General features: G+C 45.7%; 1 protein-coding gene across 1 annotated transcript; it reads right to left on the minus strand.

The window, feature by feature from the left end:
* Nucleotides 1-361: 361 nt before the first annotated feature.
* LMTK2 (lemur tyrosine kinase 2) lies at nt 362-79,093 on the minus strand (the record flags this gene model as incomplete). Its single annotated transcript, XM_079718393.1, has 14 exons — nt 362-428; nt 1,315-1,557; nt 1,801-1,933; nt 7,801-10,762; nt 12,042-12,191; nt 16,463-16,584; nt 17,521-17,605; nt 24,506-24,642; nt 36,246-36,333; nt 41,927-42,045; nt 45,765-45,838; nt 49,649-49,793; nt 52,806-52,930; nt 79,012-79,093. The coding sequence occupies 14 exons, from the start codon at nt 79,091-79,093 to the stop codon at nt 400-402; spliced, it is 4,494 nt and encodes a 1,497-aa protein (XP_079574519.1). The 3' UTR covers nt 362-399.
* Nucleotides 79,094-144,179: the final 65,086 nt, after the last annotated feature.

A 144,179-nucleotide genomic window follows, 5' to 3' on the forward strand; every position in this document is an offset into this window, starting at 1 on the left:
TTTCTTTAAAAACAATAAATATGGCTCACTGGTGCCAATTCCCATCGTGGTCCTCGGGGACCTGTGCATGGACGGGATGCACAGGTGCGGACGCAGAGAACACCCCACGTGGGAACCAGAAACCACCCGGAGACGACAGCCCCCCACGCCGGCCAGGCTCAGGCTCCCCGCGGACGGCAGGCCCTTCCAGCGGGCGGGGCGGCGAGGGCAGCAAATAGCTCTGGACGAGCTGGATGAGCTGGGAGACCACGCCTGGGCCGGACGTCCCGCGGCGCCGTTCCCTCGGCCTCCTGAGTCCTCCTCCCCTTCCCGTGTCAGCAGCTGTCGAGTGGGCGCCACTGGGCAGCCGGAAACGCCACCGCCGGGGAGCCGCCTGGGCCCGAGGTGCCTCAGCACCACCTAATCTTTCTCCCCGTCTTCGCTGCTTCCTATTAGGAGAGAGCAAGCAAAGCTGTGTTTTAAAACGATCGTCACAGATAAAAACAGTGTGGACGGCGTCTGAGCTTCGCTGCAGAAAGAGGAACTGAAGCTAGAAGTGTGGCTCTCGGCCACCTGCCCGGCCGCTCGCCGCTTCCTGCGACAGCAGCACCTGCCAGGCTCTCTCACAGACACATCTGCGCGGCTCACACGCTGCTCAATGCCAATGCTTTGGGCGCAGGAGAGAACTGGCTCTGAGCCCCACACATCTGCCCCCGACAGATCATTAGGTCATGGGCGTTATCTAATCGGCACAATTAAACCCAGGACAAACGCAAATAAAAGTCTTTATATTTTGCAGTTATTATTTGATCTGCACACTTCACATCGAAAAAATATACCTATTAACATTTATCTTCAATCTAGTTGTGGGGAAAAAAGGATCCATGTGTTCAGATACCACTACTTCAAATGTGCCCGGCCCATGACCTCCCCCAGGCCTTCTGGTGGCACACGAAGACTAGGACTTAATAGCAAAATCAACATTCCCGGGGTAGGGCCAGAGTGCATTTGGGTTCAAACCCGAAGTCAGGGCCAAGTGTTCTTCAGAGCATGAGCTTTCTGAAGAGCTGCTCCTCTCTGGGGGAAAGAAGGAGAGATGGGGGTTGGAGGCTAACAGAACAAAGGGGAAAAGGAGAAGAAAGGTGGCGGAGCAGCCCCAGGGCCACCGGGCCCAGCAGGGCAGAGACGGAGCCCGGAAGTGGGGGACGAGGCCCCGGAGCACACCGTCAAGGCTGTGAGCTCTTTGTAAAGATTCGTACAACCTTGTCTGCCAACACCGGCAGAGCATCCCGTTCCCGGGCAGCCGGCCCTCCCCTAGCTCCGCACCCTCCTCACCTCCCTGCTCCATGTCCGAGTCTGTGAGGTGCGTGAGAGAGAAGCTGGCGATGCTGGCGGGCGTGATGGAGAACCTGGAGTAGGGCGCCCCGTGAGGCCAGCTGGGCTCCGTGCTCCGGGGCGGTGGCGGCGGGGAGAAGTACTTGGATGTCTGAAGAGAAGGTTTGGAGCGGAGGAGGTGACTCGTTGTCTTTGACATAAAAGGGTCTGGGGAGAAGTCATCGTCCCATTCAAAGCCTCCACCTGGAAGTAAGAAATAAAAGTAACTCTCCTTTCATGACTTCGTTTTAAGGAATAGAGAGGGCAGTGCAGGCGTCCAGGTGGGCTCAGAGGGGCACAGACCACCCTGGGCACAGATGGCAGAGCTGCCCACCCCACACCCCCAGGGTCAGAGGGGGTCTTTGAAAGCGACATGTGAAGTTATCCTCAGAAACAGCTCACATCCCACTCATGTTTAGTTGCTTTTTAAACCTGCCAATGAGATACCTTCTTCATCAGTGGAACTTTCGGAATTCATGCACCTGCTCGGGTAGGGGGAGCCTGACGACGGTGTGGGGCTGCTCAGCCCCGGCCCACACGCCTCTCCTCCGCAGTGGCCCAGCTCTTTGGTCGGGGTCTCCTGAAAAGCCCAACATAAGTTCCCATCAGCCAGCGCCTGCTCTCAGGAGCCCTGGGGCAGGGGCCCTCGCTGACCATTTGTGACCTGTCCCTCCCACCCCTGGGGAAGGTGGGCCAGGAGTCCGCGCCCCATCTCTCCCGTGGAACGGGCTCTAAATCCTGGTCAGACACACAAAGCGGCCACGGGAGACCTCGGAGGAGGAGATGCAGCAGGCAGGTTGGGGAAGAGAGCTGGAGTCAAAGGACACCAAGCCAGTGGTGAACCAACCCCACCCCTCCACCCCACCCCCGCCACTTGGGTCCTGGCTCCAGATGCAGGAAGGGGGGTCTTCTGATGCTTAGAAAGAGGAGAGGAAATTCAGGGGTTTGCTCTTTTTCCCCTGTTCTCTTGCTCCCAGCCCAAGCAATCCTGGGTGACAGCAGCGGGGTGGCAGGCACCTGTAATTCTGAGGGCGGTGAGCTTCCTCTCTGCCTGGAGAACCCGCACGCCTTATCCCTGTCCGTCCTCCCGCTGCGCAGCTGCACAGTGTACTGTGGTAACCCAAAGCCCAGCCTTCTGGCCAGAGGACCAAGAAGAGAGGGGCCAAGACACTGGACAGCCTAGGGAGGGGGGAGCTCAGCAAAGGGATCCCATCAGTTGTTGATGAGCTCCCGGCTTACCCCCAGCTGCTCAGGGTAGATCTGACCCTAAACAGCACACCAAAGCATTGAGAACTGAATTTCAGGGAGACCACTGCCAAGGTCCAGTCTGGCCAGGGGGTAGCACATGCACAGGGCAGGTTCAAACAGCACAACAAAGGCTTTGAAAGGGGACCCCAATCCCCAGAAGGCTGGTTGGAACTTGTGACCTGAACCCAACTGGGTCAACGCCTTCTAAGAAGAAAATATCAACATTATCCATAGAATCTAAACAAGGCACAGAATCGGATAAAATAATAAGAGTACAATCTAAAATTTCTCAGCAAACAAAGAATAAGGAAAACCTCAATTCCCAGGAGAAAAAACAATCAGCAGATGCCAATGCCAAGATGTCCTTAGATGTTGGAATTACCTGAGAAAGACTATTATAAATATGCTCTTACAAAGTATGGGAAAACACACTGGAAATGAATGGAAAAGTCTCAGCAAAAGAATAGATAAAAATAATGAATTGCGGATTTCGGAACAGAAAAATACAATAACCAAAATTTTAAAACTCACTGGGTGGGCTCAATAGCAGGATGGACATGAGAGAGGACAGAATAAGTTAATGTGAAGTAGATCAACAGAAATGATCCAATCTGAACAACAGCAAAAGCAAACACTGAAGGGAAAGAAAAGAACAGGGCCTCAGGGCCCATGTACAAGGATATTACCAAGAGGTGTAACGCTGGAGTCCCAGAAACAGAGAGACAGAGTGTGGTGAAGAAGAAAAGAAGAAACAATGGCTGAAAACTTCTCAAATCTGGTGAAAGACATAAAACTACAGGTTCAGGAAGCTTTGCAAACTTAAAATGAGATAAATACAAAGAAATCCATGCCTGCAATCCAGAAATCCATAATCATACTACTGAAAGCCAAACACAAAGGAAAAAACTCCTGAAAGCAGCCAGGGACAATGATGAAAGAAAAGAACTGTCACCTCAGAAATCTATGTTCCGAGAAAATATCCTTAAGAAATCAGTGTAAAATAAAGACACTCTAAGATGAAGAAAAACTAAGAGAATTTGCTAAAAGAAAAAAGAAAAAAAAAAAAGGCCACACAAACTTCTTCAAACAGAAGGGAAATGATAATAAAAAGGAACCTGAAACATCAGAAATGAAAAAAGAACAGTAGTAACTATCTGAGTGAATATAATCCTATTCCTCTCCTCTTCAGTTTCTTAAAACATGTTTGATGACTAGAAGTAAAGCATAGAGCACTGTGTGATGGGGTTTTTGATGAATAAACATATGACACATCAGACAACCTGAAGAAAAGGGGTAGGGGTGGATGAAGGGCCCACAGGGTACAGGGATTCTTATATTCCACTTGAAATGGTAAAACACTGATTCTAAGGAGGCTGTGAAAAGTTAAGTATGTACATTGTAATCCCAAGAACCACTCCAAAAACTACACTAAGAGAAGACATATAGTAAGAAATGCAATAGATAAAAGGTAATTCTAAAAATTGTTCAAAAAACAGAAACACTGAATAAAATGGTGCACCTAAATCCAAATACAAGTAATTCTATTAAATGTAAGTGGCATAAAATACCAATTAAAAGACAAAAAGTTTCAGAATAGATTTTAAAAACCACCTATGTGCTATCCACAAGAAACTACTGTCAAGTACAGGGATGCATGTACATGTAAGGATGAAAAAAGAGACATCATACAAATACTACTCAAAAGAAAACCATATGAATATCAGAGAAAGGAATAAAGAATGACATCATATAATGACAAAAGGTCAATTCACTGAGAAGATATAATAATCTTAAATGTGTATGAAGCTAACAACAGAACTACAAAACAGATGAAGCAAAAACTGACAGAAATGAAAAGAGAAACACACAAATCCATAATTATAGCCGGAGACTTCAACACTTCTCTCTCAGTAATAGACAGAACAAGTAAACAGAAAAATCAGCAACAATACAGAAGAAATGAACAACCAACTGCATCTGACATTTATAGAGCAATCCACCCACCAGAAGCAAAATACACACTCTTTCAGGTGCACATGGAACATTCACCAAGATAGACCATATCCTGGCTCTATAGCAAAACAACACATTTAAAGGAGTTGAAACCCTACAAAATATGTTCATTGACCAAAATGGAATTACACTAGAAATCAGTAGCAGAAAGGTAAAAAAAAAAAAAAAATCTCCAACCCTTGGAAATTAAACAATATTTTTTATAAATAATCCGTGGGTCAAAGGAAAATCAGAAAATGTGTTGACGGACTTCCCTGGTGGCTCAGTGGTTAAGAATCCGCCTGCCATTGCAGGGGACACAGGTTCGAGCCCTGGTCTGGGAAGATCCCACATGCCACGGAACAACTAAGCCCGTGTGCCACAACTACTGAGCCTGCGCTCTAGAGCCCGCAAGCCACAACTACTGAAGCCTGCGTGCCTAGAACCCGTGCTCTGCAACAAGAGAAGCCACCACAATGAGAAGACCGCACACCGCATCTAAGAGTAGCCCTCGCTCACTGCAATTAGAGAAAGCCCGCGTGCAGCAATAAAGACCCAACACAGCCAAAAATAAAATAATTAATTAATTTAGAAAAAAGTCAATCATGTTTCTATATACTGGCAAGGAGCACATGGAAACCAAAATTTTAAAATTACCTTTTAAATTAGCTCCCCAAGAAATGAAATACTTAGGTATAAATCTAACAAAACACGCAGAGGATCTGTCTGCTGAAAACTACAAAACACTAAGAAGAACTGAATAAATGGAGAGACATACTGTGCTCATAAGTTGAAAGCCTCAACATAGTAAAAATTCTCCCCAAACTGATCTATGGATTTTATGCAACTCCCATCAAAATCCCAGTAGAATATTTTTGTGAATATAGAAAAGCAGCACACAGACTCCCAGGCTCCCCATCTGCCCCAGGACAGGCAGTCCACCTCACACCTCTGGGGGCTCCTGGCTGTAAGACTACGACCCAGGTGTCCCAAGCGTGGCTCTACACGGCTCCAAGGCCACACTGCTGAGCCCCGGCCCCGTCGTTACAATGACCAGCGCTGTGATGCATGGGACTGAGCTCAGAGCTCATCTGCCCTGTGACAGGCTGGAGGGCAACCACGCGGCCCGTTAATGGCAAGTAAGCATCACTGTCCACCGTTTTGGCCTTGAGAACACTGTGCATCCGGAAGGGGTAGTGTGAGAGCTGAGGGTCAAACACCCCGCCAGGCTCACTTAGGGCCCACGAGAGGCATATGGGAGACCACCGATGTGTGGGGAAGCTAAAGAGACTCTGTGCGTGAAGTGCCAGCACCCAGACCACTCACTCACTGTGCCGTGATTTCACGAGAAAGTTGCTTTACATACAGTAAGTGTTCACCAAGTGTTTGCTGAACCAATGGTGAAATAACCAAGACACAGAACTGCCAAAACCCAGGAGTGCTCAGTTAAAACTCTGGAGTTAAGGTACTGAAACTATTCAAACTACTTCAAAACCAGCTCATTAAGCTGCACAGTAAGAGGAGGAGAAAATCTACCAGCCATCTGCCTGAACCAGCAGGTAGTTGTTACTCCAAGGAAACTGCATGGAACGCATGAGAAAACTAACTAGAGATCACAAAAAGGAAGATTTTCAGGACTTCATTCTGGACTTCACCCACTTTCCAACTTTCTCTACACTAAGCCTCTCAAATCTCACATCTGTTAAGCATGTCTTACACTTGATTTCTGTACCTTCGTTCTCATGCCTTGAATCTCGATCTCATGCCATCCTGCCCTGTCTTCTGAAGCCACCAAAACATCACCTCCCCCCCAGCCAAAGTCGTCACATGAGTGCAGCCCTTCTGTAGCCCAGGCGGGGGCTTCCACGGGAGCCGAGTCCATCCCTCTGCTGCAACTAGACCCCCAGACATCTTCCCCAGCCCTCACCCACACTGCTCACGGCACACACTTTGTAACTCTTTCTATCCCACCTACAGATCGTCTGCTCTGTGGTGAAGTCTCGTACAATTCAAGTTCACAGAGAAGGTGAAGAAAGGGATACGTGAATTCGAAAGACTGATAACAAAACACAAAATCTGGGGCCAGGTGATCCCTTGTCTCTTCCACTCTCAGTAAAAAAATGGCAAACCAGTTTCCTAGGCTCCCTGAGCCCTCAGGTTCTGAAGCTGGGATGTGTATAAGCCTCCTGGCCCCTCTCACAGATCTGATGAACTGAGGTTGGGGCCAGGAGTCTACTTTTTCTTTTCGCAAACACTTAACTACCTCTACCTTCCCTGCCCCACATGCCACAGTTCAAATTTTTTTGAGCGACACCGTAGAAAGAGAACACACAGAAGCGACAAAGCGTAAAGTAACGAGCAACTGAAAGCAGACCCAGCTCCCAGGGAAGAGGTGGGGCAGCACCCAGGACCCCCACGGGTGTGGGCAGAGCCTCAAGTGTGGGGCCCAAGAGGCCCAATGCTGAACGAGAGACTGAGATACCAAGGTCTCGGTTCCAAGGACTAAATACAAAGGGAGGGCAAGCAGATCCAAGAAGAAACCAACAAGGACTCCCATGCCTTCTAGAACGGGAGCTTCACTTATAATCCAGGTGATTCAAGAAGCAAATTCAAGGGCTACAAAGACTAGTCAACAAAGAACATTAAAAAAAAAAAAAAGCTTGAATTGTAGGCTGCTTCATTTTTAAAGAAGCCGAAGGCTGGCCCCCTGAGTGGTGACAGCAGGCAGCCTGCCCAACCGCAGGGAGGTGGGCAGGGCCAGCCCCTGGCCGGGAGGGCCACAGACTCTGTCCTGCTGCCCCGTCCCCGTCCCCACTCCACAGGCAGGGCCGCTGGTCAGTGTCGCCAGGGCTACATGTGAGCCTCGGACTGTTCGAGCAGCACCTGCACGCTGGGCATTACTGCCTACTGTTAGAGTATAAAAATCTGGTCTGGAAAGGGTAAGCAACTTCAGCAGGACTCTGCCAGGACACCCAGGAAGAGCACACAGATCTTCTTCCCGTAATGTAACGGGAGCTTCCTGTGCAAACCCCATTTCTGCGTGTTCTTGGAACTGACACTGTAGCCAACCCCAAATTCCTTTTTCTGAGTAACCACAAAACAATCGTGGCCTTGAGACGGCAATCGGAAAAACCAAGCACGCTCGTCCCCCTAACACGTTCTGGAATTCTCTAACAGGACAACCTGGAGGTGACAGACAACAGATACCTGGTCAAAGAGATAGACTGTGACATCATCGAAAAACGTCACCGCCTTCTTCTCTCTCTTCCAGTCGTCGGGCGGCTGGTCCGCGGAGGCTGGGGCTTTCAACAGGCTCCGCAGGTGGCGGCCGTCCTCACAGCTGAGGACCACAGGAACTAGCTGCTCCGCCTCGTCCTCCGACTCGGAGCTGAGGCTGTGCAGCGTGAAGGCCCGCAGGTCCTCGTCCGAGTCGTCGCTGTTTTCGTCCTCCTCATCCGCGTCGATTCCGTCCTCAGTGAGGTCGAGCACCCCTGGCACGCTGAGTTTCCCCAGGTACTTCCCTTCGACGTCTGGCTCCTTCAGCTTGGGGCCCTCGGAGTGGCCGCGCAAGGCCTTCTCCACCATCGGGGCTGCTGGGCCGCTGGAGCGGAGGGGGGCATCTGCAAACGCCAGGAGTTCGTTGGTGTTGGTTCCGGCGGAAGCCAGCGTGCAGGGGGGCGCCTCCTGGGCCTCGAGGTCAGCCCCGCTGCTGAGCTCCGAGTTCAGCGGGCTTGAGGGGCTGCCGGCCTCACTGTCCTCGGGGGGATGCATCTGTCTGGAAGCGTCAGCGGGTGCTGGTTCTGCCGCTTCTCCTGATTCCAGGGGACTGGCATTCTGCCGAGCAGGGGGACACCTTTGGCCAGGCTGGCTGCTGCTGGTTTCCAGGCAGCCGTCCGGGGAGCTGGGATTCTGCTCTGGGGCGCCTGGCTCAGGCAGGGGCTGGTCCACTCCCAAGGCCGACGCCGAGGCTCCCGGGACCCCCTCCGACTTCTTATCGGGCTCAGAGTCATTGTCTGAGAAGTAAGCAGAGTCTCGGTACGAGCCCTGGCAGCCGGGGGCAGAAGTCTGAGAGGTGACCTCTGCACCCCTGTGGCCATCGGCTGTGTCTGAGACGACGATGACAGGGGTGGGAGGTGGCCCCCCGCGAACGCCGTTGCCCGCCGAGTCTGCGTCAAGGGCTATGGTGCCGTCGGGGGCCGGGTGCAGCGTCCACTCGGGGGACTCCAGGTTCTCCGTCTCGTAGCCGCTGTCCGCAGGCTTGTCGGGGGGCAAGAGTCTCTGCGGTGTGTGAGGGCCTAAGGAGCCCAGTAAAACCTCACAGACGTCCACCGAGTCTAGGGAGCCTGGGGTCTCCACGGACTGCTCCGAAGTCGGGATGGGCGTCGACAAGCTGTCCTCTAGAAGGCTGTCCTGACTGGCAGAGTCCAAGGAGAGGGCAGACACCAAGCCCCGCTCCTCTGTAGCAGCATCTTTACAGCCCAACTGACTCAGAGCATCCACGGCCTCCAAGGCTCTCTCAGGCAGGCCTCGACGGCAGTGGTCTTCCAAAGGTGGTTGACTCTGTAAGTTCTGCCTCAGTTCTGGAAGGCTGTTCCCTATACTCACCTTACTGGCAAAAGTGCTGTGGACAAGGCCTGAGTCGCTCTGGGTCAGTCTCAAGGCCCCCTCCCTCTGGGGAGTCAGGTCTCGGGACCTATTGCCAGTGGGAGGTGTGTCCACCGGGGCGGGCGCGGAGTCTGGGTTTACCTCTTGGCAGACACTGTCTTCACGGACACCGACATCCAGACACATGGGCTTGGCTCCACCCTGCTTCAAGGACACACCTGGAGGGACATCGTGAGGCGGCCCCTCTGTTTTGAGCGAGGTAGGAGGTACCTGCGCCTGCGGGCAAGGCAGCGAGGCCGTGTCCCAAGTGCCGTCCTTGGGCGCCACGCCCGGGCCTCTACCCTGCGCGCTGACGTTTTCCTGCAGCAAAGAAGAGCCCGGTTTATTTTCAGCAAACTTAAGCTCAGCATCTAGAGAGTTTCTACTCGGACTTTCTAATATGGTTTCAGGAAAACCAGCATTTCTAAGTTCTGTTTGAAGATCATTTATATGTTCTTTGCTGGACAAGGAGTCTTTCAGTAAGTTCTTCTCTTGAAGAAATAAAAAGTTTTCTGACAATTCTTCAACATCCAGCTGATCAAAACCATCTTGGTGCACGAGGTTTCCTGATGAGCAAAGAGGCTCACAGTCAAAAAGCTTACGGGGCTTTTCTTTCTTCAAATGGCGTGTAATTACTGACTCTCTGGGGTCATCCAAACTTGAGCTTAAGGTGGTCGGCTTAAAGTCAGCTTGGACTCCATTTAGTTCCATTAAGTCAAATATTTTTTGGTGACTGGGCAAAGCCTCTGATTTGTCAAGATCATTAAATATACTGTCGAAAGGGCTCTCGGGGCCCTTGGTAACATGCACATCCTCGGGTACCCTGGCATCCTTGGGGTCTGTAGTGTTCTGGAAGAAATCCTCATCTGTACTGGACTCCTCAAATTCGACATTCCTGAGGGTCAGAAGCTGGGATGCTGTGTCACCGACCCTTTCTGGATTATCCATTTCCGTTGTGAGCAGTGCAGGTGAGTAATCTAGCTCCAAGTTGCTACCGCTTTTTTCTTCTAATTGGATGTAATAGTCGCTTCCGACGGAAAGGTTGTGGGCATCAAAGACGGGCACTACTCCGGGGGCCCGCAGGGGGACGTCCTGGCCACTGTCATCTTGCTTCCCGGGTCCTGGATCTGAGAGAGGACTCTCAAACGCTTCGGTGGCAAAGAAGATGCCGGTGTAGGACACGGCTTCGTCTGGGGGGCCCCGGCCGCATTCCTCGAAGTGGTCGTGCTTGGCCGCCTCCCAGACGTACTCGAAGCTCAGGCCCTGGCTGGTTTCGGTCACGGTGAGGACCTCCTCCATCTCATGACCGAGCCGGTCCCTGGCAAAGTGGTCGAGGATGGGGAAGGCGGCGTTACTTGCAGCATCTCTGTTGTTTGTGTTTGGCTTGAGTGCATTCCACTGCTGCTCAAAGTCGACTTCCGGGTCCCTCTGGCTTTGCATCCGCAGGTAGGTGAGCAGTCTGTGCACATCCTCGGCCGCCGGCCTCTTGTCTGGTGACAGCCAGCAGAACTGTAAGACTTCATACCTGAGCGACACAGACAGGTGATTAGCAGACGGATGATAAATTGTTTTAAAATAAGGAAAGACCTCACAAGGGCCCCTGGGCCAACTCAACACCCAGAAGCCTCGACACTTTAATCACTGCCGACCACCTGAAGGGGTTCAGCTCACAGTGATATCAATGTGAAAGGGAAAATGGAGACAGAGGAAATCTGGCCCGCTAATTTTCTGTGTCCTCAGGACACTGCACAGTGTCACTGCAATTCTTTTGCTTTGTCATCTGTTCTTCTGGCGTTTTCCAGGGACTTAGCCACCGAATTTAGAAACAGTTCTAAAATGCTCTCCTCTTAACACAACCGACATAGGTATTCTGCTTAGTAAAAGATGCACGTATCTAATGTTCTGAGATTTACTCACTTTACTTTGCAAGAATTCACAGACAGATGCTGTTGTGACTAATCTCTAATTATTCCCCCAATAAAAAGTGACACCATGATCTCCTGCAGCACATGGTTTCCTCGGGTCATGCAAGGAGCTGAGGGTGGAGGGAAAGAGTAGAGAAAGAAGCCCAGAGACAGTGGCAACCAGGAGCTGGTCCTCAAAGGGTTGGCTGAATACAGCCAGCATCTTAAACTGTAGCCGTGAGTGGAAGGGAAGACAAGGACGATGTCATGGTATTAAATTTACAGCGTGTATGTCCAGTTATTCTGGGTGAGTTAGTTCTAGCAAGTAGGGGGGCTGAGCAACACCCACACAGAGGGGCACCGAGCTCCAGGGGCAACATCAGCCGGGCACAGGGTGATGCAGACAGAGGCCTTGACACAGGTGAGCCCGATACTAATTGGAATCCGAGTAAGAACTGGTCTGGAGCATCATAAGAAGTAAATATGTTTTGCAAATGTCAGCATACATTATGCAAATGAGTCTCACGTGCCAATTTAAATATGATCATGTCTATGCCACCCATCTCTCTTCTTGCATGTCGGGTATCACTTAAACAAACAGCCTCATTTAAAAATAATTCCACAACAGGAAACTCCCTTAGAATTGACTTTTCTAATTAGTTCAGACTTAACATTTTTCTTATTGCATGTAATACATAAATTCCTGCTTGTTCTACACATTTTTTAAAAATAGCATTACGTTAAAAAAAATGGATGTTAATTCTAAAATCAGTCATGAATAATATACAAACGATTGCTTTTCATAACGTTTACTGTTCAACATTAGAGAATACATAACTAAGACCCATGCAGACAGGATTTCCTTATCTTCTGAAAAGAACGTGACATGAAGTTACCCACCATCTGTCAGAGTAAGGCTGCTCCAGCTGGGGCTTTGGGAGTTTTGTGTCTCTCTCTCGAATGACCTGGTTGAGAACCTCTAAGTTGGAAAGGTTGGAATAAGGCTGAGCGGCATTCTCAAAAAGCTCCCAAAGTGTCACACCCAGGGACCTGCGGAAAAAAGAACACGGTTATTTCTTTCTCTCTTCGGATGTCAAAGTTTTAACACCTACATTTTTACTTGTACAGTCACTAGTAATTTCAAGCACAAGGTGTCTACTGAAAAGGTCACTCAAGATAGCTCTTTAACATGATTTTAAAAGCAAGCATTTCCATTAAAATGAGGACCACAACAAGAATACCTCCTCAGATTTACTAACGGAATATTAATTTAGGAATTTTGGCCAATGCAAAAAAATATGAGATGGAGCTAAGAGGCATAATTACATGGAGAAGCGAATATGACCGTCAACCTTAAAACTCAAGAAATTAGAAAGATCATCACGATGACTTTTAAGAGTTCAGCAACACAGCTAGGTACAAGGTAAATACACTGAATTCTGAGATTTGGGGTGGGGAAAAAACATCCCATTCACAACAGCAGTAAACGTCGGAAATCTTGACATGAACAATCCTTCCCCGTTTGCCCCATGTATTTCTTGCTGTAGCTATTCCTGAGTATCTGGGGCTTCATGCTCTTCGGAAGGACGCCCCCCACTACTCTGCCAGAAGCGGCCACCTGCCCGAGCCCCTCACCACCTCCAGGTGCACAGCCATCACCACAGGCAGGGCCAACCTTCGCAGTACCCGGCCCACTCACCCGCACGCCCAGTGCTGTCCCCATGGGAACGGCCTCTGTGGCTGAAGCCAGAGGGACACTTCCTCTCCGCTTCCTCTGTGTGATCCCTGCGCTCGTTCCCACCACCTCCACTTCTGCCGCATATTACAGTCTATTTTCTGCAACGGCTCCCAAACCCGGCTGACCGTCTGTGTCATCTGGATGCTGGTACTTAGGACCCTCCCCGCCCCACCCACCCCGAGGATTCTTCGTTGGTGGATGCAGGTGTGGCTGCATCTTTAAAAAGCTCCCTCATGGTTCTGACGTCCAGCCAGGTTCGGCTATTGGTTTCCGTGACTATGATCAATACCCACCAGAATGCTTGTGTGAATAATGAGCTGTACTTGAGTAAATAAGTTTATTATTTGACGTGGTAGAGTACAATATAACGTATGAGTTACACTCTCTTATACTAATCTCACAAATCAGTGAGAAAAATCAACATATTCAGTATCTAAGTGGAGAGGGCATTTCAACCAAAGGAAATAAAAGGACCCAAATCTCCCAATCCAATTCAAGAAGGGAGAAGTTTCCCTGGCACAGAACTGCTAGGGGCAGAGGGCTGTTTTGGATACAAAGAAGTTTAAGACACTGTCAACGACTTTAGGGAATTAACAATGTATTTGACAGAGGAAAATAAGAAGTTTACATGAAATGCTAAAGACCACAAAGGTGGCCTATGATTAGGGGCAAAATGAGTGTTATCAGCACCAAGCCTGGTTTGACCCTGGGCGCGTACCTCTACCTCTACCTGCCTTATTTTCTCCAAATCCCCGATGTAACTACCTTTCTCTCTCCCAGCAAGGCCTGTTCCCAAACCAATCCCCTCCCCAGTTCTTCAGAGACCGTGAAGCATGGGTTTTCTTAACTCCCCACTCCCCCGACTCCTAACATCTTCCTTGAGCATCCTTTTCTCCTGGCACAGGCCACATAGAAAGAGGAGACGTGTGCCCACCCTGCCCTGCAGCTCTCTATTCCCTAGTCTTTCCCGCCCAGTCTCCTCGGGGACAAGTGCCATTGGCCACCGCCAGCATTCCCTTGTCTCCAGCTCTTTGCCTCGCACTGGCCTGTGTCTCCCTGGGGACCAGCAAGCCTCTTTCTTCTGGGAAGAAAAATGTCCTGTAGCTCTTATCCCCTCTTCCACCAAACTCACTGAGAGAGGACCCTCTCAGTCACCCCTGGCACAGGGCAGTTTGGTCCGTGCCTCTCGTGGAAGCTGGCACCACTGCCAGCCCTGCCACCAGAGGCTGCTCAACCTGTCAGAAACAAGGGGGAGGCTCTGTCTCTGGGAACGCAGGCTAAGTTTTCAGGCCAATCACCCTGCAACAATAGTAAAAATATGAATGAAGCATGAAAAGCAACTTCTTAAACACAACAAACAGCAGATAAGATAGCAGGGAATTACCTGGACAAAATCTAGAGCTTAGTGAACTAAGCAGAACACTAAAACCACCTTTGACTGCAGCATCTGCTGAAGCACAGAACTTGGGCTTCTGTGTCTGTGGTGTACCAGGCTCAGTGGGGGTGATGGTGGCGGTGGACAGGCCAAAGCCCTGGGCCTGCACAGGTAAGGGGTCTCACAGAGACCTCCTCACAGTGGGAATAAACCTGCCCCCTGCCTCTCTCAGGGGCCTGGAAGGCAAGCTGCCTTGGCACTGAGGTCCTGTGAATGAGTGGACACGTGGGAGCATGAGTACGTGTGTGTGTGTTGGCGGGGGAGTGTAGTCCCAAAGAAGTTGTAACCACAGAGCTGGCCCTTACTTGGACTTACAGCCCAAACTCACACCATCTGAGTGCTCTAAAAGATCTTGAGCTGGATACATAAAGCCCTGAATTAGAGTAGTTCCTTACATGATGGGACATCCAAGTACCTGACAAAAGCAAATGTGGACCCTCTCTGGAGAAATGTTTCTCAATTCTAGGTTTCCAAGATCCTCACCATAAAAAAGTCCCCAAGGAAACAAACCACCATCAAGAGCCAGCAAGATCAAATCCACAAAGACTTCAGATACTGGAATTATCTGATGTAGATCATAATCAAATAGACCTCCTAAAACCAAAAAGCCAATATCGGAACTACAGAATTCAGTAGAGAGATTTAATAGAAGAATAGACACAGCTGAAGAGGGAATTTTAAAGAGAGAGAGAATTAGTGGATAGAGCACAGGTCTGAAAAATTATCTAGAGTGTGGCACAGAGAGTCAAAGAGATGGAATATATAAAAGAGAGAATAAGAGACAGAAGACAGAGAAAGAAGGTATAACACATATCTAAATCAGACTTCCAAAAGGAGAAAAAATGGGGCAGAGGCAGTATTTGAAGGGTAAATAAGGGCTGTGAACACCAACCTAAGATATGAAAAGCCAAATAAATCCCAAGCAGAAAAACAAAAAAATCCACACCAATACACATTATAGTGAAGCTACAAAAATCAAAAGACAAAGAGAAGAGTTTAAAAGTAGCCAGAGAGGAAAAAGTCACGTTACCTTCAAAGAGCTTAGGGAGATTTACAGCTGACTTCTCAAGAGCAACAATGGAAGCCAGAAGACAGTGGAGTGAGATCTTCAATATGCTGAGAGAAAATAACTGTCATCAAGTAAAAATATACTTCAAGAACGAGGACAAAATAAAGGTACACTCAGACCTACGGAGAAAGACCTGAGAATCTATTACCAGTTGAACCTCACTAAAGGGAATTCTGAAGGACATACTTCAGACAAAAGGAGAGTGATCCCAGATGGAAGGTCTGAGATTTAAAAAAAACAAAAACAAAAAAACAGCAAAGTGATTTGATTAAGTGGATAAACCTAAACAAACACTGATGCTAAAAAAAAAATAATAGTAATGTCTTGTGGGGTTAAAAGAAAAAATCAACATACCCAACAATAATGACATATAATTGCATGTGTGTGTGTAGAGTAAAACTAAACCAAGTTAAAGTATGTTAAAGTAGCCTGGGGTCCTTGTATTGCTCAGAAACAGGGCCAAGATGAGAACTACTATTAGACTAAGTTAAGTGAAGTATACATGTTATAATTTCCAGGGTAACCAATAAAAGCACAGGAATAGAGTATACAGCTCCCAAGCTAAGAGGAAAAAACAGTTTAAAAAAAATTAAAAGAAGGCAAGTAGAGAAAAAGAAAATAGAAAAAGCAGGACAATAACACAAAAAAGTGTAGACATAAATTAAGGAAACTGTAATAGAAATTGCTAAAGACTCAGATACATTTTTTCAACTTCCATTAAACTGACATACATCTCACTATTACATAATGGTCCAAACCTTTCTGTTTTTTCATTCACTTCAATAAATATTTACTAAACATCTATTATAAGCCAGGCCTTGTAGTAGGCAAAGAAAATAGCCTTGGTTCCTGCTTTTATGGAGATTATTACTGCCAAATGGGTAAGAGAAAAGTTAACTGCATCATGGCAACTGTGATAATTGCTATGATGTCAATAAATTGTTTTTTTTCACACCATCAGGCACTCTGGTGTTCCTCCGTCTTATTCAATTACCTTCCCTTAAGAAAGTACTTGAGAAGAAAGAAGTCAGGACTTTGCTAACAACAAAAGCCTAACAGAATGATAAATCAATACATACCAGATATTACTATACTTAGTTTGATCTGCAGTTAGTAGTCTGTCTTGAAAGCTGGTTACTAATTCTGGAGCAGTCCATCGCAGAGGGAAAAATTTTTTATCATCTGTTTCAATATAATCCTCCTGTTTTGTTAGAAAGCATACAGAATTTTGAATTTTATAACACTTTTAGTGAGCTCAATAATTTAATTCTACGTCATTCTCAGAAAACACAAACTCCACCCCAAAAAAAACATGTCAGAAAAAGAAGGCGGCATGAGACCGACTTTCTGGGCAGAAGGTGGGTGAGGGTTTCCCTGAAGCCTCCTGGGCCTCATGAGCTGGTCTCTGAGCCATGAATGTTTGCTCAGTCATCCTTCCTGGAAAAGGAAGGTACGCCGTGTCTGATGCACAGAACACAGACTCTGAGCAAAACATCTTGTAAAATATGCTGGGCCGTATCCCCGAAGAGGGGAGTGGGGTGGTTAATGAGTAAGAGCACAGGCTTTCCAATCAGACAGACTGGCTGAGTCCACGTTCAACCATTTACCAGCTCTGTGACTCTGGGCAAGCAACAAACATACTGAGCCGTCTTCCTGATCCGTAAGATCAGGAAGACACACCTACCTCCCTTTACAGTGAGGATTACATGAGATCGTGCAGGCAAGTACTTCATAGTGCCTGGGTGGTATACAGCAAGCGCTCAAAACACTAGAGCTACCATGCAGACAAAGAACTGACTTACATTTGAGAGATATTTTTTTGCCCCACATTATGGCACCTCACTCAGCTGGGCTACGCAAACACACACAAATAAAAATCTCGCATACTTCATTTATTTTCTTTGGGGATATAGTTGTAACAGAGTTTAAAAATCCAAATCCCAAGCTTACAGAATTTGAGCTGAAATTTTACTGAACATGTAACAGAGAAATATTTATATGACGTGTATTTTATTATACAGGTAGCAATAATTATTTACCCCGCTTTCCAAAAAGGCATGGCATTTTGTGATATGACCACCTCATGAGTATGAAATTAAATCAGGTCAAGGAGAGGACCCTTAAACCTTTGGCTTACCTTGTACCTGCTGAATCCTATTCCATAATCTCCCACTTTCACATTTAAGTCCGAGGTAAGAAAACAATTCCGCAGGGCTAAATCACTGAAAACAGAAAGAGTGAAGTGAACACGAGAGCAAGGAGAATCAACACCCAGGATGACGTGACATGAAATTGCTATGGCTAAAGGCTTTCTTGAGTAATCAGTTAGTGTACTGAGCTCCCTGCTTAATAATTCGTGTTTTAAAATCCTTTTTCACAGAAAAAGGTAATACCATATTCCTAATTACTTAAAGAATGGAGATGATCAGATTTTTTTGTAAATCACTCTGACTGCTAAGGTTAAACACTGACCATATCCGTACCTTGTTCTGCATTAATACCAGATTTATGGCTCATTTCCTAGTATTTTTAGAGTTACCAAGAAAGAATTCTAAGTTGGCTAAATTGTCTGAATTTTTAAAAATAACTTGCATTACCTGAGTAATAGTCTAGCAGTAGTCTCTTTAATGTAAGTAAAGAAGAATAAAGTTACAATTTCAAGCACCCGAAAATAATCTACATTATTAAAAATGTTTGGTTTTTAACTCCTTTTTCAAAGATATGCAAACAAGCGTTATAAGGAGACTCTTTCCAAATCACTCTCATCTCTTCCAAACTCCACCTCCCCAAGAGGGAGGCAAAGAGCATATTTTCAAGACTCACTTAAAACAACTTACTTATATAGTTTATTTAAGAACAAGTTAATTTTCAAAAACATCTAATTTGCAAAGTAAAAACTACTTTTTCTAAAGGAACTTCCCATAAAAACAGCAGATTACATTTTTTAGATTTCAGCTTTACCCCTTAGAATCTTTTTAATTATCAATTGGCACATGAATTAAAAAGCCACTAAATTAAAATACAATCGGATACGTAATTTATAGTTTTAAATCACAAATAAAAGTAATCAGAAGCTGAATTTCTATAGTCCAAAATTTAAAACGTTTGTCTTTATATGACTGTAGAAGACCAAAAACTTTATCAAATTCTTATTTCCGATTATTTTAATTTCCAAAGCTCACATGTCTGAAATATAACAATAATGAGAATGAGGACAGCAACAGCTAAGGCTGATGCACTTCAGTGACAGCCTGGTGTGTACAACGACACTGATCCAATCATACAATAATGGCTAATGTGCGCCAAGCACTTTACACAAGGTGTTTCTCTAAGCACCTGACACATATTAACTCACTTAATCTTCACGACAAGCCTTTGAGGTGGGCACTATAATGTTCCCCATTTATAGAAAAGGAAACTGAGGCACAGAGAACTGAAGTGACTCTGCCAGGGTCAGTATTTCCGCCTTTCACCATCAATAACCACCACCACCAATCCATTATTACCAGTCAGAGCACGGTGCCGTGCGTGCAGCTGCTGCTCAATAAATGTCCTGATCTCAACTTCCAGTTAGATGTGTTCAATTCTACTTTACACTATGCTTACAAGCCGTATTTTCATGGTGCACCATCCAGGAGACATCAGGCCTGTGGAGGCATCTGGGGAAACCTCGGGACACCCCTACTGTTATAGACGGTACACAGGCACACGTGGGAGATGCTGCGGGTTTGGTTCCAGACCACCACAATAAAGCATATCTCGCAATAAAACGAGTCACATGACTTTTTTGCTTTCCTAGTGCATAGAAAAGTGATGTTTACGCTACACTGTAGTCTACTGAGTGTGCAAGAGCATTATGTCCAAAAAAGAAAAAACAATGTATAAACCTTAATTAAAAAATACTTTATTGCTTAAAAAATGCCGAAATAATTACAATAAGTAACATCAAAGATCACTGATCACAGATCATCATAACAAACATAATAACAATCAAAAGGTCTGAAATATTGTGAGAATTACCACAGTGTGACACAGAGACAGGAAGTGAGCAAACGCTGTTAGAAAAATGCGCTGACAGACCTGCTCAGCAAAGGGCTGCCACAGGCCCTTGATTTATAAAAAACCGCAGCATCTGCGAAGCGTGATAAAACAAGGTGTGCCTGTAGAAACTTCCCATCTCAAGGAGAGAAGTGGTCCCTGTCTTTTGGAGTGAAGGAAGAAATGGAGGGGGGCCACATGTGGGCAGGAGAATACAAGGCTCTAAGGCAGCCTGACCCTCTGGACCAAGAGCTGCCCCAGTACGGCCCTGCGGGTCCTGCTGCAGACACCCTGGGCACCTCCAGCCAGGATTTCTGAAGCCCCTGCAAACAGATCCTTCCATTTATTTATGAATTTATTTATTTATGGCTGTGCTGTGTCTTCGTTGCTGCAGGCGGGCTTTTCTCTAGTTGTGGCAAGCGGGGGCTACTCTTCGTTGTGCACAGGCTTCTTACTGCAGTGACTTCTCTTGTTGCACAGCACAGGCTCTAGGTGCGTGGGCTTCAGTAGTTATGGCAAACGGGCTCAGCAGTTGTGGCTCACAGGCTCTAGAGCGCAGGCTCAGTAGTTGTGGTGCACGGGCTTAGTGGCTCCGCGGCATGTGGGATCCTCCCAGACCAGGGCTCGAACCCATGTCCCCTGAATTGGCAGGCGGATCTTAACCGCTGCGCCACCAGGGAAGCCCCAACAGATCATTCTCAACCTCCCCAACACCTGTGTCCTAGGACCAGAATTAAAAGCTAGGTGCCAGCGTTCTGGCCGGGGCGTGCGCGTGTCATCTGTGGCGGGGCAGCAGGGTGAGGCCAGCAGGGCACCTGCAGAGCCCCTGGCACCTTCCACTCAGGCCACTAGAGCCACTCCAGGACCACCCAGCTGCCTCCCTCCTCCCCTCTCTCCTCGCACATGTTCCCTGCAGGTCTTCAGATACGGGAAAGGAGAAGCTTAGATAAAAGATGAAAAGTTACACCTGCAAAAGACCTGCGGCTCTCATTATAAACGACATTGTGAAACTCTTACACAATTCAACTGTTGCTCTCAGAGAAGGAGGAAGTGCTTCTCATTACCTGAAAACCAGGGGTAATGAGAAGGAAAACAATGGTGTGACTGAGAGAATTTCTTCTAAACCTGCTCCCTCCCTCTACCCCAAACATCCCGTCACCAGAGTACAGTGGCAAAAGCACTGCACAAAGTCAGAGACCTGGGAACGAGTCTTGGCTCCACCGCTAAGAACTGTGTGACTTCGGGCTAAGTCAATTCCCACATCAGAGCCTCATTTTTCCTTGCCAGAAAAAGGGGGGTGGGCCTAACCTATAAGGGTTAACTCATACGGTTTTTATAAGAATAAAATTTTTTTTAAATATGAAATGTTTTCAAAACATTGAAGTGTTATCCAGATTCTAAATGATGATATAATTCAATTCAAAATTAGTAAAAATAAACATTCTCTGAAGGCCAATAACATGCCAAGCTAAAGAATAGGAAAACGCAAAAGTGTAACTTTTTAATGGCAGAGGTAACTCTTGACGTCAATGGCTGGTTTGGGTCAGGAAATACAAACATACCCAGTATATTCTTCCTTCAAGTTGAAAAACAGGTCTAGTGGCAAAGCTGCCAAGCGATCCAGCCCTGAAAGGCTCTAAAGCTCTGGCCCCGTCCCCCTTGGCTGGCAGCGCTCGAGGTGGCCTCAGCTGTCAGTGGGACCCAGCCACGTGAGCAGAGCCGCCAGACACAGGAAGCATGCGTTCACAGAGGAAAGGGGTTCTAAACAGCTTCCCATCCCAAGTCACAAGGAAGCATCACCACTTGTTCTCTGCTTCTACTGGAATGAGAGTGTACCCCTCTCCAGGAGGACTGCTCTCATGGAAATGGCTCAGTGTGGCTGGAGCCACTTCCAAAACCATCCTCTCCTCTATTTACATTACCACTTAGGGTCTCCCAAAGACCCTGAATTCCTGATCAAAAGAGCAACAAACGGGCTTCCCTGGTGGCGCAGTGGTTGAGAGTTCGCCTGCCGATGCAGGGCACACGGGTTCGTGCCCCGGTCCGGGAAGATCCCACATGCCGCGGAGCGGCTGGGCCCGTGAGCCATGGCCGCTGGGCCTGCGCATCCGGAGCCTGTGCTCCGCAACGGGAGAGGCCACAACAGTGAGAGGCCCGCATACCTCCCCCCCCCCAAAAAAAGAGCAACAAACAACCGAAAGTTACAGAATACTCTTCTAGGGCTTGGCCCATGTTACCTTATGTAATCTTGACCAGAGCACTTCAGGGCAAGATTATTCCCATTTCATAGAAGAAACAGGCTCAGAAGGATTAAGGAACGTGGCTCACACTGGTAAAGCTGAGGAGAGGCCACTTAACAGCACCAACCTGCCGTTGGCAGCCACGAAGGTTTAAAAAGAAAAATCCTTACGTGGGTTGTGAAGAGACTCTGCCACTTACCACTTGAAGGTGGGGTGCAGCTCACAGAGATACAGGTAGAGGATTGACGCAAGAGGACTCCGACATGGCACTAAGAGGCAACTCTGCTTAGGGTCTGGACAGCTTTCACCCCTGCTTATCAAGTCAGCGCCCATCATGCTTCTCTTCCCTGACACACAGCACAGCCAGCCCACAGGTCTACAGCCGTCCTTCCTAACCCTCTTACACGTACCTTCTGTGTAAGCTGGGTTATATGAACACTGGGCTCCTGTAACACGGGACACCCACACTCTTAGGGCTGGATGACTTAGTCACCTCGGTGTTTCTCAGCAGAGAGTAACTTTAACTTTAAAACTGGGCAAATCCTACAGAGGTCCTTTCATGCACAGCTGCCACCTGGGTACTCCTCAAGGCCACCATCACACAGGTCTCCAGCTATGTGAGCCACCACAAGGCCCACACTGCGGGCTGGATGCCCTGTGCACTTAGCTCGTTGCAGTGACCTGGTGGTTTCTCATGGGAGCTGCTCCTTCAGGAAGACTGACAGGCTGGGGACAGGAAGTCCCAGGCTCTTGGCCAGCAGGGCAGGATGGTGTGGAGCATAACACACTGGCAGCTCCTGCTGTTTATGCGGCCTTCACGAATGTCACGTGTTTGACTGCAGAAACACAGGCTACCCAAGACCCAGGCATACGTCTCCTCTTAGACAATAAGTAAAAATAAAATTTAATTGGAGGTGCTTTACTAGATCAGCTTCCAGTTGGACATGTAGGATATTCTATTTTCAACCAACACAGAAAGTCCGACTTTGAGTTAGCAAACAAATATTCTAAAGTCCAACTTAAAAATACGCTACTATGTATTCAATACCTTATAATAACCTATTGATATAATGACAAATAATCTGAAAGAAATATATATATATAACTGAGTCACTATGCTGTACATGTGAAACTAACACAATACTGTAAATCAACTATACTTCAATATTTAAAAGATGCTATTACGCTGTGCTACCAACAAAGAAATAAAGCACAAAATTTTGCCCCAAATGGAAATTTTACATAAAATATGGCTACTTTTTAAAATAAAATGAAACAGTTGTCAACGGTTTCAAGAATTTTCTTTACCTTGAGTTTATGCACCTGAATTAAATCCAAACCACATGAGTAAATTTATCAACTTTATTTGTTCTAAAGTTCACAAGATTCTAAATTAAGTAAAACTTTAACCTAAAGAAACTCCCAGGAAGATAACATTTACTCTGATATCTTTGCCAATTTTTAAAATACAAGAGTAGAAACCGACTTGGGCTTTAAACACAATTTCTAGCTGTCTTTGATAACTTTATGTTGCTGATTCTGATATGATATTCTTTTTAAATGCTCCATTCTCCAAAATCTAAAAATTCCTACACCAAGTATTAGGTAATAATTATCTGTGTTTCACAAAAGATTAACAATACAAATATGCTGGGAATTAACCTGTCATGAAGTTAAAAAACAAAATATTAAGATTTCTCCATTATAAAACAAATAGATCTTTATATTTTGAAGTTTTGTGTAAGGGTTTCTGCCTTGGGCCTGAAGAAACTGATGATCTTCTGGGTCTCTTAAAAAGCACTTTATCGGAATGATTTGCTCACTATGCAAGTCAGACAAGACAGATGTGTAAGAAAAATGTTAATTTTCCTTCTTCCTACCCTGAAGTAATGTTGAGAATTTGATAGGTATTTTTCCATGTCTGTTCACACACACACACACACACACACACACACACACACACACACACCCCTACAAATACAAGAGTTTTTTTTTTAATGTTGTCATATTATAAATATATTCCTGTGCAACCTGCTTTAAAAAATATATAATACTTCATAGACATCCTCCACGTCAGTACACACAGGTGCTCCTTTTCAGGTCTTTGGATTGTTAAGAGTTAAATGACTTAAAGTCAACTAAAGAGACACTGCCCGGTTTGTCCAGAGACCTGAGAAATAATTTTAAACATAAATCAGAGCTCAAAAGGCTATTCACAGAATCATCATCTCAGACAGGACTCAAAGCCCTTTGTTGTTTTAATTACGGAAATTACATTGACGATCTGAACAAGATACGATGCGCTCCAGAGAGCTGCAGTTATTCAAGTAGGAACAGAAAGGCTTGGACAGGAACGTGTTATCCCGACCACTGTGCTGCTCACACACAACCCCCGATCACCCCCAGCCTGGCCTGGGTGGCGTTGGTCGGAGACCAGTGCTGTGACCTTCTATGAGAAGATGATGTCAGCCCTTCAGATCCCTTCTTCCCATCTCCGGAACGGGAGGTGGGCCACACCGTGAAACCCAGCGGGTAGAGTCGGAGCCTGAAGCTGACAGGAGGAGGATGCAAGACCGGAACTGTTCCCTCTGCACTCTTTCGCATTCTTTGAAATTCTGGGACTAATTTCTAGGCCTTAGGCTATATTAAGGCACTCGGTTCCCCGGGAATTGGTTTAAATGGAGCCCAGCTCAACCCTTCTTCTGACACTGGGCAGGAGAGGACACCTTGTTTATACATCGAGAGTTCACATTACAGCTGGTCCTCCTTAAGCTTCCTGCAGGGCCTCTTCCCACACTTTTGGGGTCAGCAGTGCCGGAGGTGCACGCGAGCAGAGGGACCCACCTGTGCAGGAAGTGCCGCTTGTGCATGGCCGCCAGCCCCGCCGCGATCTCGCACGCCAGCCTCTGCAGCAGCATGGTCTGCGCGTCCCCCCGCGCCGGCTCGGGCTCGCCACCGTGCAGGTAAGCCTTCAGATCGCCCTGCGGAAACCAGCCCAGGTCAGTTTCCAAAGAGGACCGGGGGAACAAACGGGCATCTCCACACACGCCTCAGCTGACCGAGATGGCTAAGATTACTTATTGGAAATTATTTCGATTTGAGCTTAATAAAGAATAATCTCACCCTGAACAAGTTTGAAATTACAAAAAAGCAATTCTAACCAAATACTTCAATGGTAGAGAAAACACTATTCTCCTTTTAGGATCATTCTAAATTAAACATTAGTTTACCTTTGTTATATAAACACACAGACAACAACAGTTAAAAAAGATAAATTGGCAATAATGCACAATTTAAGTGCAGAAGTACAGAAATTTCCAGGTAACTAAGAGATGAGATGGAGAGTAAAAGAAGTGCCATTCACACCACCTTCAGGGATTCCAGGAGAACATCACATCACAAAGGCCACCACCAAAGCACTCATGAGCAACAGAGAGGGAGATGAGGAAAGAAACATGGGTGGAAGAGGAAGAAAAAGTACTCAGCACCGGTAACTGCTTCAGTTCTCTGCCGGCTTCCCCAGGGCCCTGTGTTGCCCAGAGACCACTGCGAGAAAGTACATTCTAGCCACTCCAGAAAAATTTGTTATGTTAATTTAAATAAGCCTGTCCAAAGGACAGCAGCATAGGCAGGAAAATGGGCAAATTCACATTTAGACACCCAGCACACGTGTTTCAATGCCGAGTACCCCACGTATTCGCACAGGACTCCCCTATCTTATCCTGTTTTTGTTTCATGACTTTAATTTTAGGGCTGTATGTCTTGGGGGATTATAGTGCATCTCTTTTGGGAAATACACTTTTGAGGCAATCTTCCACATTCTGCTTACCACATGATTAAGTATTTATTGATGTGATTTAACTCCAAGTTTAAGCTTTATATAATCAGTTAATAAAATTTAGAAAGCAAGCCAACAGCTTTCACTTTTCTTTACATCTGAGTCAAAAAAGACTCCAGAGGAAGGAAATTTTTCTCAACTAATTAAAGATACTGATACATTTCTTTTTTTTTTGTGGTACGCGGGCCTCTCACTGTTGTGGCCTCTCCCGTTGCAGAGCACAGGCTCCGGACGCGCAGACTCAGCGGCTGTGGCTCACGGGCCCAGCCATTCCGGCATGTGGGATCTTCCCGGACCGGGTCACGAACCTGTGTCCCCTGCATCAGCAGGCGGACTCTCAACCACTGTGCCACCAGGGAAGCCCTGATACATTTCTTATAACTGCTACTGAAGATAGCAAATTCCTCCCAGAATTAAACTTTAAAACACAATATTCCTTTACTAGCATTTGTCCACACTGAATAATAAATACATTCTAATGTAACTTCTAGGTCCACACCAAGAATCTAAATTCGTTTTCATTCCCAGTTTCCATCATCTTGATATGAACAATAATGTTGACATCAATAACTGTTACCACTGGAGCTTTCGAACATTTGCCAAGCACTGTTCTGGGAGTTTCCACACCTGCTACCCTCAAATAACTCTCACAATTTAAAACACTTTCCAGATGTGGAATAGGCTTCGGGAGGTTAAGAACTTTGCCCAAGGCCACAGAGCTAACAAACAGTGGGGCTGCACTTCTACAGTTTACCAACTTGTCAAGAAAATTCTATTTGGTGAGTGAACCAAATTAGTATGTAGATCAAATCGATTATTCTGTAAGAATGAGTGTCCAGCAAATTCAAGTCAATCACACAGCTGTGGAGGAGTCTCCCAAACTCAGTGAACTGCTCTGCCAGGGCAGCAGCTGCTCCCCTCGGGACCAAGGTGTGTGCTCGCCCACGTCGCTGTCCTCCTATTTCTTTGCGAATGTGGTGCTTTCCCTTTTTGCTCCCCTAGCAATTACAAGCTGCTCCAGCGGAGAAACAGAAACCTTTTCTTCCCCTTTAAAAATACATGCCCCTCCCCATGCCAACCCCACCTTCACCCAGGCTAGGCTCTGTCCAGCATGGGAGTGGTGGGAATAAACCCAGCTTTGGGCGACAATTAAATTAACCCAGGAAAACTCGCAAAAACCACCAGGCTACAGGCTAATGGGATTTTCATAAGGCAGCTCATATGGAAACGAAATATGAAAACAAAGAGCTGAAGCTTATTTACATTACCAGGGAAATGACCACTTAAATGCATTTGTCTAACCCCTTTCTTGCAATATCCATCTAAGGAAAAAACTACCCTCACACAAAAGTAGGATTATGCTGTGCTGCATCTGGCCACTTCTCAAAACAAACAGAAGCTTCGGGCAAACAGCAAGTACTTCCCAAGTGACTTTGGCCATGAAGGCAGGAATGGCAGAGTGGGTGTAGCTATTTTTCAAGGTTACCTAAAGCATATTCCTTACCACTCACTGTTCTAAAGTTATCTTCTCCCCACAATAGGCCACTCCCCAGATCTCACTAGAAGATAAAGTATAATAAACAGAAGGGGATTTTGCTTCAGACTGCTAACGCTCTGAAAGTTTCCAACTTGGCAAAAACTAAAAGCCTCTCCCAACCCGCACTGGGGGGGCGCAAAGTGAGCGCGACCCCGGAAAAGACTTCTCTAACCTGGGGAGTAAATATGAGCGATTACTGAGGAGCCCATGACTGTTTCGCAAGGATGAGACCTGTGATGGGTTGAGAGGGAGTCTTTCTATGTTCTAGAAAGAGCCTCAGAGCTCTCCTGGCACCACCATTTGAAAGAAAAATCAGCATAAAATCTTTAAGTACAGAAAAAAATTTTATATTATATAAGTACTAAAAATTGACTCATTCTATCCAAAACAGATAAAGCTGTATTTAGATATCTGGCTTATTTTATTTATGTTTTAATGATGCCTAGTGAGTAGACAGGGATTATTACTTTGGTCCATTATTTGAAGAGAAAAACACTGAGAACAGCAATGTATTCTGAACTAAAATAAAGTTTCCTTTATCCAAGTTTTAAAAATTTCTCAGATCCTCCCCAAACTGCGCTCCTCTGCAAAATACTCGAAAAGAAAAATGTATGACACTAGATGGCAGCAAAGTGCTTATACTAAGATCTCAGATACCAGAGCAGCCCCTTGGCCGACTTCTTGGAATGAGTCACTCGAAGATCTTTAGATGGTTACTCACAAGGGTCCTCTTAAATCTCAGCATCAGCTGCCATGAGGGCTTCGTCCAGCTTTTCGCAGGACACTGAGAACAATGAATTAATTCCAACACAATGTAAAAACCCAACAAGTAAATAGCTTTATAACTGAAAAATTAGTTGTTTATACATTTAATAGAAGGATTTGGGAGGAAAATTTGTTTTTAAACAAAAATCTGAGGACTTCCCTGGTGGCGCAGTGGTTAAGAATTTGTCTGCCAATGCAGGGAACACGGGTTCGAGCCCTGTTCCGGGAAGATCCCACATGCCGTGGAGAAACTAAGCCCGTGAGCCACAACTACTGAACCTGTGCTCCACAACTACTGAACCTGTGCTCTAGAGCCCGTGAGCCACAACTACTGAGCCCGCGTGCCGCAACTACTGAAGGCCGCACACCTAGAGCCCGTGCTCTGCAGCAAGAGAAGCCACCGCAGTGAGAAGCCTGCACTCCGCAACAAAGAGTAGCCCCCGCTCGCTACAACTAGAGGAAGCCCGCGCACGGCAATGAAGACCCAATGCAGCCAAAATTTTAAAGATTAAAAAAAAAAAAAAATCTGAGTGAAAGGAGGAAAGAATGGCAGCCACAGCCGCGTGCTGGGTGTCCACTGACAAAATGAAACAGAGAGGTAGGGCGGGAGCCCTGGAAACGCCCCCAGCCTGAGGGTTTCTTAACTCCCTCAAGCCCTCTGACTGCGCCTACTTTTCCCTCCACCACTCGAGTCCCGCCCCGCCCCCCAACATCCACACCTGCACAGCACCTTCTGTTATCACGGATTATTTTCCCTGAGCCCATCCCTTCTCTGCTCAAATACCTCTCAGGTGAATCCCACAAAGAATCAGCAAGCGCCCCTCTGCCTCCAAACCCGGTTCCCGCTCCCACCCCACTTCCCTCCCCTCTTCACGGACAGACGCCTCAAAAGCCGGGTCTGCGCTGGCTGGCCTGCCTCCTGGCCCCCCAATCTCTCTCAAACCCCTCGCCCCCCAATAGGCTGGGCTCTAGCTGCTCCTGCTGGGCAGGACCAAGTGAGGGGCCCGTTCCTTCCTTCCCTACTGGTCTCCTGGCTTTCTTCCGAGCTCACTGGCCACTCCTTGCTGGGGCCCCTGTGCTGGACCTTCCCCCTCTTACTGGTCTGTAGGCGTCGGCACGTCCAGGGCTCTGTCTGTGGTCCTCATCCTTCCTCACCGTGACACTCATTCCCGGGTGACTCTATCACCCTGTGGCTTTGAAAATCACCTCTCATACATTTCTCCGGCTCAGACCCCTCCACCTCCTGAGCCCCAGACTCATCTGTCCAGCTGCGGACTCGACACCCTTCCCTAGATGCCCTGAGAGGCACCTCAAACCTAACACGCCCAGTGCAAAGCTCCGACGACCTGCTCCATCTCAGGAAATGGCGTCACCGCTTTCCCAGTGGATCAGGCCAAAACCAAAGTCCTCATTCTTGAGTTTGCTCTCTCTCTAGACGCCCACATCCAACCCATCACCAAGGCCCGGATCTATTTTCACAAAGAGCCAGGGCCTCGGGGCCCAGGGCAGCAGCCACGTGTGGGGCAGGGGAGCCACTGGCAGGGCCCGGGGACCGGGGATGTGCCGCCCCCACCAGCCGCCCCCCTTCCAAGCCTGATGATGCCGTGTCATTGCTCTGCACGTGTCCCTCCTGCTGGCTCCGAGTGAGAGACACCGTCTACATGCACCTCTGTTCCACGGTAAGCCCATGTCCTTTCTTTTCTACTCCCGCTCCCGAGTGGCAGGGACACATTACCCATCTCTGTATGCCTGGGAGGGTCCCAGTGCATGGGCTTATATAACAAACTCATTTACAAATAAGACACGGACATGGACTAGGCATTTTCTGTACAAAAGGCCAATTCAAAAATGGAGGCTTCCCACTGGTGGAAGACAAATGTACAGCCATTAAACTACCTGATATAGAAGTACATAGAATAAAATTAAGTCATCAGTTAAAATCCCCACTTTGCCATAAGCAATCATGTGACATCAAGCAAGTCAATTAACCAAAGAAGAGAAGACAGAAAGCCTGGTCCTGAGGTTGGGCATGGGTGTGGCCCCAAGAGGCCCTTCATCTTTTGCAGCCCAGTTTTCTAATCTGTAAAACGAAGAAGACTGAGTCAAGAAGACTCAGTGAAGGAGAAGCAAACACCTCAGGCCCAGCACAAGGCCTGGCACAGGTCGGAGCCCTCCCTCCTCACACCGCCACCCCTGTGTGGGCAGCGGCCAAGCTTCCCACAGCCCTGGGAGCCCGGGACCCTGCATCCCTGCCTCTCCTGAGCGGCTGAAGCAAGCCCGGCCCGCAGAGGACTGTGGAAATCTGCACACGACACCAGGATCGCTCCCTTGCAAAGAAAAGACTATCATCTTCTTTTGTTTTTTTTTGCGGTACGCGGGCCTCTCACTGTTGTGGCCTCTCCCGTTGTGGAGCACAGGCTCCGGACGCGCAGGCCCAGCGGCCATGGCTCACGGGCCCAGCCGCTCCGCAGCATGTGGGATCTTCCCGGACCGGGGCACGAACCCGTGTCCCCTGCATCGGCAGGTGGACTCTCAACCACTGAGCCACCAGGGAAGCCCAAGACTATCATCTCTTGCTTCGGAGTCTGGTGACTGAAGAAACTGCTGACTGTCATGGGAGATAAGACGGAGTGGAGGTGATCTACTTCCTTGTCTTTATCACCTGGGCCTGCAGTCTGGCCTCCAAGTAGTTGGTCTCGGCTTGTCACCTTTCCAGCTGATCTTTCCCAGCGGATGCCAACCAGCCTCTCCTAACGCAGCGCTCTCTCACCTGGTCCCCACGCCACCCACTGTGGGACCATCTATCGCCCCCCCCCACCCCAGTCCACATGCACAGTTGAGCTTCCCTGCCTGGCTCACGCTGTTCCTGTGACCCTTTCCTGCGGAGGAAAGTCCATCCACCCACCTGTCCACACTCAGACCAAACGCCACTTCCTTTGTGAAGCCTTCCCAAAGGAGCCAGTGAGCCTAGTTAGAATTGCTACACAGAACTACTCAAAGCTTTAAATTATGATCAATTAAGAAACTAAAAATGAATAAAAATAACTACTACTTCCTGAGCACCTACTATGCCTACAGGGTGGGCAGTATCACTCCCATTTTACAGATGCCTACACTGAGGCTTAAAGAGGTCAGGTAACTCTCCGAGGTGACACACAAGTAAGTGGCAGGACCAGCACCTGAAGGCAGGCCCGCTCGGCTCTATAGGCAGAAAGGGCAGGATCAGGGTGACTCACCCGTGTTCCTGAGAGCACTGGGCACAGCTCTTTGTACTCAACAGGTGCTCACACATTTCTGCTGAGTGACCCTTACCCCCGAACAATCTTGCCCGCACAGACATGTGAGAGCACGGTGTACCCCCTATGGCCACAAGTTACACACCACACCCTGCAGTGATCTCTCCCCTCACGAACACTGCACCATCGGCAGTACACAGCGGTGACTCTGGTCCAGCTACCAAACTCAGAAGAGTTTTCATTTTCTTTCATAAAAATTCTAAGATAAAGTGCTTTTCAGAGACTGGTAATTCCATCTCACAAGGAATGACTTAAGTAAGTGTGAAAATATTCTCTCCTTTCTCCTTAAAAGATGTTATCACTGAGCATGATCACTGCCTGGTGACGACGGAAAAGGCCAACATTCACTCAATAGCTCCTGACCTACTAAGAACATGTGAAGATAGTGGCTCCTTTCACTGTGGCTGCAGCTGCTGATTACCAATCCTGGGCTACAGGCCTCTGGCCTCTGGACCCTGGCCAGAAGGTGCTTTTGCCCTGAATGACGCCCCTCTGCTCAGTCTGGCCTCTTTCTGGGAGGGTTCTGGGCCATCCAGGCTGGGAGCAGGGCTCAGGTGAAGCCAGGCTTTGGGGTGTGCTGGGAACGTCCCTGCAGTCCAGGCTGGAAGGCACCTCTATGGCTCACGGGCCTGACACAAGCTGACTGTTTCTGCTACCTAGTCTCTGCACACACTGAGCCCCAAGGACCTAACTGCAGGGCCAGTGCCCCCGGTCGAGGCCCAGCCCTTGCTGCTCAGGAGCTGGTCCCTCTGCAACTTACTAGGGTCCAGAGATGATGAGAACAAAACTGCCCTCGGAGATAAATGTGACATCACTGCCTGGCAAGGTGGGGGGCTCCCTGGGTTAACGGCCTTTACCTTGATATGAGGCTGGACATTCCAAGTGCTGACTGACAGATTTCCCAAGGGCATACCAGCCTCCTCCAGGTATAGCTAACAGCAGTACAGCCCCTTCCATAATAGTAGGTAATTACCAATGTCTTTTGTGTGGTAAAAAGCACGTAACATAAAATTACCACCTTAAGTGTTTCTAAGGGTACAGTTCAGTGGCATCAAGTACACTCACACTGTTGTGCAGCCGTCACCACCATCCATCCACAGAACTCTCTTCATCTTCCCAAACTGAAAGTCTGTCCCCATTAAACACTATTTCCCCCACCCCCTCCTCCCCCCAGCCCCTGGCACCCACCCTTCTACCTTCTGTCTCTGTGAGTCTGACCACTCCAGGGACCTCATATAAGTGGAATCCTACAGTATTTGTGTTTTTGTGACTTAGCTTCTTTCACTGAGCATAATGACCTCAAGGCTCTTCCATGTCGCAGCAGGTGTCAGAATTTCCTTCCTTTTTAAGGCTGAATAATACTCCAGTGTATGGACAGACCCAATTTTATTTGTTCAACCACTGATGGACACCTGGGCTGCTTCTGCCTCGTGGCTACTGTGAATAATGCTGCTGTGAACACGGGCATGAAAATGAGACCCTGCTCTCAACTATTTGGATATATGTACCTAGAAGTGAAACTGCCAGATCATGTGGAAATTCTATTTTAATTTCGGGGAGAAAAATTATTGTTTTTTTAATTTTACTATTGATCAATGTACCCTTGGGCAGTGCACTTAAATAAAAACGGCTATTAGCTCTGCACCGCCAGTGAAAGCTTCTGGTGGGGATCGGCTCTTTCCAGATGTTCAGTCTTCAGGAGTGACTGAGGAGAGTGAACATGACTTAGGAGAGTCACATAAAATGTGTTTCAAGAAGTCACATTTCCTAATTGTGAAGGGCTGTATCCATAATCTTCATCCCAAAATATGAAAGCCAACAGAAATGTAGGTAAGTAAATATGTATGTTCTGAATGCTTAGTCTAGTGTCAGTACTTGGAGAATATGCATTTAAATCTGAGACAGAAAAGTACGAGGGAAAAATTCTATAAAAAGAATGTTGGGGACTTCCCTGGTGGCACAGTGCTTAAGAATCCACCTGCCAATGTGGGGGACTCAGGTTCCTGCCCTGGTCCTGGAAGATCCCACATGAGGAGGAGCAACTAAGCCCGTGCTCCACAACAAAGAGCAGCCACTGCAATAAGAAGCCCATGCACCGCAATGAAGAGTATCCCCCGCTCACCACAACTAGAGAAAGCCCGCGCGCAGCAACGAAGACCCAACACAGCCAATGAATAAATATAGATATATATATAAATAAATAAAAATTTTAAAAAAGGATGTTGACTTAACAAAAAAAATGTATTTATCATATTTACATAAAAATAATGTCTGTACAATGATAATAATAGAATCTTGTTGATACTGGGTCATTCATGGTAAATGTAAAGGAGTTATTTGTGTTTTTTGTGATGTCTTAGTGTTTCTTTTTTTTTTTTTGGCGGTACGCGGGCCTCTCACTGCTGTGGCCTCTCCCGTTGCGGAGCACAGGCTCCGGACGCGCAGGCTCAGCGGCCATGGCTCGCGGGCCCAGCCGCTCCGCGGCATGTGGGATCCTCCCGGACCGGGGCACGAACCCGCGTCCCCTGCATCGGCAGACGGACTCTCAACCACTGCGCCACCAGGGAAGCCCTCTTAGTGTTTCTTTATGAGGTATAAACTATTCCCAAGAAAACAAGGCAGCTTCATTTAAAAACAAATTAGAGGGGCTTCCCTGGTGGCGCAGTGGTTGAGAGTCCGCCTGCCGATGCAGGGGACGCGGGTTCGTGCCCCGGTCCGGGAGGATCCCACATGCCGCCGAGCGGCTGGGCCCGCGAGCCATGGCCGCTGAGCCTGCGCGTCCGGAGCCTGTGCTCCGCAACGGGAGAGGCCACAGCAGTGAGAGGCCCGCGTACAGCAAAAAAAAAACAAACAAAAAAAACAAAAACAAAAACAAACAACAAATTAGAGGGCTTCCCTGGTGGCACAGTGGTTAAGAATCCGCCTGCCAAGGCAGGGGACACGGGTTCGAGCCCTGGTCCAGGAAGATCCCACATGCCGCGGAGCAATTAAGCCCATGAGACACAACTACTGAGCCTGCGCTCTAGAGCCACAACTACTGAGCCCATGTGCCATAACTACTGAAGCCCTCGTGCCTAGAGCCCATGCTCCACAACAAGAGAAGCCACCGCAATGAGAGTAGCCACCGCAATGAGAGTAGCCCCTGCTCGCCACAACTAGAGAAAACCCACGTGCAGCAACCAAGACCCAACGTAGCCAAAAATAAATAAATTAAAAATTAAAAAAAAACAAAAGCAAAAACAAATTAGAACAGCACTAAAACTAAACCCATTACCTGAACCCACTTAGAAGAAAACACTAAGCTTTTACTATTCCAGGAAAAACAACAACATTGTCTAGTAAAACTTTCAGGAATGGACAAACAGGGTAAAGAATAAGAAAATGCCAAAGTACACAAGCTAGTTTTATAAACCACCTCGATTAGCCTGGAAACATGCTACTTCAAGAAGATGGTGATTCCTGCTGTTATTTCTGTTACAGTCACTCATGAAAAACGTTCCCATTGTTATTTATAATCAATATCAGGAGCTTAGGGACCCAAAGAAGATACCATTAAATGTCTCAGAAAAGCAGAACTCTTGACAAGCAGACTTGTCTCATCACATAAAAATGCATCTTTGGTCTTCTTTCCTCACCTGCTGTGTCACCCATCATACTGGTCACCAAGAGCTAGACTAAAAGGAGTTATTTTCATATTATGATAAGTAAAGATCATACATACCATAGCTCTGATAATTCTGAGATCATCAAAACCAGCTACGCAATAAAACTATGAGAAACATCCTTGCGAACTCCTTCCTCTTCGCTCTCGTGCCTCTATTAAATAATCAGGCTAAATGGCAATTATCATGTGTCTGCTCCCTCTAAGTAGGAGACCTAGAGGACAACGACCAGTTTTCTCTCTGGGTCCCTTGAGAACAGCACGCTGCCTTTCTACACCAAGTGTTCAATCAGGAAGCACCCTCCATGACGGGGGAAAACGTGGGGAGGGCACAGAAAAGTAGGATTAACTCTGGTTTCTTTACATGGAGAGAGAGCTTTATGAGGTCCCAGCATCTCTGGAGAAGGGCTAAAATATTGATTAATTTTAGACCTTGTTACACTAAATATGCATGTTGTAACTTCTAGTGTAACCATACACAAAATTAAGAAACAGTATCTAAAATAGTAGATGGGGAAAACTGAAACAAACAAAAAAATTCAAGAATCTAAAAGAAGCTAGAAAAAAAACAAAAAAGAAAAGTTGAAACGGGTAAGAAACATAATACACAACAGGCACATAACATTCCAAATATCTCGTAGGTACAATAAACATAAATGGATGACCTGTTCCATGTTAAGTGATCGAGACTGACAGGTTAATAAAATTCTAACCGTAAGCTATTTACAAGAGATGTCAACCAGAGAAGAGGATTGACAAGAGATAAACGAGGCAAATTCTAACCAAAAGAAAGCTGGCATAACTACATTAACATCAATAAAAACAGACTTAATCCTCAGTAACGCTTTTAATCTTAAAGAGATTACATTCATAATGATAAAAGTTTCAAATTAAGGGAAGTTATATCAACTCTAAATTTGGATCCCTGACACAGCAGGGTATCAAAATGTACAAAGCAAAACAACTAGAACTGTAAGGAAAAATAAGGAAAATCCATAATCAGAGCAGGAAGTTTTAACATGCCTCTCAATAACTGATAGAAAACTGACCCAGGCTCCCTTTGTTCCTGCCCCCACCCCACAAATCAGAAGGACACAGGAGATTTGAACAGCCTCATAAACTTGACCCAAAAGATCCATACAGACATACTGTACAGATCACCAGAATACACGTTTTTCTCCCCAGCATCTACAGATAGACTAAAACACTGACCCTGGGGTAGAGGTGAACATAGCCTGGAACAGAGCTGAAGCTGACCCAGAGCCAATGAGAATCACTTTGCTCTTATCAGCCACTGAGATTTGGGGGGGGTTACTATAATATAACCCACTGAAAGCTAATATATCAAGTTTATTAATAATTTTTCTTTGGAATTAACTAGCTGGGACAGAAGTGAAAGCAGTCCCTCATCCAGCATTTCTATCTGTCAAAAACACTTTGGTATAAACTTCTGAATACTTGACTTTGAATTTCTACTGAAAACTTACCAAGTCACAGAACTCAAACACCAGAAGATAGGGGATTGCTTCTACACACTGTCCAACACACTGAAGAATATTTGGATGTTGAAGAATACTGGTAAAAATAAAAGTCATAGTATTGTTCATGAGGGAGCAGGCTAGTAAAATTGTTCAAACAGTAACCGCAAATTTAACATTCTTAATGATTTAAATATGATCAACTGAAAAGAGCACAATAAGATTCTATTTAACAGATGTATTCTAAGTTATGTAATGATTAAGTAATTCAAAGCCAATCAGGCGAACATTTTCACAAATTAAAACATCTCCTAACATAAGAATCTTTAACTTTAGTAATTTAACTTTATAGATATCATTTTGAAGAATCGTTTAAAAGAAGGCAGACTATATTCAATGAGCATTTCAATCCACATAATAAAATACTCAGTTACCTCTTAGGCTATCTAGCTTATATACTATTTTCATAAATCACAGTACACACAAACTCTTTTTGGAAAATATTTTGTCTAAAACAAAGTTAAAAAAAAAAAGAGATGCCAAAATGGTTTTTTAAACTTCAAAACTTTATTTTGAAGCAATAATGATTTAAGAGTAAGTTGCAAAGATAGTACAAAGAGGTCCCATGTCCCCTTCACCCAGTTTTTCCCACTGGTGACACCTGACACAATCAGTGCAATCCCAAAACTAGGGCCCTGACACTAAGGTGCGGTGTGTGTGTGCTTGCAAGTCCTGTTATCAACATGTGTGGATTTGTGCAACCACCACTCAACAGAAATGCAGAACTGCCCCCCACCATGAAGATCTCCCATGCTACCCCTTTCTGCTACCCCTTTATAGTCACACCGCCGCCGCCCCCAACCATTCCTCAGCCCTGGCAACCACGAATCTGGTCTCCTTTTCTATAATGTTCTCATTTTGAGAATACTATGTAAATGAAATCACACAGTATGTGGCCTTCTGAGATTGATTTTTTCACTCAACACAATGCCCTCCAGATTACCCGAGTCACTGCCTGCATCAGCAGTCCCTTCCCTTCTACTGCTGAGCAGGATTCCATGGCTGGATGGACCATAGTTTGTTTAACCGGTCACCTATGGAGGGCATTTTAGTTTTTCCAGTTTGAGGCTACTATAAATAAAGCTGCTATAGATAATCACACAAGAGATTCTGTATGGAAATAAGTTTTCATTTCTATGCGATAAATGCCTAGGAGTGCAACAGCTGGGTTACAAGATGTGATGGTTAATTTTCTGTCAACTTGGCTGAGCCACAGTGCAGATATTTGTTCAAACATTATTCTGGACACTTCTGTGAGGGTGTTTTTGGATGAGATCATCATTTAAATCAGTGGACTTTCAGTAAAAGCAGATGGTGCTCCAAAATGTGGGTGGGCTTTGTCCAAAGAACAAAGACTAGCCTCACCCAGTGAAGAAGGAATTCTGACAGCAGATGGCCTTTGGACATGAACTGAACAGTGGCTCTGCTCTGGGTCTCCAGCCTGCTGGTCCACCCTGCAGACTTGCCAGTCTCCATAACTGCATGAGCCATTTCCCTAAAATAAATTACCTATCTATCCATCTATCTCTCTCTCACTATCCATCCATCCATCCATCCATCCATCCATCCATCTCTCTCTCTACCTCTCTATCCATCCATCCATCCCTCTATCCATTCATCTATCTATCTATCTATCTATCTATCCATCCATCCATCCATCTACCTATCTATCTATCTACAGATTCTACCGGCTCTGTTTCTCTGGAGAACGTTGACTAATACATACAGTGGTAAGCATATGTTTAGTTTTTTAACAAACTGTCAAACTGTTTTCCAAAGTGGCTGCACCATTTTACATTCCCACCAGCAATGTGTGAGAGATCCAGTTTCTCCACATCCTCACCAGCATCTGGTATTGTTGCTATTTTATTTTAGCTTTCCTAATACTTGTGAAGTGGTCTCTCATCATGACTGTAATTACCTTAGTTAATGATGTTGATCTTTTCATTGCTATCCATAGATCCTCTCTGGTGTCACTTGATGTCTCTTGGATTGTTTATTTTTGTTTTTTACTGTTGAGTTTTGTCTATCTCTCTGCCAAAAACACAGTCCTACTTATGTAGCTATATAAGAGGTCTTGAAATTGGGTCAAATGATTCCTCCAATTTTTATTCTTATTTTTCATAATTGTTTTGGCTATTCTACTTTTGCCTTTATATATAATTTTAGAATCATCTTGTATATAGGTTTTTAAAATCTTGCTGGGATTTTGATAGGAACTGCAGGAATCTGACTGGGAAGAACGGACATCTTCACGAATCTTCCAACCCATGAATATGGTATGTCTCTTCGTTTATTTAGACCTTGATTTCTTTCACCAGTTTCTATAGTTTTCAGCATACAAGTCCTGTACATGTACTTATTTCTTTTCTGTTTTTGAGTGAATATAAAAGTTATTTTATTTAAAAGTTGGTTTCCACATGTTCACTGATAGTACACAGAAATAAAACTGACTTTTGTATGTTGATCATGCATCCTGCAACCTTGCTGAATTCTCTTACTAGTTCTAGGGGATTTTTTTTTTTTTTTTGGAGATTACTTGGGATTTTCTGCATAAACATTTTCTGCATATAAACACAGACACTTATGTCTTTCTTAAGACGTAAGTGATCTATAGGCTTCTGAATGTTTCCTTTTCTTGCCTTATTGAGCTAGTTAGAACTTCTGGCTCTTATTGAATAGCAGGGATGAGAGTGAACATCTACATCTTTCTTATCTTAGGGATAAAAGCATTCAGTCTTTCACCATTAAGTATGATGCTAGATGTAGATTTTTTGTAGATGTTCTTTAATAAGTGGAGGAGATTCTCATCTAATTCTAGTTTTCAAAGAGTTTTTATCATGAATTAGTGTGGAGTTTTGTCAAATGTTTTTCTCCATCAACTGACAGGATCATGTGATGTTTCTTCTTTACCCAGTAATTATGGTGGATTACACTGATTGATTTTCAAATACTGAATCAGACTAGCATTCCTGGAATAAATTCCAATTGGTCATGATATATAACTTTTTATATATTTGCTAATATTTTGGTAAGAATTTCTGCATCAACATCGATGACAGATATTGGTCTACAGTTTTCCTTTTTGCGCTATCTTTGTCAGGTTTTGGTATCGGGGTAATACTGGCTTCATAAAATGAGTTAGGAAGTGTTCCCTCCTCTTTCTAGAAAATATTGTGTAGAATTGGCATTAATTCATCTTTAGTCGTTTTGTAGAATGCTCTGGTCAAACTGTCTAAGCCTGGGGATTCTTTTTGAGAGTTTTTAAGTTGCAAACTCCATTTCTTCAATGATTATAGGTCTATTCAAATAACCTATTTCATATTGGGTGAGTTGTGGTGGTTTGTGTTTTTTGAGTAATTGGTTCATTTCATCTAAGTTGTCAAATATATATATATATATATATATATATATATATATATATATATATATATATATATATATATATGTAGAGCTGTTTGTCCCTTATTATCCTTTTGATGTCTGTAGGGTCTCTTTCATTCCTGATATTAGGAATCTGTGTCTTCTCTCTTTTATTCTGTCAGTCTTGTTAGAGGTTTGTCAATTTTATTAACTTTCCAAACAGCCAACTTTATGTTTCAATGATTTTTATCTACTGTTTTTCTGTTTTCAATTTTATCAACCTCTGCTCTTATCTTTAATCTACTCCTTCTGTTTGCTTTGAGCTCATCTTGCTCCTCTTTTTTTGGTCCTTTAAAGTATGAGCTTAGGTTATTGATTTGAGACTTGTCCTCTTTTCAATGTAACCCCCCTACAGGTGAGGTGGTGTTTCTTTCTCCCTGCTTTTGAGATTTTTCTGTCTTTCATTTTCAGAACTTTGATTATAATGTGTGTTGGCATGAATTTGTTTGAGATTTGATCAACTTATGAATCTGTAGGTTTGTCTTTTCAAAATGTGGAACATTTTCCAGTTAATATTTCTTCAAATACTTTTTCTATCCACTTTCTATTTCCTTACAATCTGGGATGTCTTGATCTTTTGTTCAAGTCCCCCAAGTCCCTGAGGCACTTTTCATTTTTTTAAACGTATTTTATTTTTGTCGTTTGAACTGGGTGATATTTATTGTTTTATCTTCAACTTCACTGACTTTTTCCTCTGTCCTCTCCATTCTGCTGTTGAACTCATCCACTGAGTTTTTACTTTGATTATTATATTTTTCAGTTCTAAAGTGTCCACTTTGGTCTTCTTTATGTAGTCTATGTCTTTGCTGAAACTTTGTTTTCTTCATTTGTTTCAAGGGTACTATAATTTTTTTTAATATAAATTTATTTATTTATTTTATTTTTGGCTATGTTGGGTCTTCGTTGCTGTGGGCGGGCCTTCTCTAGTTGCGGCGAACGGGGGCTACTCTTTGTTGCAGTGCATGGGCTTCTCACTGCGGTGGCTTCTCTTCTTGCAGAGCATGGGCTCTAGGCATGTGGGCTTCAGTAGTTGTGGCACATAGGCTTAGTTGCTCCACGGCATGTGGGATCTTCCCAGACCAGGGCTCAAACCCGTGTCCCCTGCACTGGCAGGCAGATTCTTAACAACTGTGCCACAAGGGAAGTCCCAGGGTACTATAATTTATTGCTCATTGAAGCATTTTTACAACAGCTGCTTTAAAATCCTTGTCAGATAATCCTAACACCTTTGTCATCTTGGTGTTGGTATCTGTTGTCTTTTCCTTTTTGTGTGTGTGTTTATTTTATTGAAGTATAGTTGATTTACAGTGTTGTGCTAATTTGTACTGTACAGCAAAGTGATTCAGTTGTAAATGTATATATATTCTTTTTCATATTCTTTTACATTATGGTTTATCACAGGATATTGAATATAGTTCCCTGTGCTGTAACAGTAGGACCTTGTTCATCCATTCTATATATAACGGTGTGCATCTGCTAATCCCAAACTCCCAGTCTATCCCTACTCTGGCCCCCCTCCCACTTGGTAACCACATGCCTATTCTCTATATCTGTGAGTCTGTTTCTGTTTTGTAAACAAGTTCATTTGTGTCATATTTTAGCTTCCACATATAAGTGATATCATATGATATTTGTCTTTCTCTGTCTGACTTACTTCACTTAGTTTGATTATCTCTAGGTTCATCCATGTTGCTGCAAATGGCATTATTTCATTCTTTTTTATGGCTGAGTAGTATTCCGTTATATGTAATGTACCACATCTTCTTTATCCATTCCTCTGTCGATGGACATTTAGGTTGTTTCTATGTCTTGGCTATTGTGAATAGTGCTACTATGAACAGAGGGGTGCATGTATCTCTTTGAAATTAGAGTTTTGTCTGGGTACCTGACCAGGAGTGGGATTGCTGGACCATTTGGCAACTCTACACTTAGTTTTTTGAGGAATCTCCATACTGTTTTCCATAGTGACTGCACCAATTTACATTCCCACCATCTGTTGTCTTTTCTTACTTAGTTGAGTTCTCTTGGTTCTTGCAAAGATGAGTGATTTCAGCTGAAACCTGGACATTTTGGGTCTTATGCTATGAGACTCTGGATCTTATTTAAATTTTGTATTTTACAAGCAGAAATCCCAAAGGCGTTTTAAACACCTGATTTTCAACAGACCACAGACCATGTTTACAAAACATTCATTATGGTTTACTTACGAGTATGGTTCTCCATTTTTCAAAAAAGTATCGTGTTCCTTTGGGCTCGCACTTGCTTTTAACTCCTTCACTATTACTCTCACTACACTAGTGCCCGTGTAGATCTCTCCAAGGAGCACCTAAAACCAAAGAATAGTTTTTCACTTCACTTCCATCAACATGATAAAGATGTATGTTACACTTACCAGGAAATGGAATACAAGAAAACAAATTAAGCAACAGTCAGATGGCTTTCTATTATTTTAAATTCTACCTCACAAAAAGCTTGGAAAGCTAAAATATTTTCCTTAAGTTTTAAAACATTCATCAGATGTTTACAACATTCATATATTTATATGTACTTCTTTTCTATTTACTTAAAAATGTTTTATACTTTAACAGAAATTGCCAATGACATTACAGAAGAGTAATTTATTAGTTTGGTTCAAATATAACCCAAATATTTCTCAAAAACACTTCAACTGAGTTGTGTTATTTTGTTATGTCTACTTCACATAGGACAAAGTAAACTGACAAACAGCCAGTGTACAAACTATCATTGCATTATAGCTTTAAAAATCCACGGCATGCCAGTTATTCCAGGCCTTTATCTTGTACTAAAGCTTCTGTCAAAACACAGGGAAAAAACACTCCACTGAAATTAACAGAACACAAAATGTGAATGAAAATAAGAACAAGCTACAAGTGATATATTAAGTATTAATATAGGACAATACAAAGGCACTCCAAAATACAATATTTAAGATGAAAATGATGATGAAGTAAAGATTTTTATCTAATTTGAGAATGGTCAAAACTAAAAGGCTTCCTTTTAAAATAGGTTTCTTATATTTTTATAAAATAGATTAATTTTATTAAAATAGAGAATGAAAATAGAGAATAAGTACCTGAACAGAATTTAATGTTATATTAGGAATATAAGGGCAGAAAAATGCATAGAACAGGAAACTCTGATAATTAACTAAGCCATATTCTCTGTTTCAAATAACCAGTTTGCACAGATATAACAAGCCTAACACATCCATGGTGTCGATTTGCAAAGAGGGGAGAATGACTAGGGGACCAGTGCAATGATCTGGCTCACCGTCTCTCTCTCTCTGTCGCCAGCACTGTTGTCATCCTTGGAGGGCAACGTATGCAGGGACTATTCACTCAACACCGGGATCTCTCAGTTTTCTGACCTCACTCCCGCTCATCTTTCCTACGACCCCATCTCAGCAAACACTCCCAGGGGTCTAGACCTAGCTAGTAATTATGTTATGTCCAAAACCTTGAATTGTAACTTCTTCTCTACCCGTCCTTCGATTTCCAGCTCACTTACTTCAACAGTCTAATCCAACAAGTGCACAATTTGCCCCCCAATCCACTAATGATCCCGCTTTTCCACCCTCCTGTCCTGACTGCAGGCCCCACTCCCCTCCCTGACAGCTTAAAGCCCACGACCCTTCACTCCCATCACCCCTGCGCCCTCTCACTGAGGTCTATTAGCTCAGCCAAGCCTCAGTGCTGCTTAAATCCATCTACTTGCCTACAATAAAAAGCATCAAAAGTAGACAAAAGCCATGATGAGTGGTCTCATTTTAAATCTGTGAGGGTCCTCAGCACTGCTCACCACCACCCCCATTTCCCCAGTTGATATACTTTCCCACCTTCTCCTCCTGTTCAAACTTCATGTACATCTTTTCACTCCTGCATTTCAAATGGGCCTCCTGTTTACTGAATAAAATGATCAGAAGTGAACCTGCTCATTTTAACACCAAATCCACCTGCACCTGTGTACACATCCTGTTTCTGCTCCCATTTCAGGAGAAAAACTGTCCCTGTGCCTAAGACCAAGTCCTACAAAAATGCTATGGATCCCTTCTACACTTACACCCCCTCCCACAGTATCAGTCCCCCCTCCCATATATACATGCTAAAATAGCAGCATATACTATAAAAAAAAACAATCAGAAAACCTTCCCTTGGCCCTTGGATGGGCCCAAACAGCTCATAATTTCTCTGTTCCCTTTTAGATTAAAACTCCTCAACAGAGCTATCTAAATGTGCTATCTCCAGTTTCTCTCTGGAACCCACCACACGTGAGGATGTGACATGTCCCTTCTGAGGTCACAAGGACTGAATCTTTTGAGGACACCATGGACTGCATGCTGCTGGGTCCTAATTCTCCCAGCCTCCATCTTGCTCAGTGTGTCCGCAGCATCTACTGCAATTCATCTTCTGGAGCTCCTCCTCAGACCTTCAGAATAATGCTCGTCTCTCCTGTACCCTCTCCTGCTCACTGGCTGACTCTTCTGTCTCCCTCACAGGGTCTCCCTGACTGTGTTGGCCTCCCCGCTGCAGGGCCTCAGGGCTCCCCCTCTCCTCTGTGTTAGCATTCTCGGTGATTTCATCTAGCCTCAAGTACCACCTCTATACTGAGTTCTCCCAAGTTTATATCTCTGTCTTGAACTCTCAATTTGCATTTCCAACTGCCTACATGGTATCTCCATTTGCACATCTGAGAGCCATCTCACCCCTGATGTATCCAAAAGTGAACCCATCTTCCTCCTCCACGTCTGCTTCTCCCTAGTCTTTTCCATCTCAGATCACAGCAACTCCATGCTTCTTGCCAATCGGGCCATAAGCCATCATCCTTAACTTCTTTCCCTCTCCAGACTCCGTATCTGCTCCATCCCAAGTCCTGTGTGCTCCTGTTGGAACCTCGACCTCTCCATGCTATCATCCAGGTCCAAGCCTGCCTACAACTCTCCCTAGACAATTGCGGCAGCCTTCTTACCAATTTCCCTGCTTCCCCGTGGCCCTCTACAACATGGCGATCCTCTCAACCTGTAAGCCAGGTGATGTCACTCATCCCCAGATCCTGGAGCACCTTCCTAGCCCCCTCTGAGGAAAAGTCAAAGTCTCTAAATGCAGGAAACACCTCATGTCCCCTGGCTCCCCTACCGCTCTCTGAGCCTGTCTCCTACCACTGACTGTTTACTGTCTGATCACCCCCCAGCCCCAACTAGAAAATTCAGCTTTGTCAGGGCAAGGGTTCCATCTTGTTTGCTGCTACATTCCCAGGACTCCACAGGCCAGGACTTTACCATCTTCCTCCACATCGTACTCCCAGCACCAAGAACAACGTCTGACACATAACAGGTTTTGCTAAATGGCTTAGAAGATCTGGTAACTAATAAAGTTTGGACGACATGAAAGATACAGGACAAACAACTCTTATCGGAAAGACGGAGGCATGAGATGGTTGACTACAGAGCAAATACATCTTCTGGTTGTGACCGCCCTGCTTATGATGCAATGATCACTCAGTTACACCCTTTTACAAAGAATGATTGCTCCATCATAGAAACAGTTGTTATAAAAAGATCATTCCTTCTGTGGTAAAAAGATCAACAAAGTGTGTTATTACAGGTCACTTGACAGGCTACGAGAAACACAACAGTTCTTCACAATGGTTTTCATTATAACCATACTACCCATCTATTATAAAGTGGTTTAAGTGTCATAAGGGAAGGGGGAGAAGAAAGAAGAAACAAATAATTTGAGGAGGACAAAAACCTTCTAAAATTCCCATCTCTTTTCCCTTCTTACCGTTGTCTGCCAACAACTAGAAAAGTCTCTGATATAGAAATAAAAGACCTTCTTGGAAAAACTCACACACCCAGGAATACTGACACTCACACTTCCACATGGTTTCAGGGGCCAATGGAGAAATTCAATTGGTACCATAGTGTGTAGACAGTATGTGGAATGTCACGTAACACAAGTCTTAATTAGCTTTAAATTCTAAACAGTATAAGTAGGAGGGGAAAAAATGAAAGCGAACAAACTTTACCTTTCCAAACCAGCCATTTCCAATTTCCTGTATATAGTTTAGACTGTGGCGGGCAACTTGAGACTTCAAACCTTCTGTAGGAAAAAGAACATTGAAAACTAAAGATAAGTATTTAACTGAAATAAATATTAAATATATAACCTATAAAGTACAAACACTAACATAAATTTAATGTTCGTGATAATACAGGTAGAAATAAATACATAAAACATCTCTCTCAAACTAATAATGCCAAAACGGTCTCAAATTTTAAAACTGACAGTATTTGTGAATGAGTATCCTGCCCTGACTTTAAGCTCTTGCACTGAATCCTCTGACCAACTACCCTACTATAACCACCAGTCACCACCAGTCACCACCACCTCACTGGCCTTTACTCAGTCCTTACTTTTATGGCAGAGTAGGGACCTCTGGGGCTGTCCCTCCCTAGAAACACTGAAAATCTTGTCAAAAAACTGTAAGCATCAACCTTATCAGAACTCTGGAGGGTGGTAAAGGTTTATAGCAACCGAAGAGAACCAGGAGGAAGGCCACTGAAACAGGGAGACTTGCTTTGTGGCCTTTAATTTACTCATGTCCTACCTCCATCGCAGCACATCTTAAAGATGACCCATGTGCCAGAGAGGGGGCTGGTTCCAGAGGGAGCACAGTGGCCTTCTTCCCCAGGAACTGTGCTTCTTTATGACCTGACTGGGGTTTCCCGGAAGGCCTGCTGCAGTGGTGCCCCTTGTTCCACCTAACTTGGGCTCTATCAGGATGGAGAGGCTTCACGTGCCTCAAAAACAATGAAAGCCAACTGGACAAGGCGCTGCTGCCCGGGGCAAATAAAAAAACCCAACTGAGGCAATAATGGACAGGCTGGAGCTTTAGCAGAAAAGCCCAGTGAAATTGGGGGGTTTGGGGGGATATGGGCTTTTTTAAAAAAAGCTATTATCACACAAACAGGGAAACTTAGAGAGCCACGTGCATGCCCAGGGAAGCACACACACTCAGAAAAGACCCGAGAAGAACAGAGGCTTCACCTCTGGCAAGTCTCATGCTCAGCAAAGCAGGAAGTGAAGGCTAAGGCAGAGCTGTCAGTGGCCAGGCTGAGGACTTGCCCCAACACAGAGCCAGTCTGCCAGGACCTAGACAGCATCTGTCATTTGTTTCCTTTCTATTTTCTTCTTTTTTTTGCATATTATTCAAAATGTCCAGTTTTCAACAAAAAATTACAAACTAAATTAAAAACAATAAAGAATGCTACATGCACTGGTACAAAAGATATTTAAAAGAAAGTGTCCCTGAGAAAACAGACATTGGCCTTACTGGACAAGACCTTAATTCAACTGTCTTAAACATGCTGAAAGGGCTAAAGGAAACCACAGACAAAGAACCAAAGGAAACTGAGAGAATGATATCCCAATAGAGAAGACCAATAAAGTGATAGAAATTATTAAAAGGAGCCAAATAGAATTTTGGAGCTGAAAGTGCAATAACCAAAAAAAAAAAAAAAAAAAGCACAAGAGGGTTTCAACAACAGATTTGAGCAGACAGAATAATCAGTAAACCTGAAGGGAGGTCAAATGAAATTATCCAATCTGAGAAGCAGAAAGAAAAAAGAATGAAAACATTAATGAATGAAGTCTAAGGGACTTGTGGGATACCATCAAGTGGACCAACATACATATAATGAGAGCCCCAGAGGATGAGGGAGAAAAGGAAGCAGAAAGAATACTTGAAGTTATAATGGTAAAAAATGTCTCAAATCTATGAGAAACATGAATCTATACATCTAAGAAGTTCAACAAAGTCCAGGTAAGATAAACTCAGAGATCCACACCAAGACACATTATAATCAAACTATCAAAAACCAACGATAGAGAATTTTGAAAGCAGCAAGAGAGAACAAGTCATAACATTCAAGGGATCTTCAATAAGAATAACAATTCCGTGTCTCATCAGAAACCATGGAGGCCAGAAAGCAGTGGGATGGCACATATAAAGTGCTAAAGAACAGTACCATCAACCAAGAATTCTATACCTAGCAAAACTGTCCTCCAAAAATGAAGGAGAAATTAAGACATTCCCAGATAAACAAGTTTAGGGAGTTTGCTGCCAGTACACCTGCCCTGTAAGAAATGCTAAAGGGAGTCCTTCAGGCTAAAATAAAAGGACATTAAAGAGTAACTAGAAGTCATATGAGGAAATAAAGATTTCTGGTAACTACACAGGTAAAATAAAAGCCAGTATTATTGTATTTTTGTGTGTAGCTCCTCTTTTTATTTCTTATATGACTTAAAAGACAAACACATTAAAAAATTGTATAGTTGACCCTTGAGCAACACAGGTTTGAATTGCACAGGTCCACTTAAATGTAGATTTTTTTCAATAAATACTATAGCACTACACAATCCACAGTTGGATGCAGAACCATGGATACAGAAGGCCGACTATAAAGTTATACACAGATTTTCGACTGTGTGCAGGGCTGGGGGGGCATGGTTGTGTGGGGTGTGGGTCAGCACCCTTAACCCCCTCATTGTTCAAGGGTCAACAATAAATCTATATTAATGGGCACACAATGTATAAAGCTGTAATGTGTGGCAACATAAAGGGAAGGAACAGGTTTAATATGCTGGTGAATATAAATTCAGTTGTTATAAATTCAAAATCAGTTGTTATAAATTTAAGGTAATTGTAATCCCATTATAATCACTTTTTAAAAATATAAAAAAATATACATAAAAGGGAATGAGAAGGGAATCAAATGATATGCATGCATGGGCACACACATGCCCACATACACATACATACACACACACACACACACACACACACACACACACACACAAATTCCAGTGGCCTGTCTTGCAGAAATGGAAAAACTGATCCTAAAATTCATATAGAATTGAAAGGGACTCAGAATAGCCAAAACAATCTAGAAAAAAAAAAAGTTGGAAGACACATACTTCCCAATTTCAAATCTTACTACAATGCTACAATAATCAAAACAGTGTGGTACTGGCATAAGGATAGGCATATAGATCAATGGAATACAACTGAAAGTCTAGAAATTAACCTAAACGAATATGGTCAACTGATTTTCAACAAGGGTGCCAAGACAATTCAAGGAGGGAAGAAACGTCTCCTCAAAACTTGTTGTTGGGACAACTAGTTATCCACCTGTAGAATTAACCTGGATCATTACCTCACACCATATACAAATATTTTGTATGAAACACACCAGCTGTGTCATGTTTTAGCTAGCTTTTTTTTTTTAATATAGCCTATAGCAATATTAATCAACTGTTCAGTTTATACTGCCCTAAACATACACCACTGTGTGTGCAGTAGCAAGGCAGGCTTGGTACCTACAAAGACTTAAAGAACCTTCTCAGCAGTATTAGAAATCCCTAATTATTGAACCACTAGTGATACTCTATTTTATAATAAGAAATTAATTAACATGTAGTCAAACCTCTATCCTCTATTTTAGCATGAAAAGTAATATCCAAATTACCCCTCCTCCCCAAACGCAGGACATCCCAGTAGAAAACAGCAGTGTCCTACTCAGCCAGACAGGCAGTGTTGAGAACTGGCAGAGAAGCCTGCCTACCAACACAGAGGCCAGGAGCCTCTGTCAGAGTATTCCATTTTGAAGAATCGAGGAGACCAATTTACTCTTATGCCAGAGCCAAGGTCCAAAAGGAAAGGACTCAGCTTTTGCAGGAATGCAATGGGCCTGACCACTAGAATTCAGCTTCACCAGAGAGCAGAAGGAAGAAAAGTTAGCAAGCAGCGGAGACAGGCAGTCCAATTTTTTTATGATTAGTAGCAAGGCTCCCTTTCTCACTTCTCAGAAATTATTCATGGAAACATGACATCAGGATGGAAGGTCTTACCTACAGAAGGCTGGAATTGTGATGGAGCTGGTAGTGAAATATTTGGTACTGAAAGTGTGAAAACTTCTGCTGGGGATTGAACAGAGGGAGTATCTTCTGCTGGTGGTGTGAAATCAATCTCATCATCAAAATTATCTTCAAATTCCTAAAATAAAGGACGAGCAATGTTATATCTAATATAAATCAGCTTGAGAGTAAATACCAAAAACATCTGCTAACATTTAAGATATGAACATTTATTCACTCATTTGGAACACACTGCCATAATTTTTTTTCCAATTTGTGCTGACTTCAAGTAAAAAGCATATGTAATTGTGTTCTCCAACTCAAAATAGCAGAATAAATAAGATCTGAAAATAAATTATACATATTTTATGTGATTTTTAAACTGATAACTTGAAGTTAAATGCAAAGTTTTCTAAAATGACCCTGGAACTTAAAAGGGAAATACTCTTCCAGTTTCAAAATTTTATGTTTAAGTTACTATAGTTTAAGGTATTCTTTTTATTACTATTATTCACTTTCACAAATCTCTCTGCATATTGAATCAAAACATTTATTTTTCAATTGTATATGTACTTCTAGTTGCTGTGTGATTTCAATCAAAATAAAGATAGTTAAAAGACTCAGAAAAGATATCTTTAAGCGAGTCCTACTTCTCTGGAAAGAGTATAATGGATAAATTATTAAACTGGGTAGAAAAATCATCAAGGTCTGAACCAGGAAGGTCAGTACTAAACTCTGTACCACATAAGTGCAGTAAACATTCTAAGAACATACAGCTTTCTAAAGATGGCGACTTTAATATTGAGGCTGCACCAATAAAGCTGTGGAAGGAAACCTTTTAAGTGACTCTGTCCAGCAGAAAGCTATCCTGACTCTTCCTATCATCATTCCAGTGAGCTGGGCCTACCTTGGTGTCCATGTTAATTTAACACAGATACAGATGATTATCAAGGTCTTTCATTCAGATAATTAATGAGCATTACCCCACCAGGAGCCATGACAGAAGCTGAACGAGACTGTTTTCACTCGTCTACACAGCTCTACAACCTCCCTCTACCCCACCCGCCCCCATGCAAGGGAGAAGCTGAAAGTTGCAAGGGTGGATTTCTCTGATATAACATTTATGCTCTCACATGCATGCAAGAGGGCATATTCTTATATATGTCATAAACGTTGTCAAATGCATTAGGACACTATCACTATTTGTATCGGGGGAGGGGAGAGCAGGACACTTCAATCTGTGACGTCACCTCTAAACACAACAGCTTTGTCCAACTTCCCTTTCGGACATTCCTAAAGGTTCTCTCATTAAAAAAAGACTTCATCCATCACTCCTAACCTTGGCAGCGGCAGGATATACCATTAGGCAGCAGATGATTCTAAAGATTCACAGAAGTAATACAGTATAACAACAACAATAAAAATAACAACAACAACAGTATAACAACAATAATAACAGCTATGGGGCCGTGAGAGAAGACCGGGTCACTTGTAAAAGACTGCAGCTTCTTGGCCTGTAAATGACTTCCCAGGGACCATTTAGTTTTGAAATGCCACACTTCTAAGTCTAAAGGAAACCCACGAATGATAGATGGTGACACTCTTCTTCAGTTACAGTCTGGAAGCTGGAGAGGATCCTCTGTACAGTGTGGTCCCTGAGCCGCCTGCATCAGAATCACCTGGGGAAGCCCGATAAAAACACACCCTCCCTGAATCTGAGTCGTCATAAATGCCCTGGGTCCACACTAAGCGTCAGGGGGGGTTAGAACAATTCAAGGCAAGAATGAGGTATCGTGATGTGAGACAGAAACTGGCTTTCATTTTCAGAAACACTGATCAGGCTTTATCTTTGTCCCCAAAGGGCCAGGGAACTGTGCAAAGTCCCTCAGCAAGACTGACAGTCAAGGGACATGGATTCTCTGCCCATCTCTGTGGCCCCGTGCGGCGCAGTCGCTGGGTTCCCACAGAAGTGTCTGCACTGATCCGAGGGCCTAGGCGTTCAGGTCCTCCATGTCTGGGATGAAATCTTCTAAAGAAAATGACCTGTGCTCATGAGCCTTTTCCCCCAGATGCCCACCCCAGTCCTCCACCCCCCATCCTCTGTGTGTATAACACTGGTGTCCAGCCAAAGGGACAGCACATCTTCTCTCCTCAGAGCTGCCACCAGACCCAAGGTAAAGGGAACACACGACAGAAACAGGTGTGAGGCTCGAGAAATAAGGTCCACACGTCCATGAAAAAGGTTTTCCCCTGATTTGAACCACCCTGATTTGTCCTCAGGACTCCTGGGACAGCCCTAGTCCAGTTGGTAAAGCTCTACATTAAAGACCATTTCCTCTGCATGCGCACATTCCTTTTTTTTCCTTCTTTTATGTACTCGTTTTTAATAAGTCTTCACTGAGCCCTAACACATGCCAGCAGTAAGTTCTAGAGGGGATATCCTAGCTGGTTTCTGGCAGACTCCACCCATCCTCAGCAGCTACGACAACAGTCCTTCTGTATTATCACCTCCCCCACCTCCACCTTCCACCCTGGGCAAGCTTTACAACTGGCACCCTTCTTTTCTCCTCCTTAGGGAACTCAGGGCTCGAGGTAAACTGAAAGATGCTCTTCCTCACGCACAAAACACACTGGCCTCAATGATCTCAACAACCACAAACTCAACAGCACATAGTTTGGAAAAAAATCAAAACCAGCCTGCTTCTCCTTACAGGCCTTATAGCAAGTGAATTCAATCATCATTCCTTATTCCTCACTTGACAAAACTTAAATTAAAACAGGCAAGTGGCTACTGTCAATGATGCTCGGAGGCAGGGCCAGCACCTGCAGCCAGTGAGCCAAATCCAGACCACCCACTTTATTCTGTACACGAGATTTCACTGGCACACAGCGGTGACCACCTGTTCTCATGCTGTCTGTGGCTCACGTGGCTACAATGGCCGAGTTGAGAGCTGAGTAGCCATGACAGAGACTGTATGGCCCACAGTATTTACTATTTACAATAGCTCTTTATTTAACTTTAATGTTTACTATCTGGCCCCTACAGAAAAAAATTTGCCAACCCCTGCACCCAAGGGACTGTGATATACAGCCGTTCTGTTGGTAAATGTATCAGAGGATGACTTTAAATGTTCCTACCATCTGTGCTCACCTTAAAGTCTATTTCTGGGTCCTTACAGCAGGATACACAGTTTGCAATTAACACTATTAATATCATTAAACTGCACACAGACAGGATCACAAAAGATGAGGAAATTTCTGCAGCAGGTGCCTCCCCTGGAAAGAGAAATAAACAATATTAACATGCGCATTCCAAAATCAACTTTAATAAGTGAATCAATATATTTTCTGCCAGATACAAATGGGACCAAGAGTTAATAAAATAATGCTCAAGATAAAGCTGATGACCAACCCAGGATAAAAAGTTAGAGGTTTTTTTTTTTTAAACTGATTTGGGGACTTCCCTGGCAGTCCAGTGGTTAAGACTTCACCTTCCAATGCAGGGGGTGTGGGTTCAATCCCTAGTCAGGGAGCTAAGGTCCCGCATGCCTCAAGACCAGAAGCAATATTGTAACAAATTCAATAAAGACTTTAAAATTGGTACAAATCAAAAAAAAATCTTAAAATTTTCTGATTTTGAAACAATTTCAGATTTAGAGAAGAGTTGCAGAGACAATGCAGACAGTCCTTATATACCCTTCACCTCGCTTCCACTAACATTAGCATCTTACATAGTGTATTTATCAAAGCTAAAACAGTAACACTGGTACAATACTATCAATACTAATTGAACTTCTGACTTTATTTGGATTTTACCAGTTTTTCCATCAACACTGTTTTTCTTTTGCAGGATTCAATCCAGCCACCAATGTTGCATTTACTCATCACGTCCCCTTAGTCTCCTCTGATCTCTGATGTCTCTCTGTCCGTGTTTCGTAACTCCAACACTCCTGAAGAGTACTGGTCAGTTATTTTGTAGAATGTCCCTCAAATGGGGTTGCCTGATGTTTTCTCATGACTGGACTGAGGTTACAGATATCTGGGAAGAATCTAGAACACCACATGGTGAAAGGTCCTTCTCATGACATCGTATCTGGGGCATGTGATGTTGGCACAATCATTACCAGTGACGTGAAACTGGATCCCTTGGCCCAGGGGGTTTCTGCCAGGTTTGACCACAGTGAAGTTACCCTTTTCCCTTCGCATACGCCTCTCTTCAGAAACGGGTCACAAAGTCCAGGGAACACGCACAGGTAAGGGAATTAAGCTGTACTTCCCGGACGGAGGAGTGTCCCAGGATGTGTAGACACAGGTTAAAAGGACTACAGTAACTGATACCCGGGGATACACTTTGAGGCTCTTCACACACCCTGGGTCTCCGGGAAGCTTTACACCATAGTTTTCCCCGGAGTCATGCGTCTTCCCTGCAGCAATGAATACTGTGATGTTCTAGTGGTGATTTTTCTATTTCCCTTATTCCTTCTACATTTATTACATGGTACTCTTCTGTAAGGAAGATTTGTCCCTCCTCCCACACTTATTTATTCAGTCATTTACAAAGTTATGAACTCATAAGATATTTATTTTATTCTTTGGGTTATAATCCATTCTTCTCATTTCTTTGTGGCTCAAATTGTTCGAGCTTTGGCCCCTGGGAGCTGTTTCAAGTTGACTCCTGGGTCCTTCAGACATGCCCCATCCTTTACTTTTTTCCTCCTATACTTCCTCACTCTCTGATGCTATGGGAAGCTCCAGGCTCCTCTTATATTTTCCCTCCTCCGGCTATAGAATCAGCCACTTCTCCAAGGAGCTCCTGTCACAATAAGGAAACTGAAAACTACAGCCTGTGACCAGTTTTTGCGTGCGGGGGCGGGGGCAGCTAAGGATGATTTTTACATCTTTAAAGGGCTGTTTCAGGGGAAAAAAAAAAGAATTTGTAATAGATACTGCTTGTGAGCCATTGATAGAAAAAGTCTACAACCCCTGTCTAGAGCAGAAAGATTCTCTCCGCTTACTTTCAGCAAAGACTTAGTTATGTGGAAAGCATCTTATTCAACTAGGGCTAGTTTGAACCTTTTTTTGTTAGAGCAAATTGTTAAGTCTTACCTACCAGCATCTTACTAAGAAATACAGTTTTCTTCTTTTCTTTCCTGCTTTGAGATATAACTAACATATAATACGGTGTAAGTTTAAGGTGTACGACATGATAATTTCATATACATATATATTGTGAAATGATTATCACAGTAAAGTCAGAAATAAACTTTTCCTTAAAATCCCCACCAACGGCTAATTATGTGCTCAGAGGCACCAAGCAGGAGGCCTGGAGACAAGTTAAGGAACGATGCCACCATTTTTCTTAAATGAGATCACAGTACCTAAAGAAAGCAAAAACTAACCAAACTCTTATGTGAGTAAAACACATTCTTGAACATAAAATGCTCTTCTTTCGTGAAGAGCAGAGAAGCCTAAAGGAGTCAGCACATCAAGTGCAAAGCAGGAATGAATTCCTTTCCAATAACAAAAGTCTATTTGAGAATGAGCACTGATGGAACCCGCTTTGTCACAAGGGGGCTTGGACTCCTCTGCAGCCTTCCTTCTTAAAAATAATGCCATTAACCAAAGGTTGTCAAGCACCTGCAAGCTCTAAACCCATAAATTCGAACACAGAGGGAAATCCACACATGAACACAGAAGAACGCAGAATTCCCTAACTAGGAACACTGGTGTCCATCTGGAAAGCTAAGCGAAGCAAGGAGCCTGAGCCACTGAGAGCCGACCTTCTAGAACCAATACCCAGCTCGGCCTGTGCTGCCCACTGGTATTTTCTTATAACTCTGTTTCACTCCCCCGGACTCATATAATAAGGACTAAATACGACTCCTGAGGCTTATGTGGCAAAGCACTTTTATATACACTGTATTTTACTGATTATTTTTAATAAATTTATTTACTTATTTGTTTATTTTTGGCCACGTCGGGTCTTCGTTGCTGCGTACGGGCTTTCTCTAGTTGTGGTGAGTGGGGGCTACTCTTCGTTGCAGTGGCTTCTCTTTGTTGCAGAGCCTGGGCTCAAGGCACGCGGGCTCAGTAGCTAGGTTCCCAGCTCTAGAACACAGGTTCAGTAGTTGTGGCACACGGGCTTAGTTGCTCCACGGCATGTGGGATCTTCCCGGACCAGGGATCGAACCCATGTCCCCTGCATTGGCAGGCGGATTCTTAACCACTGCACCACCAGGGAAGTCCTATTTTACTGATTTTTAAGATGAGGTTTGCCCACTGCATTTTAAGATCTCTAAATTTCAGGGCTATCTTACACTCGAAAGAAAGCTGTCTTCATTGGCAGCATTTCTTATTTCTTAATGGCACAAAAATAAGAGTGTGTCATTATCGGTCATATCTGAGATTTGATAAAATATAGTATTATTTCATTTGATCGTCACAATGCCAGCTCTGTGTCACAGACGAGGACACTGATGTGCCTAAGGACACGAGGTAGGAAAGCGGCTGGGCCAGACTCTGGGTTCAGGGGTGCTGGGTGCAAGTCCCTTGATACCACATTGATTTGCCTCATTGTTTCTAACATTTAAAAACAGCCTAAGTACTTCGAACCGAAGCCTCTCACTGTAATTAAGACAGGTCATACTTCTCCAAACTCCAGAGAATGAATAGTAAACAACTTTTTCCCCTCTTTTCATCTATAATTTATCATCACACCCTATCATAAAATTTGATCAAAACTGCCTGAGGGCCAGCGCAATATCTGATCCATAAAACTCTCTTCTGTGAGTCATCAGGCAGGCATGAAAAGTCATACCCGTGTTAAAAATAACTAGTTATGCGGAGTTTTGCCCGACCTTGATAACGTATTTATTTCTGTTAAGACACTGCAGGGGCCTCTGCTCTCCTGGACTCAGATTTCCTCAAGGCATACAAGTCTACTCCACCTCAATGTCTACCAGGCCCACTGAAAGGATTCTAAATCACTACCTGAGAAATTTACTAGATAGCCTCTAGTAGAAATTTTTACAGTTTTACCACTTCTAGAAACTATTTTACTTACTGTATTTTTCTTTTGATCAGCCCAAAGTCCTACGCTTTAAAAAAAAAAACAACTGTATACCAACAGAGGAAAACTTCCATACAATAAAGAAAAACTTGTGTAAAATGAAGAAATCAAACCAGCCTCCTATAGGCTGGAAGGTGAGATGGGTTTGCATAAACCTCAGAGAGGAAGTAAATTCTAGACTTGAGGAACTACAACTAAAATCCCCGTGGCCCCAGTGGTCAAACTACAACCCAGGCCCCTGGAAGGTTCCTGGTTGCGACCGCTGGAAACTATGAAGAAAGACAGTTTTCTTTTGACATTCTCAAGTCTGCAGCATTCAGAGACGTGTTAAGTCAAACCAATCATCGCCTACAGAAAAACATCAATAATGACAGGAGTGTCTCCGCACACTGAGGCTGCCTCGCAGATTACAAACTGAGAACAAGGATAATTAGAGGTTTGGGGTACTTCGTACACCTCCCCAAGACACCGATGCAAAAACACATGGCATCTCCAAGGTACAGTCTATGAGTTTTCATTTTAGTTTCCAAACCATTTTAATAGATACCTAGCACTTGATTTAATAAGCAGAAAACCTAAGAAACTCTGAGAGGTAGGTGCATATTATCTGTTTTATCAACAGGTAATCTGGGGAACACAATTTCTCAGTAATGACACAGAGTAAGTGAGGAGTACTATCCGATTATTAATTCAACCATTATAAATCCCTGCCTAGAACCATGATTAGAACTTGAGCACATGCGTAATTAACTGAAGAGTCACCTGTGAATCCTTTTTCAGATTAAATTAAAAATTTTAAAGGTTCACAGATAAAAAGAAATGATGATCAATGTCTAGATCCATGAGGGATTGCAAAATGCTGATATTCTAATTTTGTCATTCCCTCTTTGGTTACCAGCTGATATACTGTATCAGTTTACAAAGAAAATTTCCCCATATTTACTATGTGGTTAGCCAGTGGTTCAAGTCGTAAAGGGTGAGACTGAAACTTCAAACCCTTTAATCACATGGTTGGTTCCTCTGGTCACCGGCACCCATCCTGAAGCTACTTAGGGGCCAAGAGTCACTTCAATAGCATAAATTCGGGTGTGGTTGGAAGGCGCTTGTTATTAATAACAAGAGGTGCTCCTGTCACCCCATCACTCAGGAAATTCCAGGGTTTCAGGAGCTCTGTGCCAGAAGAGGGGACAAAGACCAAATAGATATTTCCTATTATGTCCAAGATATATAGACCCTAGAACAGGGCTCAGGAAACAATGGCCTGTGGGGAAAGACTGCCCACTGTTAGCTTTGGTATGGCGTGCTGGCTAAGAATAGCGCTTACATTCTTAAATAGCTGTTTAAAAAAAAACCCAAAAGAAAAATACTTCATGACAGGACATTTGTATCGATAGCTAATAATGCAAGAAGACAGACAACCTGACATTACGTGCCTCCAGATGGAAAAACACACCACCACCCACTACACAGTACTACCCAAAACAAACAATCCAATAGTAACAAAATATCAAACCTGTATCTGACCAAGCCTCTAGGTCTAAATACCAATTAACAGGAAATAAAGAGAATAGTGGAACATATTAAATTTCACAACAAGAACATAATCAGGGGCCTTCCCTGGTGGCGCAGTGGTTGAGAGTCCGCCTGCCGATGCAGGGGACACAGGCTCGTGCCCCGGTCCGGGAAGGTCCCACATGCCGCGGAGCGGCTAGGCCCGTGAGCCATGGCCGCTGAGCTTGCGCGTCCGGAGCCGGTGCTCCGCAACGGGAGAGGCCACAACAGTGAAAGGCCCGCGTACAGCAAAAAAAAAAAAAAAAAGAACATAATCAGCAAAATTTAGGCTACGAAATACACTCAAGGAGAAAACCCTGATGAATTACAAGGAGAGAGAAAGAGAGATGGAGAAGGAACTAAAAGAGATTTTAAAAGACAAACCAACCAACTGCAATGTACAGGTGTTAATTTGAATCATGATTCAAAAACCTTAAAAAAATTATGACATTGAGACAATTGGAAATCTGAACACTGACAATTGACCATATTAGGGAAGCATGATCTAGTTCTCCTAGGAGAGAGTGATAATGGCTCTGTTTTTAAAAGTTGTCTTTATCTCTCAGAGATAGTGACCTATTTAACAATGACTGGAATTTGGTTCAGAATAGTATGAGGGTAGAGAAAGTGATGGGGGTATTATGAAAAAAGATGGCCCCGAGCCGAGTCAATGTGGGTGAAAGGTACGTTTGTGGGAATTCATTATAGCCTCTGTCTAGTCTGGTGTATGTTTGAAGTTTTCCATTTATTAAATAATTTCTTCACATCCATTAAATAAAAAGTTTAAATAGGAAAAAAAAGTAGATATAACAATTTACAATCTGTGTGTCATAGTTTGCTAGAAATGCTGTAACAAAGTACGAACTGGTATGGACAATTCTAGAGGCTACAAGTCCAAGACAAAGCAGGATTGGTTCCTCTGAGGGCTGTGAGAGACGGATCTGTCCCAGGTCTGTCTTCTCCCTGGGAATCCTCACATCACCTTCCCTCTGTGCCTATCTCTGTGTCCAAATTCACCCTGTTTATAAGGACACAGTCATGTTGAATCACAGACCTCCTAATGACCTCATTTTAACTTCATAACCGCTGTAAAGACCCTGTCTCCAAATAAGATCACACTCTGAGTTATAAGAGGTTAGGACTTCAATATATGAATCCGGGAGGGGGATACGATTTAACCCATCTCTAGGATGTATGTTTAAATGAAAACAAGAAAAAAAAAAAAAGAACAGGTCGGAACAGTGTGTACACAACGTCACCAGCGGGCAACAGTGGGCACCTACAGGGAGGGAGACCAGGAGGAGGGGACACAGGGGGAGGTGCTCCAGCCTTTCACGTCTTGACTTCTGTACCAGGGGCTTCCCACGGTTGTCAGCCAAAAGTCCAAACCCCTTAACAAGCCTTACAGCGTCCCTGGTCCTCCAGCCCCCGTTCACCTCTTCACCCTGCACCCTCATCACTCTCCCCAGCTCTCCACCTGGAGTGATAACGGACCTCTCCCAGTCCTTCCAGATGGATTCTCTGTGACGTCAGTCTTCAAGTTCACCTTCTCCCCCACCAGAAATCCATCATTAATCTACTGGTTAACAGGATAAACTCGTGCTTTCAGGGTCAAACAAATAAGACCAAAAAGTAGCATTCCTTCAGTAATTTTATGCTCTTACTCAGCAAAGATTTTCTCCCCCATCACTAATCACCCTATGTCCACGGCACTGAGGTGTCCCTCCCTTGCTCCAGTCATGGCTTATCACTCGCTCCCCAGGCTGCACACAACTCCCACAAACACTCTTTACTTGCCCATTTTGCAATTCATGTTTAGCAGTGTAACTCTTAAGTTGTTTTCTTTAAAAAATAAGTTTTCTTCAAGAGTGGGTTTCCCCCAACTTATATTCTCCTGTGATAGTGGGTATTTACTTCCACACGCCATGCTCTTTGCACAGTCTCATCTCACTGGAAGCTGTCAGAGTGGTTTCACCCCACGCCGGCAGAGAGGATCCAAAGGCACCCTCTCCTCCATGGGCCCCCGATGATGCTGGACAAGGAGCCTCCACTGTCGGTACCCCAAGTAACAGGGAATCTTAACAGATGCTCTCTAAGACACGAGCCTAAACCTGCGTATTAGTCTGCTTGGGCCACCATAACCAGACACCAGACATTGTGCAGCTTCAACAACAGAAATCTGTCTCACAGTCTGGAGGCTGGAAGTCCAAGACCCAGGGGTCGGCACAGTTGGTTCCTTCTGAGGCCTTGGCTTGCAGGTGACCATCTTGCAGATGACCATCTTCTTTTTTTTTTAATTAATTAATTTTTTAATTTTTGGCTGTGTTGGGTCTTCGTTTCTGTGCGAGGGCTTTCTCTAGTTGTGGCGAGCGGGGGCCACTCTTCATCATGGTGTGCGGGCCTCTCACTGTCGCGGCTTCTCTTGTTGCAGAGCACAGGCTCCAGACGCGCAGGCTCAGTAGTTGTGGCTCATGGGCCCAGTTGCTCCGCGGCATGTGGAATCCTCCCAGACTAGGGCTCGAACCCGTGTCCCCTGCATTGGCAGGCAGACTCTCAACCACTGAGCCACCAGGGAAGGGAAGCCCCCAGATGACCATCTTCTCTCGCTGTGTCCTCCTCTGAGCGAGCATCCCTGATGTCTCTTTGTGTTCAAATTTCCTCTTCTTGTAAGGACAACAGTCATATTGGATTAGCAACTAAAGAGCTAATGGCCTTATTTTAACATATTCACATCTTCAAAGGCCTGATCTCCAAATACAGTCAGTCACCTTCTGAAGTTGGAGGGGGATTGGGTTCAGCCCTGAACACTGTAAATCTATTAATTTAGGAACACCATCCCCACTGGTAGGGGATCCATTCTTGCTGGCACCAGAGACAAGTATACACAGCCTTCCTCCCTGGCGTCCCAGGACGCAGTGGTTTGAAAATGGCAATGGACTCTATAGCAGTTAAAGCGAGTGTCAGACACGTACCTAACCCTTCTGTTCTCCACCCTCACCTTCAGGAAATGCACAGGAGAGATTTATGTGTCTACTTGACAATTAAAGCTGGTGCCCACTGGGCTGACTAGACAAAGGAAACCTGGCAGAACTCAGAGAAGCTAAGGACCAGCAATCTTCCAAACTGGACCTGACGTCAAGCCCCGGCTTTCTTTTTTTTTTTTTAAGGGTAGGACCAACAAGTCCACCTTCCTTTTCCAACATCCTGACAAGCAGCTCTACATCTGGGAGACCAGTCAAATGAATCATACTACTCAAGGAAAAAGATTCAGACAATCATTGCAACTCACACATTTTTATTTAACACTTCAAAATTACAAACCCATCTATCATAAAGGTTTCCTGTGCACAGAATCTTCAGTCACTAAGTGTTTTCCTTGCCTCTTAATTTAACAATACACCTATTTATAACAACATTAAACACTTTAGACTCTCCCTGATGAATTCTAATATTAGGAAGGGAAAATGAAGCACAGCACTAAATATACCCAACCGCAGGGAATAGTGTGTTGATGATCTAGCTGATGAATCAGAGATTCCACAAAGACCCCTAAGCCAGGACATCAACAGCCTAGAAAAACAAACCATGCTGTGTGCTAACCAGTGAAGTGCTCTTCTTGTTCAAAAACAATTTCCAAGGTCAGCCAACCCCACTGTTCTCTCACACCTGCAGAAAGGTTATATACTTTGAGCGCTGACTGAAAGTATGAATGAGATCATTTTAGATGAAGTCGCTGTTTCTCTCAGCTGTGTCCATTAAAATCTGTTACCAGAGGCTCATTTTACTCCAATTTTAAAATCACTAACTAGGATGGAGACTACCACAAAAGAGCTCATCTCAGGTGAGCTTGGACAAAGGAATGTCACAGTTTGGCCAAAGGAATGTCAGATTTAGATGACCTCTGCCAGACTACCCTGGGCCCACACGCCAGGAAAATGACGGCAGGGATGATATTTTATGAACTAGAATCTTAATTAGGTTGATGGCATAGTTAAGGTGTGGAGTCATCCACAGTGCCAGATGTTTGTAACAGCTCTGAATCAGGACCTCCCTGTGGTCCAGGAAGCCAGCTGATGAACAGGCAGCATCTGGTCCCAGAAGTAGAAACCCTGGGCCAGTTTCCCAGGGCTTCTTCCCCCACACCTGGCCACTTCAGTGCACCACTAATGTCTGGGGAAAAGGACATTCTGTCTTTCCATACAACTTCCCATTGAAATCTGTAGCATCGTGTAGGCAAGTCAATGGCAGTATTGTATTCACAACACTTAGCCGGTACACTTTCTGCAAAATACGGCCAAAAAGGAAAGGAGAGATGACCTAGGTGTGTGCTCCTTACTTCCCAGGCAGGGCAGACCCCAAACATCCTAGATAAACATGTCTACCTGTTTCTTAATATTTCCTACAACACCTTGATAGAGTCTATGGTCTCAGAACCTTTCCAGCTTCCTAAGGTCTAACTGAAAGTCTTGCCAATATAATTGACACATATTCTCCAGCCATGTCTTTAAAAGTTCTCTCTTTAGAGGAAGCAGATGGTGGTACGGGTGCAGTTGGACTGGCCATAGGGATGGTTGGACTGGGGGAGGGGTACAGAGAAGTCATTACACTCTTCCGTCTACTTTGTGTATGTTCAAAATTCTCCATAATAAAGTACTACCTTCATAACTAAGCCAGAAACTGCTTACAATACTGAACTGGACAAGGGTCTACGGAACATCAAGGCAAGATTACCTAGGGCTTCCTATCTGATAATGCTCCTCTGATACTGTCTTTATATTATACAGAAAAATAAACCCAATATAACTAGGTGCTTCCAGACACTCAGGTGTCCAGCCCAAGTCAAGAGACCCATAGATAATTAGAAGAGCTCTGGGGACAAGGTGTCTCTTATGGAAACAGCTGCTCCATCACCAGACTGTGAAGTCTACCCACCAGTAAGCCCCACCCAACACATCGATTCATTCAGCAAGTGTTTACCAAGCATCTTCTACAGAACAGGCACTGCCACAGGTTCAGGGAGTACAGAAGTGGAGAGAACAAAGCCCCTGCATTCACAGCTTACGTTCTTGTGCAGGAGACAGACCACAGGCAAATTAATAAATATATGGTACCTCGGATGGTGATAAGCAATGTGGAAAAATAAAGCAGGGAGGGGATGTGGGAGATTGTTACTTATCAGGGAACACATTCTGATATTAGAATAATTCACATAAAAAATGATGGTGGTTTGGCCCCAGGTGGTTATAAAAATAGCTAATACATAAATGGTGCTTACTATGTGCCAGGCACTGTTCTAAACTCATCCAACCCCATAACGACCCTTTGAGGTGGGTACTATTATTAGCCCCACTTTAAAGTGAAGAAGCTGAACCCGGGAGAGGCAAAGATGCTTCTCCCAGGTCACACAGCTCCCACGTGGTGATGCTCAGAGGCACACTCCTACTCCAGGGCACTGAGGCAGGAGTGCCCGGGACCTGGCGGCAGATGCGACAAGGAGTGTGAGGGGAAAGGGTTGCAGGGGACACCTCCCATCGGTGTCCCTCATTCTTAAACATGGGCAGGCTTTCAAGGATCACCTGACATTTGAGAAAACCCTCCTTAGAAAAGGTGAAAGAGGGCTTCCCAGGTGGCGCAGTGGTTGGGGGTCCACCTGCCGATGCAGGGGACGCAGGTTCATGCCCCGGTCCGGGAGGATCCCACATGCTGCGGAGCGGCTGGGCCCGTGAGCCATGGCCGCTGAGCCTGCGCATCCGGAGCCTGTGCTCCGCAACGGGAGAGGCAACAACAGTGAGAGGCCTGTGTACCGCAAAAAAAAAAAACAAAAAAAAAAGTGAAAGAAAGTGACCAACGCAAAGAGAGAAAAAGGGATCTGAAGGAGGCAGACCGTACAGTGGTTAAAAAAAAAAAACACCTAAAAATTATTACAAAACTATAATTAATTAATTTCCTCCTGTATCATGAGATACTACACTCATGAGAAGATGCTATTTAGAAAGGGGGTGGGGGAGGAAGGAAAAACTCTTGGAAATAAAGTGTAGTAGAAAAAACAAAGGCCGTCACATAGTAGAACAAAGAGATAAAACATGAACAAAAGGAGAGTCGAAGCTCACTCCAAAAAAGCCCAACATTCAACTAACAGACGTTCCAGGAGGAAAAGAACAAAAAAAAGGAAGAGAAAATTATTCCCTAAAAAAATATGTGTATGAAACTCTTCTGCAACTAAAGGACGCCACTTTCCAGATTCAAAAGGCCCACTGCGTACCCACCTTGATGAGTGGGATGAACGGTAAAGACTCACACCAAGGCATCGCTTTGCAACCTTCCGGAATTTAGAGAGAAAGTCTCAAAAGCTCCTATCCAAGGCAGGGAACAGAGGCCACGTGGGAGAGGAAATCAGGTGGCCTCAGACCTGGCAGCAGAGTGCTGGGGGCAGTGGGAGAGCCACCCAAGCCCCACACAGGGTGCAGCCAACCCACTGAGAGGACATTTCAACTCCTGCCAAGGAGCATGGGACAAATTAATGATACACTCACGAAGAGCTAAGGAAATGATAACATCTAGTGAAAACAAAAGATGCCGAAGAAATTTAATCATCAGAAACACTATAGGCTCAGCTGCGAATAGTATTTGTAGTCATAAAAATATGAACGCTGAATGCTGATTTAACCAAAAAGTGTAAATAACGAAGCTGAGGAGGGGGAAAGTGTGTACGTGTGTAAGTATATAAATCCTCTTCTTCCATAGCAGAAATTCAGTACCTACTGAAACCAAGAAATAGCGGTTCCACCCTGTTCTTTAGCAACATGGCTAAAAGAGCTGGCGGGCAATGCCCAGGGGAGCAGAGAGTAGGGATGAAGTAGAACAGGATGGGACAGGGGCTCCCTAAGCTATTTTTATTATAAGCCCTGGAACACTTTCAATTTAAAAAATATCTACATGTACTAATTGATGCAAACAGAGAGGAGATGGGGAGGGGAATAGAAAAGAGAGGGCCAAGGGGGTGGGAACAACATTTAAGGGATGGGGATGGGACAAAGAAACAGGGTCAAACAGGAAACAGGACGCTGTAGAGGCAGATGGAGACAAGGGTGTATGGATGGCAGAGGAGGAAAGCATTTTTTAAAGTGTCTTGGAAAGAAATATGGTGATTAGTAGCAAAAGAACCATAAGAATGGGCTTCCCTTGTGGCGCAGTGGTTGAGAGTCCGCCTGCCGATGCAGGGGACACGGGTTCGTGCCCCGGTCCGGGAAGATCCCACATGCCGCGGAGCGGCTGGGCCCGTGAGCCATGGCCGCTGAGCCTGCGTGTCCGGAGCCTGTGCTCCGCAACGGGAGAGGCCACAACAGTGAGAGGCCCGCGTACCGCAAAAAAAAAAAAGAACCATAAGAATGGTTCACTTTTTTTTTTTAACTACTCCTGAGAACTTATATTAATAAAGTTATTCAAAAGTAGAATAAAGCTACGCGGGAAAATATATACATTAAATTGTCATCTTTTATACGTGAACTGACAGAGAGGGTCCAGGAGAAAATATGGAAGCTACTGCTGCTGCTGACTGAGCCCTGGAGGGAAGCAAGAGATGAGGAAGGATGGGATGAAGGGCATCAATCAAGGAGGTGGTCTTAAAGAGCTGAGAGAGGGCTTCCCTGGTGGCGCAGTGGTTGAGAGTCCACCTGCCGATGCAGGGGCCACGGGTTCGTGCCCCAGTCCGGGAAGATCCCACATGCCGCGGAGTGGCTGGGCCCGTGAGCCACAGCCGCTGAGCCTGCGCGTCCGGAGCCTGTGCTCCGCAACGGGAGAGGCCACAGCAGTGAGAGGCCCGCGTACCGCAAAAAACAAACAAAACAAACAAAAAAAAACAAAAGAAAGAGGAGGAAAATGACGTGTCTACGACACCACATACTTTTCTTGACACCTGCCTGTGACTCTTCAAAGTACACACAAACTATCTGCTCGCGAGCACTCTTCTTGGGATCCACAGCGTCCAGCAGACTCTAGACATGGTCCACGCCTTCACAAAAGCATTTATTTAATCACAGTGTTTAAGTATTTTTCATGTACACAAGCGAATGTTTACAAGTTTACGATTACATTTCTTTCAGGTCAGAAATATTTTTAAATCACCTTTAATTAAACAGTGCAAATCACTTCATAGATGGAAGTTGTTCTTACAAATTAAAAAAAATAAATATGAATGTGGTTTTGTGAGCCTAATTATGGAAGTTAGCACGTTTCCTAATTCAATAAGGAATTATCTATAGTACTTCAAGAATCAAGTATATCATAAATATTTTTAAATTTAACTCAGGACTTTCAGATAATAAATAGAAATAAATATCCAAAGGAAAAATAACTGGAATCAGTCTATGCGTGTGCATCACATTAATAAAAGTTTTCCTGAAAGTACGAGGCAGTGAACCGGAGAACAGGGTGGACTGGATGTCAGGTCCCCTCAACCCAGAATGAAGTCAGCCTCTGACAGGCTGTACGGGATTTAATTTACTGCTTCACGTCTCTGGGCCTCAGTTCCCTCACCTGTAAACTGGCATTCCAGCTCTAAAATTCTATACAGAAGGATTATAATTCCAAAATTGCATGAGTTCTCCAAGTGCCTCTACAGTGAAAATTGGTAATCGATCTTTTATTGAAATTATTCTGTTTTAAAGCAAACAAAGTTAAGTTACAGACTTCTGGACTGCACTGCAGCATCAGGCCTCTGGTGGAGTGCTCCCAGGGGACTATTTTGGTAAGTTTGTTATTTTTCAGTGCCTCACCTGCAATCAGTGTCCGGGTGTTGCATTTTAATAACAGTCTGAAGTCAGAGACAAGTGGGGCTCTGCGCCTGGAACCTGCAGCCTGCATCCTTGGAAAGTAACGCTTGCTGCTGACACAGAACCATTCTAGGGAGGCATACTGCCAGGTAGCACCAGGAAGAGGAATTTTTTTTCCTTCTGAAAGGAGCGCAGGTTGAATTTATTGAGGGTTCTGAGGAAGAATCTGCAGCATGAAAAACACACTAAACTTAAATTCAGAGGCTAATCTGAGAGGTAACCAGTGGATCACAACCTTCGGTTTTGCAATAAGCTGAAACTACAGAATTTTACAATTACTGGTTGGTTAGAGTAGATATTTTAAATGTGCAAAATGACTGCAAACTCATCCTCCTCTGTCTTCTAAGTCCAAAATGTCTTAGAGGTTTACTTGCCATAATTAAAGGCTGCAGTTATATCACATCAAACTCAAGCCTCCTGTTCAGTGTATCAAAAAGGGGAAAAAGACACCTTCAGGATGGACTTTGAACATGGACCTCAAGGAGAAAAAAAAAAAAACACGAGTTCTTAAAAATTAAATTCTGGACTTCCCTGGTGGTCCAGTGGTTAAAAATCTGCCTTCCAATGCAGGTGACGCAGACTCGATCCCTGGTTGGGGGACTAAGATCCCACATGCCGTGGGGCAACTAAGCCTGTGCACCACAACTAGAGAGCCCACGTGCAGCAACTACTGGGCCCACACGCTCTGGAGCTTACACACCACAACTAGAGAGAAGTCCGTGCACTGAAACTAGAGAAGCCAGTGCACTGCAATGAAAGATCCCACGTGCTGCAACAAAGATCCCGCGTGCTGCAACTAAGACCCGATGCAGCCAAATAAATTATTAAAAATTAAAAAAAATAAAAAATAAAAATTAAATTCTAGTGGTTTCACTTTAGGATAAGAGCAACTTCTCTCTCCAAAATCACTATCCTAGATTCTTAGAATGAAATTCTTTTCTCCTATGCAAGGCATATGTATTGCCAAAAAAACCCCAACAAAAAACGAAAACAGAGTCCAGAATTATCTGTACTAGTGTGTGGGCCTATGATGTTTGATTTATTTATTGATTGATTGATTGATTGCTGCGTTGGGTCTTCAGTGCTGCACGCGGGCTTTCTCCAGTTGCAGCGACTAGGGGCTACTCTTCGTTGCAGTGCACGGACTTCTCATTGCGGTGGCTTCTCTCGTTGCAGAGCATGGGCTCTAGGTGTGAGGGCTTCAGTAGTTGTGGCATGCGGGCTCAGTAGTTGTGGCTCGCGGGCTCTAGAGCACAGACTCAGTAGCTGTGGCGCACGAGCTTAGTTGCTCCGCAGCATGTGGGATCTTCCTGAACCAGGGCTCAAACCCATGTCCCCTGCATTGGCAGGCGGATCCTTAACCACTGTGCCACCAGGGAAGTCCCAGGCCTATGATGTTCTTAATCAAACCCAACTGATTATATAATCATCACATTGTAGCAGTTTCAGAGAGAGATAGTTTGCTTTCTCTAGCTTGTCATAAAAATATTTTGTACACATCAATACACCCACAGCAAATACATCAAATTACGTCAACTAGCTTTAAAAAAAGTACCTGTTGAAAAATACAAAATGGGCTACAAACCCAAGGCTATTCCAAAATAAACCAGTTTAGAAAAACAAACTTTTTTATAGCAAAATGTTAACAACATGGTATTATACTAGAAAAAAATAACGCTGCAAGTTCTTGTACAGGTCAAGAATCAGGGACTCTCACAAAGCATGCACCTCTGTCACCTGGAGAACTAAGAATGTCATGAGTTATACCTGCTCAAGTTTAGTTTCCTTGCTGGTCTGAGCTGCAGTGGGCAGAACCCTGGCAGGCCAGGGCAGGAACATCTACACCATGAGGTTCACAGCTCACAGTACTGGCATCTGACTGTCAGGCTACCAGCTCACAATTCTTTTTTACTGATTATTTATACAGGAGATATATAAAATGTAAAGAGGTTATTATTTATACTGACTCCCAGAGAAGGGGCTAAAGTTACAAAAAAAAAAAAAAATGAAAGAAAGAAATAGTCTTTGGAGCGGTTAAGTGCTGTAAGTGTGTTCTACCCTGTTTAAATTCCTTTGTGGTTATAGCACACATACTTTGCACAGGAGGTTTCTTCAGAATGATACTCACGTATGGTGGTCAGGAGCAGAGAGCACTTCAGATTTTAGGTGTTGACATTAATCTTTTAATTTTAAATTGTTCTTTCCTTCCTTGAGTCTCACTAGCTCCACAAGTCAACAGATTTCTATTAAATAACTGATATTATTTTGTCTCTAGTAGGAGACAAAATATTTTGTGTCTCGGGATTGGAGAAATCGCCTGAAAAGTACTACAAATGCAGATTTCTGGGCCAACATCCAGAATTCCGACTGAGCTGGTTTGTTTGGGGGCCCCCAAACCTGCATTTCTACAAGTATCTGGGTGATCTTGATGCAAATGATCCCGTTTTATAAAAACATCTTTACTTTTTCCTGAAACAATTTCAGCTGAACTTGATACCGTGGCTCGGATTTATATCAAAACAGTGGGGGCCACTGGGCCAGTGGGAAAGGTACACGTGAACAAGATTCACCATAAATTCAAAATTGCTGATGCTGGGTGATGGGCACATGAGGGTTCATTATATCAATTATTCTACTTTTGTGTATGTTTGAAATTTTCCATAATAAAAAATGAAAAGAGGGGCTTCCCTGGTGGCGCAGTGGTTGAGAGTCTGCCTGCCGATGCAGGGGACAAGGGTTCGTGCCCCGGTCTGGGAGGATCCCACATGTCGCGGAGCGGCTGGGCCCGTGAGCCATGGCCACTGAGCCTGCACTCCGCAATGGGAGAGGCCACAGCGGTGAGAGGCCCCCGTACCGCAAAAAAAAAAAAAAAAAATTAAAAGAAACAAAAAGCTCCGTAAAAAAATCACAGCAAGTCTACAGCCCCCTGTACTTTCCAAGAGACTTGCCATTGGACATTTTATCTGAACTTTCACCAATTAAAGGAGTTGCCTATGATCCCTTTCAACAATTTCCAAAGCTGATAGGCCCCCTGAAATAATTCTAACTAGATCCTTAAGCTTACAAGGTTTCCCTCCTATTCTTAGAGATTAGGCTGCTCTTGGAGAGAGTCAATAAAATCTTTCAAACATCCATTACTCTGAAAATAAAAATAACATCTTGCCAATACCACTCTACCACAAGTGTGGGATGTGTAGTATTTACGATGGTATTAATAGGCAGTTAAAAGGTGGTCAAGTGACAGGGTCAAATGCGCACAGGGTCCGTCCAAGTTGTCTGTCTCTTAGAGGCCCTTTGTCCCTCCAAAATCTCTCACTCACTCTCTCTCTTTTCCCAACACCTGGGATTAGATACAGGAAGCAGAGGATCAAACCCCTATAATATGGGACCTAATGAAACTTAAAAGCTTTTGCACAGCAAAGGAAAACATAAACAAGACGAAAAGACAACCCTCAGAATGGGAGAAAATATTTGCAAAGGAAGCAACTGACAAAGAATTAATCTCCAAAATTTACAAGCAGCTCATGCAGTTCAATATCAAAAATACAAACAACCCAATCCAAAAATGGGCAGAAGACCTAAACAGACATTTTTCCAAAAAAGATATACAGACTGCCAACAAACACATGAAAGAATGCTCAACATCATTAATCATTAGAGAAATGTAAATCAAAACCACAATGAGGTATCACCTCACACCAGTCAGAATGGCCATCATCAAAAAATCTACAAACAATAAATGCTGGAAAGGGTGTGCAGCAAAGGGAACCCTCTTGCACTGTTGGTGGGAATGTAAATTGATATAGCCACTATGGAGAACAGTATGGAGGTTCCTTAAAGAACTAAAAATAGAACTACCATACGACCCAGCAATCCCACTACTGGGCATATGCCCTGAGAAAACTATAATTCAAAAGGAGTCATGTACCACAATGATCATTGCAGCACTATTTACAATAGCCAGGACATGGAAGCAACCTAAATGTCCATCAACAGGTGAATGGATAAAGAAGATGTGGCACACACATACAATGGAATATTACTCTGACAAAAAAAGAAACGAAATTGAGTTATTTGTAGTGAGGTGGATGGACCTAGAGTCTGTCATACAGAATGAAGTAAGTCAGAAAGAGAAAAACAAATACCGTATGCTAACACATATTTATGAATCTAAAAAAAAAAATGGTTCTGAAGAACCTAGGGGCAGGACAGGAATAAAGACGCAGACGTAGAGAATGGACTTGAGGACATGGGGAGTGGGAAGCGTAAGCTGGGACGAAGTGAGAGAGTAGCATGGACATATATACACTGCCAAATGTAAAATAGCTAGTGGGAAGCAGCCGCATAGCACAGGGAGATCAGCTCCGTGCTTTGTGACCACCTAGAGGGGTGGGAGGGAGACGCAAGAGGCAGGAGATATGGGGATGTATGTATATGTATAGCTGATTCACTTTGTTATAAAGCAGAAACTAACACACCATTTTAAAGCAATTACACTCCAATAAAGATGTTAAAATAAAAACAAACAAACAAAAAAGAAAAACCCTATTATAAATGTGCCAGTAGCAGCAAGCAAATCCAGTGCCCAGATATTGGTTTCTAATATCACTCTCCAATAAAAGGAAGCCGCGTGAGACATGGCTGATCCTAGGGCTGGAGCAGGGAATATACAAGGTGAGCCTATAGCATCTTATAGCACCAGAAAACAAGGAAGTGCTTAAAAAAAAAAAGAAAGAAAAAAAGATGGACATATGTCTACAGGACACAGGAGCCAACTGAAAGGGCTCCCAGGGGCCCATTTAAGCAGCAAAATAAATAACAGTATTGAATTATAACCCAAAGTGTAAAATCAATATCCATGTGTCCCTACTGATATAAATAATTGAGTAAGGAAGTAAGTGGGGAAGAACAGTTAAATATCCTGTACAGAATCCCAGGTAATTTCTACCTCAAGGAGGTGGCACGGAACTCATCACCACTAAGTGCGGGCTGTGCATACGTGCAGCGTGGAGAAGGGAGGAAAGAGTAACCTGACAGTGGAGAAGGCTGACACACCGCACCTCGGCCAGAGGATCAAGGGACTAGTAGTCTTTAAAGCACGGACCCTTGACATGATGTGATGAGAACAGCATTTCAACTCTATGGTCTTCCTCCCCAAAACACAGAATCCCAGCCTAATAGCTAGAAAAACATCAAACACGCACCAGCTGAGGGATATTCTACAAAACTCCTGACCAGGACTCCTCAAGATGTCAGGATCATCAAAAACAGGGAACAGACTGGAGGGGCCCAAGGAGCCATGTCAACCAGACACACTGTGGGATCCTGAACCAGAAAAAGGACGTCAGGGAAACACTGACACAATGTGAGTGAAGTCTGCACGTTGGTTAGTAACAATGTATGAGTACCGGCTACTGGTCGTTACCAACATCAAAAGGGAAAACTGGGCAAAGGATACATAGGAGCTCTTTGTACCAGCTTTGCAACTTTCCCATAAATCTATATTTGTTCTAAAAGAAAAAGTTGATGGCTAAAAATAAAACAACTATCCATGGCCTCATTCCAGGTGAAGGGCTGGGGCTGGATGAAGGTGAAGTTCGCAGGACAATGACAGGGTCTAAGCTGACACCCCCTCCTTTTAACACACGCATGCTCTGGAGTTCTGGTCTGGTGAACTCAGTTCTCCAGCACCACCTCTCTCATACTTCAGCATCACCCACAAACTTCAAAACCACGCAAACACGAGAAATACCAAGGCGATGAGACACAGAGCTTACAATCCAGGTGAAGAGACAGGACTTAAAGCAACAGGTGGTATTTGCTAAGTGCAAGCGGTAGGCCGGTACAACAAATGCAAACCTTTTTTGATGGCGCAACCCACCAGTAAATTTTCTTCATAGTCCTTCCATTTCATGTAAATTTATTTACAAGTCATACAAGTGCATTAGTGTACCAATACATTCTATCCCTCAAAAGTCACATAAGTCAAAATTTTTTAAGGGCGAAATGAAAATAAATTAGAAAGCTCCCACGTTTTCATGCTGCATCCCCTGGAACGTCTTGTCCCACAAGGAAACACTCTTAAGAGTTCATCAGGGGTGGCAATCGCCAAGCCTGGGCAAGGAGAAAGGTCTTAGTAGGGAAACTAGGGCTGCAAATAGGCTAAAAAAAAAAAAAAGACAAAGAAGGAGATGACAGCACTTAAAAGATACAAGGGGAAGAGTCAGGCAACTGCAAACAGAATATGAAGCACTGGAAGATGGAACTCTGCACAGGATATTTTGCAAACTATGAGCAGATCAATTTAGCTGTTAAGAAAGTGCCATGAGAGGGGGAGAGAGGAGGCTGGGACAGCAGAAACTCAGTTGCCATGACCTCCCTGCCCAAAGCTTCCCAAACTGGGGTCAGATGCCAGGTGCCCAGAGCTACTCCAGCTGCACCATAGCACCTGGTTGTGGCACATCTGTTTGAGGTGATGGGAATTTAAGCCTTTTAAAACAAACATATAATGTAGTAAAATGCAAAATCTGCCAAGCTGTTAAAAATAAAATGTTAGGTTTACCACCACCCCCCTGAAGCCCCAGGAAGGCAGAAGAGTACAAAGTGCTCTTTTGCAGTCAGGGTGGAGGGCAGTGGGTGGGGGGCAGAGGCTTTCAGAGAAATAAAGGCGCTCACCGTGTTGTGTCTCAGGCACCTGCGACATTCGGCATCAGCTGTTCTCATGTTGCCCACTTGAATCACAATAAAGTCCAATGAAATCTGGAATCTCTGCCCTGGGCTAACCTTTGCACAAAACCTTCTTTTGAAATATTGAGGTTATTTTTCTGATATGCCTGTTCTTTGTGGCAAATAACTGTAATGCCCAGGCATGGTTCCAAATCAGTCATTTACTACAACTTAAAAGTACTTCACTCCAACATTTTGCTCTGACACAGGTTTTGCCACATCTCCTCAGCTTTCTTACAGTGTCTTCATATGAGGATTCACAGAAAAGGCAGGAATTCGAATCGAAAAACCACCCCAGATACAGTAGTTTGTTTTAGACCAGGAATGTTTGTCCAGCTTCTCCTTTCTATAACATTCCTTTCCTCGTGTCTGAGTAATAAATAAAAATTTCAAAGAGTGAAGCACCGCTAGAGGACTGCAAAAATACATAATTTTAAAAGAGAGAGAGAGAGAGAGAAAGCAAGTCTGTCACATTTGTCTCTCCGAATGACATTTTATAAGGGGAAGCCTCAGCCCTGTGCTGGTCCTACCACAGTCTGGGTGAACGGGCTGCCTTCAGGGACGCTTTCTGCGAGTACACAATTTTGTTTGGGCCTGTGGTTCCTTTAAGTAAATTAAAATCAGCAATTGTTCACATGCAAGAGCTTTCATCATCTCGATGTTCAGAAACAGGTTTATTATATAAAAGCAGACTAATCCAGATCATCTTAAAATTTTCTAGCATAATTCCCCAAGACTATGAATTTCAAGGAGTAGGGCTTCCCTGGTGGCGCAGTGGTTGAGGGTCCGCCTGCCAACGCAGGGGACGCGGGTTCGTGCCCCGGTCTGGGGGGATCCCACATGCCACGGAGCGGCTGGGCCCGTGAGCCATGGCCGCTGAGCCTACGCGTCCGGAGCCTGTGCTCCGCAATGGGAGAGGCCACAATAGTGAGAGGCCCGCATACTGCAAAAAAAAAAAAAAAAAAAAAGAAGTAACACTACCAGTTTATACATCATACTTCAATAAGCCAGATTTCTCTCTAAAGGATCTTCACCATCATATAATTTGCTATTTTGAGAAACAAAGATTTTTTTACATCCATAAGTTCTAGGCATTCCATGATACGCAGCTACCACGGTGACTTCCTTCTTTGAAGCCATACCACCCACCATTAGTCAATTCTAGGATAACCCACCAAATTTACAAAGAAATCTTTGTAAAAGAAGCAACGAAGGAATCTATGTTGCCAAGGGCCAAACCCGTAGCAGACATGGCTATCACGTGACAGCAACCCCTTGGGTAAATATTATCATCATCCTTTTTTAATAGTTGAATTCTAAGAAGCTTGGAGAGGTCAAGTGACTGGGCAAGGTCTTAAAAACTTTAAAGTGGCAGAGGAAGGCCTCACACCCAGACTAACTCCAAAGTCCAAGCTCTGGCCACAACGCCTGCTCCTCCTGTGACTGGTTCATGAATTTTACTCTCAACTGAGTTGAAAAGGTGGATTCTTTTTATATGTCCACCTACAAGGACTTTTTTGAGGACTAGTCTGTTTAACAGTTTCAGAACCCTGGCTAGCCCCTACATGACATTTACATTACAAAGTGTTTTTCATCATATGTACAGCTGTTCTAAGTGACACAGCCCACGGGAGCACAGAGGGCCCAAGGACTCTAAATTTCAAGAGAATTGTGTGAACAGTCAGCACATCGATATCAGCAAAACTGTAGAGATCTGATAACTTCGATGCTGATCAGCTACAAAGTTGATGGACAGATTTCCTATTACTATGCAAATGAACATATTTAGTTAACCCCAAAATATCACCAACTGAAAGCAATTAACAGCATTCCCAGTCTAAATCAGATCTCAGGCCTTAGAGCCATATATCCTGACAAGAATTTGCATGGAAAGCTCTCAGAAGCTGTTAAAATAAACACAAAAATTCACACTTTAGAAAGCACTTCCTTTACTTCAGAAATCTTTTTCAAGATACAAGCCTGTTTGCTTAATCTAAAACAAAAGCCCCGGTTTCACAAGCTGCTGTTTAATCAGTAGCTGAGTCCCACCGGCTTCACAGACTTCCGTGAGGTCCTTTATCTGGAACTGCTAAAAGCTTCCTCTGTACTCTGTGACCTAATATGCCACAGAACAATAGAAGTGAGTTTCCTTGTCTCACCACTATCCTAATATTAATAACAAGTTGTGGACTTAGATGAATGCCTTCACGCATACAACATCTTTCTTTATGATGTGAATTCTGAGAATCTTACAAAAGGCACATAAATATTTGCCAAGAGAAGAAAGGTCTGATAACTATGATCTGGAGAAAAAGAATTTCTTAACTGTAATCTTAGTTTGGTAACTGAACTGTGTGTGAAACAGTGGACTTCCTCCCTTTACGTAGGCTTCCTAAGTGAGGACCAGAATCTCAGTCTATATAACAAGGGCCCTTGCAGATATACAGATTCTCAGGAAAAGATACCCCCCACCCAGGGAGGACATAAGGGACTCTCAGAGTGATAAAGAGATTCTCCCCCCCAAATTCAACCTAGAAATGCTTTCTTGCCTGATGGGCAAAGGCAATCCACATATTTACAAAGCTTATTATGACTAAATGGGTAAATATCTTTTTTCAACTTTAGAACCTAGAAATGATTTTGGATGACAAAGAAACGTGGGATAAATGAACTTCGATTTAAATGCTTAATTTCAGTTAACTGTCTCACTTCCCCATGCAAACAGGCTGGCAAAGGATACAATTCAAATATTTTTTCCAACCTACTGTTGATAAGCCATGCTTTCTCCAAGGCAGCATTAACCAGTTTGAACTTTAAGCAGAATAAGGCCAAGGAGGCAAAGACCATATACAATGGATCTACTCTGAATTTGAAAATGGCCAGCTCTCCCTTTGTTAAGGAGTACAGGCCCTCAGATAATCAAAAGCTTGATAGTTGTTTTCAATGTTTAACTGCTCTTTTATCTACTATGTATGTTCCAGAGGGGTTCTTTCTTAAGCAGCGAACTCACTTATCAGGATTAGCTCAAAGGTTTCTTTACTCTTCTTGGTCAAGAATCTACCCCCATTACCAGGATTAACAATCTCTTCTGAATGGAAATAAAAACTCCCAAATCTATGTGTGATTGTGCATCTTTTCCACATAATTTAACCATAGCAGGTACTTGTCATCCATAGGCCACAAGTCTCACCATACACCCTCCAAGCAATAGAACATGAGGGAAAATCTACAAAAGCTGCTACAAGTCACCGAATAGTTCTTTACATTTTTTTAATGCCAAGATTTAATATTTCTATTTATGGATTCGTTTTCTTGATTGCTTTGTTTTACATAAAACACTCCAACAAAAACTTCAATTTTTTGATTCATATCTCCATGAAATAGTAAAAGAAGGGAATAAACACATTAGGAGGTTTATAGGGACTTCCCCGGCGGTCCAGTGGTTAAGACTCCATGCTTCCACTGCAGGGGGCACGGATTCAATCCCTGGTCGGGGAACTAAGATCCCGCATGCCTCACGGTTCAGCCAAAAAAAAAAAAAAGGTTTATAAGCAGCCACATTTCCAAAGTTTCCTAAATAGAATCTGTTTTACAAAATATGTAAAACTTCGATTAAGAGCAAAGTCATTCTGGAAACTTCTTGAATCCCTTTCACATATGTAATCTTTATCCACTATCCTATTCTAATGCTAATTTTCAATTTCACTATGAATATGTTTCAATATCAACATCGACACTTCCCCCTACAGTCTTTTATAATTTCCCAGGTACTTTCTGTGACTCTTACCTGGGCTGCCTATACATTCCTCATAATATTCACTCTTCTTATCTATCAGGTCAGAAAACAGAATTCACCTTACACATATTTGATCTAAGGCAGTGGCAGAAATTTAGCAATACACTACATGGTACAATGATAACAGTTTATACCCAACTAAAGGGCACTCAATGACATAACCGGGTGTGTCTCTGGAAACAATTATATTTAGCTTCCACTGTAGATGTGTTTGAAAAATATGTCTTTACTAGGGACAGTACCTTCCACATTCTGTACCCAACTAACATCATTCTAAAATAACTCTTGACCTCAAGAGTATTCTAAACAGCTAGTAAGAGACCTGAAGTGGTAAAGCAGAAAAATCACACAGCTAGGGGAATCTAAGACCTGGTTTTAAGTTGTGGCTCCTCCTAAAATTTAGCTGTGTCACCTTGGGTAGGTCATTTGACCCCCAGGGCCTCACTATCTTCAACTGCAAAATGAAAGAAATTGGACTAAATTTTCTTTAAGGTCTCTCCCATCTCTAAAATTCCATGATTTTATGAAATTTCAGTCTCCCCTCATTTCAAAGATAAGCAACAGATGATAATGGCAAATTAGCCTAGATTATTTTTTTCCTTAAAAATAAAATTATCCAACTTGAGATGCTTTCCTGGACTGAAGTTTTATCTGAGAAAGTAAACCACAAACGAAAACGATGGGGAGAAAAAAAGAAAATCACACACTGACGTAGCTAAAATAGAAACTTCAATCACCCTTGGGCCATTTTGTCAATAGTTATTCAAAGGCTGCTACTCTAATTACTGGCTTCCTAAAGTAGAGATATTTATAGAGTGGTTTCCTTCTCATCCCCAGAGATTCAATCTGAATAAAACGCACAGCGTCTAAAATCAATTTACAACTTCAGAACAAGTTACAGGGAGCGAAGGAAACTGCACAGCTCTCCAAGTCATTTGCATTTAAGTATGATTAGGGCTAAGAAACGGTTCTTATTATAAGATGTGAGAAAAGCACAGGAGGCAGGTGACATCTGGAAAAGGAAGCAGAACTGCCAGCAAGGGATGTAGGCTAAGGACCTTCAGGCAACAGGTTCAGAGCCGGTGCTGCAGTCTACCCCGGGAGGGGTCGGTCGCTGCCGCCCCGCTCGCAGTCCTCCCCAGACCCATCCGCATCGCCTCGCCCCCGCTTCGGCCCTCGAAAGGCAGCCCGCCCCCCCCCAACACGTCCCTGCTGCAAAATCTCCCTAATCACTCGCTTCCCCGGGCCTCCCGCCCCGGCAGGCCCTCCGATTCCTCGGCGCCGAGGCCGGACCGGGCCTGCAGCCTCCTTCCCAGTCACCCCCCGTCGCAGCGGCCCCGCAGCCCGGTCCCCTCAGCCCCGTCCCTGCCTCGGGCCCGCTCACCTGCACCTGTTTGCGGAAGTGGTGCGGCCCCGGCACTGCCGGCGGCCAGGAGCAGCAGCAGCAACGGCGGGGGCCCCGGCATCTCGCCCACGGCGCGGCCCCGGAGACTGCCTCTCGGGTTGCCTTCCGTCCGTCCGTCCGTCCGTCAGTCGGTTCTGCCTCCCTCCGCTGCCTCAGCGGCACCCGCGCCGGCTGCTCCTGAGCACACGTCGTTTCGGCCAAACCTCAGCCCAGATCCTGGTCCGCACCCACCGCTCCAACCACAGAAACACCATCCTTCCTGCCCGCCCGCCTGCGCCGCCGCCGCCGCCGCCGCCTCTCAACAGAAGCAACGGCAGCAGCTCTGCGGAGCCGCGAGCCAGTGCAGCCGCGCTCCCACCGCCATGATGGGCTGCGTCATGTGACGTAGAGGGGGGCGGGACGCCGTGATAGACAGCCCATCCCGCCAATCGCCAGCTCCACACCCGCCTGGGAGGCCCCGCCCATCACCCTGGCTGAGGGAGGGTGGCCGCCGGTGCGCCCCCTGCAGACCAAGAAGTGCGTGAGCAGCAGGTGATGCCAGCAATTATTTTACAATTTTTTAAAAAGGGAAGTATAAAGAAGACAATGAAAAGCATCCAGAATCCATTCTGAATTTTTTTCTCAGTATTTCAAAACGTGTAACAATAGGCCTGTTTTGTCTTCTGCCTTTTTTACTTGCAACAGACGTTTAAGACTCTTCTTAGGTTGACCTATCAGCCACCAAGGAGCTTTGAGCTTTTTTATTTCAATTCAACAAGAATAGAATACCTCTACCCTCGCACCCACTAATTCAGTTCCTGACCTCAAGCTGTTCCTCTTGGCAAGAATGCCCTTCCTGTCCTTTCTTGGCCACCTGGCACACTCCCTTTCCACCGTCGAGACTCACCTGAAGAATGATGTCATCTAAGATGGCCTCTCCCAACCTCAGGAGAAATGACTAGCAACTCCTAGTGCCCCTCCCTGGCCCTGGGCAGACTGCTATCCCAGCTGCCATCTTTTATTGTTCCTGTGACTATAAGCTCCCTAAGGACAGGAACTGTGCATGTGTCCTCTGGGGGTGGCTCCAGTAGGAATTCTCCAAAGCAATGGTGCCTGGTCCTGGGTGCCCGCCTCTTCCCACCAAGTGACAAGACTCAGCCAACACATGAGGAGAGCATCCTTCTGCAGAAAGGGTAGAGAAAAAAATACTTTCCAGGTAGAAGTGACAATGATCAGAAGCCTGGAGGCTGGGAAAATGCTGGGCTCTTCCGGAGAATGCACTCATAGTCCAGTTTGTGCATGAGAGGGACTGTTTTGAATCTTATCAGATGGGGCAGCACGGGGGAGCCTCCCCAATTCTCCTGACTCCTCAAATGTCCATCCCAAATGCCAGCTCTCTGTGGGGGGCTAACCCCGTGTGGACACATGGACCATGCCCAGGGGATATTTGTTGAATGATTAAGGCAAGCCAATAAACACCTAAGTAAACAAATAGCTGGAATGTGGAAGTGCTGGGTTAAAGCGTATATGGCTGTCTACTGATCTCTGTGTGGGAAAGGAAAGGAAGGCAAAGGTCTGGAAAAGAGCCACAATCACCCTGTTGTGCTTCTCCTTGGATCAGGAAGCTCCGGACTTTGAGTTTGAGAATGCCAGGGAATGCTCACAGTTTCCCGTGGGGAGTCACTGGATTTGTGTGCAGCAGTGCCGGCCCAACCAAAGCCCTGACTCATAATCCTTGTGGCTGTTAATCATAATTAAAGTGAGCTCCAACGACCACATGTCAGACCACAGTCCCAAAGCAGGTTTTGTTATTATTCGACCAGCTGAAAAGTTTTTTAAAAAACTTCTTTCCTTTCCACTTCACAGAGCAAGGGTTAAGGTGCACATTCCTCGGACGGTGTCTAATGGAAACCTTTAACCTACCACCTACCTCACTGCTCACATCTTTGCCCAGTACTTCTCTTGAAGACTTCCAGTTAGAGAATTTATAAAGCAAATAAGAACCTGTTTGCTTTGTTTAGTTTCCTCTAGGAATCAGAAAACAACCTTTGGCACAATTTGGGATTAGATCCCTAAGACGAGAAGCAATATCTTTCAGTGTTTCTATAGCTGTTCTCACCTGTGCTCGGCCTTTTCCAATTTTTCTTGCATGCCAAGCCATCACTTGGATGATTCTACAGGCATTGTCTGTCCTGCCAGCAAGCTCTGGCTGAGGGCTGGATTCAAGGGATATGGATTCAGTTTAGTACTGGATGAGCATGCATCTCTGAGGATCTGGCACTCAGCGAGTACCCTAAATGTTTGCAGGGCTGAGCTGGATCAAATGGGTGCATCTGTGAGGGTCCTGTCAGTGGTATACTGGAGCCAGCTGGTACCAGCTTGTGAAAGCCAATTGTTAAATCTTCAGGAATTTTGCATGCCAGTTGTTAGACACAGCCATTGTTGAAAATTAATTTATATAAACTTGCAATTAAATAAATTATATTAAAAACAAAAGTAATAAGGAGAAGCATTTTCAGAATGGAAAGCAATGAGAAGACTAGCAAAAATTGTCAAAATCAACTTCTTCAGAACTCTAGAAATTAGCCAAAGGTTTGCAACAACACAAGGAGCATTTATTAAAGAAAAATGGCTGACCTCAGTAAGAACTGTGAGCTTTGTGGTGTTTTCACTTGCTGTAGCCACATTCTTCTCTCCCATCTCCGTGGTAGTCTTGAAAAACATCAGCCTCACAACCATGGTAGCTGTGAAAATGAACAGCCTAGCTAAGCTACTGGAGGGGGCAGAACAGGTTTGGAGCTCTCCCGAAAGCTGCATCCCCAGAAAACTATCACTATTTGACCTGTCAGGCAGCTCCCTAGAAAGGCATCATTCTCAGGATTTGTCTTCATTTGACAGGATTCAGAACTCCCTTAGTGCAAACAGCACTACCCACAGTTTGTTGAAAACAATCAGTGGCAACTGTTTAACATCGCAGCTGCCTGAGCCAGTGACACCAGATGGCTGATAGAAAATGTAAAAGAAAAATTTAGGAAATGAGGTGACAATGGGCAGCTGATTTGGAAAATAGTCTGACAGTTCCTCAAAATGTTAAACGTAGAGTCACCATATGACCCAACAATTCTACTCCTAGATATACACCTAATATAATGGAAGACATATGTCCACATCAAACATTGTCCACCAACATTCATAGCAGCATTATTTATAATAGCCAAAAGGTGGAAACTATGCAAATGTCCATCAACTGATAAATGGATTAACGAAATATGGTATATCCTTGTAATGGAATATTATTCAGCAATAAAATGGAGTGAAGTACTGATACATGTTACAACACAGATGAAACTCAGTGAGACCAATCAACACAGATGAACCTCAGCATTATGCTCAGTGAAAAGAGCCAGTCATGAAAGGTATATTGTATGATTCCATTTTTATGAAATGTCCAGATTAAGTAAATCCATAGAGACAGAAATTAGGTTAGTGGTTGCCTAGGGCCAAGGGAAGAAATGGGGAGTGACTGCTAATAGGTATGGGGTTTCTTTGGGGGGTGTTGGAAATATTCTAAAATTAAATAATGGTGATCATTGCACAACTCCATGAATATACTAAGATCCATTTTAAAGGAGTGAATTTTGTGGTTTGTGAATTATATCTCAAAGTTGTTATTAAAAAGCAAAGGTTATAAATGCTAAAAAGTCAATTATTTTGCTACATTTACTGTTATCTATGCTTTGAGGTGATTTACATCTGTTGTAGCTATATAGTATAGCGGAAATGCTATATAATACTGTACTACTGCACAACTCTTGCCAACTCTGACTCCAGTGATATCATGTCTATAGCTTGAGTATTTACACCATGGAAATTGGCAAACATTACTAATCAATGCTCTTTTCCTCCCAGAGAGCCACTTGTTATGTGCACTAGTGGTCTTGCCATAGGGCACCCTCCATAGGGTTTCTATGACTGCCGCTTGCTGACTTGAATCCTTTTTTGTGGTTGCATTACTTTAATTCAGCTTTGAGCAAATAAAGAGACCATGCAGCTTGGAAATCACCTCTTCCTAGTTCTCTGTCAATGAAACAAAAGCCACACACCTCATCTTCAACTTGCCTTCTAAGTGCCTTTGTATGAAGTCCTCACCTTCTGCTGCCTTCTAGATCCTCTGTCTAAAGCTGACTGAGTCAAGGACAGCTCGCCAGATGTGGTGGCCTTTCAGAGCCCTGAGCCACCACCCATTTATGGAGGTGGGGCCCCAATATGGTAAAAATGAATGAGTGAACAATGCTATCCCCAAGATAATTACAGGATTTATAAAAGTACTCAACAGACAGTGAGATTCAGGAATGGAATACCACTTTAAAATCACATTATGAGCATATTTTTCCCAAGCTCATCAAGGTGAATGCCTTCATTTGGAAGTGAGTTTTACTTAACCATGACTTACAAATCATTTTCTATATCTCAGGTACTGCTCTAAGCATTTTATGATAACTCTTTAAACTTTATCTAATTTTAGGATATTTTCATCATCCCTAAAAGAAGCTCTGCACTCATTTGCTGTCACTCCCCATCACACCCCTCCTTCTAGTCCTTGGAAACCACGAATCTACTTTTTGTCTCTATGGATTTACTAATCTGGACATTTCCTATAAATGGCATCATTCATTATGTGGCTTTTTGTGACTGGTGTAAGCTATTGACATTCCCATTTTACAGATGAGGAAACAGAAACGGGGGGGTTAAGTACTTTAGCCAAGGTCACATAGCTAGTAAGTGGCAGAGGCAGGATCCAAACTCAGGCAGCCTGGCTCCAGAGTCCTTGCGAGTCTCAAAATCAAAACTGAATAATGTCAAAAGCAAACATTGAAGGACTTTTGTGAATATGAGCTGTGAACCAAATTGCCCTATGTGTGCCCCTCAGGTGAGAGGCCCTATTAAGGGTTGCCTCCTGGCGGGGCCAGAGGTAGGGATGGGGGAAGAGAGGAGGTGGGGAAACAAATACTACCCTGAAGGCAATAGTTGCTCAATAAAATAAATCTGTTGCGAAAGACAGATTCTCCTCCTGGGATGAACACTTGGGTCTTTTCTCTCTTTGGCCTGCCCAGAAGCTGAATTCCTTCCCATATTGAGAAACCCCCATGATATGAATCTTGGTAGTAGGAAGGTCACCTCCCACTATGAAGACTATGGACCAGGCATGCCCTCTGGGGCCCCAGCAGCCAGGGTATAGCACATCTTTCCAGGTCCAAGGTGATGCTGGCAGCTGCGTCATCCTGGCACACAGTTCCCTTCTGCCCAGCCCACTTGGTGGCTGCCCAGCCCCCTTGGTGGCTGCTCATGTCCTGAACCCAAGCCCAGCTCTTCTGTGGCTGTCCACTGCTCTCCAGCCACTTCTCAGCCCCGTGCAACCTCTCAGAGCATCAGAAGATCCTTGAAACCAACTCTCAGCTACTTCAATCTTCTGCAAGGATTCTTGGTGGCTCCCTCCTGTAGGTCCAGCCAGCACCCTCGGGGCTGCTCCTGAGTCAGACCCTCAGGTATTCACCGAGCATCAGCTGCAGTCAGTCACTGCACTGGGCAGAGAACATGATGGACACCTCTGCTTGTTGCCTCCCTTGCTGACCCATCCCTGTCACTGTCTGACCCCCTACTCAACCTCATCATTCCCCAGAGTAGTTTTCACTCTCTGTGCTCAGGCTTGTCGCCTGTTGCCCTCTGCTGGAACAGAAGTCCCATGTAGGGACCCCTACCTGTTGAGTTCTCGGCTGCATCCCCACTGCTAGAAGGTGCCCGGCGCCAGTTGGATCTCCGTCCACCACTGTTGAATGGCTGTGGGTTTGTGGCGTGTCAGGACCCAGGTGGGCTGATGTCTGTGTGTCTGGCCAATGCACCACCTCAGTCTGCAGGGTAAGCCAGAGGCGGGGCCACATGTGCATCCACTCTCCTCTGGAAGCTTCTCCAGGAAAATCTGGTGCAGGCTTAGCCCTCTTATCCTCATTCAGCCAGACACAGGGTTTTACTGTAAACTCCTTCCGCGTCTCTCCACGCCCACTGTGCTCCCACCTGAGCACTAATGCCCAGCTGGGTCCCCGGCTGAGCCCGCAGTCACTGTGTCACTCTCCCTCTCTCCCATCTGCCCCAGTCCGCCTTCTGCAGTGTCTTCTTCCTAGATGAAGGTCTACGCATCAGTCCTCTTCCGAAAGGCATCAGTGGCACTTGTCCACCAAGGGCCTCCCACTGGACTGGCCAGCAGGCCTTCCTCAGCCTCCGCTGGCCTCTCCTCCTGCCCTGCCTCTCTTCCACTCCCACCGACCCCTCACCTCGGAGGTGTTCCCTCCATCTAAAAGGCCCTTCCTTCTTGCTGTTGATGCAGCCTGGGTTGCTCTCCACACCCCTCTCCTGACTCCTTCCCCAGTGTCTGTGGACCGAGGGCTTCTCCAGGGCAGGGCGTGTGTACTGCTCACATCTGCTCCTTACCCGTCATTCACTTGTGAATGTCAACAAACTTTGCAGGCGGCTGTGATGTGTCGGGCCGGGTTGAGGCACCAGAGTGAACAAGAAGATGAGGCCCCTGCTCTCAGGAGGTGGTGTCCCAGGACAGGGAGCGCCAAGGCTGCTTTGGGAATCCCCTCCTGACTCAGCTTCCCTTGCCCCAAACCTGTAAAACTGAGGCTGATGTACAGGGGTGAGCACCTGCATCAGCCCCTCCAGACCAGCCTGTGCTGGGGGAGTTTCATCAGGGGGAGGCTGGTACGTGGGCACAGGGTGGCTGGGCAGGTCGGGCGGGTGCCTCGCCCGGACCCATCAGCCAATGCACACCATTCTCTGGCTCTTCCTCGGCACTAGGAAGCGAGGTCTGGGAGCTTCTGAGCGGAGGGACTCCTAGGGAGGCTCCCCCAGCAGTGCCACCCCGACCCATCCGAGGTGCCCTTGGTGCCCCAGGGCGGGCAGCAGAAGCAGGAAGTTTCCTTATTCTTTATTATTTCCTTATTCTTTCTGTCTGTCTGCCCCCGAATGTCGGGGAAACAAAGCCTTCATGGGACCCCAAAGACGAGGACAAGTAAGGAATCAACTCCGCCAGAACCCAACTGGCCAGAACCTGGGGCCAAAGTCACCCAGATGAACCACAGGCCGCTGTTTGCAGTTGGTGCCTGATCCTGCCTGTGCTCCTTTTCGGGCCCAGCGCCCAGGAGGAAGCCTCGGGTCACCAGTGCCACCCTCACCCCCACCTCGGCTGCCGGAGCCCAAGTCAGGGAGGCCCAGGTGACTTCCTGCACCTCCCCGCGCCCCACCTGCTTGAGCCTGAAGCTGTTTAGGGCGGTTCCAACATCTGCCAACAGGCTGGGCCTGAACGTGTGGCTCCTCTGTTGCTCAGTGAATTTATTACTTACTAGCAGAGGGAGGTGTGGCCGTTTTTTAAATTGCCAGATTTGATTAAAACAGGTCTCTTCAGGCTTCCCTGGTGGTGCAGTGGTTGAGAGTCCGCCTGCCGATGCAGGGGACACGGGTTCGTGCCCCGGTCCGGGAAGATCCCACATGCCACGGAGCGGCTGGGCCCTTGAGCCAGGGCCGCTGAGCTTGCGCGTCCGGAGCCTGTGCTCCGCAACGAGAGAGGCCGCAGCAGTGAGAGGCCCGCGTACCGCAAAAAACAAAACAAAACAGGTCTTTTCGCTGCTCTTTGCACATCTGGGTTGTAACCATAAACCACAGTTCTTCCGGGGGGCAAGTGTGTGTCCCTCTCTCTGATTCCAGGGACAGACAAGCCAGATTCTGCTCAGGATGCTCAGACAGGAGCTGTGTCCTGGGTGACACACAGGCATTTCTGGTGCGTTACTTCATTATGTTGCAGAATGACCCTCTGGGGTCAGAGCTGTGCCCATTTTACAGGTGCGGGCATTGGGGCATCTTAATTTTCCCTGAGGATGATGAGGCTGTGGGGTGATATTGGGTCAGCAGCAGGAAGGGCTTATGGGGGGCTGACCTTCCGCCATAGGCTTCACTTGGATCCAAGGCCATAGTCTCCCTCCTCACACCTGTTTCCTCTTGGGGGAGATGGGCCATGTCCCAGCTGCTCACCTTTCCTCATGAAGGGTGAGGCTGCCATCTGTGGACAGGTAAGGCTCGTGCCAGGCTGGGTGGGCTGGCAGAGACCCCGAGGAAGGATGGGGCAGAGGGGACCTGGGCATCAGGGACCAACACCAGGTCTGTCCTAGGTCTTGAGAGGACAAAATACCTCCAGCAGCTCTTCAGCTGGACACGGGGCTTTCCTGCTCCTGGGACTGTCAGGCGTGGGTGTGAGGGATGTCTCCGGGCATCCCTGGACCCAGCCTTCGTCCTCCTCTGCTCGTGCTGTGTTTATGTGTGTCGTGCTCAGCCGCGCCCCAGATTCCTTTGAGAACAAGCACCTGCGACTTTCTTCTTATCAAGATACCTAAGTGTCCATCATCGGATGAATGGATAAAGAAGATGTGGCACATATATACAATGGAATATTACTCAGCCATAAAAAGAAACGAAACTGAGCTATTTGTAATGAGGTGGATAGACCTAGAGTCTGTCATACAGAGTGAAGTAAGTCAGAAAGAGAAAGACAAATACCGTATGCTAACACATATATATGGAATTAAAAAAAAAATGTCATGAAGAACCTAGGGGTAAAACGGGAATAAAGACACAGACCTACTTGAGAATGGACTTGAGGATATGGGGAGGGGGAAGGGTAAGCTGTGACAAAGCGAAAGAGAGGCATGGACATATATACACTACCAAACGTAAGGTAGATAGATAGTGGGAAGCAGCCGCAGAGCACAGGGAGATCAGCTCGGTGCTTTGTGACCGCCTGGAGGGGTGGGATGGGGAGGGTGGGAGGGAGGGAGATGCATGAGGGAAGGGATGTGGGAACAGATGTATATGTATGACTGATTCACTTTGTTATAAAGCAGAAACTAAAAAAAAAAAAAAAAAAAAAAGATAGCTATGGAGCCGGAGCCTTGGAAGCTAATGATTCCCGTGGGGAAAACCAATTGCAAACTCCTTTGCCCTCCAAGAAAGCATTTCAAAGAAAAGACCCGAAGCCTCCTGAACCATTTAAATCCAGGCTGGTGAAAGAGCTGGAGGCGAGACGGGGTGAGGCGGGGGAGACTGAATGCAGAGGGTGCCCTGGCTGATGAGAGGCCTGACCAGAGAACCAGGGTCCAACGGGGCTGGCTGTTGGGTGCCCAGAAGGGTCTGATGACCTCACACAGGCCCCAAGCACAGAAACTCCAATGAGGAGGCATAAATAGCGGAAAATCACATCGCAGTAAGGCTGGATGAGAAAGGGAAGTGTGAGGCAAGAGAGAGAGAGAGAGAGAGAGTCCATACAGAGGACAGAGGCCAAAAGGCCTTAAAAGGCAAGAAGGGGGTCAAGACCAGAGTGACCACGTTAACAAGGGAAAATGCCATGTTGCCATGTTAAGTTAAAGGAGGCAGCATAATCCCATGTTCATATTCATATGCATATCATACATATCCATAAGGACTAGACGGAAATCACCAAAACACTAGAATAATAACATGCTTATGTCTGAAAGATAGAACTATGGATGTTTCCATTTTTTTCTTCCTTCCGTTATTTATTTATTCTTTTCTTTTCTTTTCTTTTCTTTTGGTATTTTCTCACTTTTCTATAATGAGCCTTAATTATTTTATAGGGAAAAGGGCAGATTGTTTTCTTTGTGTGTTTATTTTTGTTTTTAAGCTGGTGGATTTTTACAGACTCGACTCTGTGATATCCTGTCAAGGACAGAAACTTGGTCACCAACCAGCATTGCTTCCCAAGTAGAGAATAGTGAAGAATTTTTAAAATATGCTTTCCGTAGAGGAAAATATTCCAGATGACAATAAAATGATAATATCCATTTCTAAACATTTATATTCATGGTGTGAGGGCACCGCTGCTCCTGGCCGAGCCAGTCCGCATTTTATTTTACACCTTGGGCTCTACTTGCTTGATTATGTACTGTTATCCTCACCAACTCGCTGAATCTGCTGCTTGCTGGGAGGTGTTAAAAAAAGCCCTTTTTTGGAGAGATAATTGAATCAGCTGAGGGCAGTGGAGTGTTTTATTTTTGGTGGGGTGGTTGGCTATGTTCCAGGTACTCTCTTTAAATCTGACCTGAAAGATTGTTGCTGTCTGGTGATGAGGGGTAGCTTTTCCATTTGGCTCTTCTGCATTGTTTCTGTGCGAGGTACAGACGCATGGAGTTGAAATTCTATTTGTCATGTCTTTATTCAAATCTGGGTATGTGTGTCTATGTTCAGAAGGAAGCTGGAGTCATGAGCTGGCTTGTCTGGGGACAAGACATCCTTTGTGGATTTTGGAATATCTAAGCAGAAATCGGCACCTTTCCACGAGTCAGGTTTGAGGGCTCAGGGGGTGCTATCTCCTTTACGCGAGAACAGGGAAAGGTTGACTGGTTATTTTTCTCTGTATTGATTACAATTATTTATGGACTGAGTGAGTTGATGGGATGTTTTGGCAATAGGTTATTTGGCTTTAGTCCTGCTAGTGAGATCCAGCAGAGAGAGTCTTTGAAGACACTGGGCTCTGAGCAAGCAAACGTTTTCAAATTATTATTATGGTAAAATATATGACATAAAATGCAACACTTTATTTTTAAGTGTACACTAGGTACATTCACATCGTTGTGCAGCCATCACCACCATCCGTCTTCAGAACCTTTTTTTTTTTTTTTTTTTTTTGCGGTACGCGGGCCTCTCACTGTTGTGGCCTCTCCCGTTGCGGAGCACAGGCTCCGGATGCGCAGGCTCAGCAGCCATGGCTCACGGGCCCAGCCGCTGTGCGGCATGTGGGATCTTCCCGGACCGGGGCACGAACCCGTGTCCCCTGCATCGGCAGGCGGACTCCCAACCACTGCGTCACCAGGGAAGCCCCAGAACCTTTTCATCTTCCCAAACTGAAACTCTGTCCCCACTAAATAACACCCCTCCCCCTCCCCCAGCCCCTGGCTACTACCATTCTACTTTCTGTCTCCATGAATTTGACTCTCCTAAGTGCCTCATATAAGTGGAATCATGTACTATTTGTCCTTTTGTGACTGTCTTCTTTCACTGAACATAATGTCCTCAAGTCTGGTCCACGTTGTAGCAGGTGTCCATTTCCTTCCTTTTTAAGACAGAATAATACTCCATTGTAAGGATAGACCACTCATCTGTTGGTGGACACTTAGGTTGTTTCCACCCTTTTGGCTCTTGTGAATAATGCTGCTAGGAACGTGGGTGTGCAAATAACTGCTCGTGTCCCTGCTTTCAATTCTTTGGGGTGTATATATACCCAGAAGTGGAATTGCTGAGCAAGCAGGCATTTTAATAGAAAAGGAGACGAGGCCAATTGGAAAGTCTTCTGGCTCCGGGTCCTTGGGGTCAATAACACCTGCATCCCAGAGGGACCCCAGGAAGTTTAGAAAATGCAGCAGCACTGAGGCCCAGAACATCAGTTTGGGCTGGAAGCGTCTTCAGAAGCATGGAGCCCAAAGCTCTCTTTGTGGATGAAGAATCTGCATTGAGTTCAGGTCTTACAGTGAGACAGTTCCTCTGTCCTGGTCATGAAGCCTGAGCCCTTCTCCTCTTAGGGATAAAGAAGAGAAAGCCGAAACTCCAGAGTAGGAGTTGTAGGGGGAATTTTCTGCTGGATCAGGAGTTACTTGTGCCCAGTAAGAGCTCGCCACACATGCATTCACTTCTCCTGAGGACGGAGGTGAATTTCAAGAGGCACCACACAGATTGAATTACATCCAAAGTGACAGGCAAAGCATTAAAAAGTGCGGCTGATTAAATCCTAGGGATAAGCCCCTGTCCATCAGAGATCCCCTCTACACAGACATAAATCAGAGGCTCCGTGCAGCGAAAAGCCCTCTGAGATTCTGGTTTGGCAACAGCTGTGGAAAATGCCAGAGATGGGTGTCGTGGCCTTTTGTCCTTCTTTCTGCCTCCCAGTACCAGCCACGGGAGGCTGCCAATCATTTTCCCAGCCTCCTTTGAAGCTAGGGCCCTGCCATGTGACTGTATTCCACCAGTCAGATGCATGGGTGCCTAGTCAAGAGGCTAGAAACAGGAGCAGGCATATCCACCTTGAAGCAGGGAGGGAATCAAAGGGAATGTTATTCTAACGGGGTTCCCATCTAAACCTGTTCTGTAGTGTGCTTGGGGCTTGTTCCTGGTGGTGTAGACTCCAAGCCAGGTTCTCCAGCCTTTCTGGAGATTGTGAGTTACTTAGCACCCTTTAACACATCTCTTTTCTGTTCAAAGCAGCTAGAATTAGTTTCTTTGGTTACAACTAAGAACCCAGGCTGATTCATCAGATTACTGGTTATCAGTTAGAATTAGGTTCAGCTGTGAATATCGGCGACTCCCAAATAAGAGAGCCTTAAACAAGACAAAAGTGTATTCCTTTCTCATTTGAAAGTCTGGGCCAACAGTCCTGGCAGCACGAAGGCCCCAGATGTCCTGGCTCCTTTCAGCTTCCTGCTCTGCCATCCCTAGGGTGTGGTCCCATCCTCATGGTCCAAGGTGGCAACTGGAATTCCAGCCATCATATTCACATTCCAGATTACAAAATGGAAGAAAGGACAAAGAAGGGGCAAAGAGTTTGTCACAGCTACCTTTCAGGGAAGGTTACTGGAAACTTAAAACTCATTAGCCATTCTGGAATTCAATAGTGGTGATGGTTGTACAACTTTGTTAATGACACTGAAAATCACTGAAATTCCCTTTAAAAAGGGTGAATGTTATGGTACATGAATTATATTTCAATTAAAAAAAAAACTTTTGGCCTTTCTCACTTTCTGAGATGGCCCACACTCTGTCTGTGGAGTGTGTTTCTCTCTAAATAAATCCACTTAAAAAAAAAAAACTTTTACTTGCTGTTCAGCATCTTCTCCATTGTCCCATTGGTATATAAGATAATGCTAAAAGAATTTCCTTGAATGAAGTTTTACAGAAGGCAGCTTGCCTTCTAATCTATGCACCTTTGGGATTTTAGAAGAAATTTTATTCTTTACTGTAAAAAGGAACTGCTGTAAGAGTTGGAAACTTTGTACCTGTGTACATATATATTTTGGCAATAAAGCAGCATGGGCTGAGAATGCACTAAAAAAAAAAACTCATTGGTCAGAACTTAGACACATAGCCATACCTAGCTGCAAGGGAAGCTGGGAAATGTAGGCTTTTTTCTAGGTGGCTGTGTGGCCAGCTAAGAATTGGGGCTTTCATTTACTGGGGAATTAAGGAACAGCAGATATGGTGGAGAGTTGGCAGTCTTTGTCAGAGTAAAGGGACATAGAAGAGGGTATTCAAACACTTAGAAGGTTTAAGTCTTATCCTTTAGCATTCCCACGCTAGTCAGAGTCCTGGAATTGGTGTCTTTGTTTTCACAAAGGCACATCCCCCTGGTTTCTTATGACCAAGCCCCAGTTAACTCAGAGTGGTTAATTTTAGCATCCCAGACCCTGGCTGGAGAATACAGCCCCAAGTGGCCTACAAAAGCCAAGGTGAAGATGTCTTACTGATAGAGGGTTTGAAGAATATGCTCATCCCAAGAGGCCTTCTATGTGCCACTCTTGGGATCTGGGCATCAGAAGTTCGTGTGGTACCCAGACCAGAGGCATCAGCATCATCTGGGAACATGTTAGAAATGCACATTCTCAGGCCCCAGCCTGGAGCTCCGGCAACAGAAACTGGGGGCGGGGCCAGTGATCTATGTCTAAACCAGCCTTCCAGGGGGATCTGATGCTGCTGTTTGAGAACCACCCAAGACCACATACGGGGATGCAGTAGCTCTTCCTCTTACAGAGCTGTCTTCACAGGGTTGCATTTTGTTCATGAGTGTAATTCCCAACATCTTGAGCATCATAGGTGCTCAAGAATTATTTGTTGAATGAATGAATGAATAAGATGTTCTTGGCTCTCATGAAGGAAACTCCATTGACATTCACTGCTGATTTTGCTGGGGGGATATCGTTCACACCACCCACCCACCCCCATTCCCTCACCACCCACCCACCCCCATTCCCTATCTCTTAGATCACACTCCACATGAGACATTTATTTTCAAACTTAGGGCCAAAAGAGCTCGCCTCCCCTGAGAAATGGATATTGTATCAGTCAAGGTCCCATCAGGATCCAGATGGCACACTCAAAATAAGATCATTTTAGGAGGGTTTTTTTTACAACGGAGCTATTTACAAAGGTGTGGATAACAGCAGTCAAGTTGTTATCACCCCTGGCTGCAAGGAGTAGGGAAGAAGGAGTTACCAGACCCAGGAGGGGAGAGAGCTAGGGAAGGAGGGATGACCTTCAGTTGAGAAGACAGCCAGCTCAAGGCAACTTAACCTTGAAGGATGAGGAGCTGGGGATGGAGGGGGAGATGACTAGTCCAACCTCACTCTCCTCTCTCCTCTGATCTCACTCCAGAGCTCTGCATGGAGTGAACTCATCTAGAAGCTGGAGGGCACAGGAACCTGCTGGTACAGTCCATACAGTGCCAATATGTGGGACAGACTGGCCTGGAGAAGGGCTGAGAGTAGATCTGATGCAGTAAAGGGGAGATATCTGGTGTCCCTGACAACAAGACCGATGTAACTGATGGCATCTCCCTTTTCACTTTGCCTGCCAGGAAGCTCTGAGCCAAATAAGAGGCTTGTGCACAGCAACTACGTCAGCCTTTGACTTGCCTTTTGACTTCTTTTGTCCTTAGCTGTCACTTTTTTTTCCCATTTAATTGGCCCTGTTTCCTTCCTCCTGAGTTATGATGATTTTATTGCATATTTTCCTTTTGTAAGTCATCTCAGCCTTTGTGGCAGGAATCCTGGCACAGATACAAGGGTTTTGTTTTGTTTTGTTTTTTGGTTATTGGTTTTGTTTTTTTTTTGACCACGCCACATGGGATCTTAATTTCCTGACAAGGGATCGAACTCACTCCCCCTGCATTGGAAGGGCAGAGTCTTAACCACTGGACTGCCAGGGAAGTCCCCAGATACAAGTTTTTTAAATTAAAAATAAAATGTCTCAAATGGCTAATTTGTGCCAAACTTTGTAATAGGTACTACAGAATGTAAACAAACAAACAAATAAACAATAGGTGAAATGCAGCCTCTGTCCTCAAGGAACCCCAGTGTACGTTGTGAGAGCAAATTTCAAGGGTGCAAAGACTCTGCGATGAGGGAAAATAAGTTTGAAGCCATTTGGAGGGAGATGGACTTGCTACAGTCTCTCTAAAGATGGGTGAGATCACACATCTCTTTTGTCTGTAAAGGTAAGCACAGGGCTGAGGGCTCTGCTTATGTGATCAATTCCGGTTTGTGCTCAGACCATCCAGGAGGATGATAGGAAAACCCAAGAGGGCATCACTCCCTCAGCATCAGGCTCCCTTTGTCTTCATGTTTCATCCATGCTGATGAGATCAATAAGGAGAACCACTGGGGTCCATGGCACCCAATGACGTCCTGGCATCAGGGCTGGCTGATAGAACTTTCCGAGATGACAGAAACATTGTATATCTTTGAGCTATGGTAGCCACTGGCTACATGCTGGGCACTTGAAATGTGGCTGGTGTTACTGAGGAACTGATGTCTTTTATTGTGGGAAAATATACATCACATAAAATTTAACACGTTAATCAGTTATCATTTTTAATTTATCATTTTAACCTTTTAATCATTTTTTAAAATAAATTTATTTATTTTATTTATCTATCTTTGGCTGTGTTGGGTTCTCATTGCTGTGTGTGGGCCTTCTTTAGTTGCAGCGAGCAGGGCTACTCTTTTCTTTTTTTTTCCTTTTTTTTTTTTTTAAGATGTTGGGGGTAGGAGTTTATTAATTAATTAATTAATTTTTGCTGTGTTGGGTCTTCGTTTCTGTGTGAGGGCTTTCTCTAGTTGTGGAAAGCGGGGGGGCCACTCTTCATCGCGGTGCGCGGGCCTCTCACTATCGCGGCCTCTCTTGTTGCGGAGCACAGGCTCCAGACGCGCAGGCTCAGTAGTTGTGGCTCACGGGCCTAGTTGCTCTGCGGCATGTGGGATCCTCCCAGACCAGGGCTCAAACCCGTGTCCCCTGCATTAGCAGGCAGATTCTCAACCACTGCGCCACCAGGGAAGCCCTAATCATTTTTAAGTGTACCTTTCGGTGGCATTAAGCACATTCACATTGTTGTACAACCATCACCACCATCCGTCTCCAGAAGCTTTTCATCTTTCCAAACTGAAACTCTGTCCCCATTCAACACCAAGTCCCCATTCCCCCTCCTCCAGCCCCTGGCGAATGCCATTCTACTTTCTGACTCTGTAAAGCTCACGATTTTAGGTACCTCATCTAAGTGAAATCATACAGTATTTGTCCTTTTGTAACTGGCTCTTTCACTGAGCATAATGTGCTCATGATTCAACCATGTTGTAGCAGGTGTCAGAATTTCCTTCCTTTTTAAAGCTAATACTCCACTGTATGGATAGACGACATTTTGTCTATCCATTCATCCATTCATGGGCACGGGTTGCTTCTACCTTTTGGTTGTGAATAATACTGTGAGCAAATATCTGTTCAAGCCCCTGCTTTCACTTCTTTTGGGCTTATACCCAGAAGTGGAATTGTTGGGTCATATGGTAATTCTACGTTTAATTTTCTGAGGAATTGCCATACTAAGGAACTGAATTTTACATTTAAATGTAAATAGTCACATGTGGCTAAAGACCACATACCAGACAGCACAGATACAGCTCCCACGGCCCTCCATTCTCTCTTGGCATCAGCATCTTTTGAGTGACACATCCTTCAAAAAGGCAGAAGTTTCGGACAGTCTACCAAATGTACCAGGGCCGTCACTTGAAACTTTTCCCCAAGCGTGTTTTTCGGCATCTCTGAGAAAAGGTTCATCTCAGAGACATGCAGGTGGGGTACTGAATATGCAAGGGGAGGGGGAGGGTAGTTAAATATTGGGGGCCTTTATAAAGGACACTGACCTACATCAAACCAAAAAACCGCACAGCAAAAGAAATCATCAACAAAATGAAAAGGCAACCTTCAGAATGGAAGAAAATATTTGCAAATCATATATCTGATAAAGGGTTTATACCCAAAATGTATAAAGAACTTACACAACTGTCAAAAACAGACAAATAATCCAATTAAAAAGTAGGCAGAGGGGCTTCCCTGGTGGCGCAGTGGTTGAGAGTCCGCCTGCTGATGCAGGGGACACGGGTTCGTGCCCGGTCCGGGAAGATCCCACATGCTGCGGAGCGGCTGTACCTATGAGCCATGGCCGCTGAGCCTGCGCGTCCGGAGCCTGTGCTCCGCAACGGGAGAGGCCACAACAGTGAGAGGCCCGCGTACCGCAAAAAAAAAAAAAGTAGGCAGAGGAACAGAACAGACATTTTTTTCAGAGATGACATACAGATGGCCAATAGGTACCTGAAAACGTGCTCAGTGTCACTAATCATCAGGAAAATGCAAAGCAAAGCTGCAATGAGCTAGCTAGCATCTCACACCTGTTAGGAGGGCTGTCATCAAAAAGACAAGAGATAAGTGTTGAGAAAAGGGAACTCTGTGCTCTGTTGACGGGAATGTAAACTGCTGCACCCACTATGGAAAAGAGTATGGAAGTTCCTCAAAAAGTTAAAAAGAGAACTTCCATGTGATCCAGCAATCCCACTTCTCGGTATTTATCCAAAGGAAAGAAAATCACTATCTTGAAAAGTTATCAGGATGGAGGAAAGAGGGGAGACCGGTCAGGAGAGAGAACACTGCAGTCATTCAAGCCGGAAGTGATGGGCTAGGTGGCAAGGACAGAGATGAAGAGAAATGAGAGGACTGGAAAAAGCCTCCCTAGATGTAACCCACAGAACGTGGCCATCAATTGAGTACAGTGGCCGGGGCGGGGCAGAAAGCAAAAGGGAGGCACGTGGGTGGCTCTGAGTTTCTGCCTTGTGCAGCTGCCCATCGGCTTTAGCCAGGGCCCTGGCCCATGCGCACGTATTAACTCATTTAATCATCCCATCAATCCAACGAGGTAGGTACTATTACCAACTTGATTTTACAGATGAGGAAACAGAGGCACAGAGAGATTAAGTAACTTGCCCAGAGCCACACAGCAAGCTGGGATTCATACCCAGGCAGCTGGCTTCACAGTCTTTAAGCTAAGCAACCACACTACACGGAGTCTCTGCAGTAAAAACCAGACTAAGAAAAAGAAGAAAAAAAACGCAACCCCAAATATCTGTACCTACTGATTACAGCTGTGTACAAACCCAAGGCCCTCAAGAAAGATTAAAAGATCATTCGGAGAGAGTGTGGGGTTTAATGATGTGTAGGTATTTTTTCCCCTGAAATTCACTAGAGTTTCTCGTTCAAAAAAAAAAACAGGTCTGGGGTTGCAAAGCATTTGAGACAGGCAATAGTCAAAGGTTTATGTCCCACATCGCCAGGGCTTGATGTGGCGTCTGCAGAATTCTCCTTTATTGCTTCAAGATTGGCTGCCACCTGGGAGTCCTTCTTCTCAGCCAGAGCTGCATGGAGGAGGGAACAGTGGACCCTGTTCAGAGACTCTTAAAGAGACAACTTTCCCTCAAATCACAGTAAGGCCCAACATGTGGTTGTCAGCTCGTTTGAAAGGACATTGGGACACTTTGAACACCTCTGAATTCATTCACTCAAAAACACACAACACCCACCGTTTGCCTTTTTATTCCTGCTGTTCAGATGTCTATGAGCCATGGAGAGAGTTCCAGGTGGATCATATGTTCCCCATCTCAGCCCTTTTATTCCGCCACTTGGGTTGTAACCAGGCAGGTCCTAGGCCGGGTTGAATAGACACAATCCTCGCTGGGTCCCCAGTGACTGGATTAAATACTCACTAAAAATGCTCAGAACTATTCATTGGCTGATTGACTGAATGAATGCATGCCAGCGATAAGGAAACAGGTGTTAGAAATACAAGGTGTTTGGGGCTGTAAAGGAGGTAGAGAGCCCTGGAGGCACCTAGCCAGCCTGGGGGTATCCAGCTTAGGTGTATGTGTTCTCTGCACAGGGGAAGCCCAGGGGCAAGTGTTAGAGGCTGCTGTGGGGCACACTGCAGGGCGTGTGTTAGTGCCCAGAGGAGGTGGCCTGGGGAGAACAGAGGCCAGGTCACGGGGTGAGGAGTTGCCAGCTCCAGGGTTTGGATTCTGTCCAGCCACTGTTAGGGACTGCTGAAGGGTTTTTTCACTCAACTTTTTGCTGGGGACATTTCAAACATGCAAACATAGATGCTGGAGTGTAAGGACACTCCACACCCTGCACACACCTGTCACCAGCTTTAGCAAACCTTCAACTCAAGGCCAGCCTGGTCTCACCCTCACCTGCTCCTTGCCCCTCCTATATTACCACACAGCAAATTCCAGACATCCTGCCTTTTCATCTGTGGATATTTCATGGTGCATCTCCAAAAGATAAACATGTTCCATTGAAACAAATATCCACAAAAAACAAACAATTCCTTAATATATCCAAATCTCCAATTCCACTGAAGGTTTTTTTTGTATTTAATATTTTATTTATTAATTTATTTATTTTACTTTGGTTGTGCTGAGTCTTAGTTGTGGCAGGCGGGCTCCTTAGTTGCAGCCGATGGGCTCCTAGTTGCTGCTCGTGGGCTCCTTATTTGCGGTTCTCCAGCTCCTTAGCTGTGGCATGCAAACTCTTAGTTGCAGTATGCATGTGGGACCTAGTTCCCTGACCAGGGATCGAACCCGGGCCGCCTGCACTGGGAGTGCAGAGTCTTAACCACCGTGCCACCAGGGAAGTCCCCCATTGAAGGTTTGTTTGTTTTTGTTTTTGTTTTTTGGCTGTGTTGGGTCTTTGCTGCTGCACACGGGCTTTCTCTAGTTTCAGTGAGCAGGGGCTACTCTTCCTCGCAGGGCGCAGGCTTCTCATTGAGGTGGCTTCTCTTGTTGCGGAGCATGGGCTTTAGAGCGCAGGCTCAGTAGTTGTGGCGCACGGGCTTAGTTGCTCTGTGGCATGTGGGATCTTCCCGGACCAGGGCTCGAACTCGTGTCCTCTGAATCGGCAGGCGGATTCTTAACCACTGCGCCACCAGGGAAGTCCTCCACTGAAGGTTTTGACTGGAGAAATAAATAATACAGTCTGGTTGACGTCTTACGAAGTTGGAGGAGGGAGGTTGGATCAGGAAGGTGGGAAACCAGCTAGGAGGCTGCGGTGTTCCACCAGGGGAAAGCTGACTGTGGCCTGGACTTGAGCTGAGCAATAGAGATGATGCAAAGGCTCAGGTGTGAGAGGCATTGTGGGGTATGGTGCCCCCATGATGTGGAATCTGATAAGATGCAGAGGGGGTGGCATGAAAAGGAAGAGGTGCCCTGGGCCATCTGCCCTTCCAGGCCCTTCCAGACGTCAGCGGCACACACGCCTGCATCTTCCCGCTCCTCACCTGCTCACAGCATTTCCTCTGCTTGCAAATCCCTTTCCACTCCCCTTCTCAGCCTGGTGAAGTCCTGCTCCTCTCTTGCCGTCCAGTGTTTACTTGTGATCAAAGGAGGATGAATCAGTCTCACACAGTGTATCGTGTCCTTCATTTTGTGTTCTGATGTTTTCACATCTGGGGCCTTCTTAACCCTAGAGGGACCGCCGCTCCCAGGGTTAGCCAAATCCTGGAGACAGTAAATGACCCAGGTGCTCCTCTCCTATGCAAACCAACCAACCCAGAGCCCAACCCCCAACCCCCTCCTCTATGGGGCTCGCACACTCTGGGCCACTAGCCTCCTGCCCTCATCACCCAGGGCAGGTACCAGACAACTGGGGACAGTCCCTCTGCCCCAGAGTCTGCTGAAATGATCCAAACCAGCCGATATTAAGCCTGCTCACTCTGCCTCGCCCATTCCCTCCTGAAAAAGCCACAATAAAAGGTCTTGCCCCCAGCTCCCCCCTCCCTCTGGCCCCTGACCAACGCTGGTGCTTCCCCCTGTGAACCTGCATGGCATGGTGTGCCCCCTCCTCTTGGGAACTTGGTGAGTAACCAATTCTTTTTCGATGGCAATCATCTCTTGATCTGCTGGCCTCACTATACCTCACATTTTCTATTAATTTTTTTTGGAGTATAATTTTTTTAAATTAATTATTTTTGGCAGTGTTGGGTCTTCGTTGCTGTGCGTGGGCTTTTCTCTAGTTGCAGCGAGCGGGGGTTACTCTTCATTGCGGTGAGCGGGCTTCTCATTGCAGTGACTTCTCTTGTTGCGGACCACAGGCTCTAGGCGTGCAGGCTTCAGAGTTGTGGCTCGTGGGCTCTAGAGCGCAGGCTCAGTAGTTGTGGCTCACGGGCTTAGTTGCTCTGAGGCACGTGGGATCTTCCCGGACCAGGGATCGAACCCATGTCCCCTGCATTGGCAGGTGGATTCTTAACCACTGTGCCACCAGGGAAGCCCCTATTGGAGTATAATTGCTTTACAATGTTGTGTTAGTTTCTGCTGTACAACGAAGTGAATCAGCTATATGCATAGCTACATCATCTCCCTCCTGGACCTCCCTCCCACACTCTCCCCACATCCCACCCATCTAGGTCACCACAGAGCACTGACCTGAGCTCCCTGTAGCAGGTTCCCACTAGCTATCTATTTTGCACATGGTAGTGTATATATGTCAAACCTAATCTCCCAATTCATCCCACTCTCCCCTTCCCCCACTGTGTCCACATGTCCATTCTCTACATCTGCGTCTATATTCCTGCCCTGGAAATAGGTTCATCTGTACTATTTTTCTAGATTCCACATACATGCATTAATATATGATATTTGTTTTTCTGACTTTCTATTAATGTTTGAAACACACAGTTTTGAGCTGGAGTGTGTGTAGCATGTGGATGGCTCGTGTGTTGTAGGAAAATTCTTCGCTGGCCTGCAGAGCCCTCCACTTGGGCACATGGTTTTCTACCTTAAAGTTTGAGTGAAGACACCATTATGCATCTATAATAAGAGAAATGCTAGTGATTAAAATGTGGGTTTCAAGGAACTTCAACTATCCCCACCTTCATTCAGTGCAAACCCAGCTCTGCCGCCTATAGCTGTGTGACTTCGGGTCCGTTATTTTACTTCTCTGAACCTCAGTTTCTTCTTCTGTAAACAGGGACCTAGCTCTTTGAATTATTTTGAGGACTAAATGCAAAAAATGTATGAACTGTATTCACATAACTGAGTGTTCAAGAAATCACACTTGCAACAACTCCTGGCACTTGTGTTTAAACACCAAGTGTCAGATCCTCAGATACAAGCTCTGAGCCCCAGGCACCTGAGCTAAGAGCAGATTGTGGCCTCCCTCCATGGAGATGCTGGCAGGGCCTTGGGCTTGAGTTCCCAAGGGCTGGCCATTCAGCCCTGCCTTTTGCTGTGAGCACAGCAATTACATGATAGCAGCAGAGTTTTCACCTAATTACGGCAAAAATGAACTTCCACCCCTTGGAGACAAAACCCACAGTTAACCAGGGAGGGGTGCCGGCACTCACTTCTGCACTTGCTATTCTATCAAACACTTGGGCCTGGGGATGAGACCGCCCCTTCCCCCTAAATTCCTTTCTTTTGATTTTAAATTAGCCACCAAACACTCTTGTTTGGGAAGGTCCCCTAATCAAGATGCCCAGGGAGCCATTGATGGGCAAGTTCAAGGAAGGATGATGAAGAACCATGAACGTGGCCCCCCAATGTTTCTGGGGAACTCAACTTGGGCTTTTCAGACCTGCCTCCCCTGGCCCCTTCTTGGTTTCCCTGAAAGGCACTGGTGATTTCGAAGTCTCCAAAGACAGCTTTTAGCTAAATAGTCTGTACGCAGAAAGGACTGACCCTGCCCCCAGATAGGTCTGGCCTTTGCCCTCAGCTCCTAGGAGGTGATCTGTAAGCCTTGGAATGTCCTGCTGATAAGAGTGTCTTCATTTACCTGGGGGCCTTGGGCCATGCCAGACAGTCTAACAATGTCATTTAGAGTGAGGGTTTGGGGCCATGGAGTATCAGCTTGACCTCGTCACCAGTTTTTCCACTAATGTCCTTTTTCGTTCCTGGGGCCAATCCAGGATACCATGTTGCATTTAGTCATCCAATTTATTTTTTTCTTCCAGTTTTATCGAGATATAATTGACACACAGCACTAAGTTAAAGTGTGCGATATAGTGATTTGAGTTACGCACATGGTGAAATGAACACCAGACTAAGTTGAACATGAGAAGCTGGCGGCCAGTGATCAAGTCCTGATGGCTCTGGGCTGGTTGCTGCAGAGGCTGCGGGTCAGAGTTCTATTTTACTATATGGTCTGGCCATTGTTGGTCTGTATGGTATTCAGAGTGATTCATGCCTGCTTCAGTGTTGGGTTTTTACTGTCTCTTCCCTTTCTTTTGTAAAGTATATGCTCCCCTTGATTTACATGCAGATAACCAACAACCACCAGGGCTGCAGGCTTCCTCCCCGTGTCCAGTGAGGGTCTGGGAGGCTGCTTCCAGTCTTTCTCCCAGGAGCCCCCAGCCAATGGCAAACTAAAGGCAGTGTAGGGGGAGCAGACCCCACCTTCCAACTGCAGGCAAGGAGGTGCAAAGGGACTTCTCTGGTGGTGCAGAGGTTAAGAAACCGCCTGACAATGCAGGGGACACAGGTTCGATCCCTGGTCAGGGAAGATCCCACATGCCGCGGAGCAACTAAGCCCATGCGCCACAACTACTGAGGCTGTGCTCTAGAGACCATGAGCCACAACCACTGAGCCCACGTGCCACAACTACTGAAGCTCGCACACCTAGAGCCCGTGCTCCGCAACAAGAGAAGCCACTGCAATGAGAAGCCCGTGCACCGCAACGAAGAGTAGCCCCCGCTTGCCACAACTAGAGAAAGCCTGTGCGCAGCAACAAAGACCCAACGCAGACAAAAAATAATAATAATAATTAAAAAAAAACCAACCCAACACTAACTGCAGCAAATTGCATAAAACTTAAACCAACTGTAATTCTTTTTTTTCCCGAAGAGGAGTATTTTATCATTGACATTGTTGAGAGTTGCTGGCACAAGGTGATCATAAAAAGCAGACAAATGTTGGATCAAGCTTATTGTTATTAAATCCTCAACAGATAATGCACCTCCTTTTTTTTTTTAATCTTTTTTTTTTTTTTGGTTGCTTTGGGGCTTCATTGCTGCGCACAGGCTTTCTCTCTAGTTACGGTGAGTGGGGGCTACTCTTTGTTGCGATATTGCGGTGGCTTCTCTTGTTGCGGAGCACGGGCTCTAGGTGCACGGGCTTCAGCAGTTGTGGCACACGGGCTCTAGGTGTGCAGGCTTCAGTAGTTGCTGCACATGGGCTCAGTAGTTGTGGTGCACGGGTTCGAGAGCACAGGCTCAGTAGTTGTGGCACACAGGCTTTGTTGCTCCGCGGCATGTGAGATCTTCCCGGACCACGGATCGAACCCATATCCCCTCCATTGGCAGGCGGATTCTTAACCACTGCGCCACCAGGGAAGTCCCTAGTGTTGGGTTTTAATATCATAGATTGAAATTCAAATTTGCACATCCTTTTTTTTTTTTTTTTTTTTTTTTTGTGACAGCACCACACAGCATGCGGGATCCTAGTTCCCCAACCAGGGATCGGATCCGTGCCCCCTGCAGTGGAAGCGCGGATCCTTAACCACTGAACCGCCAGGGAAGTCCCTGCACATCTTTATTTCTAAGCTTTGCATTATACCTGGAAGTTAACTCAGAGAGCTCCCAGTTAGACATCTGGCCCCGCCATGCACAGACCAATTCGTAACAGTTCAGTGCTGTTGGAACCGACTTTTGGCACCGTTTGTGTCTCTCACCCCTGTGGTGTTTCTTCATCTTCCAAGAACAGAAACTGTAAAGACCAGACCCAGAACTTGAGTTTCTTCGGTTCTGTCGTCTCACATGACCACTTGGGGATTTGCATTTGGGCTTAAAATTTAAAACCGTGAAATAAAGTGCGAATTGCGAGGTGTGTTTTTTTTTTTTATTAAGTGTAACACCCAGTTCACATGTGAAATAGTTTGCTGATTTTGGATCATATCTTTAAAAATAGAAATGAATTCTTTCCTAAATCGATGGTTTGAAAACCAAGGAACAAATCTAGAAAATGATCATCTTTACATAATTATTACTGAAAACAATTTTGTCTTATAGAGAAGGGGAGTGTTAAAAATCATCTGATCGGCGTCGCATAAACTTGGCCCACCAAGCTGCAGGGGCTGGGGGGAGGGGGTGGGTGGGCCTTCGGGATGATGAAAATGTTTGCATCTAGATTGAGGAGGTGTTTAAACAACATGGTGAATGTACTAAATGCCACTGAATTGTTCACTTTTAAATGGTTAATTTCATGTTATGTGAATTCCGTCTTATAAAAAGAGAAAGGAAAAAAAAACCTTCACGGGCCACGTCGAAGAGGTGCAACCACCAGGATAAAAACCAAGAGGCGGGGAGATGCCTCCTCATTCTTTTTTTTTTTTTTTTAATTTATCTATTTATTTTTATTTATGGCTGTGTTGGGTCTTTGTTTCTGTGCTAGGGCTTTCTCTAGTTGTGGCAAGCGGGGGCCATTCTTCATCGCGGTGCGCGGGCCTCTCACTATCGTGGCCTCTCTTGTTGCGGAGCATAGGCTCCAGACGCGCAGGCTCAGTAATTGTGGCTCACGGGCCCAGTTGCTCCGCGGCATGTGGGATCTTTTCAGACCAGGGCTTGAACCCGTGTCCCCTGTATTGGCAGGCGGATTCTCAACCACTGCACCACTAGGGAAGTCCCCTCCTCATTCTTTACAGTGGAAGAAAGGAGAGGCTGCAGGTCTGCCCTGATAGGAGGCTGTCGGCCTGGGGATGTTGCAGCCAGACATCCTGTGTGATTGCAGCGGAGCTGCGTGGCTTGCTCTGTTTGGTCCTAAGTAGAAGTGGGGACAAAGAGTCAGGAAGGGGCAGTTCTTGACGGAGTCCCAGCTGTCTGGGGCCGGTGGCTGCAGGGGTGGTGGTCAGAATTCTATTGTCATCTGTGGTCTGCCCACTGTCGGTTTGTGTGTTGAGTCTCAACGGAAGGCACGGGCAGTAACACACCTCTTCCCACACAGGGCAGTGAGTGTCACAGAAGGGCAAGGTGGCACGGGGAGCAGGTCCATTACTGTCAGTGTCTGTGTCCAAGAATTTGGGCTCTGAGCGTCAACTCCGGGCGGAGTCCCGGGCTCTCCACTTAGTTCGGGCAAGTGCTGGCAGGAGGCGTGTATTTGTGGGCTAAGTGGTGGCACAGACATCCAATCCAGGGGACCATCAGGGACGTGCCCTTCCTCCCATCCCTGCCCACTCCCCTCTGCACCCCTCCCTTGACCTCTTAATGCCTCATTTTCACCCTGAGACCTGCCTGCACTTGGCCCCCACCCTAAGGATCACTATAAGAGAGGCTGGGCTTCCCTTGGGTGGAACATTCCTTCCTGGAGTGGTCCCAGGAGGGCGGGGCTCTGGGTGTGTGGGGGGGAGGGGCACACCGAGAACACCTGGGACCATTTGCCAGCTATGCCCAATACCTTCCAGTCAGAGGGGACCCAGCGCTCTGGGTTTTGTTTCTGTAGAAAGCAAAAACCCTCCATTGTCCCAAACCTGAAAAACAAGCCCAGCCCAGCGCTGCTGAGGGAGCCCAGCGACATTCTTCTGTGTAGCCCTTGGCTCAGAGATCAAGGCTCCTAACCTCCATTCTTGAAGAATATTCACGTGAGAGCTTCAGGGGGAAGGCAGGAGCCAGGGACTAATTCGTGCTTTCTCAGAAACTTCTGCACCCAAGAGAACCCCCGCGTGATGCAGGAGAGAAAGCAGGGGACCCCCAAACGGCACCAGGCTTGGGATCAGGAAAAGGTGGCCATGGCGCTAGGGTGGCCTGGATCCCGCCCGGTGGGTGAAAGGGGAGATGCTGGGGGCAAGGCCTGGCCTGCGTGCCCAACATGGCACAGCCAGTGAGAACGTGGGGTGTGTGCTGTGTGCGCAGCCCGGCCTGACCTCAGCGCTCCATCTCCCGGGTGCCCTGTGGTCCAGGGCCCACCACTTCTTGTCTGGGGACGGCAGTAGCCCCCTCTGCCTCCTTCTTGCTTTTTGGGGTGGCTTCGGTAGTGTTACCCCCAAATTCACATCCACCTGGAACCTCAGAATATGACCTGACTTGGAAATAGGGTCTTTGTAGATGTCATTACTTAAGCATCTCCGGCTGAAATCATGCTGGATTTAGGGTGGGCCCTAACTCCAATGACTGGTGTCAGGGCACAGAGACACACAGGAAAACAGTTCACGTGATGACAGAGGCAGGGATTGGGGTGATGCGGCCACAAGCCAAGGAACACCTGGGGCCACCAGAAGCTGGAAGAGGCAGGAAGGGTCCTCCTTTGGAGCCTTCGGATGGAACATGGCCCCGCTGACACCTTGACTTTGGACTCTGGCCTCCAGAATAAGAGAATACATTTCTGTTGCTTGAAGCCACCAGGTTCGTGTGATTTATTACAGCAACCCCAGGACACTCATACACATGCCCTCAGACCTGTGCCCCGACCCCACCCCACCCTGGAGGGCTCTCTCAGGTCAGAAGGCATTCCACCCCCTCCCCATAACACCGGGCCCTTGCCTGCCTCTCCCCTCACCCCCTCCCTCCCTGGACTCCACCCCTGAACTCTCATTTCCTTGAAAACTTCCACTTCCGGAAACTTCTGTTCCCAGAAAATCTGCTGAGTTTGTCCCCACCTCCGGACCTTCATGTTTATTGTTCCCTCTTCCCGGAATGCCCTTCCTCTGGGTCAATGGATCTCCACGGCGTGATTTCGCCTCCCAGGGGACTTCTGGCGATATCTGGAGATATTTCTGATTTTCACCATGTGAGGAGGCTGCTACAGCATCTAGTGGGTAGAGGCCAGGGGTGGGGGGCTGCTCATCACCCCACAGGGCCAGGACGCCCCCACAGCCAAGAATTACCCTGCCCCCCAAGGACCGAGGTAGAGAAACCCGGTTCTGGATCTTTCCATAACTCAGTCCTCCACTTTCAGGCCTCTGCTCAAACGCCACCTGTTCTTAGAGGCCCTCCAGACCATCCTGTGTGAAGGGGGCACCTCCTGTCACCCCCTTAGCCCATCACATGGTTTCACTATCTTCATGGTCCCTATCATTGTTTGAAACTATCTTGCCTGTTTATTTTGACTTAAAGTCTGTCTTCCTCCACTAGGGCGCCGTGGCGGATTTGCACAGCCACTGTGGATGGAAATTTTTACTGTCTAGCCATCTCCCCACCAGTCCGCACCCCCAGAATCCCCAGGGAGTCATCAACTGAAGGGTTGTTCTTTTCCATTTAGCTAACAGATACTTTTTCCCTTCTCCCAGGTCTTTGTGTGGAGGTGAGCGCTGCCAGCCTGGACCTGTCTGAACAATCATCACTCCACACAGTTTTTCTAGCACTTTCTAGTCTTGCCAAGGCTGTGAGGGTCAGCATCACCTCGCACAAAATAAACTGTTCTCCCCGAACACACCGCCCCAGCTGCATGTTTCCTCCTGGTCTAGACATGCAGCCCTAGAATCAGGAGATGCTGGAACTGAGGTTCCTATACGTCCACTTGGTTCAGAATGAGAACCCCAAAATAACAGAAAGGGGGCTGTTATGAGATAAATTGTGTCCCTCAAATTCATGTGTTGCAGCCTCAAACCCAGGACCTCAGAATGTGACTATAATTAGACATGGGGCCTCTAAAGAGATGATTAAGTTAAATGAGGTCATATGGGTGGGTCCCCATCCCTTCTGACTCATGTCCTTATAATTTAGAACACAGAGATGCACAGAGGGAAGTCCAGATGAAGACACAGGGAGAAGATGGCCGTCTATAAGCCAAGGAGAGAGGCCTCAGAAGAAACCAACCTTGCCAACACCTTGATCTTGGACTTCTAGCCTCCAGAACTGGGAGAAAATTAATTTTTGTTGTTTAAGCCACCCAGTCTGCAGTTGTGGTGACAGCCCTAGCAAGGTGACACAGGGACCAACCCCTCACTGCTCATGTACTCACAGGCAGGTCTGCCTCCCCTCCCTGAGGCTCGCCGCTTCCATCAGTGAGATGAAGAGAATAAGACAGCTACTATACACCTACTTTCTTGAGCTGTTATGAGCAGTGAATGAGTCAACATTTCTTGAGCACTAAATACATGCCAAGCCTTTGCTCATGATTTATTTTGCATTTATCTTGTTTGATCCTCACAGCGACTCTCTGAAATAGGTTCTGTTACACCCATGTTATGGTTCAGGAAACTGAGCTCCAGAGAGATCACATAACTTGCCCAAGTCCACACTGCTGATAAGTATGATGACTACAATTTGAACCCAGGTTTGCCCCACTCCAAAACCTGGGTACTTAACCATAATGAATACAACGTGCTGGGCACACAGGAGAGCCCAGTAACTGTTAGTTGAATTCTCTACAATAGGCTGAGCTACTTAAAGTCTCTGAGAGAGGATGTAACTTTAATCACTTTTAAAGAATTGAAGATCACTGGGGTAACTTAGAGCACCTTCGGTTCAAGTCTATAAACATTTACTGAGTACCTATAGTATTTTAGGTGCTTTAGGGAGAGATACTGCTCTGAGAGCTTATAATTTATTTCTGGAAAAGGCATGTATTATTCCCCAGAGTTTTTTTGTTTGTTTTTGGATTTGTTTTGTTTCGTTTAGTTTTGCAAGGCAGGAGAGAATACCTGTATTAGTTAGCTACTGCTGCATAACAAATTACTTCAGGACTTAGTGTGGGTGATTTCTGTGGCTCTGGAATTTTGAGAGGGCAAAGTGGAGATGGCTTGTCTTTGTTTTTTTGAGTTTTTTAAAACTATTTTTAATTATGGTAAAATATAAATAACATAAAATTTATCATTTTGACCATTTTAAGTATACAGTTCAGTAGCATTAAGTACATTCACAATGTTGTACAACCATCACCATTATTTCCAGAACTTTTTGACATTCCAAACAGAAACTCTGTGCCCATTAAATAACAATTCCCCATTGTGTTGTCTTTGCTTCTTAATGTTTGGGTTCTAAGATGGAATTCTAGAAGACTGGAAGGCTGGGTACTGGAATCATCTCATTCACTCACATATCTGGCAGTTGATAGGCTGGGGCTGTGGGCTGGAACACCTATACATGGCCTCTTCATGTGACCTGGGCTTCCTCTAAAAATGGTGGCTGGATTCTGAAGGCAAGCACTGAGAGAGGGAGGGAGAGAGAGAGAGAGAGAGAGAGAGAGAGAAAGAAGAAGGAAGAGAAGAAGATGAAAGAGGAGGAAGAGGAGGAGGAGAAGGAGGAGGGGTGGGTAGGAAGCTGTATTCCTTGTATGGCCTCATCCCAGAAGTCACATAGCCCCACTCTGGCTGTGCCCCATTGGGTGGGGCAGCCACAAAGTCCAGATTCATGAGGAGGGCACACAGACTCCACTTCTCAGGGAAAGGCAAGTCACTCAATTTTTGTAAGAAGAGCACGTAGGATGGATAAATATACTGGTGAGGCCCTCTTCGAAAAACACAATCTGTTGCACTTGAGGAGGCTGAATACATAAGTGCTGAGACATTTCTAAGTATGGATATGACCATGGAGGGATGTGGCTGAGCGTGGAGGAGGTGAGTTCTGGTCTTGACAGGAATATAGGATTTTTCGCGGTGGGGAAAAGATAGTAAAGGCAGTCAATGCAGACTGGAGAAGAGCTCAAAGCTTGGCTACTCCTGTTTGTCATGTGTGGCTGGCGCTTTTGGACTTCCGTGGGACTCAGCAAAGTGATGCCTTGTGACCAGCAGAGCCACAAACATCCAGCCCATGTATGTGGGGTTGGAGTCAGAGCAATGAGCCCAACAGAAAGCCAGCATGGAGATAAGTTTAGAATCTACTACAGGTGTTCTCACAAATGAGTGCAGAGGGATTGGATCCTCTGATAAATAATGCTGGGACAACTGGTTGGGTTATTGTGAATGAGAATAAAATTAGACTTCTTAGCTCTCACCTTATGGTATCAAAATACATTCCAGATGGATCAAAGAATTTAATTAAAAGCCATAAGGGCACAAAACACATTTAGTTGAAAATGTTTATCTGATCCTGGGGAGGGGAAGGTCTTTCTGAACATAAAAAGGAACAAATCATCAATAAAGGAAGCAACTAATAAGGAACATCCTCTGTGGCATTGCTTGTAAAAGGGAAAAGTCAGGAACCCTCAAATCCAAAGGTGGAGAATTGGTTAAATAAGTTATTAGATACATCTGCATGTTTAAATACCATGTGATCATTAAGAATCACGTTCTTAAATAATATTTAAGGATATAGGGTGTGAGATAATAGAAATTATATACTGGTTTCTGCCCCTGGTTCCTGGCACAGAGCTCCTAAACCCCTTGTCATTTCCTAAGCGATAAGAACGCTAAGAGCACCTCCTTCTAATATTTGTCTTTGACCCTTCCCCTGACCCAGGGCTCCTAAAACCCTGGTCAATTCCTACATAAGAAGAGCACGAGGAGCATCTCTTGCTCTAATGAGGTGACTCTTGATGGGTTCCTGGATGGGGGCCTCCAGAAAGACCAAGCCACGATTAGAAGCTTGGAATTTTCAGCCTTACACCGCATCCTCCAGACAGGGGAGAGGGGCTAGAAATAGAGTTAATAATTTATCATATCGGGGGCTTCCCTGGTGGCGCAGTGGTTAAGAATCCACCTGCCAATGCAGGGGACACGGACTCGAGCCCTGGTCCGGGAAGATCCCACATGCCGCGGAGCAACTAAACCCATGTGCCACAACTACTGAGCCTGCGTTCTGGAGCCCATGAGCCACAACTACTGAGCCCACGTGCCACAACTACTGAAGCCCGTGCGCCTAGAGCCTGCGCTCCACAACAAGAGAAGCCACCGCAATGAGAAGCCCCTGCTCGCCGCAACTAGAGAAAGCCCGCGCACAGCAACTAAGACCCAACATAGCCAAAAATAAATTAATTAAATAAATAAATTAAAAAAATAATTTATCATATCTACGTGAGTATGTCTCCATGAAATCCCAATAGGAGGGGGTTCAGAGAGCTTTCAGGCTGGCAAACACATCCACATTGGGAGGGTGACACACCTCAAATCCATGGGGACAGAGCTCCTACACTTGGGACCCTCCCAGACTTCACCCTATGTATCTCTTCATCTGGATGTTCATCTGTATCTTTTATTATATCCTTTAATATACTGGTAAACGTAAGCAAGTGTTTCCCTGAGTGCTGTGAGCCACTCTAGCAAATTAATTGAACCCAAGGAGGGCGTTGTTGGAACCTAGCACGGGTGATAACTTGGGCTTGCGACTGGCACTGGAGTGGGGGCAGGGGGCAGTCTTGTGGGACTGGTCTCTTAACTTGTGGGATCTGACACTGTCTCCGGGTGGACAGCGTTAGAGTTGAGTTAAATTGTAGGACACCCAGCTGGTGTCACAGAGAATTGTGTATTGTGGGGAAAACCTCTTCTCATTTGCTGACCAGAATTGTCACAAGTGAAATGTTTTCTCTTAGTGAAGGAGACTCACAGGTGAAAGAAACATATAGAGAAGAGCTGGGGTTTTCCCTACATGGAAAGGAAAAAACTAAGGGAAAATGCTCAGGCTGTATTAAATGAAAAAAGTGGATTGCAAAATATTGTAATTATACCATGCTATCCTTTGCTATAATTTTAGCAATGGCTGAGGTTCTATTGCTTCCTATGTACTCAGCACTGTACTAAGTGTTTATATCACTGAAATTTCCCCAATGACCCTGTGAGGTAGGCACAGTTAATATTCCCATTTTACAGGTTAGAAGGCTGAGGTGCAGAGAAATTCATTCCTTTGCCTGAGGTGGCAGTTAAGCAGAGGAGCTGGGCTTGTAACCCAGGCATACCTGTCTCCAGAGCCCTGGCGAAAAATCACTCAGGGGCCATAAATTTCCAATTTTGTAAGAAACAAACCCCTCAAGAAATGAATGGAGGGCTTCCCTGGTGCCGCAGTGGTTAAGAATCCGCCTGCCAGGGCTTCCCTGGTGGCGCAGTGGTTGAGAGTCCACCTGCCTTTGCAGGGGACACGGGTTCATGCCCCCGCCTGGGAAGATCCCACATGCTGCGGAGCGCTGGGCCCGTGAGCCATGGCCGCTGAGCCTGCGCGTCCAGAGCCTATGCTCCGCAATGGGAGAGGCCACAACAGTGAGAGGCCCGTGTACCGCAAAAAAAAAAAAAAAAAAAAAAAGAATCCGCCTGCCAATGCAGGGGACGTGGGTTCGATCCCTGGGCCCGGAAGATCCCACATGCCACGGAGCAACTAAGCTCGTGCACCACAGCTACTGAGCCTGCACTCTAGAGCCCACAAGCCACAACTACTAAGCCTGCGTGCCACAACTACTGAAGCCCACATGCCTAGAGCCCGTGCTCTGCAACAAGAGAAGCCACGACAATGAGAAGCCCGTGCACCGCAAAGAAGAGTAGCCCCCGCTCACCGCAACTAGAGAAAGCCCGTGCGCAGCAACGAAGATCCAACACAGCCAAAAATAAAAACAAATTAATTAATTAATTATTTAAAAAATGAATGGAGCAGAGGGATACTGGAAGGATAAAGGCCCAAATGTTAGCTCTGGTTAAGCATGGGTGGTGAGATGATTTTCCACACTCTCCACAAAGTTATGTTGCTTTTAAAGTAAAACAAATTTAGGGAATTCCCTGGCGGTCCAGTGGTTAGGACTCCACACTTTCATTGCCGAGGGCCCAGGTACTGACCTAAGATCCCCCAAGTTTAGCGGTGCAGCAACAAAAAAAAAATTGAAACAAATCTATAAAACCCATATAAAAGAAGGGGCATACGCTATATATAAGTCCACACCAGCATGTCATAAAAAACTCTCCTTTCTTGCGGTCTCTAAGGAATTTGTAACCACGGGCTCTGGGGGTCCCCATGAAGAGACACACCCATAAATGCCCAGAGCAGCACAGGGCTCCAGAAGATGCCCAGAAAACACTAGATGGTCAATGGCTACAGTGGAAGTTTAATGAAAGCAGTTTCTGAAATGAACTGCCATTGCCCTAAGGGCAGCAGACGCAGCTATAAGGGACCTTCTGTGACAGGACAACGCTGCTCTTTATATTTAAGGAGGGCCTCTCAGTGCTGCCCCTCTAACTCATGCCTGGGGACCCCCCTCACAGACCGCGCCACCAGATAGGCCACTAGGTGGCGCGCGTCAGCCCGACTCGACGACTGGTCCAGCCAACACGACGGACTCTGGTTGCCGTGGATACAGCTGGGCGGGGGCGGAGCCAAACTGGAGCCGAGAAGGAAGGGGCTGGTCTCATCTGTCTGCCACCCTCCTGTTACCAATCCCCACCCCATCGCCTCCAATCCTGTCGCCCCACCCGCAGCTCTCAGTTTCCCTGTCTTTAAAAGGCAGAGACTGGGGAGCAGTGGAAAACAAAAGGAAAACTTTTCAGCACTGCTTTTTTTTTTCTTATTAAAAGTTATGGAACGGTTCAAACATACAGAAAACTATACGGAGTAAAAAAAACTCTCATGCACCCTCCATCCAGAATAAATATATGTTAACGTTTTTGTTTTACGTTTCTGATTTTTAAGAAATCCCCTTTGAAGAGGGAAGAGATATGGGAACATATGTATATATATAACTGATTCACTTTGTTATAAAGCAGAAACTAACACTCCATTGTAAAGCAACTATATTCCAATAAAGATGTAAAAAAAAAAAAAAAAAAAAAAAAGAAATCCCCTTTGGATCCCTCCTGAATCTCACTTTCCTCTCCCTGGAGGCAAAATCCCTAACTTGAAGTTGGTCTGTATCCTTCCTGTCCATGCTTTTCTACTTTCACTACCTCAGTAGTGTCCATAAACAATGGAGAGTATTGTTTTTGTTTTCAAATGTACATTTTCACACCCAACATAGCCTTCAAACTGTGTTTTCACCCAACATATTGTTCAGATGTCTTCTTTTTTGTTGTTTTTTGTTTTTGTGGTACGCGGGCATCTCACTGTTGTGGCCTCTCCCGCTGCGGAGCACAGGCTCCGGACGCGCAGGCTCAGCGGCCATGGCTCACGGGCCCAGCCGCTCCGCGGCACGTGGGATCTTCCCGGACCGGGGCACGAACCTGTGTCCCCTGCATCGGCAGGCGGACTCTCAACCACTGTGCCACCAGGGAAGCCCTGAGATTTAGTCTTGATAGATGTTCATTTTAACTGCCTTATAGACGTCCTTTGTTTTAACATACCCATTTTTATTTTGTTTAAATATGGTCATTTCTATTGTCTCCAGTTTTTTGCTATTACAAACAATGCTGCAGTGAACATACTTGCTCTTTGCTCCCGGTGTCCCATACAAGAGATTCTCTCTGGAATACGTTTAGGAACACGAGTTCTGGGTCGTGAGAGACGAGCAGCCTCCAGTCACCAGGGACTGCTGATTGCTCGGTAAGTGAGTGAGGCAATCTCTACTCCCACCAGCAGCGTGCAAGTTCCCATTTCCCCAAGTCCTCAGCAGGACTTAGTGTTGTTTCCCTTTCCATTTTTCAGCTTCGTGTCTTCCTGCCTACTCCTCAGGGAGGTGAGAGGAGGTGGCTCACGGATAACTGTAGCTGATCTTTGAACTGCATCCCTAGTGGACTTTTAAGAATATGTTTTGCAGCTTCTCCTTTTGCACAGACCTGTGGGGAGTAGGGCAGGCTCCTGCCCTGGGTACCATTGGTTTCTTCTAAGTGCCCATCATGCCATCAGAATGAATGCCCTTGACCGCACTCCTTTTCACCTCTGCTTGCTGCCTTCCTCCCACCCCATCTCCTCCCGTGCTATGCTCTTAACCTGCCCAGTCCCAGCAGAGTCAGCAGAGCAGGGCTGGCTTCCTGGGTGAGTGACACGTGCAGTTGGCAGGACCCCATGCTCAGAGGGGTCCCATGTTTAGCTTCATGCTCTGCTCTCACTGTCTTGAAATTCTTAATAATTTTCTCTTTGAACCGGTGTTTGTTGAGTGAGGTCCGATGGGACAATGGCACAGGTACATAAACAAGAGAGACACCTGAAATAAGCATGTCCGTGGTTGTTTGTCAACCCATTTGCTTAATGACATTCCTGATGCTCCAATGGACCCATGATGTGTGTGAGTTCAGGGAGGCTCAAAGCTAGGATAAAGGGTAAGTGAAACGGGGTCCATCCACACCATGGGATGTCATTCAGCCTTAAAAGGGAGAAAGTTCTTAAAAGGGAGAAAGGCCGCAACATGGATGAACCTTGAGGACATTAGGCTCAGTGAAATAAGCCAGTCACAAAAGGGTAAATGTTGTATGATTCCACTGACATGAACCTATTCTAGGTTCCTAGAATAGTCACATTCATAGAAACAGAAAGTTTGAGGGAGGTTGCCAGGGGCTGGAGGAAGGGAAGGTGTGGACTTTTTGTTGAATGGGGACAGAGTTTCAGTTTGGGAAGATGAAAAAGTTCTGGGGATGGATGGTGGTGATGGTTGCAGAACAATATGAATGTACTTAATGCCACTGAACCATACTCTTAATCAATGGCTAAAATGGTAAATTTTATTTTATTTATTTTTTTTTTTTGCGTTATGTGGGCCTCTCACTGTTGTGGCCTCTCCCGTTGCGGAGCACAGGCTCCGGACGCACAGGCCCAGCGGCCATGGCTCACGGGCCCAGCCGCTCCGCGGCATGTGGGATCTTCCCAGACCGGGGCACGAACCCGTGTCCCCTGCATCGGCAGGCGGACTCTCAACCACTGTGCCACCAGGGAAGCCCTAAGATGGTAACTTTTATGTTAGATATGTTTTACCTTAATAAAAATCATCATCACCAGCCAAAAAAAAAAAGCCCCACTTACCTTGAAATTAGGTGGGACATGTTTCATGCTGGGGGAAAGGCAGGTCCAGATGGCAGCCCTGAGTGTCTGTGGACCCGTGAGCACATCAGTATAACCCCCTTGAAGGAGCCCAGCCCCTTTGCGTGCAGAGCACCGCGGACCGAAATGTTCACCCTACCAGCCCTCGGTGCAGAGGCAGGAGGCGAACTGCCTGTCTCCCTCCTTGTGAGGCTCTGTACTCACTCCCCCCCCCCAAGCCATATCAACTGCACCACCAACAACAAAGGACAAAACAAAATAAAAGTCGTCCACACCAACACAAACATCTTTCTGCCTTCTGGCCAGTCTCTGTTCACCTGCAGGTGTATTTTTACCCAGTTTGAGTCAGCACAGAGACACTTTCGGATTCTGCTTGTCTTACTTTAATGTTGTGGACATTTTCATACATGGCTGCAGTCCTCGTGGTTGTTATTTTTAAGAGCTGGGAAACAACATCCCATCTGGTCAATGTACCATAATTTATTTTGCCCTTCTCCTACTTTTGGACGTGTGGCCTGTTTTTAGCCTCCCACGAATTTAAGGAGTGGCCTGGCCAGCTGAGCACTTTCATGCGTCAAGATTTCGTCCTTGAGTCTCAGACCAGCATGAGACGATGTGCCCTGGCCGCGTCCCAGCGCGTCTCCAAGAGCCCCAGAAGCTAGAGCAGGCGCTCAAAGAACCAAGGTTGGGGAAGGGCCTGAGGCATTAGTGGACCCCAAGAGGACCCCAGAAGGGAGCACACACTGTGGGACACAGGTACCTACATGGGCCACATGGATGCTGCCAAACTTTTGCAATTTCAAGTTCGAGGGAGCCCAGGGCCAGCCTCAAATTCAATAATTTCCCAGAAGGACTCAGAGAACTCTGCAAAGCTACTGTACTCATGGTTATGGTTTATTATAGCGAAAGGACATATATTAAGATCAGCCAAGGGCAGAGGCTCATGGGGCAGAGTCCAGGCAGGTTCTACACACAGAGCCTCTAGCTGCCTCCCTGCAGTCGAGGCACGGACAGAGCTTAATCTCCCAAAGAATGAGGTTATGTATTGATCGGTTGATGAAAATGTGATCAGAGGCTGGTGGGAACCTAACCCCATATTTTCCTCATGAGCAATGGTTCTGTGTTCACTAATTCAGTGTTGGCGGAGATTTTATAGAATATAATGACCTCGAATAATAGGAATTGACTGTAAGTGAAGTCATGGGTGGGATGAGAATATCACAGAAGACAGCATAGGGTAAAGGGGGACAGCATCCAGCCTGGTGCAGGAGGAGGGGCCTGAAAAGGAGACTGGGAAGGCAGCTCCAATGAGGCAGAGGAAACTCCACCAAGCCCAGCAGAAAGAACCTTCTGGCATCTCTCCTGCCAAGAGGACAGGTGAGAACAGGACTGAAATGCCCCGGCTCTAGTGACATGGAGGTCATCATTGGTGACCTCAGTGGCAGGGTGGGGACAGACAGGGGCTCGAGAGAGCATGGGGGATGGGAGACTGTTAGTTTAGAGACATCTTTTGGGGAGTTTGGCTGTGAAAGGGAGAAGAGAGAAAGCTGGTGTTAATTAAAGGGGGTGAGGGGTCCTGAGAGTGTTCTTTTTGTGTGCTTTGTTTTGTTTCCAATGAGAGAGGCTAAGGTCTGTTGAAAAGCTGAGACGGGGAGGATCCAGTGGCTGGAGAGATGGGGTGGGGGTGGGGGAAGAGGGAGGGGTCCGAGTCCCGTAGGGGGGCCGGATGGAGAGAGGGAAGAGGGGCATTGGGCGTTTCTAACTGGAGGCTCCCAGGATCTTTGTGAAGTGGGAGGTGAGGCCACTGGTGAGGGGGTGTTGGCGGGAGGTAAGGGGCAGAGATCCGAGGTTGGAGGAGAGAAGGGGGAGGTTGAAATAGTTATTGCAGAGTGTGGGGGAGTGACAAGACCCCAGAGTCACCGGGGAGTACTGTGGGCCCTGGGGGACGGCCGTGGAGGACGTACAGCAGAGCCCCTGAGTCCTCTGACTCTCCAGGCCCCCCGCCCCCCTCGCTCTCTCCCCAGCTGCTCAGGGCCAGACCCTGAGAGAGCACCTTGCCTTTGTTCCTGAAATCCCACCCCCCAAATCAGCTGGCACCAAGGTGGCAGAGGGTATCTATGCATAGACATCTGAATTTAAAAGATGTCAACATACACACTACCACCATCTCAGCCCAGGGAATAGAAAGCAACTGGGGGACATGTTTACAGGATCCAGGGCTTTGGGACGGTGGCTTTAAAAGGGGTTTTGTGGTCACCTCTTTCTGATTTCGAAGGATGGCCCCGTCCCCACAGCCGGTGCAGGTGGAGGAGAACCAGAGCCCGTCTCCCCACCGCCCTCACCGCAGGCGCCATCTGTGCCTGAGAACAGCTCGCCCCATGTGGCTGGCTCTGTTTCTGGAAACCAGCAAGAGGATGAAGCATCTCTGATGTGGAGCCCACAGGAGACCCACACGTATGCAGCAAGCAGGCCAAAAAAAGGCAGTCCAAAATAGATTCTGTCTTTGGCAGAAAATGACTTAGTGCCAGAATGGAAAAGATTGACCAAAATGAGCCATTTTCAGGGCCCTCTGAAGGAACATGCATGTGGAGAACGGTGAGTTCAGAGGTGAGAGCCAGCAGAGAAGGGTCGAGAGGGCTTTTCCGGAGCTTTCTCTACATGTGGGCAGTGCTGCCTTCCGCCTGGGCCGCAATGCCGGGCCTGGCCCTCAGCGGGCCTTGAGGAAGCCCAGATGCCTCTGGTCAGTGTGACACTGGGGGTTCTGAACATCTCTCCTGGGTTGGTCTTAGTGCTGAGACCAGGGCCAGCTCTCATGGGAAGCCCATCACCCAGGGCTTTCTGCCTAAAAGAGGTCCGAGAGCCACGATCCCAGGAACAGGCTGCCTTTCTCCAAGGGGCCTTAACCCCAAATGGTGGGTAACTGGGGGATTTCAGGATGGATGTGGGCCCCTGGGGGGTGCAGATGACCAGGTCACAGGAACCATCTCCTAGGATGCACTGAAGGCAGAACCCGTGGGAATCACTTGGAAGGAAGACCTTACTAGAAAAACACAATGATATGTATATCAGGACATTTCTAAGAACAGCATGAGAAAAACCACGGTGGTTTCCAAGAAAACGGCTTTTTAAACGTTAAGCAAATCTGCAGGCAGCAAAGGAAAAAATAGATAAATTGGAATACCTCAGAATTTAAAACTTGTGTGCATCTAAGGACACTATCAACAGAGTGAAAAAGCAACCCATGGAATGGGGGGAAATGCAAAGCTTCTATCTGATAAGGGGTTAATATCAAACATATATAAAGAATGCCTACAATTCAACAACACCCCCCCCAAACAATATGATTAAAAATGGGCAAAGGGGGACTTCCCCTGGTGGTGCAGTGGATAAGACTCCACACTCCCAATGCATGGGGAACAGGTTCAATCCCTGGTCAGGGAACTAGATCCCACATGCATGCCACAACTAAGAGTTTGCATGCTGCAACTAAGGAGCCCACGAGCCACAGCTAAGGAGCCCACCGGCTGCAACTAAGACGCAGTGCAACCAAATAAATAAATAAATAAATATTTTAAAAAATGGGCAAAGGATTCAAGTTGACATTTCTCCAAAGAAGATATACAAATGGTCAACAGGAAAAGATGCTTAACATGTCTAATCATTAGGGAAATGGAAATAAAAACCACAATGAGACACCACTTCATACCCATAGGATGTCTACTATATTAAAAAAAAAAAAAAGACAATGACAAGTGTTGGTTAGTATGTGGGAAAATTAGAACACTAGTGCACTGTTGTTAGGAAATGTAAAATGATGAAGCTGCTGTGGAAAATAGGATGATGGTTCCTCAAAAAACTAAAAGTAGGGCTTCCCTGGTGGCGCAGTGGTTGAGAGTCCGCCTGCCGATGCAGGGGACACGGGTTTGTGCCCTGGTCCGGGAAGATCCCACATGCCGCGGAGCGGCTGGGCCCGTGAGCCATGGCCGCTGAGCCTGTGAGTCTGGAGCCTGTGCTCCGCAATGGGAGAGGCCACAACAGTGAGGCCCGCGTACCGCAAAAAAAAAATAAATAAAATAAACAAACTAAAAGTAGAATTACCATATGATCCAGCAATTTCACTTCTGCGTATACACCCAAAAGAACTGAAAGCAGGGTCTTGAAGAGATATTTTCACACCCATGTTCATAGCAGCATTATTCACAATAGTTAAAACGTGGATGCAACCCAAGTGTCCATCAACAGATGAATGAATAAGCAAAACGTGGTAATCCAATGGAATATGATTCAGCCTTACAGAGATAGGAAATTCTTTTTTTTTTTTTTATTTTGCTTTATAACAAATTTAATCAGTTATACATATACATATGTTCCCATATCCCCTCCCTTTTGCGTCTCCCTCCCACCCTCCCTATCCCACCCCTCCAGGCGGTCACAAAGCACCGAGCTGATCTCCCTGTGCTATGCGGCTGCTTCCCACTAGCTATCTACCTTACGTTTGGTAGTGTATATATGTCCATGCTGCTCTTTCACTTTGTCACAGCTTACCCTTCCCCCTCCCCATATCCTCAAGTCCATTCTCTAGTAGGTCTGTGTCTTTATTCCTGTCTTACCCCTATGTTCTTCATGACATTTTTTTTCCTTAAATTCCATATATATGTGTCAGCATACAGTATTTGTCTTTCTCTTTCTGACTTACTTCACTCTGTATGACAGACTCTAGGTCCATCCACCTCATTACAAATAGCTCAATTTCATTTCTTTTTATGGCTGAGTAATATTCCATTGTATATATGTGCCACATCTTCTTTACCCATTCATCCGATGATGGACACTTAGGTTGTTTCCATCTCTGGGCTATTGTAAATAGGGCTGCTATGAACATTTTGGTACATGTCTCTTTTTGAATTATGGTTTTCTCAGGGTATATGCCCAGTAGTGGGATTGCTGGGTCATATGGTAGTTCTATTTGTAGTTTTTTAAGGAACCTCCATACCGTTCTCCATAGTGGCTGTACCAATTCACATTCCCACCAGCAGTGCAAGAGTGTTCCCTTTTTTCCACACCCTCTCCAGCATTTATTGTTTCTAGATTTTTTGATGATGGCCATTCTGACTGGTGTGAGATGATATCTCATTGTAGTTTTTTTTTTTTTTTTTTTTTTTGTGCGGTACGCGGGCCTCTCACTGTTGCGGCCCCTCCCGTTGCGGAGCACAGGCTCCGGACGTGCAGGCTCAGCGGCCATGGCTCACGGGCCTGGCCGCTCTGCGGCATGTGGGATCTTCCCGGACCAGGGCATGAACCCATGTCCCCTGCATCGGCAGACAGACTCTCAACCACCGCTCCACCAGGGAAGCCCCTCATTGTAGTTTTGATTTGCATTTCTCTAATGAGTAAAGATGTTGAGCATCCTTTCATGTGTTTGTTGGCAGTCTGTATATCTTCTGTGGAGAAATGTCTATTTAGGTCTTCTGCCCATTTTTGTATTGGGCTGTTTGTTTTTTTGTTATTGAGCTGCATGAGCTGCTTATAAATTTTGGAGATTAATCCTTTGTCAGTTGCTTCATTTGCAAATATTTTCTCCCATTCTGAGGGTTGTCTTTTGGTCTTGTTTATGGTTTCCTTTGCTGTGCAAAAGCTTTTAAGTTTCATTAGGTCCCATGTGTTTATTTTTGTCTTTATTTCCATTTCTCTAGGAGGTGGGTCAAAAAGGATCTTGCCATAGAGTGTTCTGCCTATGTTTTCCTCTAAGAGTTTGATAGTGTCTGGCCTTACATTTAGGTCTTTAATCCATTTTGAGCTTATTTTTGTGTATGGTGTTAGGGAGTGATCTAATCTCATACTTTTACATGTCCCTATCCAGTTTTCCCAGCACCACTTATTGAAGAGACTGTCCTTTCTCCACTGTACATTCCTGCCTCCTTTATCAAAGATAAGGTGACCGTATGTCCGTGGGTTTATCTCTGGGCTTTCTATCCTGTTCCATTGATCTATCTTTCTGTTTTTGTGCCAGTACCATACTGTCTTCATTACTGTAGCTTTGTAGTATAGTCTGAAGTCAGGGAGCCTGATTCCTCCAGCTCCATTTTTCGTTCTCAAGATTGCTTTGGCTATTCGGGGTCTTTTGTGTTTCCATACAAATTGTGAAATTTTTTGCTCTAGTTCTGTGAAAAATGCCAGTGGTACTTTGATAGGGATTGCATTGAATCTGTAGATTGCTTTGGGTAGTAGAGTCATTTTCACAATGTTGATTCTTCCAATCCAAGAACATGGTACATCTCTCCATCTATTTGTATCATCTTTAATTTCTTTCATCAGTGTCTTATAATTTTCTGCATACAGGTCTTTTGTCTCCTTAGGTAGGTTTATTCCTAGATATTTTATTCTTTTTGTTGCAATGGTAAATGGGAGTGTTTCCTTGATTTCACTTTCAGATTTTTCATCATTAGTATATAGGAATGCCAGAGATTTCTGTGCATTAATTTTGTATCCTGCAACTTTACCAAATTCATTGATTAGCTCTAGTAGTTTTCTGGTAGCAAAAGATAGGAAATTCTGACACCTGCTACAACATGGATGGACCTTGAGGGCATTATGCAGAGTAAAAGAAGCCAGTCACAAGAGGACAAATTCTGTATGATTCCACTTAGACGAGGTACCTGGAGTCGTCAACTTCATAGAGACAGGAGGTAGAATGGTGGTTGCTGGGGGCTGAGGGAGGGGAGGGAATTAGTTTAATACGGATAGTTTCAGATCTACAAGAGTTATGGGGATGGATGGTGGTGATGACTGCACAACAATGTAAATGTACTTCATACAACTGAACTGTACACTTGAAAATGGTTAGGATGCTAAATTTTATGGTATGTGCGTTTTAACACAATAAAGAAAAACATTTTGCATTAAAGTACAAAAATACTATTGAACTAAAAAAAATAAAATAAAATAAGTACAAGATTCCCTTTCGTCAATTTGGAGGAAATCTGGAAATCTACCAACCCGGGGGACAGTCAGCAGCTTTGGGTCCAACATCAGCGGGGTCCCCAAGCGTCCGGGAGACGAGACCCCTTCCACTGACAAGGAGGGAACAAACCAGGGAATCCCACCCTCTTTTCCTCTTTCCAGCATCTGAGTAAACGCTGATTCTGTTCCTTTGCACCAAAACAAAACCTGAGCTGCATGGCGCAGGATTGGTTTATCCCGCAGATGCTGGCAGGCGCGCCCTGCCCCCGGGCACCGTCTGCACACAGCAGGGACAAGTTAGCACATTTCAGAGCCTCTCTGCTCCCCTCTGCTGCCCGCTCGTCTCTTGGCTCACCCTGCATCCTGGGGCGCAGTCCAGCACTCGTCTTCGTCCTTGGCTCTGGGCTTAAGGAGAAGTTTAAACTTTCTGCTTAAATCACAAGAAATTCGATCTGGCCAAGCACTTTCCCCAGATTTAGCCACTTATCCTGTTTTGTTTGCAAATATCAGGTGCATTCTCTTAAGATAAAAATAGCGAGAGGTCATTATCTGGCAGGGCCCTGTTTGGATGTCAGGCCCGGGGTCTGTGCATGCGCTCAGCTTAGGGTGTGTAATGGCGGGGAATCCCACAGGAGGCAGCACCCTGCTGCCCGGACACCCGTAGGGCCCCATCCAGGAGCACCCAAAGGTGAGCCTGGGGAATCTCTCTACATTTCTCCAGGAGGAGCCTGGAGGTCGAGTATGTGCTGCCAGAAACTTGGGGGGAGGTGATTTCTGACGTCAAGTCCCTGGAGTGTGGGGACTAATTGGAGAACTGAGGCTGGGGCCAGGCCTGAACGTCTCTGAGGGGCCCTTTCTTGGTGGGCTCAGGACCCTCTTTCAGGCCAGACCCTAGCGATGAGCTGATAGGAAGACCACCTGTGGACCAGCAGGCACAGATGCAACCACTTCTTCTTCCCCCTCCCCCTCCCCCTCCCCTCCCCCTTCCCTCCCCCTCCCCCTTCCCCCTCCCCTCCTTCCCCCTCCCCTCCCCCTCCCCCTCCTCCCCCTCCTCCCCCTCCTCACCACGTGCCCACAGGGCAGTCAACAAACTCGCCTTGAAAGATCCCTCAGCTACGAGATCTGCCCTTAGGACCAGCAAGTTGGTCCCAGCGACAGCATGGCTGGCAGTTAAGAGCCAAATTCTAGTGTTGGTGACCTTGGGCGAATCTTTTCACCTCTCTAAGCCTCAGTGTCCTCATCTGTAAGATGGGGATGTTAAAGTAATATTCCCTCCTAGGGTCGGTTGTGACATTTAAATGAATTAATTTACATACAAAGCACTTAGAACAGTGTCTGGCACAGAATAAGTTCTATATGATGTTATTATTGTTACATTCTAACAAGTGGAGACAGACCTCCCCACAAGTAAACCAATGCCTGAGATAATTTCAAAGACATAACATTTATGAAGAAAACAAAACAGGGAAGGCAGACCTGAATTTGGGAACACAGTAATATGCAAATCAGAACATTCCTAATGACTGTGGGAGGAAAACCATAGTGGTTTCCAGTTGACTGGTCTTTCAAAATTTAAGATTTAATTACCCAAGTAATACACGGGTTACATATAATACCTTCTCCATATGAAAATTTGAAACATCACACTTAAGGCTGACCTGAAGCAGCTTCAGAGAGGGTATGAGGCTCACCCAGGACCCCACCCTCATCCCTGGCATCTATTTTTATTGATTCCTACCTGCGTCATCCTGCTCCCAGAGAGATGAGTTAGTTCACGATAGAAAAGAGACGTTGCCTTGGCCAGTCATAAAGAGATTTATAAGTTCTCTGATCTGTTAATTAGATAAGTTCTTTTGAGTCCATACTGAGACCTGCTCTCTGGGGGGACCATTCCCAGGCAGGACCCCCTCCCCAGCACGGCTATTTCTGGCTTCCTCTGAAAAAAGTCATACTGACAAGGCAGAAGGGCTTTTCCTTACCGTCCTCCGTGGCTGCAAACCTAATACCTCTTTCCAAAGCATTAGCTCAGTGTGGTGGAGGCCAGGTCCAGGGATCCACTTTTCTTGATTAAATGGAGAATGCATTTGCTGACCAGAAGTTCTGGGTTCCAGACTGGGTGTTGGACTGGATGCAGTGTCTGTGGGGCCCCGCTGGCAGGGGCGCCAGTGCAAGTCAGCCCTGTCCCCAGCTCACAGGTGTGAATGGGCCAACACAGGAATGGGCCTGAAATGTGGGGCTTTCCTCTCCTTCTGTTTCTGAGAACGCCTCCCTCATCACCAGACTCCAAACTCTCAGGCTTCATTTTGGTTTCAAGTGTTAGCAGAGGCAGACTGGGGACAAAATAGTCCAGGACAAAGAGACTCACTCTTGCTTGTCACTTCTTAGCCCAGCCATGGCGATGACCAACATTGTCTCCCCAAAGGACACAAAGGCTACTCTGTCCAGAAGCAAAGGTGAAGGCGTCTGCTCTCTTCCCCAAGTGAGGAGGGTCCTGGGGTGTCAGAGCAGCTGGACCTTCAGCACTCAGTCCAATCCTCTTGCTTTCAGATGAGGAAACTGAGGCTCAGCGGGGGTTGGTTTCTCCAGGGCCATCACAGGGCTTCCAGTCTCCTGGGTTCTGCTGCTGGCATGGAGACCACAGCTCCTCCTGTAGCATCTGGAATGCAAGGGAGTGGATTACCTTGAGAGACAGCACAGGATCACAGTTAAGTGCACAGGCCCTGGGCTCAGTCTGCCCAGCCTCAGCCTCTGCTTGGCCACTTACCAACCCCAGGACACCAAACAGCCATTTAATTCCCATTTAATAGCCATTTCTCCTTAGGGAGTTCATCTGTAAGACGGACATAAAAATAGAAGCTGTTTCATACAATAGAGCCCAGTATCTGATATGTGGTTAAGTGTTCAATAAATTCTGGATATTACTGTTATTAATTTTGACATCTTTCATTGAGACCTCTTTGTGAATTAGAGAAAATTTATATTCTGGGGAAGGAAATGAGAGCCTTCCTTTGCTATCTGTGGCCAGGTCTGTAAATCTGAAATATTGCTTCAGTTGCCATTAGCATCCAATCATGCCTATAGATAGTATATAAGTAAAAGTCTATCTGTGATGACTACTTCTAGATGTAGATACCTCGGCCCCTCTAGAAGAGGATATTTGATATGATTTCCTTAATGACTGTATGCCAAATACATCCTATAAAAACACCAAATCACTTCACACCCACTAGGGTGGATAGAGCAGCATTATTTACAATAGCTTGAAGGTAGAAATGACTCAAATGCCCACCCTGGATGAATGGACAAACAAAATGAGAGATATACATACAATGGAATATTATTTGGCCACGAAAAGGAATGAAGTACTGACACCTGCTACAACACAGATAAAGCTTGACACAAAAGGACAAATATTCTATAATTCCATGTATATGAAATATTAAGAATAGGCAAATCCATAGAGAGCAAGTAGATGGGTGGCTGTCAGGGGAGAAAGAAGAGGGGAGTGAGGAGCAATGGCTTCTTGGTGTGGGGTTTCCTTTCGGGGGCGATGAAAATGTTTTGGAACTAGATAGAGGGGTGGCTGTACAACATGGTGAATGCCTTCGATCCCACTGAATTGTTCACTTTAAAATGGTTAGTGTTATGTGAATTTCACCTCAATAAACACACACACACACACACACACTCGTTACCCATCTATGAGGAACTTCCGTGGAGATGGAAGATAAAAGCATGAGGCACTGATTTACGTTGGGCCACATCTTAAGTTAAAAACAAAAGAAAAAAATAACCCTTAAGGGTCTCTGTATCTTTTTCAGAATCTGGCAGCTTCAACCACAAACCTTTCTTTTGGAAAGGAAATTATGGTAGCTGAATGGGATGTAAATGGGATAAACTTTGTCAGGTAAAAATCCTGGAGAAGGGAAAGGGGGGTAGGAAGACACAAAGGTGATGGATGTTAACTAGACTTACTGTGGTGATCATTTCTCAGTCTATACAAATGGCGGATCCTGATGCTGTACATGTGAAACTAATATATGTTAATTATACCTCAGTTGAATAAACAAGACACAAAGGAGTTAGTCTCCTCTCTCCTAGTACAGCATCAATTGGTGATTGTAAAATTAAAACACGATATTTTATAAAAGCCAAAAAAATGATAAAAATTAAAACAGAATTTTAAACACTCCTGTAGAGATATCAGGCCCTAGTTTGAGAAACGCTGGCTGGGACGTGAGCTGAGTTAGCACCTGGCCCCAGACCTTCCAGCCCACCTGTGCCAGTCAGGGCTGCAGGCCAGGCTCCAGGAGTATGGGCTGTGTGTTCCAGGTGCCTCCCATCTCTCACCTCCTTCCACCTCCCGAAGCCCTGTCGCACCCGATTATATCGAGGCCTCCTTTACAGAATAACTAAGTTATTCTGAGTAACTCAGAACGCTCCGTTCCGACGAGAACACGCATGCCTGTGTGGTGGGGCAGAGGTGCCCAGATAGGCCTCAAACAAGACACCACAGACTCCAGTTCTCCAGGTGGCCTGGCCCCGAGTGGCTGTGTGACCCTGAGCACCTCCCTCAGCCTCAGTGCCCCCCGAGGCCCCATCTTTAAGATGAAGCAGTTGATCACTGAGTGAGCCTTGAGATCAGGATGCTCTAAAGTTCCAAGGATTCCTACCGCTTGGAAAAAGTGGCCCCAGGCTCCACTCCCTGCTCCTCCCCAGGCTCCGTGGGACTCGGTGTGCTCACCTGTAGCATGGGGAGAATGATGCTCACCCCTGGCCCACACAGCAAAAAGACATTTGACTATCTTACAAATTCTAAATACCTTTTCCGTGAAATTTCTCAGTATTGTCATAGCAACTCGTCAAATCTAAGTATATTTGATTGTGATCTCCCATAATTTGAAATTTAAATAGTATTGTGGTTCTGTATATTATGTTAAAAAATTTGATTTTGTATGGAAACCTTTCTTCGTCTATGAATGTTTGAATTAAAAGAAAGTAATGAAAATGTCATGAAGAACCTAGGGGTAAAACGGGAATAAAGACACAGACCTACTTGAGAATGGACTTGAGGATATGGGGAGGGGGAAGGGTAAGCTGTGACAAAGCGAAAGAGAGGCATGGACATATATACACTACCAAACGTAAGGTAGATAGATAGTGGGAAGCAGCCGCAGAGCACAGGGAGATCAGCTCGGTGCTTTGTGACCGCCTGGAGGGGTGGGATGGGGAGGGTGGGAGGGAGGGAGATGCATGAGGGAAGGGATGTGGGAACAGATGTATATGTATGACTGATTCACTTTGTTATAAAGCAGAAACTAATAAAAAAAAAAAAAAGAAAGTAATGGAAGGATTGATAAAAAAAAAAAGAGTTCTCCACTCTGGATGATGCGTCGGATGAGCTATGAGTCCTGGGAGGCCCCAACAGCCAGGCAGGTGTCCTGGGGGCTGACAAACATGCTGTCTTAGTAGGAATTTTCCGGGACCGACTGCCAGGGGAGTGTGCTCAAATCTCTAATCCAGGGACCCAAATGGGACATCAAATTAGGTAAACCACCAACAGCTCCTGCTCTGCCCCACTCCCTTACCTGCTTCCCCAGCCAGATCCCTGGCTATGAAGGGGACCCAATGCTGGAGTCACCCTGGAGGCGGCTCAGGACCCAAAGACAAAAAGCCTGGATTTGGTCCCATCTAGATGACCTTGTTCATGTGGGAGAGCCTTCTGGAATTAAACTCCATCTCACCCCATTCTGAGGCTCCATGCTTTCGACGCCACACAAGAACATGCTTGCTGCCCATGTCTTTGCCTGGGAATCTCCCAGAAGTTCTCAGCATAGATGAAAATCTCTTGTGAAGGCGGGAAAGTCCCCAGGCCTAGGGAGCTGGGAGCTGTGGCTCTGGGTCCCCATCGCGTGAAGGCATACAGCCCTTGTCCCATCAGGACCAATAGCCAAGTCAGCATGTGGGGTGACACAGCCATGGGTCCCCATGGGCAGAACCAAAGGTGAGAGACTGTGGCAACCCACAATGTGGCATCTCAGCCAGGAGTGAAAAAATACAGCAAAGAGCAGCCTACAAAAGGATGTGTCTCTTTTTTTCTGTGCCGACCCTCGTGGCTGCCCGGCCTCCCATGACTGGGTGCCTTTGTCTGTGGGATCCAGTGGAGACATTGATCTGCCTGGATTGCAATGACTGGGACAAGGAAGCAGTTAAAAGCTTAGAAAAGGGAAATTCCACTAAACATTGAGATAGTGGCAAAGTAAAGTTAACCTGGATGAACCTTGAGGGCATGATGCTAAGTGAAATAAGCCAGGCACAGAGGGACAGATGTCATATGATCCCACTTACATGAGGTCCCTGGAGGAGCCCAATTCATAGACAGAAAGCAGAAGAGAGGTAACGGGGGTTGGAGGAGGGGGATGGGAAGTTAGTGTTTAATGGGGGCAGGGCCAGTGTCATCAGATTGCTTAATTTTCAAAAGAACTAGAAATCCTGATTTCTAGGTTAAGTTCATTGGGAGTGAATTCAAAAAGTTAAAAAAATACTTTGTAATCTAACACTACTCAGGCCAAATAAAACCCATTTGTTGGTTAAAAAAAAAAAAGAGACTGTCATCTGAGGCTTCACCCATGAATATGAACTTGAACTGAAGTTAGGGGGCTGTGGATTTCACTTTCATTCATCACAATATTTTGTCTACTCTGAAGGTAGAGCTAGGTTGTCTGCTGTCACGATTGCTCCTGTGGTGTGTACAGGAGGTCCAGTGCCCTTTGCCTGTGTTTTGGGACCTCACCTGGCTGTCACTCTGTCCCTATGGGGACTTGTCTGCCCCATGGCTGCAGGTGTGAGGATGATCCAGACCCACCCAGACCTGGCTCAGTCTGAGCTCCTGACCCATCCCACCACATTATACTTAGGCCTGTTCTCATATTCCTGCCCCATCGCTGAAAGCAGAAATGCATGAATGCATGCATGCATGAATGAATGGAAGGATGGGGGAGTGGGTGGATGGACGAATGAATGATTGGGTGGGTGGGTGGATGAATGCATGTGAATGAAGGAAGAGGGTAAAGGCCCCTTTCCTGCCCCTGTGGCACTCAATCACCTGGACTCCTAAGCAGCGTCGTTCAGCTCCTGGCCCTCTCTCCTCCCTATGTCTGTGCCCACGACCAGCTCTTCGCTGCCATCCCTCACCACCTCTTACCCCCGCCGGCGTGCCATTTCCTCTCCTCCCTTCTCTGGCTCCTTAGTTCCCTGCACAAAACTCCCTCCTCCTCAGGCTTCACCCCAAATCAAACGGCCTCATGCTCCTCGGGTTCTGCACATGGAGGCTGGGAGATAGGAGTGCTTTTTCCCACCAGAAGCATCGGGCACACTGCAGCCAGCTCAGCCACAGAACAGAGAAGACTTTACGCTTGAAACCAGGGGGACCAACCATGATGCAGTTGGTAATGAAACACTAGTTAAAAAAAAGAAATCATAAAAATTTAAAAGGCAGGGCTTCCCTGGTGGCGCAGTGGTTGAGAGTCCGCCTGCCGATGCAGGGGACACGGGTTTGTGCCCCGGTCCGGGAAGATCCCACATGCCGCAGAGCGGCTGGGCCCGTGAGCCATGGCCGCTGAGCCTGAGCGTCCGGAGCCTGTGCTCCACAACGGGAGAGGCCACAGCAGTGAGAGGCCCGCGTACCGCAAAAAAAAGAAAAAAAGTTAAAAGGCAAACAAGTTGGGATAATATTTGCCACAAGCCTGACCCACAAAAACTAAGTAGCCTTATCATATCAGGATATCACACAAATCAACATGAAAAATACTAAGACATAACGAAAGTAAGTTATTTTAAATATATATATATATATAAAATAAATAATTGTATGATACATATGACCACACACATTAGAAAAAAATGAATAAAAACAAGATACCATTGCTTTGTCTATTAATTTAACAAAAGAAACAATGATAATATTTGAAGGTGTTAGAAAAATGGCACCAATAGACTTGCTTGATGCAGGGTTGCCACAAACCTTCAATTTGTAAAAAATACAGTATCTGTGAAGTGCACTAAAGGGAAGCACAGTAAAACAGGGTGTACCTGCAGTGGTCCAGCTTTATTCTTTTGTATGTGGCTGTCCGGTTTTCCCAACACCATTTATAGAAGATGCTGTCCTTTTCCCATTGTATAGTCTTAGCTCCTTTGTTGTAAATCAATTGACCATATAGTGTGGGCTTATTTCTGGTTCTCTATTCTATTCCATTGATCTATTTCTGTTTTTTCTCTCTGTCAATACCATACTGCTTTTATTACTATAGTTCTGTAATATAGTTTGAAATCAAGGAGCATATGCCTCCAGTTTTGTTCTTTCTCAAAATTGTTTTGACTATTTGGGGTCTTCTGTGGTTTCACAGAAATTTTAGAATTCTTTATTCTATCTCTATGAAAAATGTCATTTTTGAATTTTGATAGGGATTGCATTGAATCTGTAGATTGCTTTGGGTATTATGGACATTTTAACATATTAATTCTCCCAATTCATGAACACAGAATATCTTTCCATTTATTTGCATCTTCTTCAGTTTCTTTCATCAATGTCTTATAGTTTTCAGTTAGTTCTTTCACCTCCTTGGTTAAATTTATTCCTAGGTATTTTTTTCCTTATGATGCAGTTGTATGTAGTGGTTTCATCTAGTTGAAGAAATTATGGATAAATATTTTTCTTTTTATTGTTTCCTGTAATTTCACCCTGATGCACCTATATTTTCTCAATATTCAGAAAAAGTCATTTTTTAAAGGAGGGGAAAAGGAAAGAAAGAACTAACTAAGCAAACATAGCATGCAGAAAGCCACCTTCATTTGCACACCTGAGCCAGGTCCCTGGTGGGGGAGGAAGGAGAGTTGAGAATCAAGCTTCCCAAGCAACATTCCCTCCAAACACAAGACTTGGGACCATGGTTAGAGCTAGTTCTATGACCCCAAGCAAGTTACTTAATCCCTCAGAGACTTTATTTATTTATCTGCAAAGTGGGTGAATAACACCAGTACTTACAAGCTTGCTTCGAGGGTCTAATGCTGAACTGTCCAATATGATAGCCGCTAGCCACATATGGCTATTTCACTGTAAATGTATTAAACTTCAGTCTGTCAGTCCTACCGGTCACATTTCAAGGGCTCAATAGCCACATGTGGCTAGTGGCTCCTGCGTTGGACAGAGCAGATACAGAACATGTCCATCAAGGTGGAAGGTTCTGTTCAACAGAGCTGGTCTGGGGCATGTGCAGTGCCCAGTCCATCATTAGGACCCAAGAAGGCCAGCTGTGATTATGATTCACTGTGAACTCTCAAATCTAGGCCCACTGCAGGGGTAAGGGAAATGAGGAGAAAGCCTCTTGCTGAGAACTTAGGAAAAGGAGAAAAAATAGTGGAGGTTTTGATGCTGAGGAAAAGAGTACAGAGCTCTTATGACTTCAGCTACCCTCCAGGATGGATGCCCGTCAAATTCCTCCCTGGCATCAGCAGAAGAAGACTCCAGCGGCAAACTTGTAGGTTTCTCCCTTCTCCAGAGACAGAGGCCACCTTTCATAATGAAGTGCTAGAGAAACCTGTGGTTACCTTCACTTCTTGGGATTGGCAAGGGGAATAGCTTTCCCTCAATTGGATACAAAATTTCTGAATCACAAAAAATGTTGCTGTGATAACCTTCATGTTTTAGGCAATTCTGTTTCAACTGCAATGATTTAAAAGGAGTGTGTGTGCTGGTGGGAATGTGAATTGGTACAGCCACTATGGAGAACAGTATGGAGGTTCCTTAAAAAACTAAAAATAGAACTACCATATGACCCAGCAATCCCACTACTAGGCATATACCCTGAGAAAACCATAATTCAAAAAGAGACATGTACCAAAATGTTCATTGCAGCTCTATTCACAATAGCCCGGAGCTGGAAACAACCTAAGTGTCCATCATCGGATGAATGGATAAAGAAGATGTGGCACATATATACAATGGAATATTACTCAGCCATAAAAAGAAACGAAACTGAGCTATTTGTAATGAGGTGGATAGACCTAGAGTCTGTCATACAGAGTGAAGTAAGTCAGAAAGAGAAAGACAAATACCGTATGCTAACACATATATATGGAATTAAAAAAAAAAAAAATGTCATGAAGAACCTAGGGGTAAAACGGGAATAAAGACACAGACCTACTTGAGAATGGACTTGAGGATATGGGGAAGGGGAAGGGTAAGCTGTGACAAAGGGAAAGAGAGGCATGGACATATATACACTACCAAACGTAAGGTAGATAGATAGTGGGAAGCAGCCGCAGAGCACAGGGAGATCAGCTCGGTGCTTTGTGACCGCCTGGAGGGGTGGGATGGGGAGGGTGGGAGGGAGGGAGATGCATGAGGGAGGGGATGTGGGAACAGATGTATATGTATGACTGATTCACTTTGTTATAAAGCAGAAACTAATAAAAAAAAAAAATAAATAAATAAAAAAAAATAAAAAAATAAAAAAGAAAACTTCAAAAAATAAAAAAAAAAAAAAAAAATAAAAGGAGTGTGTGTGTGTGTGTGTGTGTGTGTGTGTGTGTGTGTGTGTGTGTAGTCAGCTCTTTGGGGAGCTACAGAGAAAGAACCAGAATTATTTTGCCCTTGGCTGTATCATCCTCATTAAAATCTGACTTCGTTCATTCCATGGAAGTTAAGCCTGGGGGAGGAGGTGTGGGATAAATGTGCCTGGGAGAGCTGCATTCAGTATTTCACACTTTAGCATTTCCCAAATTAGGGAAATGGGTCACCTCCTCAGGACTGCTTGATCCAGCTGCCGGCTCGGGGTCAGAAGCGAAGGCAAACTGGGACCTCCACCGTAAGTCCTGTCCTCTGGATGCACATGGGGCGGGTGGGAGGGGGAGGGTGTCTGGCTGCTTATTGCACCTCAATATTGGCCCACCCTGCGAAGTCCCATTTCAGCCCCTTAAGAGCCCCCTCTGGCAAGCGCATCTGTGTTGGATTCCACAGCTGCAATCACACTCACTGGGTGGTGTGAAGAGCTGAACATCAGGACTTTCCAACCCAACCCACAGGGACACTCTTTCCTCCCAGCCCCTGCCTCTGACTCCTGTCCACGGGGTCCCTCCATTCAGAGAACCATCCACACAGTCCATGGGCAGCGTGAGGTTGACCTTTCAAGGGGTGGTTGAACCATCAGTGTACAATTAGCAGTTTCTTGGGTCATTTGGGAGCACCCAGAAATGCCATCCTGGCGACAGAGGGAGTTATGATGCTCCTTGTAAGAGCCTGGCACTGATGCCGTAAGTGTGTTACCAAGTGTCTCTTGCTCCTTGGGCAAAAAGTCTTGCGGGAGAAGGAGTGAAGCTGAACAGCTCAGGGAAGTGGGATACAAATGGGGCTTTTTGAATCTCTAGGTTACCGGTTCAGCTTGGGTCCCAGGGGAGACACCCAAAGGACCCCTCCCCCACTCTCCACAGGAGAAGCCGGGAGTCCTGGTCTGTCCCTGAGGAGGTGAGCACCTGGCAGCTAAAAACCCAGGTCATCCCCATGGTCAGTGTCAGTGGTATTTACCAGCAGTCACTGACCACATCTTAAACAAGACCCCATCAGAGGATGCAATGTGGCACCCAAGGGCCAAGACCAGCCTGCAGAGTGGTTTTTCTTGTTTTTTTTTTTTTTTTGCGGTATGCGGACCTCTCACTGTTTTGGCCTCTCCCGCTGCGGAGCACAGGCTCCGGACGCGCAGGCTCAGCGGCCATGGCTCATGGGCCCAGCTGCTCCGTGGCATGTGGGATCCCCCCAGACTGGGGCACGAACCCGCGTCCCCTGCGTTGGCAGGCGGACCCTCAACCACTGCGCCACCAGGGAAGCCCCCTGCCGAGTGTTTTGATTGGCCCATGCAGAGTTTGAGAAAAATTGTCCCTATCTGCCCATATTGAAAATTTTGGAGATTTCACGTGAAAAAAAAATCTGCATTTTCAGATTCCCTTGAAAAATGAGAATACCTGGCCACACTGAGCCCACATTCAGGCCCAGCAAGTGACCATGGGCCAGGCTTCAGGAGCAGCTACCCAGCACCCCTTAGGACTGGTCACGGTGCCCAGGGCCTCTCTCCCAGGGCCGCATCTGCACAGACCCTGTGGACACCTAAATGCTCCATTCCTGCTCAGAAACCGCAGTCACTCCCGAGGGCGGCTCTGACCAGGAAGGACTCCTCGGGGCACAGGCCAGAGACCCACGGCAGCTGTCCCAGATGTTCATAAGTACCTTCCCACACATGGCCTCACTTAACTCTCGTAAAAGCCCTCAAGAGGGAAACAGAACATGGTAAGTACCTGCAGCAGGACATCATTTGGCGCAGATAAATCTGCCTACATGATGGCCTGAAATAACTGCAGAAGGAACCCCCGCTGGGAGGAATGGGGCACGGGTAATCGGATAAGGTGATCTGGCCTGGATCATTGGGGAACTTCTTGTTCCTGGGTGAAAGCAGCGATACAGGAAGACAGTTGGAACTGTAGAGTCAAAAGGAACTGGGAGAGAGTAGAGAGTTAGGGGCCAAATGGGGGAAGCTGATGGAGGGCGGAGGCGGGAGGCCATTACGGCCCAGCCAGGACTCAGCTCCGAGGGCAATAGCGGCCCCTGGTGGACGTGACGAAGCATGCTCCCCCCTTTCCCCGAATCTTAAAGCTGAAGACAATCATGGTGAAAATGATGGACAGCTGGGTGGGCAGCCCCCCACCATCCAACGTACAAAACACGTGATTTTAAATACCTCTCACAACAATCCTGTGATTAGTGCTAAAATCATTATTCCTTTTTACCGTTGAGGAAACGCAGGTTCTGAGAATCAAACTAACTTCTTATCACATCGCATGGCTGTGCCGGATTAGAGCAGAAGCGCCCTGGCTCCCCCACCCAGGGCTGACCCACTTCAAAAACAAAAGCAGATCCAGCGATTCCACTTCTGGTTATACGCCCCGAAGAACCGAAAGCAGGGCTAGATATCTGCTCATCCATGTTCATAGCAGTATTATCTGCAAGAGCCAAAAGGATAGAAGCAACGCAAGTGTCCATCAGCACATGAATGGTGGTCCATCCATACAATGGAAGATTATTCAGCCTTAAAAAGGAAGAAAATTATAACACCTGCTGCAACATGGATGAACCTTGAGGACATGATGCCAAGTGAAAGGGCCAGTCACAAAAGGTCAAATACGGGCTTCCCTGGTGGCGCAGTGGTTGAGAGTCCGCCTGCCGATGCAGGGGAAACGGGTTCGTGCCCCGGTCTGGGAAGATCCCACATGCCGCGGAGCGGCTGGGCCCGTGAGCCATGGCCGCTGGGCCTGTGCGTCCGGAGCCTGTGCTCCGCAACGGGAGAGGCCACAGCAGTGAGAGGCCCGCGTACAGCAAAAAAAAAAAAAGGTCAAATACTGTGTGTTTCCACTTAGATGAAGTCCTTAGCATCATCAGATTCATTGAGACAGACAGTAGAATGCCGTAGGTGCCCTACAGTAGGGTGACAGGGGCTGCGGGAGGGGGGAGTGGGGACTTAGTGTTTAATGGGGACAGAGTTTCAGTTTAGAAAGATGGAAACTTTCTGGAGATGGATGGTGGTGTAATGTGAATATACTTACCTGACCTGTATGTTTTCCCTTTACTGAGCAAGGATCAGATGCTCTCTCTCCCTTCTCTCACACCTCAACCTTCCTTGCCTCACGACACTCATGAAAGGAAAGACTTTTGCTGCTGGGCCCTCGAGAGGGAAACAGAACATGCCTTGTTCCAGGCAAGGCTGGTGGGTGCAGGCATCACTCATCTCTCTCCCCCAGAGCAGGGCGGGAATCCATTCCGTCACTGCAGACTCAGGCTCAGGGCGGTTCAGGCTTGGGGGTGGGAAGGGGCTCCTCTCTGGCTTGTTCATCAACCTGGTGCCAGCATCACCCCAGCTGAACAACCTCTACACATTTATCACCTTCCCTTCCATCCTGGCTCTCCAGAGAGCGGTCAGGCCCTTCCAGCCGGGACCTGGGGTGCAAGGTCTCCTCTGAGCATGGAGAATGGGTGGTTGAAGGTTCCACAGGGCAGCAGGGTCCCAGATGCCCTTGTGACTAAAGGAATTAGACTCCTCACAGCTTGTCTTATAATCAGCCACCGAGTTGCTAGCTTGATCCAAGCATTCTCTGCAAAGTCTGTAAAAAATACATCCTTGGTCTTGCCTGTTTGGACTACAGTCTTTCATATTTTTGCCTTCAACGTGCTCCTTCTCAGCCTGCTTTACAACAAACTGGCAACTTTTAAAATGTACAATAGTCAACACTTTCTTCACCCAGAGAAAACTTTTCCAGTGAGGATTCCCCCACCCAGTCAACGGAGAACCACATGAAAAGGGCAACTTCATTTACTTTACAAAATAATAATGTTTATTGAAACATCAGTTTGTCTTATTCTTGCTGCTGGAGCCAAAAGAGTGAGGCAGGTCATGTTTTTTGCACCCCTTGCTCCTGGAGTGCCCTTGTCTGCAGGGGGCAAGGATACATGTGCCAGGGTCAGATTGCTTCAGCTCAGCCCCAGCTCTATCTAATTTACTAAATTTGAGCACAGCCCTCAAGCCTCAAGCTTCCCCATCTGTAAAGTCATGGAGTTAATAATTGTAACTACATCATATGTCACACAGTGCTGGGCACAGAGGAAGTCCTTTAAGAAATATTATTATTTAGTAAGGACAATGCCTGATTGTTTTCTCTTCCTCACTGTAGGCATTTCGATGGAGAACATGGAGAGGAAGAAAGGACGTGAAAGGACTAAGGGGTGAGGGAGTAGATGCTGTTGGTGCCTCACCCTACCCTCTTGCCCACACCAGAGGGATTTACCCAAAGTTTGTACATGATACACTTGGGGCTTGATCCGAAGCAATCTGGCCTTAGCACACTTAGCTTTGTGACTTTGATGGACAACTCCATGTGCCAGGAACGCTGGAAGTGCTGGGGAGGCAATGGTCCTAGGTTGAGCATCCCTCAACCAATCAGGGACGGGAGTTGGTGGATATTCTTACACAGTCTGGAAGCCGGAAGTCCAAGATCAAGGTGTCAGCAGGGTTGGTTCTTTCTGAGGCTGTGAAGGATAATCTTTTCCAGGCGTCTCCCCTATCTGCTGGTGGTTGGCTGGCCATCTTTGGTATTTTCTGGCATGTGGATGCATCACCTCAGTCTCTGCCTTCATCTTCACATGGCCTTCTCCCTGTGGTGTGTCTGTGTCCAAATTTCCCCTTTTTATAAGGACACAGTCATATTGAATTAGGGCTCACTCTAATGACCTTATTTTGACTTGATCACCTCTGTAAAAACTCTATATCCAAATAAGGTCATTTTCCGGGGTACTGGGGTTATGACTTCGACGTATCTTTTTTTGGTGGGTGGACATAACCCAAGCCATACCATGTGGTAGGAGTTCTGTGTTTGCTATGATGAGGACAGGAAGAGGACAAACACAAATAAATAACACAGGCCACGGACAGCTTCCTCTGCCTTCACCAGCATCATCAAGACCTTGGTCTGAATCAAGTCCTTAGGAAACCCTTCACGGCACCCCTCTCTCTCCAAGCCATTTCTGCTACCCAGCTTCAGGGAAGCTTCTTTGAGAATCAGGGGGATGTTGCTGAAGCTTCAGTTTTCAGAAACACGTGTGTGTGTGTACTACTGGTGCGGTTAATTGCCACCACCCACCTCAATGAATTATTAATATTTGAAATCAGATATAGCCTTTTACAAATCGTTTACAATTCACAGATGGAAGCTGCATAAACACGACTGATGACTGTCTGCCCTAGGAATCAGCAGTGCACTCACGCTCGCCAAACGTATTTTGTCAGGGTCGGCTCACTCTCTTTCCTTAGATCCAGAGCCACAGATTTCCTCGTGGGCTGCTGAATCTCATGTTATCGCATTGATATATTTTTTTGTCCTTTTCTGGGTGATTCTGAGACATTTGAATATGTGTTCAATGTATATTACAGTGAATACGAAAAGCAAATACCTTACTTTCCTTGTGGAGTTAATTTTTTAAAGGGAAAATAAAAGAAAATGCAGGATGTTCATCAAATCTGGATAATATTATTTTATTTTTTAACAGACTGATATTCTTGATGCCTATGTTGTCAGACTATGGATCAAGAGGCATCACGTGAAGGGAAGTTATGTGGTATTTTTTAAAATCATGTGAATTCACTACTTGTAATCCCATATTCTATTCCCATGAACCCCTTTTTAGCATGGACTTGGTTCCCAAACTATGTCACTTAGCCCCCAATTGGGGTTTCAGTCCAGATTTATCCATTGGAAATAGGATGTGATGGGGAAAGTAAATAAAAAGTAGAGAAGTATAAAATAGTGAAGAATTACAGGGTGAGGGGCGAGAGGCTGCAGAACCAGCGGAACTGCCTGGAGGCTGAGCAGCCCCACGTGAAGAGCTAGGCCTCCACCCCCAGAGAGTGGCCTGGGCTCAGAGCATCTGGGACTGTCTCTATGGGCATCACAGAACCTATGGCCTTGGGAGAGGCCGGTACGGGTAAGATGGGGACAGGCAGGCTGATGACCCCTCAAGTCCCTTCTGCAAGATGCATAGAAAGTATCAGCAGACACCAATCATTGTTTGTGCTTGACAAATATGCCTCCAATCTTGAGACAGCATGTGTGTCCAGAGTGGTCAGGTGGTCACCAGGCCCCGGCCTCAGGGCCTCACAGCAATGACCGTCCTCCCAGCCCCACATCATGCCCCGCCATGAAGATGGGGTGTCCAACCATTGAGACACAAGGAGTGGAGTCCAACTGCGAGAGCTACCCAACTACAAAGTCAGAGGGGACAGTCCTCCCGAGAGCATTTTCACTTCTGATACAAACTGCATGTTCGGGAAATTCCCTGAAACCCCTCTCAAGTCTGGTAATTTGCTGAAGGTCACAGAACTCACTGACAGCTGTTGTACCCACGACTATGGTTTATGATATCAAGGATCCAGAAGAAAGTCAGCCAAGGGAACTGGCACGTGGGCAGGTCCAGGAGGGTTCTGTGCACAGAGATTCTGCTGTTCCCTCCCACGGAATCACACGGGGGACATTATGCACAGGGTACTGCCAGCCATCATGCTCCAGTGCCCAGGGTTTTTGTTGGGGCTCCATCACACACAGCCCAGTGGCTTTGCTCTCTGTCGCCCCTCCTGGAGGGAGGGCTACACCTGCCCCAAACCCTGACAAAGATGCTCCTTGACTAAACTTTAGTCACTAAGAAAGCTCAAGGCAGCCAAAATAACGTGCTGCTTGAGATACACTCTGGCCCAACGCCTGCTTTGCCTAACGGTTCTCCTAAAACAGCCCCCTCCCCCACTCTTGGTCATTGTCCACTCCCCTGACTCTGCTTGAGCCCCTGCCCATGCCTCCTGAATGCTTTCTCACCCTCCCTTTAAAACACGCCCAGTCACCTCTGCACAGATCAGGGTTGAGCTCAATTTATACAGAAGCCCCTCCTGTATAAAAAGCCTGACTAAAATGTCGTCCTGCCCATCACCAATGTCTGGCTCTGTTTCGCTTTGGTATAAATTACAATAAATCACACTGTTTGACGGTCCGGTGGCCAGAGCCCCCGCAAACGAAGACACCCCTATCAGGCAGGACATTCCAGGAGCCTAGAAAAATCACCCCCCAGTAGCCCAGGGCAAAGGGCAGCCGTCTCTCTGGGGTAAGGTTAATTCTTCTCTCCACGTGAGGGCAGCGCTCCAGGCCCTGGCCTGGCAGAGAACAGCTTGGAGAGCTGTGGCTTGGGTGGGCTTCCTGGACCCGCCGGCCCTGGGATGTGGAGACAGGAAGAGGAGCCTGTGGGCTAGGGGCAGTAGGAGCCAGCAAGGGGACAGCAGAGAGTGGCCATGGCAGTCAGCAGTCCTCTCAATTGCAGCCGGGAAAGAGGAGGGTCTGGGGTCCTGCAAGGACAGCCAGACACCACTGACGGGGCTTCTTTATGGTGCCCCCTGGATGAAAATGCTTTAATAAAATTAGTGTGGTAAGGACACTTAACGTGAGATCTACCCTCTTAACAAATTTGCAAGTGTACAACACACTGTTGTTAACTACAGGCAAAATATTGAACAGAACTAGAACTTATGGAAAGACCTTTTACAACCCCCTTTAAAGATGAGAAAACTGAGGTTTGGAGAGGGCAGTTGACCTGCCCAAGACAGGGAAGTCAATATGTGGAGATGTATACGGTACACAGAGTTGCCTGGGGCACCTCATTCCACGTGTTCCTTATAAACACCTCTCACTGCACTTAGGGGCAGGTCTTATAAGGACCATTAGAGCTGAGAAAACCGACTCAGAGAGACGACGGGGCTTGCCTGAGATCACGCAGCTTCTAAACACAGTTGAGTTGGAACTGGATCCCAGCTCTTCTGCAGTTGCCTGGCATTGTCTATGCAACGTGCATGTGCCCGTCCCAGAACGTGCTGGAGGATGGGGCGGGAACTGCGGCCCCTGCAGTCCAAACACAGAGTCCCAGCCATCACCATGTCTCCCTCTGCTGGAGTTGGTTGGCTTTTAGGATACAAAGCAGCTCAGCCGCTTAAACAAGAAACATGTCTAAATGCTTTGCCAAAAAGAGATTCAGACACATGTTAATAAATCTCCAAACTGTTTCCCTAGTGATGGGCATATGGTGACATGAGAACATGAGTTCATAAGGCAGTAACAGTGAGCCCCTCCGCTGTGTCTTATTTGCATGTTAGTGTTTTCTTGTTTGTTTGTTTATTGTTCCCCTTCCCTGGAAGGTGAGCTTCATGGCAGTGGGGATCTTGTGCCTTGATCAACACTGTATCTTCAGCAACTTGAACAACAAAAGTTGTATTCAATTAATGATATCCCACTCACAGACACACAAAGGGCCCTTTATGAGAAACACATGCTTAAGCTCCAGCCCAAACCCCCAGCTTTTAAAAAGAAGAATTTGATCAAATGTGACCTCGATTAAATCGGTCCGAATCCCTGAACATATAACCAAATATTTCCTCATTTGCTTTTAACTTGGACAACGTTTAATTTGGTTGCTTATGATAATATTTGTTTTAAGAAGGGTTTCATTATATCCTTGTTAACACATTTTGGTTTTGTGGGCTGATTTTCTTGATTTAAACTACAACCTTCTTCCCTCCATTTTTCTGCCCTCTGCTATGATGCTGTGGTTTTCACTCCAGGATTTCTGTGCCCTCTGACTTGTCTTCCTCTGGTGACACCTACAGGAAGCTGCAAAATTTATGTCCACAAACAGAATTACCAAGGAGTCTGGAGAACTCAGGGTTCCATAGGAAATAAATATTCTGGCATCTATACACACATAAAAATTATTTAAATTTCTTATTTACTTATTATCAAGAAGCTTAATACATTGTACAGTCTTTAACCAAAAATCCTCCTAGTAACTTACAATTTTTAAAAAAAATTGTGGGGGGCAGAGTCAAGATGGCAGTGTGGGAAGACGCTGAGTTAGCGTCTCCCCATAACTAGGGTGGCTGCCAGCTGCTGGGGTGTGACCCTGATGCCCAAGGAGGGAGGAACCCCCAAGTGAACTGGTAGGATGTCAGGGGACTGAGGGGGGAGGAGAAGTGGAGGCTAGACAGGACCAGCGCCCCTGAGGCCCCAAGATCAGGAGAGGCCGGTGGGAGGGGCCCTCCGGGAGGAGTGGGAATGAGCGGAGGGCGTTTGCTCCACCCACTCAAGCCCAGGAGGCCTGCTGGGCTCCCAGGTGAGGTTCCCGCCCTCTGAGACCAGGGTGGGGGGCACGCCTGGGCCCCTTCTGTTCCGTGAGCCTAAGCTCCACCCCCCCATCCCCCAACCCTGAGGGTCCTGAGCATTGGCCCCACCCACCACCCAAACCTCGCAGCCAAGCCCTTCCCCCTTTTTATCTTTTTCTTTTATTTTTCTTTTCCCTCCTCCTCTTTTTTACTATAGTGATACGGTTGTACCTTCTGGTGTTGATTCATCTATATTTTTATTTTTATACTCTTTCTAACATATCTGTTAGTTTCTTAGTCTAATTTTATTTTTTACTTTGTTATTGTTCTCTCTCTTTTTTTTTTCTTTTTGCCACCTCACACAGCTTGTGGGATCTTGGTTCACAAGCCAGGGGTCGGGCAGAAGTTCCTGTGGTGGGAGCTCTGAGTCCAAACCACTGGACTAACAGAGAACCTCAGACCCCAGGGAATATTCATTGGAATGAGGTCTCATGGAGGTCCTCATCTCAGCACCAAGACCCAGCTCTACCCAACAGCCTACAAACTCCAGTGTTGGAAGCTTCAGGCCAAACAACCAGTAAGACAGGAACACAATCTCACGCATTAAAAAAAAAAAAAAAAATGAGATGGCAAAAAGTATGTCACACATGAAGGAGCAAGGTAAAAACCTACAAGACCAAATAAATGAAGAGGAAATAGGCAATCTACCTGAAAAAGAATTCAGAGTAATGATAGTAAAGATGATCCAGAATCTCAGAAATAGAAGGGAGGCATGCATTGAGAAAATACAAGAAATGTTTAACAAGATCTAGAAGAAATAAAGAACAAATAAACAGAGATGAACAACACAATAACTGAAATGAAAAATACACTAGAAGGAATCAATAACAGAATAACTAAGGCAGAAGAACGAATAAGTGAGCTGGAAGACAAAATGGTAGAAATAACTGCCAAGGGGCAGAATAAAGAAAAAAGAATGAAAAGAATTGAAGACAATCTCAGAGACCTCTGGGACAACACTAAACACACCAACATTCAAATTACAGGGGTTCCAGAAGAAGAGAAAAAGAAAGGGCCCAAGAAAATATCTGAAGAGATTACAGTCGAAAACTTCCCTAACATGGGAAAGGAAATAGTCACCCAAGTCCAGGAAGCACAGATAGCCCCATACAGGATAAACCCTAGGACAAACACACCAAGGCACATATTAATCAAACTAACAAATATTAAATTCAAAGAAAAAATATTAAAAGCAGGAAGGGAGAAACAAAAAATAACATACAAAGGAATCCCCATAAGGTTATCAGCTGATTTCTCAGGAAAAACTTTGCAGGCCAGAAGGGAGTGGCAGGATATACTTAAAGTGATGAAAGAGAAAAACCTACAACCAAGATTACTCTACCCAGCAACGATCTCATTCAGATACGACAGAGAAATCAAAAGCTTTTCAGACAAGCAAAAGCTAAGAGAATTCAGCACCACC

The sequence above is a fragment of the Hyperoodon ampullatus genome (assembly GCF_949752795.1).
Source record: "Hyperoodon ampullatus genome assembly, chromosome: 14".
Classification (NCBI taxonomy): domain Eukaryota; kingdom Metazoa; phylum Chordata; class Mammalia; order Artiodactyla; family Ziphiidae; genus Hyperoodon; species Hyperoodon ampullatus.